At 40.3% G+C, this 128,656-nt stretch overlaps 3 protein-coding genes across 7 annotated transcripts; 1 reads left to right on the forward strand and 2 right to left on the reverse strand.

Moving 5' to 3' along the window:
* Positions 1-377: 377 nt before the first annotated feature.
* Positions 378-8,807, reverse strand: LOC127975824 (acylphosphatase-1-like). 2 transcript variants are annotated; one of them, XM_052579826.1, is made up of 3 exons: positions 8,561-8,807; positions 1,247-1,333; positions 378-806 (listed from the first exon to the last, which is right to left on the reverse strand). In XM_052579826.1, exons 2-3 carry the CDS (start codon positions 1,325-1,327, stop codon positions 591-593), a joined length of 297 nt encoding a protein of 98 aa, XP_052435786.1. In that variant the 5' UTR covers positions 1,328-1,333; positions 8,561-8,807; the 3' UTR covers positions 378-590. The 2 variants fall into 2 exon arrangements, with proteins under 2 accessions (XP_052435786.1, XP_052435785.1); XM_052579825.1 differs by lacking the exon at positions 8,561-8,807 and adding an exon at positions 1,583-1,809.
* LOC127975805 (heterogeneous nuclear ribonucleoprotein Q-like) lies at positions 8,402-19,779 on the forward strand. 2 transcript variants are annotated; one of them, XM_052579792.1, is made up of 13 exons: positions 8,402-8,567; positions 10,148-10,303; positions 11,117-11,235; positions 11,616-11,723; positions 11,852-11,965; positions 13,216-13,392; positions 13,470-13,605; positions 14,683-14,888; positions 15,407-15,556; positions 15,639-15,760; positions 16,459-16,822; positions 16,998-17,024; positions 18,437-19,779. In XM_052579792.1, exons 2-13 carry the CDS (start codon positions 10,159-10,161, stop codon positions 18,473-18,475), a joined length of 1,707 nt encoding a protein of 568 aa, XP_052435752.1. In that variant the 5' UTR covers positions 8,402-8,567; positions 10,148-10,158; the 3' UTR covers positions 18,476-19,779. The 2 variants fall into 2 exon arrangements, with proteins under 2 accessions (XP_052435752.1, XP_052435751.1); XM_052579791.1 differs by lacking the exon at positions 16,998-17,024.
* A 6,221-nt stretch (positions 19,780-26,000) lies between these two features.
* Positions 26,001-65,823, reverse strand: LOC127975799 (otoferlin-like). Of its 3 annotated transcripts, none has more exons than XM_052579781.1 (41): positions 65,775-65,823; positions 65,441-65,543; positions 65,075-65,129; positions 62,268-62,399; positions 60,814-60,876; positions 60,638-60,722; positions 60,077-60,236; positions 59,555-59,741; positions 59,011-59,197; positions 52,943-53,166; positions 52,362-52,470; positions 51,166-51,346; positions 50,949-51,069; positions 50,539-50,639; positions 50,157-50,247; positions 49,933-50,049; positions 49,670-49,822; positions 46,426-46,615; positions 46,212-46,336; positions 45,245-45,379; positions 45,000-45,161; positions 44,797-44,916; positions 43,994-44,155; positions 43,735-43,897; positions 38,308-38,378; positions 38,184-38,213; positions 37,921-38,052; positions 37,762-37,819; positions 37,292-37,380; positions 35,986-36,129; positions 33,998-34,135; positions 33,791-33,918; positions 33,535-33,705; positions 32,508-32,668; positions 32,224-32,366; positions 32,058-32,146; positions 31,880-31,978; positions 31,183-31,424; positions 30,913-31,091; positions 27,575-27,675; positions 26,001-26,444 (listed from the first exon to the last, which is right to left on the reverse strand). In XM_052579781.1, the coding sequence occupies exons 1-41, from the start codon at positions 65,821-65,823 to the stop codon at positions 26,264-26,266; spliced, it is 5,331 nt and encodes a 1,776-aa protein (XP_052435741.1). In that variant the 3' UTR covers positions 26,001-26,263. The 3 variants fall into 3 exon arrangements, with proteins under 3 accessions (XP_052435741.1, XP_052435742.1, XP_052435740.1); XM_052579782.1 differs by having other exon boundaries at positions 37,292-37,373; positions 37,758-37,819; XM_052579780.1 differs by having other exon boundaries at positions 37,292-37,415; positions 37,755-37,819.
* Between the last annotated feature and the right edge of the window lie 62,833 nt (positions 65,824-128,656).

Here is a 128,656-nt window from a genome sequence, read left to right on the forward strand (position 1 = left end):
ACATCAGGCTGTAATTGACTGCAAAGGATTTGCAACCAAGTATTAAAAAGTGAAAGTTTGATTTATGATTGTTAATCTGTCCCATTACTTTTGGTCCCTTAAAAAGTGGGATGTACATATACAAACTGTTGTAATTCCTACACCGTTCACCTGATTTGGATGTAAATACCCTCAAATTAAAGCTGAAAGTCTGCAGTTAAAGCAAATCTTGTTCGTTTCATTTCAAATCCATCGTGGTGGTGTATAGAGCCAAAAAGATTAGAATTGTGTCGATGTCCCAATATTTATGGACCTGACTGTATATATATATATATATATATAATGTGTGAAAGAAAGCTAAGCCATGATAAAACAGAACTACATTTAAGAAACAGGAGTGAGCACAGACAATGAGTTTATATTGTATATTATTTGTTACATCAGGAAGGTGTTTTCATGTATAGATGTTATATGACGTCAATAAAGAGATATTTTGAAAAAAAAAAAGAGAGATGTACTTCAGTACATGCTTTTTCCTCATCTGTACGAGTAACTGAAGGAAAATAAATAAGTAGTATATGTTAATAAATACTAACTGAGTTGTTCTGTCATTAACGAGCAACTCTGAAATCCTTAAAGTCTAGTTTGTTGATGGGCCGCTCGTTGGTGAACTCTGCTTTAGCGATTCGTGACTGAGGACTGCCGCTGGTCTGCAGCCACTGCTGCATCTGCTGGACTTTAGAGACCGGACCCTGCAGCTGACCTCGAACCGTCCCAACATCAGTGTTCTGCACCCAGCCGACCAGACCCAGCCGCTTGCCCTCGGACTGAAACACACACACACCAGACGGACTCATCAACACAGCACTGCAAACTCTAGAAGGAACCGATTTACATCATGTACAAAAAATACAAAATTAACAAAAGGTCAGACCTTATCATTAAAACTGAATAAAAAAGAAACGGTATCAAGGACAGAACAAAATCCAGATTTTGACAAACACATGAACAGAATAAAAGCAGGTGAAGTCAAGATGAGTATATCTTTAGTTGGACGTTTATGTCCATAATATAAATTTGATCTGAGTTTAACAGCAATAAACTAAAACCAATAAAACAAAACAAAACTTTTTTGGGAGTGTATGAGTGAGAGAGAGAGAGAGAGAGAGTGTGTGTGTGTGTGTGTTATCATGTTTGAGACAGAATCACCTGTAATGTAGAAATCATGTGACAACTAGCCCCTACACACACGACATGAGTTCATTACCTGTGTGTATTTCCGGAAGAACACACCCTGCACCCTCCCAAACACCTCATAATCTACAGACAGCAGCTCTTCTGAGGACATGACCACCTGAAACAGGGAGGACCTTCTTCATCATCATCATCATCACATCATCATCTCACCCGTCTCATTCACTACTGCTTTGCGATCTCTGGATACTAGCAGCTAGAAACTACAACCACTTTTATTCCCTACAGCATTTGACATGGCTTTTAAAGATGTTATTTCCATGGAAATGCACTGTATCTCACTGGAAACGGTGAACATGTTTGACACACATGTCCAGGTTTACTAAGAGATGCAGACTGTGTGACGTACCGGTGGATGGACGATAAGAAAAAGCTTTCTGGTTTCGGAAATCCGCGTCAAATCGACTTTATTGGCGTTGGAAATGCAGTTTATTTCACATGTGAAGTAGCGACTGTTTTGTGTTTGTGCAGCGGCACATGCGCAGCGGCGTCATCGTCTCCGTGCGTCAGGCATCCGGGTAACGGCGTGACGTCTGACGCAACTGGCCGGGAAGTTTGAGTTGTCTTGTTTCTAAGTAACGAGTGTAAACACAACTCTTCAGCGCTACTGGACACATAATAGGTCACCGAGTTCATAAAACCAGAGACGATTCATCTGATTACATTCACAGAAACCTAAAGAAAGGTGAGTATGAAGATAAATAGATATTAAACCATCTATAGTCTCATATCCAGGTGCTTAGGAAAATGTGCCAAGACGGTTAATAGGGCTTACACTAGTCAAGGTAAAACTTTAAACAGAAAGATGTCAACATACTTTAAGTTACCCCTTTGATTAATAACAATACATTAAGGGTGGGGGGGTGGGGGTGAAATGCTAGTTTTCACTCAATATCCTGTTAGGGCTGTGCAAAAAATCGAATGCGATTTTCATGCACATCTTATCAGTAAAGACGCTCCTGTAATTAGAAGTATATCCCCAGCACGTTAGGGATGCCAGGTTTTCACAACAAATCCTGCCCAGTTGCTTCTTAAAACTGGTCCAAAACTAGCCAAATCGCACTTCCGGGAGGTTCCCCGATAAAAATTGCTTCCCGGGATTAAAATATACGTTTTTTAGCAATATACGTTTTTTTAGCAGTTTTGCCTTGGTAAAATTCGCATTTTAGGGGCTAAATATCACTTTGTTGCTATTGGGGTTGCTTCAAACCACGGACATGAAAAACAACCGCAGACTTGGCAACACTGGTTCAGGTGGAGCGGCAGTTACTGCACAGAGCCGTAGTCTACCAACAACTAACACAAAATCACTTTCAAAATCGACAAAGAATCGCCTGCGATTTTAACATCGATTTTGTGTAGATTGTCAGTGAATTACGGCTCTGTGTAGTAAATGCCAACTGGTGTTGCCAGGTCTATGGTTGTTTTTCATGTCCGCGGGTCAAAGTGACCCCAATACAAATAACGTGATATTTAGCCCCTAAAATGCGAATTTTACCAAGGCAAAACTGCTAAAAAACGTATATTGCTAAAAAACGTATATTTTAATCCCGGGAAGCAATTTTTATCGGGGAACCTCCCGGAAGCGCGATTGGGCTAGTTTTGGACCAGTTTTAAGAAGCAACTGGGCAGGATTTGTTGTGAAAACCTGGCAACTCTGATCTGAACGCACGTGCTGGGGATATACTTCTAATTACAGGAGCGTCTTTACTGATGAGATGTACATGAAAATCGCATTCGATTTTTTGCACAGCCCTATATCCTGTTAATCTTGAGTACCTATAGAGTAGTACTGCGTCCTTCATAACTCCAAAAAGTCTTTAGTTTTATTATATTTATAAGAGAAAGATAGTCTGTACCGATTTTTCCCGGAAAAACACGAGCGGCTGGAGGCGTGAGGTGTGGGCGGAGCTAAAGAATCACGAGCGCCATTAGGCTTTTGCGTTGAGAGCGTTTGGAAGCTGTGACATTAGGTCAGGACAAAACCAACCAAAACAAACCATGGCTAACAGTCCGATTCAGCGTATATTTATGATCCAGAATCAGATCCAGAGGCTGAAATTTAACAAGAGCAGCATCAGCAACAACGTCTCTATGTGGTATGTACTGAAACTGTATATATTTGCTTAGCGGTTTTGGAAAATGACTAAGTTCCACTTTGTCATCTTTTTTTTTCTTTTTAAGCTGTACATGTGGAAAGTGCAGTTTGATGACAACATCGCATGTTGTTTACTTGATGTGCTTATGCGCCGATAGCTAAGTTAACAACACAGAGATATTTGAAGCAGTTTTACTCACCGCCTGCGGTTCCAACACATGATCGTGACCCTTTTCCGTTGGGACTGCATTATCCTTAAGAAATAAACGATACGCAAATCCGGCGTCAAACTGGGCCTTGTTTGTAAAACAAGCATCTTTGAAATGCAGGGAACAAACACAAACACTTGCACAACTCCGTTGATGCTCTGTAAAAATAAACTCCATCCACTGGTCCCTTAATGCTGTTTCTCTTTTGGTAATCTGTGCAGGGTTGTCTTGCCCTGGCAACCAAAAACACACTCCTTTTGTGACATTTCGCGACGCTCTCGCTCTGATCAGTGAAGTCTGTTGTGCTCTCAGTGCTCTGCTATACAGGAGCGCGCGCTCTTCCGGCAGAAGTGCCTCAGGACCCATATAAGGAAATTCCGCTCCATCTAACGTCACACAGTCATAGTCGAAAAAAACTTTCCGAAACTTGTGACAAACCGGAAGGAGTATTTTTGGAACAGAAATACTCCTTCAAACGTACAACTTAATTTTTGAAACTTTGTCCATGTTTAGCATGGGAATCCAACTCTTTAACAGTGTAAAAAACTCAGTATGCATGAAATAGCATTTCACCCCCCCTTTAAGACAGTTGTTTTTAGCTTACAATTTATGTGAAATGTTTAATGTGTCTTCATTTAATTAACTATGCTCTAATTTGCATATTTTAACAGAACAGGAATCTGAACACTACCTTAGATAAATCCAGCTTCAAACATTCTTGTTTGCTTCTGTTTACATATTAGTATGAAAGGATTTCTGTTGTTATCGCTCCACAAGTCAGAAAGTATTGTCAACAGATAAGGGAATAAAAATGCACATAAAAATGCAATAAACAAACAACAACAAAAAAACCTAAATATGCATTTTGCATGTTTTCTTTCCTCTAGTCTGAAATAAGACGTTATGGAAGAAAAATAGACCAGTATGAAAAAAATAAATAAATAAATAAAGATTTTGCCTGTAGTGTCTTACTTTTAAAGCACGAGAACCGCTTTTCCAAAACCAATGACTGTGCTGTAAAGACATGCTAAATAGAAACAAGAGAAAGACACCATTACAGTTGTGCTATTTTTAAAGAAATGTCTCTGTTAAATCAGTCCACAGGTTGACAACGTTGTTATTATACGATCAACTCCTGCTGAAGCAGTATACGTGACTGTTACTGACATTTACTCACTGCATAAACATGCAAACGATGCCACACCATCGATTCACACAGCATTCCTGGGAAAAAGAGACCATATCAAACTAAACTTCCTTCCCTGCACAGACAGCGCAGCCCCACAGGAACTCATTACATCTCCAGACCGCATGCGCTAGAAGACCAGGAGCAAACGATCAGCTCCACGAGAGACAGACAACATCCACAGGAAGAAACACACACATCCACAGGAGCTGAGGGAATACATTCCTTCACGGAGAGCATCGGACAATATATTCCCTTTAAAACAGTCCTTCACAAGAGAGCGTACAGCCTGAGTAACGTCACGAAGCCAGAACATCAGGAGAGACTTTCCTCAGGTTTAACTCACAAACACCAGCAGGAGGGTGTGAGAAAACCAGACACCCTTAATTCAGACTATAAATCAGACAAAGAGTGACGTGGATCGTGAACAGAGGCTTGAGAAACAAACATGTCTGTCAGAGGACATCCTCTCGGAGGAGCTGATGCTCCAGGAGAAGATTTCCCGAGCAGAGGAGACGCTGAGAAGAGTCCAGAATGAGAGGAAGGACCATGCAAAGAGAGATGAGAGAGATAAAGGGTGTTCGGAGGAGCTAAAAGAGCACAGCAGGTGCATACGGAGACTGGGAAGAGGAAAGAGACCGGGAATTCAGAGATGAGATGGAGAGATGGGAGGAATGGGAGCGAGGGATAAATGGTGACGAGGGGGAGAGGAGCAAAGACAGTGCTAAATGGAGAAGACCTTTGACCTTAGAGATAACAAAGGGTCACAAGCTGGAGGAAATGAGAGAGTGGGATGAGTACGAACAGACAGCGAAACACACAACCTCTATCTGCACAATGAAGATGACGTGAGGAAACCCAATCTATCTGACTCTGTGAGAAGGGACAGATCTGACCTGCAGCATGAGAGGAGGGCAGGAGGAGCTCAGTCTGGAGGAGGATCGGGACGCTGATCCCGTGTGACGTGTGACACCAATGCTTCGCTCGAGACAAGGGTGTGTGGGAAACAGCGGCCTCAGCGCAAGATCTTCAACATGTCACAGTACAGAGCTGAAGGAACAGACCTCAAGGAGTTCATGAAAACCAACAGCAGGAGCAGAACGCCAGTAAGAGTTTAACTCATTAAATCCTTCTGTAACATATTTGAGACACACACACAGAGTCAAATCTCTTCTAGTGTAACTGTAGAAGCGTCCAGCTTCAGCTCGACTCAGATCTTGTCTGATTGTGATCAAGTCAGAATATCAAAGGTCAGAATAAGGTCAGTAATATCTCCAGATTAACTCTTACTGGACTGAAGCAGCTCAGCTTTACTTGATTCTCCATCAATCATGTTTTAGAGTCTCAAATCTGATCCTCAGGATCTTTTGAGGAGTGTTTGTTTCCACAAGCTTTACTTTCACTGTTCCTCAGCGGAGGAATGATCTTCACAAGCCTCCAGAACATCTCACATCTTCTGAGGAGCCTTGATTTCTTCAGCTCTCTATCACTGTGTTATATGTGCGGACCATCTACATCTCATCTTACTGACACACATTACTGGAGATAGAGAGAGATCACTGATATATAGAGCACTTTATGTCAGTATCTGCTGCACTGTTAGAAAGATCTCAGTGATTTACATTACAAGCAACAGAATTTAATCATCATAAATCTCAGCATTTGCACTAAATTGTATATTATTTATAATTTTGAGTCTCTAAATAAAATTGAGCTGTTTTTGCTTCATATTATTCCATAAAAGCCTGATGGATCAAATATGATAGGTATGCTCAACATAATAATAATAATAATAATATATATATATATATATAGGAGGAGGGCAAAAGGAGGAGTTAGAGGAAGAGGAGGATGATGAGGAAGAGGAAGTAGAGGAGGTGGAGGAGGAGGAGGAGGAGGAAAAAGAGTATATTTTTAAATACATGTAATACATTTAATACACGTGTGTTCATAATACATTGTTGTGATGTTTGTTAATTAGTATTTGTGTTAATGTATTTATCATCCAAGGTTGTATAACTCACTGGTCGCCATCGACACGTGTAATGATGTAACGCAAGACATCAGTAAAGACATGTTTCTGGAAAACAGACACTGAAGTGTTGCTTGCTGGACAAAGGTAATGAATCACATAATTATGTGTTCTCTTTTAAATCATTAGTCGAGTTATTCAGCAATGGTACTACTAAATATGATGAGGTTACACAACAGACTTTGTGAATAATAGCACTCTGTGCTTAGACATCAGAGCAGTTACTTCACATAATGAAACCTCTCAGTGAAATAGTGCTGTTATGACATTTCAAACAAGAAATATTCATTGTGTAAGTGATTTGATATTCACATTGCACTAAAATTAATATAAATTAGCTGATTTTCTTTGTTCTCAAATTGTTACAGATACAAGCAAGCTTACAACAGATAATTAAAAACAAATATGTTCAAGTATGACACTGATTGTTCTGGGACTTTAATGAGCGCTCATAGCCTGTTTCTCAAAGAAGAATAAAAAAACTTCTGGACTTCTGATAGAACTGTGCAATGCTTGACAGTGACTGTAAATATGTATAGGGTTTATGGGTTTAATGGTTTTGTTATGCAGACCTTGCAACCCTGGGTAGAACATGAATTAGGGTTTAGCCGGAAGTACACTAAGGTTTTTGTGTTTAAAACGAAGCTATTCGAGGCTCTGAATCAGTTTAACCAGTTGTTTCGTTTAATCTTCCTCATCTGGCGGCATCTGCTGGACAACACGTGCAAGCTTACATGCAAAAACATTGAACCGATTGCAAATGTTTTTAAGAAAACGTAATCTATTAAAGGAAATATACAACTAATTGACTATCTTTAAAAATGAAGCGTCTATAAAATTTGTGTGTTCTTTTATTGATTTATGTAGTGATCGTTTTGTATGTTAGCTATCGTTGTATAATACAAGTATAGTGTTATATAAATAAAATGACTCATTCACTTAATTAAAAATAAGCGCAATATATTGCATGAAGATGACGCAGGAGAAGAAAGTTATTCAGAAATATTCAGTAATAACAGCTGAAACACAAACGTATAATTTTTTTTTATCAGTACGGTTGAAGTGTATCATCGAAGGTAAGAACAGAAGCAAACACACTGGTTAATAAAATGGTATTAAATACATAAATTATATTTGTCTTACTGAACATATTTAATTAAATGAGGTTTGTATAGTATTCTGAGATCGCATTTGACCATTTTTATTAATTGAGGAAACTCACTCCCGATTTCTCTCAACATGGCAACACGAGAGCTGTCAGTCAAGACGTGAACACAAAGTAAATAGTTTTTTAAGTAACTCGGATATTTCCTTCTAAATTAAAAAGTAATGTGTTACTTTATTACTTTTTACAGAATACTTTGAAATGCTACGCGTTTTCTTTTTTCTTTTGGGAATTTTCAGCGTAACACTATTTGTACTATTTATGCTACAAACCTAGTATATATTAATAGTGCATTAATACGCGATTTGGAAATCACATTATTTTTTTAAACCTTATTTTTTAAAAGTACTAGGTTGTATACAACACAGTCTTTGCAGTATTCAGTAAGCTAGTGCGCAGTATTCAGTACACATTCCGCACACGCTCGGTGTGACGTGTGTCCTCCTCTAATGGCTGCGCGAGAAACCCCGTGCAACCGGAAGCGGGAAAAAAGATCTCCCGCGGCATGAGTTTGTCCGCCATTTTGCACCAGACCTATTGAAAAGAGTGAGAGAGCAGACACGGCGGGATCTGGCCACTTTATTCTCTTTCAGTACATTTCCCTCTGGATTTATCCCAACATAATCCAAGATATTACCTGACAGGTATGAGCACGTTCTCTGAGATTTCCGGCGCGCGGAGTCGGTTGTGTTCGCGGTGAAGTGACGCTTCTTTGGCTGTCGTTCGAGAGACCGGCTTCAGTGGCGGCGCGTGCGCGCGGCTCACATCACCTCAGATCACACACTCTCACACATTTAGGCGTGATTCACGGACTGTTGTTATCTCTCCGTGCCCGTATACTGCTGGAGTAACGTTAGTGTGGCGAAGTCATGATGTGTGTGTGTGTGTGTGTGTGTGCTGGCGGGTCAGACACGAGCTCGCCCTCCTCCCCAACACACACAAACGCGCTGTCAGACAAACACACTTAACACAGCCAACCATGACTGAAGTGTTCGTGTGTTGTTTGTCAAGCAGATGTCCGGTTGTAGTGTAAGTCTTCTCTGAGGCGGAGTGTCCAGTAACTCGTGTTTTGTGGCCTAGTGAGTGAGCCCTAGTCATCAGCTTCTGACACAACAAAGAGACACAGCCTGAGAACAAGTCATTTAATAAACACTGGCTGCTGTTGGAAGCGGAGTGAAAACATTTGTCGAGGAATAACATGGTTAAATCTGTCACACGTTATGGAAATAAACGGCTACGATCACGTTATTTAATGAAGTTATTGATCGCAAACGCATCGGGCGTTTTTAAATCACAGGTTCTCAGACAGAAATGGCCGTTTTGTCTGTTGACAGGCAGGCTCTGCGCGTGCTCGTGCTCGTGACGCGGGAACTATCCTCCGGTGGAACACGTGGAGGTCTGAATGATGAAATGCGCTAACAGATGTAGCACACGATGCTAGTGTCTTTATAGAGTCACGATTGTACAAATACTCTATTAGATAATATTAGTCTGATAGTATAAATATGGCGTAAAGGCCATCATTATTAATATAATTCATTTCGATCAGACGAGTGCTGAACAATAAAATTACTCAATATATGGTTTCTGTATGATTGAGGTAACCGTTACATCAAACCAGATTATATTGTTGATGTAAATAAATGCTGCACTAATTTGCCCTATTAATAATAAGTACTTTCTAAGTTTCTTATTTCCTTTTTTGATTAGTTTTATATTTAAAAGCTCTAGCACTAGCTTTCTCTATTCTTTTTCTATTGTATCTACTTGCTTGCTTTGCAAAAAAAAAAAAAAACCCGCCCAATGGGTTCCCCAGTAAAAATCATGTTAGTGTTCTTTAATAAACAACATATGTCATGTTTGATCATGCACCGTTGTTTTGAAGTCCTGATGGTTGCAAATTGTTTTGTTTCAGGATGTTTAATTCAGTCTTTCTCATCTGATACCTAAGAATGGCTGTGAAGTAAAAATCCAAGCTGTATAATAAAATACTATTCCTGTGAATGTCATTCCTTGCGGATCCTTATCTGTATTCTAATGAAAACTGTATGCATATTGCATTATAATAATAGAGTAGACGAATACTGTTTGTAATCATTAAACAGCGCTTGCAGCGAGTAATATCTGTTTCTGGATCACTTCTGTGGTAAAGACAGCCGGCAGGCTCCAGATCGCTCCACTTTGACCCAGTTTTGGATTAATTTGGCCCCTTACATCTGCACAGGTCCCGGAGACATGGCCACGGAGCACATCAATGGCAATGGTACGGATGAACCAGTGGAGTCTCCAGCAGTTACTCATTCAGAGCACTTCCAGACGCTTCTAGACGCCGGCTTACCTAGAAAAGTGGCAGTCAAGCTGGATGAGATTTACATAGCAGGTGAGACCGTACACTTCTCTGAATGATTGCGTGTTGCAGTAAAGCTTCCAGAATGGGATTTACAGTCATGCTTGAAACTGAGAGGGAAGAGTCATTTTTGGTTCCCCAAAGGACCTTTTGTAAAGTGGAATGTTTTTCCATCATAAGAACCTCTTATGGGATTGGAAGGTTCTATGATGTTAAATGTGCTCTAGAACCATCAGTGCCAATCAAGATCCTTGGGTTTTGCAGAGTAGTTTGTTTTTGGCACGTGAATATTTCACATTTACACATTTGCATATATTTTCCCCTCAGAATCGAACCCATGAGCTTGGCATTGCTAGCACCATATTCAGTTTGAGCGTCAGCAGACCTTTTTTTTGTTCAATTGGTTACTTTATTTAACATTAAGTTGGGCACTAATTCTGTGACCAATAACAATACAGATGTATACACATGTCCAAAAACTAAGGATAGCTTTTGCATATATAAGAAGAATTTTTGAGGTCTGAATGGTTGAGATGGATGAAAACACATCAGTATTTTGGGCTGTCTAACTGTTAAAGAGAGAGCTCACCCAAAAATGTAAATTCTGTCAGTTACTCAGCCACAGTTATTTCCAAACCTGTATGGATGTATTCAGTTTGCTGAACACTAAATGAGACGTCTATCCTGAGTTCTGCTTGTCAGGCGTCAGAGGAAGCACATGCAGAGCGATGAGGAACGCTGCAGGCAGTGCTCTGCTCTACTGGGATTGTAAACTCGTGTCTGATCATCCAGTGAAGGTGGACGTATTAACAGTCTGAAGTGTGTTACGGATGTGTTTTTGTGCAGGACTCGTGTCTCACAGCGATCTCGACGATCGAGCGATTGAGGCTCTGAAGGAGTTCAATGAAGAGGGCGCTCTGCAAGTTCTCCTGCAGTTCAAAGACAGCGACCTGTCGCACGTTCAGGTATGTTTGAGGAGACACAGCTAATGCACTCGTGCACCGAATCTGCTGAGAATCTCTGGTAATGCTGGACTGATGCTGCGTAACAGCCACACTTTCTTGTTTTGTTATAAGACTTGTTTTCTTATAGTTAGTACTCATTATGGTTTATTTTATGTTATGGTGTCTCTTTAATTGAGATCTGTCACAAAGTTTAAAAAAATCAAAAAATGTGATTTGCCTAATGCACGGATCTAATGTACAGACACGGATCTGGTTTCCGGCTGTTAACGTTCACAATATACGATGCAGTAGTCTTCAGTCCCGGGTCATTGATCAGTCCTTCTCTTCGAGTCCTGGGGTTTATTTTAGCTGCTGAATACAGCTGCTCATGTTTTGAACAGAATAAAAGTGCCTTCCTCTGTGGGGTGATGAAGACGTACAGGCAGAGGGAGAAACAGGGGACCAAAGTCTCAGACTCCACTAAAGGACCAGACGAGGCCAAGATCATCGTAAGTCTTTCAGTTCCTGAAGCTGAATGATATATCCTCCTGTCTATCTGCTGTTTGTGTTGCTGCTTTCTCTTCTATTGCCCCAGGAGCTGTCTGATGGTCGAGTGTGTTTATCTTCTACTTCGCAGGCTTTGCTGGAGAGAACTGGCTACACACTGGATGTGACGACGGGGCAGCGCAAGTACGGCGGTCCTCCCCCAGGGTCGAGCCATGCTGGGGTACAGCCCACCGTGGGCACAGAGGTCAGTCCTGTGTGTGTGTGTGTGTGTGTGTGAGGGACTGATGGCTGTTTTATTCCGTCTAAATGCATTGTGTCGTCATCTGAGTGATGAAAGTGCTGCTCTTTGCTTCATCTTAAAGCATACAGCATCATATCAGTGTCATGTTAACACTGTCATCACTTGCATAGTGAGTTTTAGGAGATTGACAATGCATTTCGTTATTGACTACAGCAGGAAAGGGCTATGAATTTACGTAGTGTTTTAACTAGTCAGTGAATTGCTGAAGTAGTAGTTGACTCACGCACAGTCCCTAAAAGATATACCCTACAAATGTATACACTGTGATATCTTTTAGTTCCTTAATGAGCATTTTTACACAAATCACTGATCCTTTCATAAAGATGAAACTGTTTTGTGTTACAAAAAATCCTTTTTCTATTTTACTATTTAAAAAAAAAAAACATCTCAGAATTGTGAAATTGTAATTTTAGTGTAAATCTGTGTTTTATTGATTCTGATTTAATTTGGTTGTAACCACCGATAATGTCTTATTACTGTAATCCATTGATTGAACTTAAGAAGTTCACACAAAAGATGATGCACACATTTAAATAAGGTTAAACATGCCATTCAAAAGGAAAAACCGCCAAAGGAAATCAATCCTAGGTGACAGATTTAGCCCTTAAACACTTTCCACTACAGACATTACACTAACTACAAGTATCTTTGCTACTGTGTTAGGTCAAGTTTAGGGTTAGCAGAATAAGTTGACATATACTAGTAAAGTTTCTCATAGTCAGTATGTTGTAGACCCTTCATAATAAAGTGTGAGCAGATATTAACAGACAGTCTGATACTCTAATGACTGCTAGCTGACACATAGTAGCACAGTTACTTACTCTTATGAATGTCTTAAAGTAGACTATCAAATAAAGTGTTAACAACTACAAAAACAAGGAAACACTTACAGTGTCCTTAATGCATGTTACATGTACTTAGGGTTAATTACAACTCCTAACAAATCCTACCCATAACTCTAGTAAGTACATGTTGTTATTAATATTACATGTTTAATTGTGTAATTACACTGTAATGAGGACAACTAATAATAGTGAAACCAGAAACACAACAGTCCCAGAGAGTAGTGAGCTGTATGTTGTTGTTAATGTCACAGACGCCTGATTGCTAGGAAAGAGTGGGCTGACAGTATCATGTTTATTTGGGACCTCACTCTGTATGTCGTGGCTGATCTGGTTTCCTCAAACGCTCAGATTTTTGTGGGAAAGATCCCGAGAGATCTGTTTGAAGATGAGCTGGTCCCTCTGTTTGAGAAAGCGGGCCCCATCTGGGATCTGCGTCTGATGATGGATCCGCTCAGCGGACTCAACCGAGGATACGCCTTCATCACCTTCTGCACTAAAGAGGCTGCGCAGCAAGCCGTCAAACTCGTGAGTCATCGTCTGCTTGCTTTATTGCTTCTGTCCACCTGCGGTCTTTGAGATGCTGACTGTAATCTTTGCTGCAGTGTAACAACAATGAAATCCGGCCCGGGAAACACATCGGTGTGTGCATCTCTGTTGCCAACAATCGTCTGTTTGTGGGGTCCATCCCCAAGAGCAAGACTAAGGAGCAGATCGTGGAGGAGTTTGCCAAAGTTACTGGTTAGTGTTGGTGTTATTAACGGTTCAGATGCTCGTGTGTGTGTGTGTTCATTAGAGATGCACTGATGCATTTCTTTTACACATTAACATGAAAATTAACGCCAGGGGTTTACAACTGGTTTTTATGCACACTATTTGCGCTGGAAGGTTCTAGCAACAATGTCTCGCAAAGAAATGTTTTTTCTCAGATAAGTCAGAAGGGGTCTGTTATTTTCTAGTATGGAGGATGTCATTTGATACAGTAATGATAAAAACATGAGCTCTCTGATGAGGGTTTGTTGTTTAGATCATAAGTTCTTCATAATTTTGCGTTAATATGAGTTTTTGTTAGCGCAAAGACAAAGCACACTTTATATTGTGCACATGCACAGGACCAACCTGTCTCTGTTTTAGTTTTCTGCTTTAGTTTTCTCTATTTTTAACAAAATATATAAAAATAAAAATGTTGTCAAGCGATTAATTGCATTCAAAATAAGTTTTTGTGTACGTAACGTGTGTACTCTGTATATGTATTGTGTAAATATGAAGTACAAACACAATACAGTAAATATTTACATGCATATATATTTATATTCTTGTATTTTATTTATAAATATATACGTAATATACACAGCACACACACACATTATATAAACAAACTTATTTTAGATGTGATTAATTGTTTGATAGCACTAATAAAAATACACCATACACATGGATAAATACACAATGCTTTAAAATCACCACATAAAAATACCAGATTTTATTTATTATTTTTATTTGTACATTATTTGTATTTAGTTCATTTGACAACAAAGGAAATATAAAATTGTCAGTAGTGTTTAAGCTTTACACTTGTCATCCAGTAATTACAAGGCATTAGATTATTCCTGGTACTTTCCTGAGAAACTGCACCATTGGTCGGTCTAACACTGAATGTAAACACTGAAACTATACTCCAGAGAACTGCATGTCTGCAATGAATCTGTCCATTTTTATTGTAGTTTTTGATAAACTGAAGAGTTAAGTGTTTGCTGTATTTGTGTCGAAACAAACGTGAGTTTTCCTGAAATAACTTTCCGTCCTCAATCTCAACAGAGGGCTTGAACGACGTCATCTTATACCATCAGCCTGACGACAAGAAGAAGAACCGCGGCTTCTGCTTCCTGGAGTATGAGGATCATAAAACAGCAGCTCAGGCGCGGCGCAGGTTAATGAGCGGCAAAGTCAAGGTGTGGGGCAATGTGGTGACGGTCGAATGGGCCGATCCCATAGAAGACCCCGACCCTGAAGTCATGGCTAAGGTGTGTGTGCAACACTAGATGACACATGCAACACATAACCATGAGTATTTACTTCCATGATAACAGCAATCTCAGTATACATGGTTTGTTTTTTTGGAAATATGGTTATGATACAAAAAAAAACATGATTCTGAACTTAGCACGTCAGTTTTCTGTCGTCTCTATCTGTGGGTTTGTTCACTTGCATGGTTGCATAATGTAACATACGGTACATTCCTTAATTATGAGAAATACAAAAAACTAATATATACAATATATGACACCGTTTCAGTCAAGCAACTTACGGTTGATTACTGAGAATGAGAATGACTAAATCTTTACACTGAACACATCACAACATTGGGAGAGAGTTTATATTAGAAGGTAGTTTGTGTTTGTTTGTTATGCCAATGTTAAATATAGAAACATTTAAAATGCTAAATGCTAATGCTGTGTGTTGAATGAGATTTGATGGCAGAGCCTTGAATTATACATGGTCAAGGTTGCACTGATATGATTAATTTGCATGTGTTGTTCAGGTCAAAGTCCTCTTTGTGAGAAACCTGGCCAGCACAGTAACAGAAGAGCTTCTGGAGAAGACGTTCTGTCAGTTTGGCAAACTGGAAAGGGTTAAAAAGCTTAAAGACTACGCCTTCATCCACTTCGAAGAGAGAGATAGCGCTGTGAAGGTAGTTATTATATCTTCCTCTGCATCTTTTGAGAGGTCGCTGGTGATGTATGCACAGATTTTGAACCGGTGTTTTTCCGCAGGCTCTTGCTGAAATGCACGGGAAGGATTTAGAAGGGGAACAAATTGAAATAGTCTTTGCAAAGCCGCCTGATCAGAAGAGGAAAGAGCGAAAGGCCCAGAGACAAGCTGCTAAAACTCAGATGTAAGGCGATTTATGATCTTCCCCACGAACACACAAGGACAAAATATAGCACAACGATGCTCTCAAGGTCTAAAAATGACTTTAAAAGACTGAGCAAAAGTTCATAGTAACCAATGCAGTTACTTATATTTTCATTTTTTGTCAGAGTCTGCTGTATACCAGGGGTCGGCACCCTGTGGCATGACACATGAGGGATAATCACTGGCACATGAGCAGACTGATGTAGATATTGAAGGGTATATTTGAAGCAATAACCAACAATACATTGTATGAACCAAAAATAGATTGCTACATTTTCTTTTATGCCAAAAATCATTAGGATATTAAGTAAAGATCATGTTCCATGAAGATATTTAGTAAATTTACTACTGTAAATATATCAACGCTTAATTTTTTGATTAGTAATATGCATTGCTAAAGACTTCATTTGAACAATTTTAAAGACTATTTTCTCAATGTTTAGATTTTTTCAGATTGCAGATTTTCAAATAGTTGTATCTCAGACAAACATTGTCCTCCTCACAAACCACACAACGATGGAGAGATGATTTATTAATCTTCCAGATGATGTATGAATCCCTTATGACTGGTTTTGTGGTCCAGGGTCAGATACAGTGTTTAAATGTTGTAGGTCTCTCAGATGCACTCCGACTCCTGACTGGTTGTGTGTGGATTGTAAACATGTGCATGTGTTTCAGGTATGATGAGTATTATTACTACGGGCCGCCGCATATGCATCCCCCGACGAGAGCAAGAGGACGAGGCGCTCGAGGAGGCTATTCGTATCCGCACGACTATTACAGCTATGAAGATTATTACGATTACTACGGCTATGACTATCACAACTACAGAGGGGGTTACGACGACCCCTACTACGGCTACGATGACTTCCAGTCTCACATCAGAGGAAGAGGAAACAGAGGAGTCCGGGGCCCCACGCTGTCCAGGGGCCGCAGCTCCAGCGCTCCCAGAGGACGGGCCGGTTTCTCTCCGCGCGGGGGTCTGGGGTCCAGCCGAGGCGGCCGGGGGTCCAGAGGAGGCCTCCAGCAGAGATGTCGAGTGGTACGTGATGTGTGGGTGGAGCACTCCTGGAGTGCTGGCAGGAGGTTTTGACGCGCTCTAGACTAGATCTGCACTCATTTTACGACAAATTTGACGACGGACGTAGTGATCAAAATACATGTTTTGGCGTTTGTGTTTTCCTTCCCCTCCTTTTCATATTGCTTACATATGCAAGGCACCTTGTGGACGAAATGGACCAAAGGTTTGCACTTTCTGCTCTTTCATTCCTGGAAATTCATGGCACTTATGTACACTGATTTATTTTCGACTCCTGCATTTGCAAAGTGTGTTCATGGAGAAGTGCTCGGCTGTAGCACCAGCTGTGCGTGGGTCTGAGCGATACATAGCTTAAACATCTGTGTTTCAGCTTTTATATTGGAGTATCTGCTGGTGATGCACCCAAATTAATTTTCATTATTGGCTAAAAGCACTCTAGAGAGCAGAAATAATCGACTGAAATGACGTTTAATAAGCACTTCTCCGTTTCGACTGTATCAGTGTGCATTTCATGCTCAAAACATGGATAAACTACAAAAGGTAAACATGACTGTTTTTACATACTGTAGCGTTAAAAATAAAGATTTTTAATTGATCAACCTTTTTTTTTTTTATGAACCGACATCTTTTAGCCCGGTTAAATGTTTCAACAACAGAATGGAGTAAAAAGTACAATTGAAATGTTTATATACAAGTCAGTTTGAGTGTTGGTGGTTAAATGATTAGTGCTTGATTTATTTAACTTAGTTTTGGTTTTCAGGTTTTCTAAATGAGAAGTTTAATTTCAGTTTGGTCAAACAAACAAAAAGCATTTGGGTGCAGGTCTAGAATTGGCTCTGAAATGGCTTCGATGTCCCTGTCCCTAAATAAAACAACCATTTTAGCAGATTAGATCTCCAAATGCAAAACTGAGTAAAAACAGTGAAAATCTAGTCTAAAGAAACCTGGCATGTATTTACTACATAACCTCGGACACATGGATGAATATAAAATAATTTAGGAAACTTGCCAGTAAAATAATTAATAGGAAAAAATATATTGGGAAGGATTTATACATTGAATTAAATATCAATTAAGTAGAAAGACTAAAGTAGTATTTTCTTATAAAACATGCTCCAATAATCAAAAACATTAAGTGTCCAAATATTTTACTGTATGAAAAATGTCGCTTTAGAGGAATTATGCATTTAAATCTACTGATTTAAAGTATTTCAAATGAATCACAGAAATAAATTTGTGAAATTTAATGTTTTTTTGCTAGTAAACTTCAAAATAGAGGATTTTAAAACCCCTGTATTTACGCATCTTAATCATAAAACTAGTCTAAAGATGGACTTTCATCGCCAAAATCATTGTCACTTGTAAATATTCTGTGTCCCAGCCTTCACCGTAATGCATCTCAAACCTGTCTGTTGCAAACATAATGATTTAAAGGTGAAAGTAACCGCTAAACCAGTCCTGTGACTTCAGCACACGTAGTAATGTCAGCCACGTCTCCATGTTTCTTTGAAAACCTTCATCTCTTGTGCTTTTGTTCTGAAGGTCTTGCATGAACCTGATGCTTCTCCGCCGCTTGTGTTCGTGTGAATAAAGCATGCGTGTTTTTTGTTTTGCCAGGGAAAGGGGGTCGAGGCTGGTCCTGACCAGGTAGTATGAAGACTGACTTGTTGTATGGGGTTACACCGGATGCTACCAGTGTTCACAAGGTTAAAGCAAACTCAAAGATCCAATGATATTCCAGCCTGTATTGAAGCAAATCTCCTATACTGCCATCCCCTGACAAACCATTAAAGCTCTCGAGTCGAGACCCCATTCGGAGCCCCCTCTAAATAAACCAGTTCACTACTTCCCCCTGGTTATAAAGTCTCCTCTCGCCCCGCTCTGGAGCTGAAGTTCAGACTCTCAAGGATCCCCACACATCAGATGTGTTTTGCACTTTTGTTCTTTTTCTTTGTTTCCTCCTGCGTTTGAAGTGGCTCAGAGGAGCTTGACGCTGATGTATATTTTTGTGCTAACTACAATGTTGTCGGGAATGTCCATGTTAACCTAAAGCGCTTGGATTCGGCTGGAGAACATCTGCGGGTTTTTGGTGTAACCGCCTCACATGGACAAGTCAGGCATTCCAGGAACGTGGTTCTTTTCAGAACTTGTCTTTTTAAGGGTCGGTTAACTACCTCAGTAGAGAGGATTCAACTACCCTGCCTGTACTGTAAATAGGGACGCGTCGAAGCATAGGAGCAGGGCTTGTTTCTTATCAAATATGCACATGGGCAGCAGTGATTCTTAATGTAATATAGTCAATCGGCTGCTGCTCTGACACTGCAAACAGTAAAACTGGGCATGTAAATCAATCTCATCAGATGAGCTGGAACAAGCCCTGCTTTTATCCTCCTTTCAACTGAATTAGCTGCCTTGCTTCTTCAGTTTATGTAGTTACTGGGTGTATGATTGTATGATAGTTTGGAATAAAATGTTACTTTTGTATTGGCTTAAACATCACAAATGCATCCGCTGCATTTGCTAAGCCCTGCAGTGTCCTTTTTTCTGCCAACGCCGGGCAGTTCTCGTGAACACCAGCCGAAGATCACTGAATTATGTAGGTTTATAATCAATCATGGCTTTAGGTGAGCGAGGGATCGATATGAACTCTTGCTGAGCTTGTGTTTGTTCACAGGTGAGAGATGAACTGGTATTTGTAGAAAAAGGGATACTGCAGCTTCAGTTTATATTCCGTATATAGCAAGCAGGTGACCGAACCATTCAACCGGTTTTGTACACAGTTAACTCCCTCTCGATAAAGCTGTAACATTGCAACCTTTTGAACAGATGTGTGAGCAGTTTTAAACTATTGTTGGTGGCCAACAACGTTTTTGCATTCCAGCAAATAAATTGTTTTATACTGTAAAATGAGGTGAGTGTAACTTATTTTTGTAATAAAGGTTTTGAATTCTATCTTAAAACCTGTTCTCTGTCGTAATCTTGTCTGGAAAGGCGTTTCAAGTGCTTCATGTATGTGTAAGTGGTGTGGGATTTTGTGTCGAGTGAAACTTGTCCACAAGCCCGTGTGAAACAAGGCTGATTAAAAAATACAAATAAACTTGTCAAAGTTTACTTTGAAACATCTGCCACTCATAAATTGCTAGTAAATGTTTAATGTCTGTGAAATAATTAGCTATTTGTACTGTTTTCATTATTATTTATCTCTGTTAGCAAAGGGATTTTTTACAGATTTCACTCACAGATCTGTTGGACGCTTGTTGACTGTGTAATAATAAGTGCATTTGCTTTTTAGTTCATAAGGGTTACCAGAAAGAGTACAACTACAAACCTCTCACAAGTCCTCAACAGTTCATCACAGAAAATTTCATTCGTGTCTTGAGGGCAAGTGCAAGCCAAGGCATGAAAAATAAACAAATCAAGGAAATCAACAAATCAAATTTCAGCAAATAATAATTTTGTTAAATGATAAAGCACCTACACGAGACTCTAAAAAATGAGTGAGAACTGGCCACAATGTAATAATCAATTAATTGGTAATTATTTCGTAGATCTGTAGTTTTTGTTCTGTTATTCCGCTGTTACGATTAGTTAAAATATTAAGAAATAAAACAATGATAATACTTTTGCACAATACAAAAAAATGTGGCACTCAAAATGAGATGACCAAGACCTTCACATTCACCATTGAGCTAAATGAAGTATGCCTCATTTCCTGTTATTAGCCATATGGATATGGAACAAAATTATTTTTGGATACATTTATTTTATTCACTACATTTACTCTCTTAAAACATTTTGTAGTGTTATAATATTTAAAATAGTCCTGAGCTAGCTTTAATCTACGCAAACCTAACGATCACTTGAATGTAATATAACCTCTGTACATTTAAAGGGGGGGTGAAATGCTATTTCATGCATACTGAGTTTTTTACACAGTTAAAGAGTTGGATTCCCATGCTAAACATGGACAAAGTTTCAAAAATTAAGTTGTACGTTTGAAGGAGTATTTATTTCTGTTCCAAAAATACTCCTTCCGGTTTGTCACATGTTTCGGAAAGTTTTTTTCGAGTATGGCTCTGTGTGACGTTGATGGAGCGGAATTTCCTTATATGGGTCCTGAGGCACTTCTGCCGGAAGAGCGCGCGCTCCCGTATAGCAGAGCACTGAGAGCACAACAGACTTCACTGATCAGAGCGAGAGCGTCGCGAAATGTCACAAAAGGAGTGTGTTTTTGGTTGCCAGGGCAAGACAACCCTGCACAGATTACCAAAAAAAAAAACAGCATTAAGGGACCAGTGGATGGAGTTTATTTTTACAGAGCATCAACGGAGTTGTGCAAGTGTTTTTGTTTGTTCCCTGCATTTCGAAGATGCTTGTTTTACAAACAAGGCCCAGTTTGACGCCGGATTTGCACATCATTTATTTCTTAAGGATAATGCAGTCCCAACGAAAAAGGGTCACGATCGTGTGTTGGAACCGCAGGCGGTGAGTAAAACTGCTTCAAATATCTCTGTGTTGTTAACTTAGCTATCAGCGCGTAAGCACATCAAGTAAACAACATGCGATGTTGTCATCAAACTGCACTTTCCACATGTACAGCTTAAAAAAAAAAAAAGACGACATAAGGTGGAACTTAGTCATTTTCCAAAACCGCTAAGCATATATATACGGTTTTAGTACATACCACATAGAGACGTCGTTGCTGATGCTGCTCTTGTTAAATTTCAGCCTCTGGATCTGTGTCACAGCTTCCAGACGCTCTCAACTCAAAAGCCTACTCGCGCTCGTGATTCTTTAGCTCTGCCCACACGCCACGCCTCCAGCTGGTCGTGTTTTTCCGGGAAAAAAAGACTATCTTTCTCTTATGAATATAGTAAAACTAAAGACTTTTTGGAGTTATGAAGGATGCAGTACTACTCTATAGGTACTCAAGATTAACAGGATATTGAGTGAAAACGAGCAAAACGTGCTCCAACTTAAAGGGTTAGTTCACCCAGATAGCAAATTTATGTCATTAATAACTCACCCTCATGTTGTTCCAAACCAGTAAGACATATGTTCATCTTCGGAACACAGTTTAAGATATTTTAGATTTAGTCCGAGAGCTCTCAGTCCCTCCATTGAAGCTGTGTGTACGGTATACTGTCCAGGTCCATGTCCAGAAAGGTAAGAAGTAGTCCATGTGACATCAGAGGGTCAGTTAGAATATTTTGAAGCATCGAAAATACATTTTGATCCAAAAACCAGTGTTGTAGTCGAGACCAGCTCATTCGAGTCCGAGTTCAGAAAGGGTCGAGTCCGAGTCAAGACCGAGTTCAGAGAGGGTCGAGTTCGAGTCAAGACCGAGTTCAGAAAGAGTCGAGTCCGAGTCAAGACCGAGTCCAGAGAGGGTCGAGTTCGAGTCAAGACTGAGTTTAGAGAGGGTAGGGTCGAGTCCGAGTCAAGACCCGAGTCCAGAGAGGGTCGAGTCCGAGTCAAGACCCGAGTCCAGAAAGGGTCGAGTCCGAGTCAAGACCCGAGTCCAGAGAGGGTCGAGTCCGAGTCAAGACCCGAGTCCAGAAAGGGTCGAGTCCGAGTCAAGACCGAGTTCAGAGAGGGTCGAGTCCGAGTCAAGACCCGAGTCCAGAAAGGGTCTAGTCCGAGTCAAGACCGAGTTCAGAAAGGGTCGAGTCCGAGTCAAGACCGAGTCCAGAAAGGGTCTAGTCCGAGTCAAGACCGAGTTCAGAAAGAGTCGAGTCCGAGTCAAGACCGAGTCCAGAGAGGGTCGAGTTCGAGTCAAGACTGAGTTTAGAGAGGGTAGGGTCGAGTCCGAGTCAAGACCCGAGTCCAGAGAGGGTCGAGTCCGAGTCAAGACCCGAGTCCAGAAAGGGTCGAGTCCGAGTCAAGACCGAGTTCAGAAAGGGTCGAGTCCGAGTCAAGACCGAGTCCAGAAAGGGTCGAGTCCGAGTCAAGACCCGAGTCCAGAAAGGGTCGAGTCCGAGTCAAGACCGAGTTCAGAAAGGGTCGAGTCCGAGTCCAGAGAGGGTCGAGTCCGAGTCAAGACCCGAGTCCAGAACGGGTCGAGTCCGAGTCAAGACCGAGTTCAGAAAAGGTCGAGTCCGAGTCCAGAGAGGGTCGAGTCCGATTCAAGACCGAGTTCAGAAAGAGTTGAGTCCGAGTCAAGACCCGAGTCCAGAGAGGGTCGAGTCCGATTCAAGACCGAGTTCAGAGAGGGTCGAGTCAAAGTCAAGATGGAGTTCAGAAAGGGTCGAGTCCGAGTCAAGACCCGAGTCCAGAGAGGGTCGAGTCAAAGTCAAGACCCGAGTCCAGAGAGGGTCGAGTCAAAGTCAAGATGGAGTTCAGAAAGGGTCGAGTCCGAGTCAAGACCCGAGTCCAGAGAGGGTCGAGTCAAAGTCAAGACCGAGTCCAGAGAGGGTCGAGTCCGAGTCAAGACCGAGTTCAGAAAGGGTCGAGTTCGAGTCAAGACTGAGTTTAGAGAGGGTAGGGTCGAGTCCGAGTCAAGACCCGAGTCCAGAGAGGGTCGAGTCAAAGTCAAGACCGAGTCCAGAGAGGGTCGAGTCCGAGTAAGACCGAGTTCAGAAAGGGTCGAGTCCGAGTCCAGAGAGGGTCGAGTCCGATTCAAGACCGAGTTCAGAAAGAGTTGAGTCCGAGTCAAGACCGAAACCAGAGAGATTGGGTCTGAGACAAGACCTAAAGAAATCTTCAAGAGTATGTCAAATGTTTGGTGGAAACAATAAAGGGTAAAAGGGCCACATAGTATGTGGTGTAAAGGTAATTTTATTAGAATTATGAATTGTTACTTGTCAGTATTAAGTGCTCATTTTCACATAACATCGTTGTACCACTATACACATCCATATAACCTTTCTAGTACACATAACATTACTGTACCACTCTATATTGTAAGTCCACATAACATTTCTACACACAACATTACTGTAGCACTTTATCTGTATGTTCAACTGTAACAATTTTTACATAACTTTTAACCTTAAGCTTAAGTGCTCTTGTCTACAAAACATTGTTGTACCACTATGTGTCTCCACAAACATTTCTAGTACACAGAACATTAGTGTATCACTCTATACTGTAATTCCACATAACACTTCTAGTACAAGTAACATACTGTACCACTATACCTGTAAATGTTCAACTTTTGAAGCTTAACTAATGACTGCTAATATCCTTACAATGTCTTGGATTATGTGCACTTTAGATGTTGTGAAGATTACAGATGGGCATAATTACGTTTCAAAAAATTAAGTAAGGAGACCATCCTGCTACCCAACCGAGCACGATGTGGTCTCATGATCAATCCACCCCGATTTACAAACAAGAGCCGACTGACTGTCCAGGTCAGATCACTTCAGGCGGATGGCAGGAGGGTAACTTGGCGTAAAATAGAAGCGAGCGGGCGGGTCAAGGTGTGGGAGAGAAACTGGCGGGAGCCGGACTAAAAAGTAGACTTCTGCGCTGCGGTCGAACTAAGCATTAGCTGATGCGTAAAATGTATGCATATACAAGAAATTATGAGTTCTTAATCTTACCTTTCTTTGTGCTTTCACTCCACATGTCGATGAAAATTGGAAGTTGTTCTCTTTGCTTCTGTGATTGATGTACCACAGAATTTGCATATCCCAGAATGTTTCTTTTTTAGAGTCTTACTGCATACGAACTCTTTGTGGCTCTTATATGCAAACTGAATAATGCTTGATGTAACAGACATTAAAAAAAAATCCAGCTGCCTCTGCACTAACATTACGCTAACGTCTCACGTCACAAGAAAATCACCAGTCATTGGATTTGTCAATTATACATCAATTTAAAGAAACATTAACATACAGTAATAATCATGAAATATTCTGATTGGGAATATGTTAGAGTCCGAGTCAATACCGAGTCAAAATGCACAATGAGTCCATGATAAGACCGAGACCATTAAAATACAGTCTCGAGACCAAGTCCAAGACCAAGTCCGAGTCTCGAGTACTCAACACTGCCAAAAATAGCAAAAATTATGACTTATTTAGTCTGTTGTGAGAGAGAGTTCAAAACAAAGCAGTCTGGATATCCGGTTCGCGAACGAATCATTCAGTTCACCAAATCGAACTGAATCGTTTTAAACGGTTCGTATCTCTAATTCAGTTCAGATGCTCTGTGTGTCAGTCGTGAACCGGATATCACAAACTGCTTTGATTTGAACTCTCTCTCACAACAGAAACAGAAGAGAAGACAATGCTGAATAAAGTCGTTGTTTTTGCTATTTTTGGACCAAAATGTATTTTCGATGCTTCAAAAAATTCTAACTGACCCTCTGATGTTACATGGACTACTTTGATGATGTTTTTCTTACCTTTCTGGACATGGACAGTAGACCGTACACACAGCTTCAATGGAGGGACTGAGAGCTCTCGGACTATATCTAAAATATCTTAAACTGTGTTCAGAAGATAAACGGAGGTCTCACGGGTTTGGAATGACATGAGGGTAAGTTATTAATGACATAATTTTGCTATCTGGGTGAACTAACCATTTCAGAGCCCTTGCTGTGAAAGAAGGCTAAAGTGAGTTATGGTTCAAATTAAATCAAAAATCAACTTAAAACAATGAATACAAAATATGTGCCAATAAAAAATAAGCCTGGATATTAGGTTCACTGTCACCTGATTGCCAAATGCAGACATATAAATCATGTTCAACTCATGCATTTCAAACTTCTTTCAGAAGAGATTGAGCTCTGATTGAATCTAGTGTTTAATGCTCTCAGACACGCAGGAGGTTCTTGGCCATATAGCCAGGCGTACTGTAGAGGAACAGAGCCAAAGAGGGGGGAATGGGGCTGTTCATTGTGAAGTATTGAAGGACAATTATCCACGACTGGGCTGGTTTTTAAGAGTTCAGGTGCAGGAAATGTACCATTTTCATGAACTGTTAATAAATAAAATGAATGCAGTTTTCTTTATTGATTTATTAATAGCATCCAAAGCACACATTAACACATCTTTCAGTGAAGAAAAACTTAACTTCCACCAATCTGAAAATCTCAGAAGCGTATGAATTAATATTAAAAAAACAAAACAAAAAACATTTTACATCAGCACTGGATGGTGCAGACAAATGAGACCACTACGTTTTTAGATTTTGTATGCTATCCGAAAACACAAAGAACTAACGACTACAATTGATTGAAAGGTTTTCAATGCTTAAAATGTAAGAGCTGAAACACAATCTCCTGTCAACGTTTGATGAGCATCAATGCCTTCATGTTCTCAGCTGGGCTTTGCTATTTAATAGTATGTTTATGATCATTCAGTTAAAGCAGTAATGATTTATGAATTTAACACAGATGAAAAACAAGAAGTATGCATATGACTTCTCCAACAAACAAATGGATAATCTAAAAAAACAACCTTCAGTAAAGTGAAATAATGTTGAGCAAGCTTTTCAAGCCCCTAGAAGCTTTTTCACCATGTAACCTGGCATACTGTACAGAAACAAGCCCAGCATCGCTAATAACAGCAGAACCAACACAATTTTGATGACCAGCCACTTGTACTGGTTGCAGACGAGATGACGGACTGCCTTTAGCGGGATAAGGAACCACAGGAATGTAGTGTCGGGGCGGCTGGTGGGACAAAGAAAAACCTGTGGTAAAATCTCAAAATCATTATGAATTGGGAATTTATTTTCAACTTATTCAGATGTGTGTACTGGGAGACATACTAGTTCTACTGTCAAAGTGTCTTTGTGAATAGCATAACCAAATGTAATGGTTTACATCAGCACAGAAAGCTCTCCCTGAAACCGCTAAATGCTCAACTCGATTTCATTCTTTGAATGATGCCGTTTAGTCTTTTGATATCAGGTGGTGCCCAAAATTCATTGACCTTGTCAGTGGATATATAAGTTGAGAAAGCATTAGGAAAACACTGATCTACTTTACACTTAAACAAAAGCACGTTAGCACTAACATTTTTCATTATTATATTGACTGGCTATAAAAGTCTTCAGATAACTTAAAAATAAAAATGAATCAGATCTCAACATCTGAGGGATCCCATGTCTGTTCTGATCACAGGACACTTTTAAAGGAAACTAACACCATTTCACCAGATGTGTCCCAGGTCTCTTCACCAGTTACTAACGATCATCTTTAAATTAAATTGGCAGCTACTTCTCAAGGTTTCTGTATGAAATTATAATTAAGCAGCAGGCTGATATTTGGGGTGAAACTATTTTCTTTAATACGGCATGTTTCAGAGATTTTATGCTAAACAATGGAATATGGAGTCTGGAAATTTTAAACGGATATTTAAAGTTTATTTGCAAAAACAGATAACTTTGTTTCTTAATTTAAAAAAAAAATATTATATTTTTATTGTGATTTATTGTGTTAGCTATATTTTCTTTTTTGTTATTTTTACTTAAAATAAAACATGATTTTTGAAAAAGTTTAAAAACTGAGTTATATATTTTTTTGCAAATTAACTCTTCATTTTTAGTCTTCAATCAAAGCTGGAAGCAGGAAAACAAAAAGCTTTCATTTATTTGATATGAAGCACTCTTTTAAAGTATTTATTAAAGAATTGGGTGATAAAATGTTTTCAGTATTCTAAATAAATGTTAATTTGATTTTTATAAAAAGTGATATAAAATATTTCGTTCAATAAATAAATACTTACATTTCTATACTTTAGTGAAGGTGAAAATGAGTGAAGCACTGAAGGTAGATGTAAAGACAAATGGTGCTCTTACTTTGGTTTCTCCAGAGGCTCTGGTTCATTGCGTCCTTCACCAACGGGACTCTTCTCGGCCTCCTCACCTGTCAGCAGGTGAAGCTCTGCTTCTACTTTTCCCTTAAGGGGGTAAAAGACATGGTTCAAATCATAAAAGCTGAACAGAAAATGCTACAAGTGCACACTGATCAATTAGGATGAGCATTTTTATTGTTTAAAGAGTCGGATCATGCAAAAATGTAAATTTTGTATAATGTTCTTTCACTCAACATAAAGGAAGATACATTCTGATGAATCTTTAAAGCACTGCTGAAAGGAAAAGGTACTTTTTACTACCAAGCCCCAAAAAGCACCATATGATTACAGTAGTCCATATGACATGCAGGAGGTCACAGGATCATCATGTTTTAGCTGCTGTTTAGCATGTTGTTGGAAGAATAAGAAATATTGGTAAGCCTTCAGTTAACGTTGAAGTAGTTACGAATTAAATATATTTGACTATATTAATCACGTAAATTATGCATATTTACAGATAACTAACTAAGCTAATCCTTAACTTAATTCTAGTTTCATGTAGTTAAATACAGGTGCTGGTCATATAATTAGAATTAGAATATCCCATTATTCCATTCAAAAAGTGAAACTTGTATCTAATATTCATTCATTACACACAGACTGATATATTTCAAATGTTTATTTATTTAAATTTTGATGATTATAACTGACAACTAAGGAAAATCCCAAATTCAGTAATGTCAGAAAATTTTTATATTACTTAAGACCAATACAAAGAAAGGATTTTTAGAAATCTTGGCCAAGAGAGTATGAACATGAAAAGTATGAGCATGTACAGCACTCAATACTTAGTTGTGTCTCCTTTGTCTGAATGACTGCAGCAATGCGGCGTGGGATGGAGTTGATCAGTCTGTGGCACTGCTCAGGTGTTATGAGAGACCAGGTTGCTCTGAGCCTTCAGCTCTTCTGCATTGTTGGGTTCTGACATAACACATCTTCCTCTTCACAATACCTCATAGACTTTCTATGGGGTTAAGGTCAGGCGAGTTTGCTGGCCAATTAAGAACAGGGATACCATGGTCCTTTGGTATCTGTGTGCAGGTGCCAAGTTCTGTTGGAAAATGAAATCTGCATCTCCATAAAGTTGGTCAGCAGCAGGAAAATGGCACCTCAAACCATCACTGACTGTGGAAACTTTACACTGGACCTCAAGTAACATGGATTGTGTGCCTCTCCTCTCTTCCTCCAGACTCTGGGACCCTGATTTCCAAAGGAAATCTAAAATTTACTTTCATCAGAGAACATAACTTTGGACCACTCAGCACCAGTCCAGTACTTTTTGAAGTGAGACGCTTCTGACGCTGTCTGTTGTTCAAGAGTGGCTTGACACAAGGAAAATGTCTGTGGTAGTGGTTCTTGAAGCACTGACTCCAGCTGCAGTCCACTCTTTGTGAATCTCCCCCACATTTTTTATGGCTTTTGTTTCACAATCCTCTCCAGGGTGCAGTTATCCCTATTGCTTGTACACTCTTTTCTACCACATCTTTTCCTTCCCTTCTCCTCTCTATTAATGTGCTTGGACACAGAGCTCTGTGAACAGCCAGACTCTTTTGAAATGACCTTTTGTGTCTTGCCCTCCTTGTGCAAGGTGTCAGTGTTCGTCTTTTGGACAACTGTCAAGTCAGCAGTCTTCTCCATGATTGTGTAGCCTACAGAACTAGACTGAGAGAACATTTAAAGACCTTTGCAGGTGTTTTGAGTTAATTAGCTGATCAGATTGTGACACCAGGTGTCTTCAATATTCAACCTTTTCACAATATTCAAATTTTCTGAGATTAGTTGTCAGTTATAATAATGAAAATTAAAAGAAATAAACATTTGAAATATATCAGTCTGTGTTTAATGAATTAATATATAAAGTTTCCCTTTTTGAATGGAATTCAACTTTTTGATAATATTCTAATTATATGACCAGCACCTGTACATCGCTGTACTTTAGCTGTAGCACAAAAAATATGTAGCCTGAAAATATGAATATGACTACTGTTACAATATGTCAGCTATTGAAATTGTATTTAAATAGTCTTTGCACTAGTGTTGCTGTAACTCCCTCCTCCTCCCCAGCACCACCTGTCTAGATCCCCGTATGGATGGTTTAGTTTAAATACTCACGGCATGTTTGTCTATATCTTATACTGGTTTTCTTTTCACATAACAAGAATGTTTAAACGCCTCCTTGTGATCAAAATTTATAAGAAAATTAAAAAGAAATGCTAATTAATCACTTTACCCCCATGTCATTCCAAACCCGTATTCTGACCATTTCTTTCACACTTTTCTGGATCTTGACAGTGTAAGTTATTTGGCAGTCTATGGGACAGTCTCAAGCCTCCTGGTTTCCATCCAAAATATCTTAAACTGTGTTCTGAAGACAAACAAAGCTTTTATGGGTTTGAAACGATATGGGGTAAGTGATTAATGTCATTTACTTTTATTTTGGGGTTGAGTATCTCTTTAACTTTGCCTATTGCCCTAAAATAGATCTTGATATATATCATAATAGGCCAAACTTCCTGTCTGCTAATTTGAATTTCTTTGAAACCAAACTATTTTCATGGAGATACACAAAAAGTTTTTGTTTACCACATCAACAAATTTGATGGCATGATGTCACACTGTATCTGAAAATTATTTTACTATTGATTGTATTTATGATTTTTCAGCCGTTTTGAGTAAAATCATATTAAAATGTCATTAATGACTAATTTTTGCAGATGTACTAATACTTTTTATTTTGCCTCTGTTGTTCATGGCCCCTTTTCTGCTTGCAGCCAGATTATTTGTTAAGAAGATTTTATTTGAATAATTTCTCTTTTCATTTTCACTTTAGTTTAAAGTTTTGGTCTTTTTTTTGTTTGTTTGTTTGTTTTGTATTTTTATTAATTTTATTTTAAAAAAATGTGTATATATTTTACATTTTTATTTATGTATTATTATTATTTTTTTACATTTATTTTAGTACATCAAGTCAAACTGAATAAAATACAGTAAGTTTAGGGCTTATTTTCATATCTTTATGGTTTAAGTTTTAGCTTACTATAAAAACCCTGTACTTACTCTTTACTGCCACACTTGCAAAACTTTGTGTGGTGCTTTATTACATTTTTGGAGGTTGACAGAAAAAAAAAAAGGTTAACTTTCTTTAAAAGAATGTCTTAGCAGTTTGGATATTCTGAAAAATATCAACTTTCATATTTTAACAAAAGAAAAATCATGCACATTTGTACCAACAAAAGGTTCTTAGCTTTACATTATCAGTATATTGATGTGTAGTTCACTTACTGTAATTTCCAGCTCATCGTTTTCATCCCGGGCCACAAATGGCCACCAGCCTTTGATTCTCTTCTGTTTGAAGATGTTGACCATGGGCATGTCTTGCTCGTTTATCACCATATCAATGGAGCACTGCTTGGCTGTCTTCGCACCACGAGGAAACCGGTTCAGGTCTAGTTCAATTGCACCTGAAACACACATGTGCCAGCATGAATGAAGGTCATTAAGATTGAGCCTGGATGTAAAATGACTTTACATCGTAAAAATACAACAGCACACCCAAGAAGTCATCTGCAGAGAAGTGATCCGCATCCCACACTTGCAAATTCAGTCGAGCAGGAATTTTATACTCCGTCTCGTCCCAAGAAAACATGGACTCTTTCTTTGAGATGACGATTTTCTCTTCGGCTTGTAGGTAGTCAAAGGGGTAAATGAAGCGCCAGTTGAAATTGCCCTCTCCGGTCAAAGAGTGATAGTGGACGTCTGTGTCCTGCTTGTCTTCTTGTTGACCTTTCAGCCATCTGTTGGTCACAAGTTACGTGAAAAGATATGTCATGAAAGATATGTGTATTTGAGTCTCTTCTGTTCACCAATGCTGCATGTATTTGATAAAAAATACAGTAATATTGTGAAATATTATAACATTTTAAAATAACTATGTATAATGTAAATGTTCTTTGCTAATTTTCTGTAGCTGGTTTTTGAATAACTGAGGAAATGTAAGACTTACAATGTTTTCATTAAATTATTATCATGTTAAAAACAGCTTTAGTCATATTAAAAACATTAGGCTTCTTTTACCCTTCTGCTGGAGTTTCGCTTTACTATACAAATAAATAATGAAATAATATACCGATAATATAATGTATCAGTGATCTGACGATATGACAATTGAGTGTATCACCCAACACTAACTTGTACGTAACTTTTGAAATCTGATTATGTGATCCAGATTTGACTGTAAAAGACCCCATACCCTCTAACAAATATGTCACTGGATTTTTCCCCCGTGAAGATGTCATCGTCCTCCAGAACGACTTCGTCTGTGTTCCACACGATCACCCTGAGCTCAAACCTGTCAATGACCAAAATATAGTTAGAATATAAAATATTCATCTGTATGTTGCTGAAGAATTTCACTCAATGCTTCCTACTTCTTTGGCTTCCTTGGTGAAATATCGACAGCGGGTCCAGGCGCAGGCATATCCTTCGGGAACATGTCCACCCACAACTCAATCCTCCCCTACATCAGAAGCCCTCACATTCATTAGTAACATTTCATTAGCAGACAGCAGTACTGTTTAGGACATTATCCCTGACCTGCTCCATCCCAGGTTTATCTGGATTCAGCAGACGTCTCGTCTCCACGTGCTCTGGGACGAGTTTGCAGCCGATCCGTGGCATATCTTCCCAGCGGTTTAGAACAGCAAGAGCCAGGTGCTCATCTGTCTGTTTCTTCAGTCCTGTCAGAAAAAAAACATGTACATTTGTTTTTATGTGCTGCTTTCATTATGGGAAATGAATGAATGTATAATGCATATTTAATGCAATGAATGCATTAATGCAGTAATGCCTTTCAAAACGGTTTTTGAAAACGTGCACACCATTTTCATCTTCAATTTCAGTCGGTCCCGTGTAAACTCTGTTCGCCACTTTGACTTTTCCCCCTGGGCCGTACTGGGGCGGATCCATTTTTCCATCTTTGCAGAGTTTGGCAAGGATTTGGGTTGGCTTCATTGGGTCCCTCCACACATTATAGCCATGACTAAAAAAAAAAACGGTAAGAAACGTTATCCCGCAAGCCCTTTTGAAGTATGCCATGTAACAGCAATATTGCTAGTTACCTCAGATCATGTCAGTATTTTTCAGGTTATAAAATATTTACATAAAAATACAGTTTCATTTTAGTCGCATGATCTTTCTAATATGCTGTTTCGCAGCTCAGGAAACATTGTTACATATTATCCATGTGATAATGAAGTGTGCTGCTTCAAACTTTTAAATGGTAGTTTATGACAGTTTATGCAACAGTATAGTACTTTTATTTAGCAAGGACATACTAAATTGATTAAATGTGACAGTAAGTAGATTTATAATGTTACAAAATATTTATTTGAAAGATGCTTTTTTGAAAATGCTAAATTGTTGCCCCAGATCATGGCATTTTTCCATTTGTGAAAATTCTTTCATTCATAAGATTTATTACAGTGTTATTTTGGTATCAGTGAAATACTATTTTAGTTTTATTAGTTTTAGATTTTTTTGTTTTCATTTTCATCTTAGTCTTAGTAATTTGTTGTGTGCTTAGCCATTTTATTCGTTTTTTACTTTTAGTTATTTTAGGATGTTTTAGGACTAAATTAAATGAGAAATGTTGTTGAATTCAATTAAATTCATTTTTTTAGATTTTTATATTTTATAACTTAAACTAAAACCATACAAAGATTTTATTTTAATTTCTTAAATAAACATTTACCTGAAAGAAAAGAAAAGAAATAAACTAAGCTAGTTCAAGGCATTAACTTGAAATATTAAACTAAATCTGAGAAAAAAAGAAGTTAAAAAACATAGTTAACCTAATAAAAATGACTAATGCGAGAGATTTTGCAACGTGTTTGAAAGAATACACACATTGCGTAGCTGGCGCTGAGACCACATGTTGCCCTGTGCTTGCTGTAGTAACGGTTCTCCAAGTCAATCTTTGTCTCCCCAATCAGGTCATCGGTTCCCACCAAATCCCAGTCGTAGATGGACACGGTGAGGGTGGAATCCATCGGGAGCGTCGCTTCAATATCAAAAGACCTGCGAGTTTGAAGTTTGAAGTTAATATTAATCAAGTGAGAACACTTGAAACAGAACACCAAAATCTCTGTGCTAATGTACTCACTTTCCAAACACAGGGTTGAGTTGTTTGGAGATGTAGTTCTCTTTGTCCTTGATCTCTGTCTTCCCGAGCTTGATGGAGATATACGGGTCGGCCTTCCCATTGATGTCTGCAGGATGCAGTTCTGTTGCCTGAGACAAAGCCACGCATTTGTTTAAACGGCCAAACGGGGAAAACCCTCAACGTACCTCTGTGTTTAGTACTACATACCCGGATCACATAGACTCGGACGAGGACGTTAACGGGGTCGTTGTGTGGGATGTTCTGGAACATGCCCATGTTAGCATCAAAGCTCATTTCTCTGGACACATCTTCCAATGCTTGGACTTTGTAGATGCACATGGATCCCTACAGGACACACAAACCAAAAGATCAGGGGTCTCATTTATAAAGATATCTGTTGAACGTGTACGTATGCACAAAAGCTAGATTTTGGGTATGCACAAAAGTTTTGAGATTTATAAAACCATGCCAGAACTTGCACAAAAATCCCTTTATAGATCCCAGTCAGGGGAAGATTGTGATCTCCACAGATTTGATCTCATTCTGTTCCACAGGCCAAAAAGTATTTCAATTGTTTTAAACAATTCAAATAAAATTTAATTTATGCAGTTTTGCTGATAAGGTGAACATCTTTTAGCCTATATTTATTGCAGTGTAAATAGAATTGTCTGACTCCACGCGTCACTGACAAAGTAGCCTAAAGAGAAAACATGCTAATTACCATTTTCTACGGTTTATCCTTCAGATACAGTGGTATATTTCATAATGTTGTGGAGATGCCTTCACACGGCTGCGGTTGAACAGTAAACTATTATCATTGGACCTATTCAAACTGGACAATGTACCGTGGACCACTGAATCCAGCCGTGTCCGCCATAATATCAAAGAAAGTATGCATCGTTGATTATTGTTCTCACTGAAATATTTTCGTATAGCATGAGATCTGCAGTTTAGTTTAAAGTGATCAAGCGCATCCACTAAATATGCCTTAATTCATGTAATTTTTGTTAAACTTTTGCGAAAGTATTTTCAGTGAAAATCTCCATTAATGAGAGTGGACTATTTAATGTTAATCGAAATGCAGATTTTAAAATCGCTGTTGTCTTCTTTACTTTTCTCAAGCCAGTAAAAAGGTTGTGTACGCATGGTCTATAATATTTGTAAGATGCGTACATATTTACACCAAGTTTATTTTTTAGAAATCCTGATATGTGCGTGGAAAATTGTGTATGCAATTTCTATGCCTATGTTATGTGTACGCAACATTTATAAATGAGACCCCAGACCTCTAAACTGTTGAATGTGCTTAGTGGGCTGTTCTTATCAAAAACTGCAAAAGACACATTTCATAGAATGATGTTTATACTGATAGAAATCGTTTTTTTTTCACATGGATTCTTTCTTTTTTTTTTTTTTTTTTTTTTTACCCAATTTCAATATAATTTGTTATTTTAACTTAAACAGGTCACTTACAATGATCTTTCCAAGAACTTTAATTCTCTTTAAGTTTTATTCTCACTAGATAAAAAAAAAAAAAAACTTTTTCTTGCAGTTCAGTTTTTTTTTTCATTTCAGAATTGAGATATAAACTCGCAGTTCAGAATTCTGAAATAAAACGTTACCATTACCCGTTTTATTTTTTATTTCAAAGTGAAAAAAAATAAAACTTAAAATGCGACGTAAACTAAAAGTTACAAGAAATAAACTGTTAATACATTTTTTGAAGAAAAGTCTGGATTTTGAGTTTATATATCACTTTTTATCCCACAATTCTGACTTTATTTTTCTCAAATTGCTTTTGTTTATGTCCTGCAAGTGTGACTTATTAACTCAGTTAACATCTCCCAATTCAGACAATTCTTTTTTTCTTCTTCTCAGAATTACAAGAATACATTTGCAGATAACAATTTTATTTATTTTTTATCCCATGGGTGAAAACAGGCTTCCATAGTTTTTTTTTTCTTCTTAAGAACAGAAACATTCAAAATAAGTATTTCAGGAACATATTCTGAGCTCAAATAAAACATTAGTTCTGATTAGACTACACTACACAATTCCCATATTTCAGTTTGTGTTATTTTATACTTTCAGTAACATTACTATTAATCTAAAATGTATAAAAAACTGTTATAATAAAGCAAGAGTAGATTTGTCCAAATGAAGAAGATGTCAGAAAGCAATGAGTGACAACAAACCTTGAATTTGCCAATCAGTCTGTCTTCATCAGCTGCATTCTGCTCAACGTCAGCATCATCTGAACACTTGCCTCGATAAAGGTTAAAAGTGTGAAGCCAGTCTTCAAAGGTGTCAAACTCATATTCAAGCTCTCTGTTGTACATCTGTGGAAGAAACATGATTTCTCACATTTTTTTTCCTCCACAAGGCATCCCATACGCTCTCCAAACAGACTGATGACTTAAAGGTTTAGGCATTTCCTTCTGAAATTGACTTTTGCTCTTAAATTAATTTTTAACCCATCAATGAAAATGTGCTTATCCTCAAGTCATCAAAGATGTAAAAGTGGTAGCCAGCCTAAACAACTTCGGACAACAAATATTTGAAATCCATGCCAATTCAAACATGAAGGAAGCTGAAGAGAGGATAAGTGACTTGTCTTCAGAACAGCTTACTACAATCAGTCCATCTTGAAGTGCAGCGCTTAAAAAGTCAAGTCAAACTCTGACGCACCAGATATCCCTCACAGGAAGCAACAGCTCCACAAGCAGCCATCTCTCCAGTTCACACAGTAATCCATTTACTCTCAATACTGCAAACCTTACTGATTAAACACGACACAATTCCTGATATCCTGCTTCCTTCCACCATTAATTGAAAACTCCACCCCAGTCACGTAACGTGAAATTAAACAGAAAATATGTTTTGGCCCACATTTTCTGCACTGCCACAGTTGGTCAAATGTAGCACTGCTTCAGTGTCTTATCAATGGATGCTCTCCAGTGAATGGGTGCCGTCAGAATGAGAGTCCAAACAATGATCTACAAGTAATCCACAGCACTCCAGTCCATCAATTTAACATCTTGAGAAGACAAAATCAGCGTGTTTGTAATAAATACATCATTAAGATATTTTTTACTTCAAACCATTATTTCAGGCTGAAATATGTGTCCATAATCCACAGTGTAAAGGCTGTCAGATAGAAATCACAGATCTCTGAAGGAAGCGTTATTATGCATTATAGACTCATATATTAATTACATCAAACATCTTGATGTATTTGTTTCTTTTCACTTTGCAAGATGTTAACTGATGGACTGGAGTGCTGTGGATTACTGTGATGTTTTTATCAGACTCTCATTCTGACGGCACCCATTCACTGCAGAGCATCCATTGATGAGACACTGATGCAGTGATACATTTCTACAAACCTGATGAAGAAACACACTCCTCCTAATCTTGGATGAACTGAGGGTGAAGACCGTTTCAGATAATGTTTTGGGTCAACTATTCCTTTAATAAATCTTAACTAAGCTACAAATGTACCTTCAGCTCTTCAATTTTGTGCTTCTTCTCTGGTACTTGTGCAGGCATGGCTTTGTTCTTGTTTCCTTTTCCTCTCTTTTTCCTGGTCCCTTTCATTTCAGAGGCATGAGGGACATATTTGGTAATCAGGGCAAACAATCAAGGGTGTACAAACTTCTCAACAGGATTATTAATGTACTTTTAATTATTATGGACTTTGAGAATTATATGTATATCTATCAAATAGATTTGTTTGGGCAGTAAAATTTTTTTTTAATAGAATTCATGTAGATGCTTTACATAATGCATCTAATTATATATCATAGGCAAATATCAAAGTATAAGCTTATACAAAGTCCCTTAAAGTCTTTACAAATGCACCTGGGAATTTATTTTTAGTTGTGCATGCATAGCTGCTATCTTATTAAGCTTTTGCATATTTTAAGTAAGTTAAAAGTTACACTCAATTGTCAAACATATTGTTGACTTACCTTCTCCAGACTCAAAATCTTCCTTTTCTTCAGCTTCTGCCTCTTGTGCTTTAATGATCTAAATCATTAATAAATCGTATAATAAAGTCATCCTGTTTCAAAAAACCAAACCATGCATTTTGAAGGCATCTTCTGGTACATGCAGAATACAGCTCTTACCTCTGTCAGAGTTTCAATGGAGGCAAAGTATTTGGACCACCAGTCCAGCATGCTTTCATCCAGCTCCTCCTCTTCCGCCTCTTCACCCTTCTTTCGCTTCTTTTTCCCTTTCCCACCTTTCTCATCATCTGGCTGTCACAATGTTAAGGACACAGAATTCATTTTCACACATAAAACTAATGAAATTATTAATGCCAAAGTTATAAATGTTATAGGAATTGAACGTAATAAGAAACAAACTGATCTGACATCTTTCTACATACCATATCGATCTTAACCACGGCATCAGATGCCTGAAACAGATTCAGTTAAATGAGTAAGTTATGTCTGAATGTTTGACTGCTATAGTTAATAGACATATTTCAAGTATTTTGCAGCGTTTCTTACTGAGTCGAGTTTGACCACTGTCTCAGTCTTCTTCACAACTGGTTCTGGCTCTGTGTGGATCACAACCTCCTCTGTAGAGAAAAAACTATGTTAGTCATGCTTAGTATAGATGAGAATAGAGAAATATATACATTATTTTCAGCTTTTGTTGAAAACAGTTGTGCTGATTCGTATTTTTGTGGAAACCTTAAACATACTGTAACGATATGAAACTCCACATACATCGGGAAGAAGGAGGCGGGAACTGGCGCACAATCAAAATACTTTAATAATTCAAAAATAAATACAAAACGGCGCGTCAGCCCCTCACGGCGACTGACGCGCACAAATAAAAAGCAAACACATAAAATATTGTCCAGGCCTGGTCCTCTCTCGTCCTTCACGGTCATCGCTCCAGTTTTATATCCTTCCATCTCCTACGTGGGACTCGATACTGGCGGTGGGGCGCAGGTGTAGCTCATCTCCAATCACTACACCTGGCCTCACTCCTCGTTCCCACGCCTCTCGGCCCCGCCCCACTCGCCACATACCCCCATCGCCCCTCGCAGGCCGGGGGGTACCCTCGAGACTGCGCTCTACCCCCCCCCCCCCTTCCCTCCGGGGAGGACCGCTCACGGGGACCTGCGGGAACCTGGGGGTAGGACAGACGAGGCGAGAGAAAAGGAGATGGAAGGAGGAGCGACAGGGACGAGAGAGGGGAGAGAGAAAAAAAAAAAAAAAAATCCGGTTCCCAGATGCACTGCTGCTCGGCCCTCCACCGGCTGGGTGATCTCCTCCGCGGTGCCCGGCGGTGGCACTGGACGGCCCACGGCGGACGGCACGACACTCCTCCGCCGCCCGGTGGATGGCGACGGCTCCTCCGATTTTGGGCAGCGGCAGGAGTCCCCCGTTCCCTGCCCCTCCGGATTCCGTCATGGAGGCGGCAGGCTCCGGCCCCCTGGCGAACGACTCCGACTCCTCCGCTCCCTCACGGACGGCAGCCGACCCTCCATATCTTGGCCGGTCGGCAGCGAGCTCGCCCGTCCCCGGCAACTCGCTCCAGCCCACCGCCTAGAGCGTCCATGGCGGCACATACCTCGCCAGCTCGAGGGCACCGCGGATTCACCACAGCGGCGAGGGATCTTCAGCAGCGCGTCCCTCCTTCTCCCGGGTTTCGGCACCACTGTAACGATATGAAACTCCACATATATCGGGAAGAAGGAGGCGGGAACCAGCGCAGAATCAAAAACATTTTAATAATCAAAAATAAACACAAAACAGCGTGTCAGCCCCTCAAGGCGACTGACGCGCACAAATAAAAAGCAAACATAAAATAATTTCCCAGGCCTGGTCCTCTCTCGTCCTTCATGGTCGTCACTCCAGTTTTATATCCTTCCATCTCCTACGTGGGACTCGATACTGGCGGTGGGGCGCAGGTGTAGCTCATCTCCAAACACTACACCTGGCCTCACTCCTCGTTCCCACGCCTCTCGGCCCCGCCCCACTCACCACACATACATTTAAATTTTTTGAGGATTCCTTGATTTATAAAGTTTAAATTTCTTTGAAATAGACACCTTTTGAATGTTTTTATTGTCATTTATGATCAATTTAATGTATCCTTATTGAATAAAAGTATGAACTAAAAAAAATAAATCCACAAAAATATTGTGCAGCACAACTATTCTCAACATTGATAATAATCAGAAATGTTTCTTGAGCAGTAAATGATCATATTATTCTGATTTCTGAAGATCATGTGACACTGAAGACTGGAGGAATGATGCTGAAAATACAGCGGAGCATCACAGAAATACATTACACTTTAACAGAGATTCACACAGAAAACAGCTGTTTTAAATGTTAACACTATATCACAGTTTTTGATCAAATAAAAGCAGCCTTGGTGAGAGACTACTTTCAGACACATTACAAAAACTTCTGTATTCCAAATTATGTTTTGTTGTGAATTGCACAAGTTATGAACTGTTCAAATACAGAGTTCTGACATGAAACTCTAGATGGCACAAGCTGAAAGGTCTAACTCAGTCTGACCTGATGACATCATTATCACATGGAACATCTGATTGGTCCTCTCCTGTGTGGTAGCCTCGCTTCAGAACAGGGAATTCAATGTCTAAGATAAGTGAATGCTGTTCTAATCCATGTCACTGTATATTGCGTGGTCTGCCAAATAGACCTCAAACGCGAGCAACCACAATCTGTCACGCTGTCTAGTCTCTGTTTCCCTGGGTGTCCACTAGTGGGCTCACTTCCCCTTAGGCACTTCACCATAGGCACTAGAATTCCTCTAGTCTGGTCCTGTCTTCACAGTAATTGCACTCCAGTTAATTGCATCAGGTGCTAGCAATCCATTGTCATTTAGCCTCCTTATAAATACCAGTCTTTCCCTGTTGTTTGTATGGAGTCCTTAACCTTCCCGAGATTCTTCCTTCCTCACATTCTGAGTTCCCGTTCCTATTCTTTTCTTGTTTGTTTGTTTTTGTTTGGACTGCATTTCTGGTTTTGACCCTGGCATGTCTGACAACGAATTTGGAATATCCACAATAAAGCATACCTGTGATTGGATCTCTCGTCTCCCTGTGTTGTACTGGTCGCGAATCATCACATAAGGACTCCATCACAAAGGATCCAGCGGTATGTCTAATCATATTTCCTCCCCATTCACTGAGTGGATGAGGAATGGCTTTGAGGGTACCCGCCTGGTTGTGTTCCATGGAACCAGGGAAGGTCGCTCAGGAGTAAGTGGTCGAGAGGAGGTCCGGCAGCGATTTCCACTGTGGCCTCCCGTCGACCCGGGTTTGGATGGGAACCGCCGTCTCCCCATTGTGGACAGAGAAAGGAGAGGAGGCGCAAATCGGCTGAGCCAGCACCGCTGCGCAAGATGGCCGCCAACCGAGCACCACGAGGCAAGATGGAAGCCAGCCCCACACCACAGCACAAGATGGGCGCCAGCTCAGCGCCATGAGGCAAGATGGCCACCAGCCCAGCGCCACAGCACAAAGTGGTCACCAGTCCAGCGCCACAGTGCAAGGTGGCCGCCAGCTCAGCGCCAACACCCAAGATGGCCGCTGAGACATTTTTTTGAATATTTCTCCATCATGTCAAAGATCCTAGAGATTCCAAAAACTGTTCACGTCACGTCTGCTGAGCCAGCACCACAGTACAAGATGGCCACCAACCCAGCGACACTGCACAAGATGGCCACCAGCCTGGAGCTACTGCAGAGGATGGCAGCTACAGTGGGCTTTCCTGAGTTGAGTCAGGTTCCTGTTTACCCTCCGGAGTTGAGTCAGGTTCCAGTTGACCCTCCAGAGTCGAGTCAGGTGTTCATGGACCCTCCAGAGTCAGGGTTAGTCACCATCGACCTTCCAGAGTCAGGGTTAGTTACCGTTGACCTTCCAGAGTCGAGTCACGTTCCAGTTGATTTCCCAGAATCAAGTCAGATTCCTGTTGACATTCCAGAGTCGAGTCAGGTGCCCCTTGACTTTCCAGAGTTGAGTCAGGTTCCGGTTGACCCGCCAGAGTCGAGTCAGGTGTTCATGGACCTTCCAGAGTCAGGGTTAATCACCGTCGACCTTCCAGAGTCAGGGTTAGTCACCGTCGACCTTCCAGAGTCAGGGTTAGTCACCGTCGACCTTCCAGAGTCAGGGTTAGTCACCGTTGACCTTCCAGAGTCATGGCTAGTTTCTGTTGACCTTCCAGAGTCGAGTCAGGTGACCGTTGAATTTTCAGAGTTGAGTCAGGTTCCGGTTAACCCTCCATAGTCGAGTCAGGTGCTCATGGACCCTCCAGAGTCGAGTCAGGTGCTCGTGGACCCTCCAGAGACTCCTTCAGAGTCCTTCAGAGTCAAGTCAAGTCACTGGTGATCTTCAAGGACAGAGTCAAGTCACTGGTGATTTTCAAGGACTGAGTCAAGTCACCGGTGATCCTCAAGGACTGAGTCAAGTCACCGGTGATCTTCATGAACAAAGGCAAGTCACCACTTGATCTTAATGAACAAATACAAGTCACCATTGATCTTCATGAACAAATACAAGTCACCAATGATCTTCATGAACAAATGCAAGTCACCAATAATCTTCATGAGCAGAGTCATGTCAGCACCGATCTTCTGGAATCCAGTATAAACACCATGGGTTACCAGAGTTTCGTCCTCCCGTTGGTCCGGCCGCACGAATGTGGTGGTCTTCTGCTCCGCCTTGGGGGCCTTCAGCCTCGACCACAAGGATGTGGTGGTCTTCTGCTCTGCCCTGGGGGCTTTCTGCATCGACCACAAGGATGTGGTGGTCTTCTGTTCCGCCCTGGGGGGCATCTGTCATGACCACACGGAGGTGGTGGTCTTCTGCTCCGCCCCGACCACACGGTTGTGGTGGCCTTCTGCTCTGCCTTGGGGGGCATCCATCCTGACCACACGGAGGTGGTGGTCTTCTGCTCCAAACTCTGTTTGGTTTTCCCTTGGGTTCGGGTGGAGCATCTGGCAGCTGCTCCGTGGAGGAGGGGGTAATGTCACGCTGTCTAGTCTCTGTTTTCCTAGGTGTCCACTAGTGGGCTCACTTCCCCTTAGGCACTTCACCATAGGCACTATAATTCCTCTAGTCTGGTCCTGTCTTCACAGTAATTGCACTCCAGTTAATTGCAACAGGTGCTAGCAATCCATTGTCATTTAGCCTCCTTATAAATACCAGTCTTTCCCTGTTATGTGTATGGAGTCCTTACCCTTCATATGTCCAGTCTTCTCGCTTCCTGAGATTTGGTGTCTTCCTCACATTCTGAGTTCCCGTTCATATTCTTTTCTTGTTTGTTTGTTTTTGTTTGGACTGCATTTCTGGTTTTGACCATGGCATGTCTGACAACGAATTTGGATTATCCACAATAAAGCATACCTGTGATTGGATCTCTCGTCTCCCTGTGTTGTACTGGTCGCGAATCGTCACACAATCAAGTTAAACTAAGTGTCATGTTAACAGTTTGCATTGTATGCAGGAGCAAAATATTAAGCATATTAGCAGCAGCACTAAGCATCTGTGTTTATACTTTTTAATGAGCTGTTACTCTGCCTCTGGGACAGATGAAGTGGAGAAAAGAACAGCAGTTATCAAATGACTCAATTATGGGGTCCTTGTATGTTATATGTGCAGCAGCAGTATTTCTTTCCAAATACATTAACTTTGACATGTACATTACCACACCAATCCCTCCGAGAGTTCTCATGACAGACCCCCCCCCCCATTTCCATAATTAAATATATATTAAATATATATATATATATATATATATATATATATATATATATATATTGTTGTTGTTTTTATTTAAATGATCTCAGATGATAGCTACATCTATGCTATGAGTTCTACAAGACAATCATTTAAAGTTTATTAACTAAATGTACATATTGACCAGCTTTTATCTCTGCATACACACCCATGGCAGACCAGCTATTGACACTCTTGTCCGATGGCCTGTAAATGAACTTGCGTAGAGATGTGACGGCATTAGAGCCAACTAGTGTGTAACGACCAAATGCCCGGCAGTCCACCACACGGATGTTCAGAGGAGGGTGGAGGAGCTCGTTTTCTGGCAGGTCCTGAAAATCATGAACATTATCAAATATTTGTAGTGCAATCGACATCATTTTGAAAATATCTCATACTTTCTGAGTTCTAAACGTGTAAAATCTCACCACTTCAAACCACTTGACCAGAGTGCTGAAGTTGGGGTTTTTCTTGTAGTTCTGAATCAGCGCTGACTGAACACCTTTCCCTGCACACTCGATGTCCACACGGGGACGGTCAACTTGAGCCAGATTCACTCGCTTCAGGTCCCTCAGGCCCCAGAAGAGAACCTGCATGAATGTGTCATTCATTTATTGAGATAATTATTATTATTTTTTGGTGGTACAGGGGCATACAGAGGCTAAAACTCTTTGGTTCTGCACAAATCACATAGGATAAATTACATATGTTGGATTAAAAACAGCAAAATTCACCAAATGGTGAAAACTTTGTAGTGCTGTTAATTTTGTACGTACAATAATCGTGGAAGTTGCTTATCAAATATAAAAATATATTATTTTTGTTTTAGGAAGTTTCATTCATTTAACAACCATTTGATGCAAATTATGATAACCCAGGCCTCAATATGGAGTGTGTGTGTGTCTGTGTGTGTGTGCGCTCTCTTATGATGTCTGCATACCTCTCTACAATACCATTTTAAAATTTATAAGAAATTTAAAAACATTTGTAAAAAGCATTGGGTGAGGGGACTGGAAAATAAGGATAATTTTGACTTTCAGTCAACATCTCTTATAACAACATTTTATTTTCTTAGTGTAAAGAACATTTTAATAATCCTTTTTCCACTATGAGAACATTTTGTTACAAGGATATTAACGCTTCTTCCTGAAACCATTGCTGCCAACAAAGAACCACGATATTTAAGACTGTAGGTCAGCAATAGATAAGTGTTCTACTAAGAGCAATTCACCTCAATTCGGTATTTACTCAAGACAGGTCTTATGCCAATAGGAACAGGCAGGATTGGACCACGATCGAAATCTGAAGGGCCATCTATTGGGGGCAGGTCGGCCTTTCCAGCTGGTCCAATCTGAAAGATTTTCACAATACATAAGTATACATAAACACAGACAGACTAAGATTTAAACAGTTTCTTGTTCCTGTCAGATGCACCTGCAGCAGTTCAAAGGCCGCCAGCATTTCTCCTGCAGTGCAGTTCCCCCGGTAGATCTGGTAGTACTCCAGCTGAGGAGGGAAGCGTGGTGGCCCATAATACTCGTCTGACATCTTGGTTAAAGGTTTTGCAAATGTCCTGCCCATGAAATCGGCTTTCCCCTTGGGAAGTAGAATGGGATTGGAGATTAACCGCATTTAAGGAGGTGAAGGAAATGATTAATTTGAAAGATATCAGCACTCACGACAGTGTCCTGATCATAGATCTCGATGACGATTATAGGAGGATCATCTCTCAGTTCACCAGCCTCACCATAGAGCTCCACATTATCAAACACCAGCAGCTGATCCCATGTAGGACACAACGTCTCATTCAGGACCTGAGAAGAAATCAGCAGGTGTTAAACCTTCCTTTTCACTTCTTTATGCTGCAGATATTATGTGGCGTTGTACTACATCACATCTCAACAGTTCAATGGTCTACTGCTCAATAAGTAAAGCAGCACCAAACAGTTCAAGCCTATCAAGTGTTAGTGTACGTCCAAAACGAGACTTGGGTGTAAAATTAAAGTGTTTAAAATTAATTAATATGCTCAAATTCAAGTGTCATTTTTAATCATGTAAATATTATCATATGAAATTAAATTATGTTTTTGTAGCAAACAGTATGAGGAATTGTAATGTAAAGAAATTATTGAAAATTAAATTAATTAATATGTACATAAATTCATATTGTTCAAGTGAAACTTTTTAACCATATTTTTTGATCATCATAATTGTATCATATAATATTAAAACATTAAAATAAAAAATATTACTAATTAGTTTTATTTTCAGATTTAATTATCTTAGATATAAATAATATTATCTTAAATAGAACTATATTAACAATCATCATATTTAAAATGTCAGTAAATGAACTTACACTGTTTGAAGAAGACTTGATTTCACAGAATGCTCTGATTTATTCAGTAAATAATAAGAATAATGTAATCATATGTCATATAACATGAATACATTCAGATTTCATCTTTAACATTTATTAAGTTAATGATAAAATATTTTATATAAATATGAAGAAACATGCGCAGAGATATATACACAATAAGTATGACAAGTCTTTCAAAATGTGGTTCTGATTTGTTCATATGCATAAATGTGCTTATAACATTCAAATATCAGTAGTTAGTTGCCATGAAGGTTTTATCTCACCTCTGTGACCTGGCTGTGGGTGGAGAAAAAGACCCTGGCAAAAGGGTCTGACAGACCTGTGCTGTCAGCCGCAAACAGACTGCGAGCCTGGTACAAGTGAACCCTCAGCTGGAAGATCTGCTTCACTGTTAGCATACAATAAAAGAAAAGATTCTTATCACGATTATTACACAGACAATCTGAGGTCACTCATATAAGTTCTTTGGAATCTTACTTGTGTAGATCAGGCTTATAGGGGGCGAAGAATGTATGCCAGGCACTTTTACTGCCTTGTTCTCCTCAAAACCATTTGGTAGGCCGTTTAAGTAGTCCTTACGCTGCTTGTTCAAGCCGAGCCACAGATACAGCTCAGTTTTAGCCTGAACGGTCCAGCCTGCAGGTCCAAAGCTTTTCTTACCAGGGAGCTAAAAAGAGAAGAAAAGTAGTAAAAGAAAGTAAATTAGTGTTTGTTTCAGTTTGGGAAGTGCTCTTTTTCTGGAAGATCCTTCTACAGCACAGGGACTTCAGAAGCCTGATCAAGATTTGATAATGTTCAAAAATATTAAAAGTTATAGACACAGCTATAGTGCCTTGAATTTATATATATAAGTTTGATATAAAAATACATGAAATCAGTCCTGGAGCAATCTAGAAAAGTAAAGGGTTGAAAGTCACGTGTCTTACATGTTTCTATTTCAGATCTGAAAAAGATACCATGCAAAATTTGATTCCTGCAACCATTTTACTATGTCTAGTCCCCCCGCCACCAACTGTATTCCAGGGTTCTACAAACTATTTAGTCATTAAACATACCACATTTTTTCTAACATAGTAACAGTAACATTTTTTCAATTATATTGAAAACTAGAGTAAGTTCAATTAACAATAGACAGAAACTTAGACATCATTAAAGTGCTGTCCATTACGGTGGTACTAAATTGGTTGATATCATTGGCTAGAGAATCAATTATTCATTTTATGCACAGGCTGCTTCACTGCATTATGTGAGAAAGTGGTGTTCTTTATAAAAGAAGTGTTTAAGACACAAAACTATTTCTTGTTAGAACGCAATGAACTTGATACCTTTACTTCTGCTTTGCAAAATATATCACATCAGGGGAAAAAAACTAAGGAAGAAAAATATATGCCCAGAGCACCTTCCAGTGGTCACCACATAGAATACAAGGTAAAAAAAACGACATGACACACTGCTTAATAATTTAACAGCTTTTAACAAAAGAAAAAATAAACAAACAATTCCAGCAGAAAAACATTCTAGTAAATCAACATCCAAATTACAAACTACATCCAACCCTGAATATTTAATATAATTTTGTAATGACTGTGCAAAAATGTAACCTTAGGCCCAAACATATTATGCCTCAACCTGCAACACTGGCAGTATACCTCCACTGCTCTTGAAAAGTATATTTTATATTATAATAATATATTTGCCATGGTGTCTTCACCATGCAGTTGAATCCCATTATTGGTGTCAAACACTAATTTCTGATATAGGATGACTTACTCGATAAAAGCACAACACACAAAACATCTCAACAGCTACTATGGCAGACAAAAAAGAAAGAGAATAGCCCTGAGAAGTGGCACACCACAAAGATCAAAGTTTTTTCAAGTTATGAACAGTGTCCAACAAAACAAAAACAACAACAAAATAAAAATATCTGGGAAAGCATAGCCATAGCATCAAGATCCAGTCCACAGAGAGTGGGAAGTTGTGTGTAAAAAGTGCTATGATTTTGCTAGTGCAGCCAAAGCGAGAGGTGCTGCAGTCTGGAGAGACCAGGCAAGAGCAGGTGGTGGGCCCAGCTCTGTGCCTGGACTCACCCTAAACGAGAAAAGACCCAGGCAATCCTTGGAGAAGCAGCCTCACAGGGTATCTGGGGTGGTATAGATCTGAGGGCAAGTGTTGAAACCACTCCACTCCTTGATTCCTTGCACTCCCATTGTCTCCTACCATGCCAGCAGTGAATGGGCTTCTCCAGCACCAGCATCACCAAACCTGTCTGCACTTTCTTTGGCCTCCCTCCATTCAGGTTGCCCAGAACCAGGAATCCTGGAGAGGCTCTAGAAGGCGTTCTTCCATCTGATGTAACTGCAGTGAAAAACTGGTGGAGCTTGGTAAGGAGAAGTGGGACATGCTGCAGAGGATCGAGTAGGGATTACAAGAGGCCAGCAACCTTGCCCGGCCCATGCTGGAGGTGAAGAAGGTGTAGCTCCAGATTCTGGAAAAGCAGTATGTTTTGTCTGGAACTAAATTTCAAAGGCCAACCATTTCAGTTACAATCATAATTCCAGGTCAAGGTAAGTCTGCCAGATAATGGTCACCTTGATGTCCAGGATTGGCACCTTTGGTTCAACCTTGCTAAGAATTGGGACTACTTGGTAAGAAGTACTGCCCCCATCTTACTAGTTGGCCTTATCGGTGGCATTGTTCAGGACCTTGCTCAGCATTTCTTGGCAGTCCAGAACAGAGTCCATCAAGCACATCTTGCCCCGCATTGCAACCACCACAGTTTCCCTGTTGGGAAACCCGTGTCTTTCCCTTGACATAATTACTTCTTTCCAGTCTATCTGCATTGGTAATAGAAGGACCTACCACAGTGACTCTTCCAAAAATCTTTCCAAAAATTGGGGAAGTCGTGGCCTATTGGTTAGAGAGTTTGACTCTTAACCCTAGGATTGTGGGTTTGAATCTCGGGCTGGCAATACAACGACTGAGATGTCCTTGAGCAAGGCACTGAACCCCCAACTGCTCCCCAGGCGCCGCAGCATAAATGGCTGCCCACTGCTACGGGTGTGTGTTCACAGTATGTGTGTGTGTGTTCACTGCTGTGTGTGTGTGCACTTTGGATGGGTTAAATGCAGAGCATGAATTCTGAGTATGGGTCACCTTTATTATTTTACACATCACAAAAATCACAAAAAAAGTTTTGTAAAAGTCACAAGCTCAGACCATGGTACAGCAGCTGTGACCCTCCTCATACTTTTCTTTCGATTCCCATTCCTGGTATGAAATACTATGGCACAACAAGGCACTGTGTATGTTGTAACATGAGATGGCAGTTGTTACATCAATTCAATGGTTGTGACTATTTCCATAGGGACCCCGTCAGCTGATGTAAATCTCCATTCTCTTCTTCTGTGAATGAAGGTTACGTGCGTAACCAAGACATCATCATCTACATCCTTTAATAACATTTTCTTTCATCATAATGTGACAGCTTCATAAAGCAATTTGTGCCTAAACGTACTACAAAAATAGTTCAGAACAGACTGAAATGATCAGGCATCCTTTTGCAGATAAACTTGATTCACCCACACTGATACATTCATCAGCGTGGATAAAAGTTTTGAGTTGTTTTCATAATAAAACACATTTGGCCCCTTTCAAGATAAGCATCCTGACTTTAAATGCTTTGTAGATGTTTTAAGAATTTGTGTGCATTCATCCTAACCTTGAAAAAGATGGTCTGGACTTTTCCACAGTCCTTTCCGGTTTCTTCATCCACAGAAGAGAAGAGGATGTCTTTGGAGGGAACGCGGGCATATGCAATGCGTTTGTTGTTGCTTATCATCCATATGTAAATATCTGGAACACTATGCTGAGGCTATGATGAAAAACAAAAGGATTTACATTAATATTTTAACAGTGATATTAACTAATCTACATGGTTTCATAACATAGCATATTTTTATTTTATCAGCTATTGTGCACTACCTCATCAGACAAGAATCTCAGCTTGTGGAGGAAGTTTTGTGCCAGTTTTATTTTGTCTTTAACATTACTTTTCTTTACTTGTGATCGCATATTCTTTGCTTGCTGGCCCATGTTTTCCTGAAAGAAATTAGAACAAGCTTTAGTAACAGATATAAAAACAGGCCCCCAGAATCAGATTTTAACATTAGTTACTCTTAATATGTATTAGTAACAGCTGCTTTTACCAATTCCTGCATGCACAATTTCAGTCTCTCCCGGTCCAGTTTAGTCTTCCCAGCCTGATTCTGATCATTGTTTGCCAAAGTTACAAAGGTACTGAAAGAGATTCACTGTTATTTTATCTTTTCTCTGTCATAGATGGTTGAATGAAGATTTGTGAAAATATAAAAGTGGTTCTCAGGAAACAAATTTATCTTCTTAATTTTCATTTTAATCAACAATGTTAGTTCTGAATGATCAGGCTTTACTAACTACGACATACATTACCAGTCAAGTGGTTATTTGAAAAATGCTTACTGAACCTCCAAATGGAGCACAAAGAGCACTGTTTCCAGAGAACCACTCATAACTGTCTCAAGATTTGCAGAAATATACATGTATACAAACCTGCAGCCATTGCTGAGTTCCTCCAGGACTCCTCTGAGTCTGCGCTCAGGATAGGCTTTCTCTGTTTTAATGATCTCCTGCACATCATTCAACCCGTCTTCCTATAAGATGATAGAGAACACAGGTTTCAATCTCAATTAATAGATGTATTTTCACAGATGAACTGTAACCAGGTTTGTTATCGATAACTAAATTAAACTATAATGAAAAATGGTATTTAAGGTGAGACACTACTGGCAAACATCTTATTTTTTCATGCACAAGTCAATTTTGTGTTTTTGGGCTAATTTCCTTCCATAATTTGACTTCTTTCTGACCAGTGAAAAGAAAGCATCCAAAACAGATACTTAAGTTTTTGTTTTATTATTTCAGAAAATAACTCAAATAATCTATATTCATTGATTTATTACCAATTTATCTGCAATTCTGTCAATGATGTTAGCATTATAAAGTCGTCTTCTTTGGTCCTGCCACCAGCTCTTGATATAGATGCAGGGCTTCCTCTCAAAGTACGGGAGGTGGAAATAGTTTCTGCAGAAAATTAAAACCAGACATTTCACATGATTTTGCACTTAATTGCAAAGTAAAATAAATAAATGGGTTTTGGGTCATGTTGAGTAACCGAACCTGTCAGTGATGACTGGTTTCATTGGAGGAGTGGTGGAAACTGATGTCATATCTCCACTATCATCCACCTCCTCATCACTGGACCCGTGAATGAGCTCAGACTCCTCGTCATCTCCATCGCCACCCTTCTTATTCTTTGTTTTTGGCTTGGTTGGGGTATCGACTTCACTGCCATAGTTTCCTTGATTTGAGAGGATAGGAATAACTTTCATAGAAGTGAAGTGTATCATACCTGTGCACTGTAAAATATTAAGTTTTGAATTTGTAAAATAAAATAAAACAAAACAATTAAGATTATTGGAGTATGTTTTAACAAAAAAAAAAAAAAAAAAAAAATACTATTTCAGTCTTTCAAGCCAAATTCCATATTGACACTTCCTCCAGTAAAAGTGCTTCTCCTCTAACCTCTCACATCAAAATCCACACACATGTTTGTTTATAGCTGTTTTGGACTGTAAATGGTGCGTGATCTGTGCAGATTTCTCTCCTGATTCAGACCAGACCACTTTTTCACTGGAGGAAAAGTTATTATGGATTATGGTATTTAAGCCAGAAGCAATGGTTTGAAGTTAAAGGCAGATTTGTTTCTTACAAACATGCAGCTTTTGGCTTCACAAGCCATTAACTGATGGATTGGAGTGGTGTGGATAATTTTGGGATTATTGTAATATTTTTATCAGATGTTTGGACTCTCATTCTGATGGCACCCATTCACTGCAGAGGATCTATTAGTGATCATGTGATGCAGTGCTACATTTCTCCAAATCTGTTTCCATGAAACAACCAAACTCATCTATATCTTACATGGCCTGAGGGTCAGAACATTTTCAGCAATTTAATTTTTGGGTAAACTATTCCTTTACAGACAATTAATGGTCCTCTCATGTAAAAGTTAGAGGGGTTTGTATTTTAATGTGTTTTAATTCATATTGAATTAACCAGAACATAAGAAGGCTGAACTTGTCAAATGGCATTTGAGACATTGTTTATTAATATCATCTACTTTAGTGTTTCAGCGATTTGCCCATATACTTTGTGTATATATCGAACTAAAATATGAAAATGTTTTATTAAAAAGTACACTCACAGAGGTAATATAAATTTATTTATTCAGTAGCATTCTGAACAGTGAGCAACTCTGACCTCAATTTAAACCCTGATAACTATTTAAGACTGATATCTACCATAGATTTTACCTATTGTAACCTCAAAGTTGATGGGTTTGTCTCCAATCTTCCTGTCAATCATAGTGGCTTCGAGGAAACATCCAAAGAGAAAGAACTCTTCAAGTTTTCCTGTGGCATTCTAGATATAAGCAACAAACAATTGATTAAATAATGTTTTGTGAATACACCCTAAAAAGGTTTTCAGAGTATGCTTTAATAAGAAAATATCACTTCAGTCTATGTACTTCAACATTTCATGTTAATACAATGCATTAATTGCCATTGCTTTGTTAATAAATCATATAATTTACTAGCAATTTCTGAGTGAAATTTGTTTCTGCAGCATTTTTTATGTGTAAGATTAGGCAAAAGTGATATCACTGTGCTCATAAACAATTCAAAACAGTTCTGTTTTCTCAAAATGATACAATTTTTAACAGCAAGTCACATGCAGATTGAAGTCTAACTTTGGCTCTGACTGTGTAGATGATTGTCTTGCAGACAAAGAACTAATACAAGTATTGTTGCTAAATTAATAATGTAGGGCGATAAAAAAAAGTCAATTAATTATTCACTTGGGCTGTCGAACACCCTGTATATGGATCGCTTACATCTGGGATGTTGGGTATCCCCTCCACCTGCACCTCAGTGGAGCTCATTACATCAGGAGAGGAGGTGTCCAGTATCTCCACAGACAGACTGATCAGCAGCCGGGCCCTGAAAGACACCCCTTCCCCTAGTCCTTCATTCAGGTCCTGGTACTCGTCCATGAGCGTGTAGCTGCGTGTGGACCCGTACATGTTGGCCCAAGCCGGCCCAAGAGTTGGAAGAAAGCCTATCAATAGAAACGGGATCATGTTTTTCATCTTTGACCATTTGATCAATAACATTCCATGACTTTTATAGTTGTCTGTAATTACTGGATAAGGATTTTTACAAATATTTACATAATGATCTTGAACAGCAATGTAGTGAAGGCTTTGTGTGATAATATAATATCCAAAGCAAAACATAATAAACAACAAGAAACAAAGTAAATACACTACTGGTCTAACATTTGGAATAAGAAATTATTTATGTTTGTGTGTATGTGTTTTTGGAGGAAGTGTGCATTTATTTGATCTTAAATACAGCAATATTGCTAAATATTATTGCAATTTAAAATAACTGTTCCTCTTCAGGAACTCGAGCTGCGTCGAGAACGTTAGGGGAACGCCTCCAGCATGACGTCTCTGAATAACGTGTGTAAACAGTCGAATGGATGGGCGAGACGTCATAGGTGGGTGACGTCAGAGACCAGGAAGCATAAAAGCATGAGCGGCGAAGCCGGTAATCAGCCTTGTGTCTTTAGCAAGCGCTCTGTGAGTGTGTGTCATCCACTAACTGTTTGTGAGTCTTATTTAGTGTCGTTTGTCCACTGATAAAACTCCATCGTCAAAGCTTCAATCTAGAGAATTTGGTAACACTTTACTGCACACTATTAATCATTAATTAAGCATTAGTAAACAGATAATTCATAATTATAAAGCATTAATAGACAGTAATAATCAGTTTATAAATACAGATATAAATGCTTTATTCTTGATTTAAAAGCATATCTATAATGTGTAATTTCATACTTTATTCATGATCAGTTTATAATTTCTCAATGAAGTATAGCATTATTTACAAACCAATTATTTAGTAGTTGCCAGTGATATATAAGATCACAAGAAATGTAGTAAATTCAGGTAGTTATAAAGCATTTAGTAGCGGTCAGTTAACTATTTATGTGAGCTCATCTAAAGTGAGGACTAGTTATGCCTTGTAAAGCATTTATAAAGGATATTTAAAGGCTCAGTTATCTTCTAAACAAAAAAACGGAAACAAACACAACACAGTGATACAGAACATAGAAATAGAAACAGCCTTTAAATATCATTTGTAAAAGCTTTACAAGGCATAAATAGTCCTCACTTTAGATGAGCTCACATAAATAGTTAACTAACAACTACATATGTTTTATAACTACCTGAATTAAACCTGAATTACAGTAGAAATACATGTTAATAAACCATTTATTAACACCATAAGTAATTATTACTATATGTCTGAATAAAAAGATGTATAAATAGTTTTATTAGTTTATTAATCATTTACTTACAATTTCTAAGTGATCTTATGAACCACTGACAACTCCTTAATAACTGGTGTGTAAATAATGCTATACTTAATTTAGAAATGATAAATTGATCATTAATAAAGTATGAAAAAACAATTATTAAATACATTATAGATATGCTTTTAAATCAGGTATAAAGCATTTATATCTGTATTTATAAACTGCTTATAAATGTCTATTAATGCTTTATAAATGATGAATTAACTGTTTCCTAATGATAAACTAATGATTAATAGCATGCAGTTATTATAAAGTGTTACCGAGAATTTTTGGGCGAGGGCAGGCAGCGTTCAGGCTTTGTGTTTTCCCTGCCAGCAAAAAATAAAATAAAAAAAAAGGGTAGGGACACGTGCAGTTCGTGTGTTGTTTGCTTGAGAGTGAAGCGCGCAGTGTCAGCTCTCGAGGGAGTTGACAACTGTGATGCGAGCATTTTGCACCACTCTCAGAAGGCTCTCTTTGAGGAGGGAGCCTTCACTGGCGTTTCTTGCGGTGCCAGCCCTGCCTTTGCCAAGACGGAATGGTGGTTGTGCTCGCGGGTTTCGCTTTCGGATCAGCTGGAAAGAAATGTAGAGCTCGCCAGTTGCACAAGCACCAGTTGCACAAGCACCAGTTACACAAGCATATTATGCCTAATATTATAATGAGCAGCATTAATGAGGAGCGGAGCTCACACAGTCGGCTCTTGGGGGGCGCTTACAGTCGCGCTGCAGCTGAGGCACGGTGGTGACCGCGATAGCGGGAATCGCACATGGTCTGGCAAACGGGTTGGAGATGGCTAACCCTATCTCCACCCGTGTTCACTAGATCTAGAGCTCGTTCTCAAGGATTGGAAACCCACGCTGCAGTTGCGCTCCCAGGTCGAAGGCATCTAGTGGTTCTGCGGACCATCATTTTCGCTGGATAGCCTTCGTCATAACATCCTGATGCCTAAGGCCTAGGACGTTTTGAGGGCCAGCTTCCTCTGGGGAAGAGTGGTGTACACTGCATTACACAGTGCCTGTCACTTATCAGTGCCCTCAGGAGATCGATCTGCCAATCCTGCCGGTGTTCCAGGGCACAGCGGTCTCCGGTGAGCGCTTCTCTCAGTTACCGCCAGGAAACATAGCGGTGCTAAGAGGCTCACAACCTCCTGGGAGGTTTCCAGAGCAGCTAGTTCGGCCATCTCCTGTCGGTGCGCCGATTCAGGGCACCAAGCTAACTGCTCTTATGACACCAGAGATCAGTCTTGAGAGGCTGTTTCCCTTAGTAGACTATATTGCAGCGTGGAAACTACTGCCAAATGTGTCTCAGTGGGTCCTGCACACTGTAGTGAGAGGCCACAGAATCCAGTTCTAGTGGGCCCCAAGCAGGCTCTGGTAATTGAACAGAAGTAGACTCTCTCTGAGGACAGAGGCCTTCGAGCTGGTCCCCCCTTGGGTTGCAGAGTCCGGGTCCTACAGCTGGTACTTCACAGTTCCGAGGAAGGATGAGGTGTTGTGTCCTTTTTTTAGATCTGCGCTTTTTGAACCTCTCAGTCAGGGGACTGAAATTCAGCAAACTTGCACAGGCCAAGTCCGAGGACTGGTGTTTCACGATCTATCAAAAACATGCACTTATCTCCATCCTTCTTCCTCAGAAGTTCCTGAGGTTTGCCTTTGAGGGCAAAAGCCTACCAATACGGATCTTCCTCTGGCCTTGCACACTCACCCCAAACTTACACAACTCAACCACATTGATGATTGGTTGATATTAGCTCATCCATATGTTGTTCTCGCTCACATGAAAGAGCTGGGGTTAAGACTTAACGCCAAGGAAAGTGTGCTTTCTCCAGTACAGAGAACCACTTATCTGGGTGTGGTGTGTGATTCGACCATGATGCAGGCACGTATGTCACCTGCTCGGATCAAATCGATCATCACTGCAGTCACGAGAGTGAGAGAAGACCGGTCACTCACTGTCAAGCAGTCTTGGAGATTGCTGGGTCTGATGGCAGCTGCGTCCAACGTGAATGCTATTGGCCTTCTGTACATGAGACCCCTACAGTGCTGGCTCAAGACCAATGGATTCTCCTCGAGGGGAAACCCACTTTGCATGCTAAAGGTCACGCGGCGGTGCCTACGTGCCTTAGACATGTGGAGAAAACCTTTGTTTTTGTCTCAGGGCCTGGTGATGGGAGCTCCTTGTCACCGCGTAATGCTAGCAACGGAAGCATCCCTCACCGGCTGGGGTGCTGTCATGAGTTGCCACCCTGCCCACCGTCTGTGGAGTGGCTGCCATCCGACATTGAGGCAGGGGCCGAGGCCCGGGGAATGGCAGCTTCACACCGAGGTGATGAAGCAGAGTTGGAGAGGTTGGCCAGACTCAGGTGGACCTGTTTGCGACTCGAGGGACATCGCACTGTCCCCTCTGGCTTCCTTTGACTGATCCAGCTCCACTGGGGTTGGACGCCGTGGTACAGATGTGGCTGAGGCTTCATCTGTACATTTTCTCTGTATGAATCTGGCTGCTGTCAGTAGCCCCGTTCTGGCTGGGCTGGGTATGGTTCCTGGGCCTAATTTCTCTTTTTGACGGCACTCCATGGGAGGTTCCCATCAGGAGAGATCTCCTCTCGCAGGCGGAGGGTGCGCCCCCCCCCCCCATGGAGCTTAGAGGCTGTAGGTGTGGTCTCTATGGAGGCACAGCTCTTAGCTTTCGGTCTTTCAACCGAGGTTGTTGAGACCATTCTCCAATCCAGAGCTTCTCCATTGAGGAAACTGTATGCCTTGAAGTGGAAGCTTTTCACTTCTCTTTGCAGGGAGACCGCAGCTCGACCCAGTTAACTGCCCGGTTGGTGTGGTTGACCCACTCCACCCTGAAGGTCTACATGGCGGCCATGGCAGCCTACCGCGCCCCTCTCAGTGGCCAGTCAGTGGGCAGAGACCCTCTGGTTAAATGTTTCCTCCATGGTGCGCTGAGGCTGAGAAGCTTATGCTAAGCAGTGATAAAGATGCTATCCTAAGTCTTGAGTCCTCTGATCTCCCCTCTCTTGAGGGTCAAGACTCACTCCATCTGAAGTTGGCCATTGGTCGGGTTGTCCCCGATAACTGTCAGGCTCCTCTCCTTCTCTTGCTTTAGCTGTGCTCTTCCACACTAGGCAGAGATTTGAAAGTCTCCCGCCTATGACGTCACCCGCCTATGACGTCTCGCCCATCCATTGGACTGATTACACATGTTATTCAGAGACATCATGCTGGAAGCGTTTCCCAAACATTCTCGATGCAACGTCTTGTTCCTTCGAGGAACCAGGGTTACATACGTAACCTTATGCTGTGTTCACACCAAACGCGAATAGAGCGTCAAATTCGCGTCTACTGTGCCTAGTTTGCCGCTTGACCATTTTGAGATCATTCGCTTCATTTGCGCGAGTAATTCGCTTCATTCGCGCGTGAAATTAACTTCACAACAGACGCAAATTCGCGTCATGGGGGGGCTTCTGCCAGCTGAGTTCACACAGCATTTTCAACCGCCATTTTTATTCTGATAATTTTCAAAATATTACTGTTATTGTGTCATGAAATGTAGTTTTAAAAGTATTTCAGGCGAGAACGTAGTTGTTTTAAACTCAAATATGCGGTTTATTTATAATGACAGCGTCTATTTAAAAAAATGTGTTTCGCCGATCTCGGAGATGAGCTCCATGCGATTAGCGGGAGCTCCGTCATCATGTATCCGCCGAGAGCAGCCTCACCTCGGATAGATCTTCTGACATTTGCCACTGGCTCTGATGTCTCTTTAGTGGTTCAAGAAAAAATATAATTCGTTCGGGGTAAAATGAAACGTTTCTTATCTTTGGCCTTTATTCAATTTATCTATTAATATATATATATATATATATATATATATATATATATATATATATATATATAGGTCCTTTTTATTCCTGTTTATTTTGTCATATAACTCCGGTTGACTGCTCACTGACAACATCAGTCGTTTCTCCTTGTTGAATGAGTGGAGAAGGGTATTCCTGCACAATATTCCTTCTTTGCATTGATTTAACATTGAAATCATTCGCGCTAGACGCTCTATTCGCGTTTGGTGTGAACACAGCATTAGACGTTTTCTGTGTTTTCTGTAAATATATGTTATATTGTAATTGATTGCTGTGACCAAAGCTGAATTTTAATATGCATATTTGCTGCTCAAGAAACATTTCTGAGTATAATCAATGTTGAAAACAATTGTGCTGTTCAATATATTTGTAGAAACTGATTCACCATTTTAAAATAAACAGCACAACTGTTTTCAACATTGATAATAATCATAAATGTTTCTTGAGTAGCAAGTCAGCATATTAAAATTATTTCTGAAGGATTATGTGACACTGCAAATAAAAAACAATTATTCTAAATTTTAATAACAATTCACAAAATTACTGTTTTACTGTATTTTTTATCAAATAAATGCCTGGCTGGGCAAAAGTCATAATTATTCCCAACTTCTGCATTGTAGTGTATTACATTTGCAGACTTTGCCAAGGTGTTAAGGAAGTCCTTATACCTTTGTCTCCATCATTAGCAATCTTCTGCAGGTCAATGAAGTGCGTTCCGATGGCCACATCGTTCACTTTATCCGAATCACGGAGCTGGACTTTCATTCTCCGGCACAGTGGTGGAAACTGCTCAGTGAAAACTATTTGCTCATTCCAGATAGGCTCATAGCTGCTCTTCTGAATTGAAGTTTTACCCTGCATTGTGGACAGATTAAATAGATCAGTGGGTCAAAAATATTGATGCCTACTCCTTCTGAAACAGAAGCATACTTTAGCATACTTTTAAAATAACTTCTTAATAAGGACATCGTTTACATGAAAAGAATATACTTAATTGTGTGAACTAAATGCAATGTTTTTGGTCTTCAGTTTCATAGTTCATTTGAAAATATTATTTAATGAATTTTTAATATTGTGCAAAATGAGTTTTATTTAATAATTAAACATTTTCCATCATTAAACTATTTAAATTTTTCATATATAGGCATTATATTAGTCACTCTGTACACCATTAAAACTAATTAGTTGACCATTAGTAAGAATTCTGCCTACCTTCTGCCCTGCAAATTGCACTTGGATATATGGATCAACCAAGTCCTTATTTTCTCCAATGAAAGCTTTTTTGACATTTGCCATTATGCTGGTGTTCATTTTGGGCAACCCCTCGGCTCGGTAGATTTTCAAATAGAATCTTGCCCATTGACGCTCAGCCGGGACGTCTTCCGGCAACAGAAGATTACTGGAACAAGAAAGTAATCAATGAAGAAGAGATTTGTGTCTTTGCAAATAGATTCGCCTTTAAATAATTAATACATAGTTGGATGAAATTATCAGAGTGTTCTCAGCATTTATAATGTGTGAAGGGGGTAAAATAATAAACCAGAATCTCGGATTTTACATTTTAATGCAATACTACCACACGTCTACCACAAGTGTATATTTATTTCACAGGGCTTTCAAAATAAGTTGGCAATACTTGAGTTTGGAGTTTGTTAAGTGTATGGTTTAGTAACAGTGATGATTTTCTTGAAATATAACATATAACATTAACAATGTAGGAAGATTTTTTTTTACCTCTCAATGTCATCCTCATCTGTCTCATTTGCTTTGTGGGGAGTTTTGATAGTGTCGCCCTTCGCCACAACTGCGATGTCACACTTGACATAGCCTTTGCATCCAGCAGTGATATCATCGGGGTCACATAAAGTGGCCCATTTGTGGAAAAACTGATGTTCTGTAAATGTAAAGAAAGAAGAAGAGAAAAAAAAACATGAAAAAAAAATTGTCTTAGAGATATATGGTCCACAAAGTGAGAACTTTATCCACCTTATTTTTAACATTAGAGCGGTGTGGTCATTTGTAACTTGAATGTGCTAGACTTATAGTGTCATTATTTGCATATTTATTTTGCTAGTACAAAAACAATCTTTTAGGCTGCTTTATATTGCAAATAGGTAATTGTTATCATATAATTTTCATTTATACGCATAATCATAAAGTCTGGTTTGTAGTGTTATTTTTCTATTTATTTCTCTACAGTGGCTAATGAAGCAGAAGTCTTGCACATTCACAGAAAATTGCTTATTTCTGTGTTTTCAAATAAGGTGGATAGAGAAGCATGATAATACCAGTTACCAGGTTGTGTATAAACTGTGCCCACGTCAAGCTTGAAGCTCCCGACCAGCGTACCACTTCGCAAAAGATTCTTAGAATGGATAACCTTTATAGACACATTTTTTTAAAACAGGTTAATGACTTTTATGAAAAATGCAGGATTTAACTATTCAAAATTGATTTTTGTTGCTACTTACAGAAACTTTCAGGATCTTGTCAAACAGGACATCAGGAGGAACGTGGAAGTCAAAAACGAAGTACTGAGAAAAAAAAGGAAGATTTAATCAAAACATATAAGCAGTGAATGGGTGCCGTTAGAATGAAAGTCCAAACAGCTGATAAAAACATCCCTATAATCCACACCACTCTAATCCATCAGTTAACATCTTGAGAAGACTTTAAGATGTTTTAAGATTGTGGATCATTTTGATGTTTTTATCAGCTGTTTGGACTCTCATTCTGGTGGCACCCATTCACTGCAGAGCATCCACTGCTGAGACAGGGATGCAATGCGATACTTCATTTCTACAAATTTGAAGAAACATCATCCTAATCTTGTAGCGGGAGCACATTTTCAGCAAATGTTAAGCTTTGGGTGAACTACTACTTTAAAGGGGTGGTAAGGGGTATAATGGTGTTTTGTGTATGCAGAGTTGTTCACAGTGTTAAAGAGATGGATTCTCATGCTAAACATGGCCAAAGTTGTAAAAAAAAGTCTGAGACTGAGACTTTCTGTGATGAAAATCTTACTTCCGGGTTGGTACAAGTTTCGGCTGGTTTTTTTCGATCGCGGATCTAATGAAATAGACCAGAGAGGAACATAGAGCGGAACTCCTGATAGGTAAAAATTGAATGCACTGTAAGTCGCTTTGGATAAAAGCGTCTGCTAAATGCATAAATTAAATTTTTTATTTAATTTAATAAAATGTAACTTTTTAAATGAGCATTTCTGTCAGAAAAGCGCGCACACATTGGCCAGAGAAGAGCGAGACCGCGCACATCAACGCGCTTCAAAATCGTCGGCAGCGCTGCGTAGGATTTGTTCGAGAATGCCTCCAAATAAGTGCGTTTTTGGATGTGACGGAAAGTTGACCATGTTCAGCTTCCCCAAGAACCCAGCGTGACACGAACAGTGGATGCAGTTTGTTGTTCCGGGGCAGGAGTGTATCAAGTGTGTTTGTGTGTTCTGGTCATTTGAGTGACAAATGTTGTATAAACAAGGCCCAAGTCAACTCTTGACATGGAGCTGTCCCGTGATAAAAGACCCTATTCATGTAAGTACAACTGTATCAGATTTCGGTATTTTGTTGGAAATCGGCACATAAGTGAATAAATGTTAATGGTAAAAACACGAAACAGCAGTATTATAGCAACGCCCACCACACGCCTCCAGGAGCTCGGCTTTTTCCGGAAAGATTCGGAAAGCTGTATTTTTCTTTTACAAATATGATAAAACTAAAGACTTTTTGGAGATATGAAGGATGCAGTACTACTCTACAGGTACTCAAGATTAACATGAGATTAGGTGAAACTGTGTATGTTATGTACCGTTTAAGATTATTATTATTCAGATAAATTTGAGTAGTTATTTGTCATGATCATTACTTTGCAAAAGGACAATATTAAAATCCTAAATTTAAAAGGAACATACCTCATTGTAGTAAGGGCAGTTGGTCGACTCCTTCATTGAGGTGTATTTTTTTTCATCACCAATTTCTACACACACCACTGGATCCATGTTCAGACCCACCAGCTGTCTGGCCTCTATAACAGTGACATTGACCTAGAAAGTGGGGCATGACACACATTTACAAATGTGATATGTGGTACTGTATGTGGATGGTTATCAAATATTCACAGCCTCAAAATTGGCACAATTTTTATATATGCATGATATAAAACTATAGGATTAATTTATGCATGTCTCAAATGCTGTAAGATCTTATCTATTCACTAATATCACTTTTCTTTGAGTTCAATGTTTTTGAATCAGCAGATGTTTTGTGATTTTTAGTGTTGTGCATTACATGAAGCTCAGACTGGTTTAAGCAGAAGCTCCACAGGCATAGTTCCCAATCGATACTTCATCCGTACTGCGTCTGCAAAGACGCTATGAGGAAAACTCCTTTTACTCTGAATACTGAAGTCTTTTCAATAACACAGTGTAACTGCAGGGCCATTGATTCGTGCAGTGAATTAAAAAGGAACCAATGGGTCAGCAGCAGAGCTGCATGATCCTATGGCAGCAAATCCCGCCACCATAGGATCCTCAGATTTCTTCTCCTTCAGCGATGACTGCAGATCTTCGCAACGAGACTCGCCGTGAACAAGCCATGCAGCAGATCAAGACCCCTTCCTGCTCTTCTGCAGCAGCTGTGGTCTTCCTGGTCCCCTTCCACTATCTGGCGATTTTCTATATGAGCACATTCTTGAGCAAATTTCTGGCGTTGTTGCAGATGGCGCACCATTCTTGTCACTCACGCAGGGCTCCCTGCATGCCTCTGACGGTCACCGTGAGTGCATCTCATGCTTGGCTGGCGGCCACACTGAAGCTGCACTGAGATGGAATGTCCTCATTGCGAGGATATGAGTCGCGCCTCTCTGTACTCACGGATAGCTTTCTTTTCAGTAAGCAACTCCACCCCTCGTGCCCTCGCGCCCTCGTGCCCTCCAGCTTCCTTCATTCCAGAAGTCTGTCAGGAAAAAGCAGCAGGGCAGAGGAACTCTGCACTCTGTGACAAGCGGGTCCACACTGGTTGAGCCCCCTCATGCCTCACTCTCTACTCACATAGAGAGGCTTCCCCTGTGATCTTCTCTCACCCAAACCAGCGTCCCTCTGTGGCTGCGAGCAATCTGGTCTCGTTCAATGGGAGCAAGGGTGAAGTCATGGATCACAGCATCTCTTTGGAGCATTCAGATGCGAAGGAGCTGTCAGGCTTGTCTTTCAGCTCCACCCCCCTGCTCACTGCAGAGCCTAGCGCAACTGTTCCATGTTCTGTCTAAAGCTGTGCAAGAGCTGGGTGTGGAGTGGTCTCCACCGGAGGAGCCCACCTGCAGCCTCCATTTAGTCCCCTCAACAACAAGCTTCACCACTTTTCCCAGAGGTCCACAATGAAATCACCATATCTTGGTGTGCCCCCTACTCTGCCTGACTTCGTGCCTCCTCTTGGTCCACCCTCACATCAGTCTACGGTGTATCTCTGCCCACCCATGATCATCAGCTGGAAGGTAAAGGCCACCCACCTGTCCAAGCTGTGTAGGATGACTTCAGCGCTCACTGGAAGAGCCTTCTCATCCACTGGACAAGCAGCCTCGGCACTTCACTCAATGGTGGTCCTACAGGCCTTTCAGGCAAAACTAAAAGACATTGCCGATGGCAATGTGTTTGTGGTAAATACCATTATGAAATGTGGACCCATTCAACATTTTCAGAAAGAGAGCAAATTTCCTCTTCCGCTTATCATGAGCATCGGGTCCCAACAAAGTGGCCTGTAGCTCGAACCGATCCAATCCCTTGCCACTTGGGCAGAGGTCTGGCAGGCCATCCCCAGAGTGTCAGACTTGGTTTTGGGGATAATAAAACGAGGTGATTCAGCCCGTGATTCAGCGGTGTGGTCTCTCCCTAGGTTCAGAGCCAGGAATCTGGATTTCCCGCTTTACAGGCCTGGATCCTTTCTGCATGATGGGCTCACTTTTGCTATATGGTAAAGCCAGTGCTTCAGGCATTTGCCTTCATTACTGTACATTGTTGGCCCTCACAGAGTTCTGAGGCAGCACAAAAATCTCTTGTAATGATTATTTAAGGCTGGGCTGACCTCTGTGAGTTTGATTCTATTGCCTCCTGTAGGGCTTCCCTGCAAAATACTTGGTCACTCTAGGCCCCATTTGGTGCTTAAGCGAAGTTCAAGTATTAGTCATTCCTCTACCATAGCATGGCAGGATTGTACTGGTTCCCCATAGCATTTTAGCAGACGCAGTACAAGTGAAGTATAAATAGGAAACGTACACGGTTACTAATGTAACCTTGGTTCCCTGAGATACAGGAATGAGTACTGCGTTGCTGGCCGTGCTATGCAGCTGCATGACTCATGTCGTCGCTTCAGGCGAAGTAACCTGTGGATCTTATGGCAAAATGCATGCTTTATAGGCAAATGCCCTGTCCAGTCTGGCAGGCTCTGGCGGGCTTTGTCACCATAGGCTCATGCAGCTTTTTTCGGACCCATTGGTTCATTTTTAATTCACTGCACAAACCAATGGGCATGCAGTTACACTGTGTTATTGAAAAGGCTTCAACCACAAACAAACACAATACTGACCGTCTTCATTTTCAACACTAAATCTATTGTTTAAACAAACTTTGCGTAAAAGGTGTATCATGAAATGTGTGCATATTCTGTTTTCTTTACAAAAAAAAAAAATCTCTTTCTGATAAAAATTACAATATGCTCTTCTACGTACTTGGAAATCCACTGGTCTTCCAGCACTAGGCTCAATCTTGATGTCAGGCTTTGATCTAAAAAATTAAGGACATTTTTTGATTAAAAAAAATAAAAAATAAAATAAAATTATATATATATATATATATATATATATATATATATATTTATATATATATATATATATATATATAGTTGATCAACTTGCCCTATACTCTAGAATGAAAAAAAAAAAAAAAAAAATATATATATATATATATATATATATATATATATATATATATATATATTTTTTTTTTTTTTAGAATGTTTATTATTTAACCACATAAATGTAATCCAGAATCTCAAATTTGACTTGGGTACATGTGACTTTATTATTGCTGGTCACCTTTTATTGGAGACATTGGTTGTGACGGCAGTGACTGATGCGAGTGAGATGGTGTCAGGGTCTGGCATCCTCATATCCTCCGTCTCCAGAATGGCCGGCTCATCTTCACAAGTCACATATGAAATATGATTTCATTATGGACAGCATTACAGTTTCTGTTTTATAATATTATTTTATAATATTATACAAGTATTGTATTTTATGTAACATCACATAATTATTTAAATGTATTAATCATTAATATATAACAATTCATATAAATTATACTATAATAAATATATTGAATAATTCACAATCATTTAAACAATTTCACACAATTAATATAATATTTGACCTTGACCTTTGCCATCATCCTTGGAAGCTCGATGCTTGCTTCGCTTCATTTTTATGAATTTGATTTATCCTCTGGGTATATGAATCTTTTGAACATGGAATAAAACATGGAACAAAAAATTTACATGTAACAGTAATGTCTTTATAATATTCTGTTGTTTTATTCTATTTCAATCAGCCAAAAATCCAAAAATAATTTGCCTTCATAAATTATGTTTATTGCCCTAACCCATCAGAAATTAGCAGATACATGAAGAATTTAATTAACAATTAATTAATTTGCACAAGCAGTATAATCATCAATCAAATAGACAAGTACATATACAACTGATAGATTACCTTTAAATAAACATGTTGAATGTTGGAAATTAGCAAAAAAAGAAACGAGAGAGAGAGAGAGGGAAACGTTATTATTATCAACTACATATTCCCCTCTGTACACTTAAAGTTAACCCATTTTGTTCAATCAAAACAATAATGGATTCTTTGCAGACAAACCATCCATTTTTACTTATTTTTAAATTTCTTCTGGTTTTTGTCATCTTTAAACAGTAATTATACTGTATATTTGGATTTTGTGATATGAAAATTGGAAGATATTTTTAGATAAAAGAAACTTACTTAACTGTAGCCTCTCACTGAAACATCCTCAATTCCACAAAAACAGTGAATTAACTTTTTATCCTATTGTAATTGTTTAATATTTACATTGGTACACCAAACACCACAACAGTTAAGCCAAATTTGAAAGCCACTGTCATTAAGTTACATAGGATTACAATGCTTGTTTTCCATGGCACAAACCAAACAAAAGACTTGTATGCAAATTCTGATGAAATACTGCACACTTACCGTACAGTGCAGCTGCTTCTTTGTTTCCTGAATCACATCTAGGAGTTTGCAGGAAGGATACACCGTTTCCGATTTTGAGATGTCTTAAAATAAATAGCCTACAAACTCATTACTAACATTTGGTTGACAGAAACAGAGAGGCCACAAAAGTAACTCAAAAAGAGTATGGTTTGGTCTAAGCCTGAAGATGGGCAGGAGAGATGTGATATGGCCATGAATAGTGTATGAGTGCTGAACCCGAGACTGTGGTAACTAGAACTAGTTCCTGATTAGAAAATACAAAAAACGTCCAAACCAAGTTAAGAGTAACAATTTAATTGATGTTCAACAAACAAACAAAACAAAACAAAAAAACAGATGCAATACGGATAAATAAATGCTAAAGCTTAGCTTATTGAATATCAGATCCCTTTCTACGAAAACACTTTTTGTAAATAATATAATCACTGATCATAATCTAGATGTGCTCTGTTTGACAGAAACCTGGCTAAAACCTGATGATTACATTATTTTAAATGAGTCCACCCCCCAAAATTACTGTTATAAACACGAGCCACGTCTAAAAGACAAAGGGGGAGGTGATGCTTCAATTTATAACAACGTTTTCAGGATTTCTCAGAGGACAGGCTTCAAGTATAACTCATTTGAAGTAATGGTGCTTCATATGACATTATCGAAAGAAATTAACGATAAATCCCCTGTGATGTGTGTACTGGCTACTGTATACAGGCCACTAGGGGACCATACAGACTTTATTAAAGAGTTTGGTGATTTTACATCCAAGTTAGTTCTGTCTCCAGACAAAGTGTTAATAGTTGGTGATTTTAATATCCATTTTGATAATTAAACAGATGCACTGGGATCAGCATTTAAAGACATTCTGAACTCAACTGGGGTTAGACAACACGTTTCAGGACCTACTCATTGTCGAAATCATACTCTAGATTTAATACTGTCACATGGAATTGATGTTGATAGTGTTGAAATTATGCAGCCAAGTGATGATATCTCAGATCATTTTTAGTTTTGTGCAAACTTCATATAGCCAAAATTGTAAATTCTACTTCTTGTTACAAGTATGGTAGAGCCATCACGTCTAAAAGATATCTTCCTGATGTATCCGAATTCCTTAGCATATCCAAAACCTCAAAACAACTTAATGATTCAACAGAAACTATGGGCTCTCTCTTTTCTAGCATTTTAAATACAGTTGCTCCTTTACGGTTAAGGAAGGTTAAGGGAACTAATATGACACCATGGTATAATGAGCAATTTCGCAGCCTAAAGACAGCATCCCACAAAATGGAGCGCAGCTGGAGGAAAACAAAACTAGAGGTATTTCGTATTGCTTGGCGGGAAAGTAACCTATCCTACAGAAAAGCATTTAAAACTGCTAGATCCGATTATTTTTCTTCTCTTTTAGAAGAAAACAAACATAACCCCAGGTATTTATTCAATACAGTGGCTAAATTAATGAAATAGACCATGGACTATATGCACTATAGACCCCCTGAGGAACAATTCCACTCATTCTCTACTACAGGAGAGGAAGAATTGTATAAACTTGTTAAATCATCAACCAACAACATGTATGTTAGACCCTATACCATCTAAACTCCTAAAAGAGGTGCTTCCAGAAGTCATAGATCCTCTTATGATTATTATTAATCCCTCATTGTCATTAGGATATGTCCCCAAAACCTTCAAACTGGCTGTTATTAAGCCTCTCATCAAAAAAACACAACTTGACCCCAAAGAACTAGTTAATTATAGACCAATCTCGAATCTCCCTTTTCTGTCTAAGATACTAGAAAAGGTGGTATCCTCACAATTATATTCCTTCTTAGAGAAAAATGGTATCTGTGAGGATTTCCAGTCATAATTTAGACCGTATCATAGTACTGACACTGCTCTCCTTAGAGTTACAAATGACCTGCTCTTATCATCTGATCGTGGGTGTATCTCTCTATTAGTTCTATTGGATCTTAGTGCTGTGTTTGACACTATTGACCACAACATTCTTTTGCATAGACTTGAACACTTTGTTGGCATTAATGGAAGTGCATTAGCATGGTTTAAATCGTACTTATATGACCGCCATCAATTCGTAGCAGTGAATGAAGAGGTATCATATCGATCATAAGTGCAGTATGGAGTACCTCAAGGCTCAGTACCAGGGCAGCTACTCTTCACGCTTTATATTTTACCCTTGGGAGATATTAACATGGTGTTAGCTTTCACTGTCATGCTGATGATACTCAGCTCTATATTTCTTCGTGGCCCCGGTGAAACACACCAATTAAAAAAAATAATGGAAATAATAGTCAATATAAAATACTGGATGATGAGTAATTTCTTACTGCTAAATTCTGAAAAAACAGAGGTGTTAATTATAGGACCTAAAACACTGTCTTTTTTTGCATTTTTCCATCTCAAAAATATATCTAAATTACGGCCTATGCTCTCAATATCAAATGCAGAAATGTAAAGACTTGATGACTACCAGGACAAGACCACGGGAAACAGATGATTCTTATGCACAATTTGACTTTGCTGCTGTCAGGAGAAACAGGCTGGATTCAGTTGTGGATTTACACTGAGCTTTATTGAAAGCAAATGAGACAAAGCAAATGAGTATCATTCCACAGTTTAACTCGTAGGGTCGAGGAATGCAGGAACCAGAGCGAGAGAATGAGAGGTCGACGGACCGGATCACTACGCCGAGCGACAGCTCTTTTGACAGCCGAGAACCAGAGAAATGAGAGCTGGAATCTTCTAGGAGTACTGCATTCGTGAGAAGAGGAGGCAGAGCAAAACAGCTAAAGACACTGGAGCCTGAAGACAAGACACGACAAGGTGAGTACATGGACCAGCAAGTATATCTGTGCTATTGGTACGAGTAACAACAGCCTGACAACGGACAGAGAAATACAGGGAATTATAAAGGGGAGAAATTAGAAGAAATGGAGACCAGGTGATAAACAATTAAGTAACAAATGGAGAAACAAGGAGGGCAGGGAAAACTCAAACAGACTGATGAGGCGAACTGTCAAATCATTCAAACACACACACGCAACCCCAAAGGCAGGTGATTAGCCCCAAGACCCGACAGGACCCCCCCAAGCAGGCTTAAGGGGGGGGGAAGAACACCGGCTTGACCCTAGAAAAATGAAACACCCAGTGAACCCGACCAAAAATGGGAAGAAGCTTAAGCCTGATCACCACCGGATTAACCACCTTGGTGATGCGGAATGGCCCAATGAATCTGGGTGCCAGCATACGAGAAGGCACCCGGAGAGACATATCCTTGGTAGAAAGCCAAACCTGCAGACCACACAAATAGGCAGGGGGAGAGGATTGGAGAGGATCGGTGACGATCGGCTGCGATCTTGGTTCGGCCAGAGGTTCGGACCAAAATTCTCCTGACTTTCTCCCAGGTGCGGCGGCAGTGCTGGACGAAAGCCAGGGTGGAAGGAACCGCTGCCTCGGGTTCCTGTGCTGGAAACAGAGGTGGGTTATAACCAACAGCACACTAAAAGGGAGACTTATCTTAGCGGGGTCAGCTTTAATCCCTCTCGTAGAAAGGATGTGGCCAGGGAATGTAACAGACTCAGCGTGGAATTCGCACTTCTCCGCCTTGACAAACAACTGGTTTTCTAGCAACCGCTGGAGAACCTGTCTGACATGCTGGGTGTGTAATTGGAGAGAGGGAGAGAAAATCAAGATATCATTCAAATACACAAAGACAAATTGGTTAATCATTTCACCCAACACACTGTTGACAAGCCCCTGGAAAATGGCCGGAGCATTGGTAAGAACAAACGGAAGAACCAAGTACTCGTAGTGTCCCGAAGGGGTGTTAAACGCATTTTTCCACTCATCAGACCCAAGCTCCCTGCAACAATTCAAAAGCAGAAGACATTAATGGTAGGGGGTACCTTTTCTTTATAGTAAAGTCATTCAAACCTCGGTAATCAATACATGGGTGTAGGGAGGCGTTCTTCATCTGAACAAAGAAAAACCCCGCATATGGCGATTCCCCACTCGTGGGCACAACCCACGAAAGAAGTGTAAGGACATAAGCCACCTTGACTTCTTCATTAGCGTAACGTCGGGCTGCAGAGAGAACACCAGCGAAAAATGGGAGAGAAAGGCTTGCTGTCCAAAATGCAGCACCGTGTTGTAACCCGGTCCTGTCAACATTGCACTGGCTCCCTATCAAACATCGTATAGATTTTAAAATATTGCTTATTACTTATAAAGCCCTGAATGGTTTAGCACCTCAGTATTTGAATGAGCTCTTGTTAAATTATAACCCTCCATGTCCGCTGCATTCTCCAAACTCAGGCAATTTGATAATACCTAGAATATCAAAATCAACTGCGGGCGGCAGATCCTTTTCCTATTTGGCGCCTAAACTCTGGAATAACCTACCTAAAATGGTTTGGGAGGCAGACACACTCTTGCAGTTTAAATCTAGATTAAAGACCCATCTCTTTAACCTGGCTTACACATAACACTAATCAATTCTAATATCCATATCCGTTAAAGGATACATTAATTTGGTAAACCGGAACCTGGAACAATTCCCATACATTGTTAGAAGAATGGAATCTACGCTAATATTAGTCTGTTTCTCTCTTATTCAGAGCTCACCGTAGCCACCAGATCCAGTACATATCCAGACCAGATGGTGGATCAACACCTAGAGAGGACCTCTATATCCCTTAAAGACAGCGGAGACCAGGACAACTAGAGCCCCAGATACAGATCCCCTCTAAAGACCTTGTCTCAGATGACCACCAGGACAAGACCACAGGAAACAGAAGATTCTTCTGCACAATCTGACTTTGCTGTAGTCTGGAATTGAACTGCTGGTTTCGTCTGGTCAGAGGAGAACTGGCCCCCAGCTGAGCCTGGTTTCTCCCAAGGTTTTTTTCTCCATTCTGTCACCGATGGAGTTTCAGTTCCTTGCCGCTGTCGCCTCTGGCTTGCTTAGTTGGGGACACTTCATCTACAGCGATATCATTGACTTAGAGACTATTTAAACTGAACTGAGATGATGACATCACTGAATTCAATGATGAACTGCCTTTAACTGTGATTTTGCATTATTGACACACTGTTTTTCTAATGAATGTTGTTCAGTTGCTTTGATGCAATGTATTTTGTTTAAAGCGCTACAGTATATAAATAAAGGTGACGACTTGACTTGACTGAAGACTGGAGTATTGATGCTGAAAATACAGCTGCACATCACAGAAATATTACACTTTAACAGAGATTCACACAGAAAATAGCTGTTTTATACTGTAGCAAAATTTCACAATATTACTGTTTTTACTGTATTTTTGATCAAATAAATACAGCCAGGGCCGTCGCTAGTAGGGTGAAAAGTAGTGATGATTGTAGGGGTCCACGGCTGGGGGGTGGAGCTCTCCTTTGCGAAGTTCTCCTCGAAGTTCCTCCTGCACCTGAATGACCAAGTACAAATACCAGTTTAAACAATAAACAAACAGAAAATGATGTGTAAGAGCCCAATTCAGTAACGCGGTGTTCTGGTGTTCAGGGCTCATGCAGTTTGCCTCTTTTTGCTCTTGTGCCGACAAATACAGTATATACATGTCAAAATACCCATCTTGGAAAGTATGTTTGAAAAAACTGTCGGTTATGTCTTAAGTTAAAGTAAACAGTTGAGAAAAAAATCGTAGGTGTATTATATTGGATGCATTCATTGTGACCACTCCTTTATCTAGCTGCTGTAACTTTAATCCAAGAAAATGAAATAAAGAAAACCACTCTCTGTTCTTGACTGAATTACTTTGTAGTTTTAACAATAATTAATGCACAGTCAAACCAACAATTATTCAGACACCAGATATAATTTTAGATATTTTTATTTACTTGGTGCAATTAATTTATGTAAGTGAGTATAGCAAAATAAAATGAACAGTGACATATTATACCAAAAAAATCTTCATACAGTGGACTACTAGTGAAATTGATAAAAAGAAAAAAAAATAGTACCAACATTTATTCAGACACTTTGACCTGACCATGTTTTGCTTATGTTTTTTTTTTTTTTTTTCTGAATTGCTAATACAACCTTTTCACACCACAGACTGAGCAAAACTAAGCATTGCTTGGTAATTGTTCAACAAAGTATTGATAGTTGTGTAAATATTGTCATACAGTTGTCTGAAGTTTGGTTAAACCATTACATATCAAAGTTATCTGACATTATCAGGATGAATTTGTTATGACAGTAACTGAGTTCTTGTCATATTTTATTACAATTTTCTAAACTATAGCAAATAACCAGTGATTATGTTAGAAATGTTGAAGGTGACTGAATAAATTTTGATTTGACTGTTAGTTTTATTTTCACTTAAAAGTATAATTACACTGTAACTAATGTGTAACCAAGAATTATCTTATTCTTTCCTTCTAAATTACTTTCGTTGTTGTTGATGATGTTGTCTCTGACATGGTACATTGTTTAAACCTATAAGTGCTCTTAAAATACAACTGCAAAGCAGTCAGTGTGAATTGGTTAAATACAACACTTTATCCTGCACCTCACTGCTTTCACAATCAAGCATGTGAGAGTAATCTCACTGAGAAAATAAACCTGATTTATATGGTCTAGCAGGTGAAAATGTTACATTTGATCACTCATTTATTCAAATACAGTTTTGCATCATATCATACAATCTTAACACTGAAAGACAAAACAACTGTGAATTACTTGAACAGAAGTGTGTGCAATCACCAGGAGACAAATCAAACTGACTCAGGCTTAAATGATTGATGATGTCTTATTCCAACTGCAGCTTGTAGACTGACGACATGTAGCTTTGGTAACCCAGTATTGTCGTGCTCATCTACAATGCAAATTTACTGAAATGTGATACTGGCTCAACTGCTTATTCATGAAGTTCCAGAAAAATAGTATAAAATATTGAACTTCATTTATAAAGTTATTTAAAAACAACAACAACAAAAAGAATTAAAGTACAAAGACCATAGTGACACTCCAAATATTGAAGATAAAAAGTGCATCAGTGTCTACAGGTATTTAAATGTCTATGTCTACATTTTGCTGACTTCTAATAATAAGTTCTGCTTGCATGTTGGAAATGATCAAATGTGCATGAAGCAAAACACCTGCATTGTGTCTCTTCCATCAGCAATGTTCTAGCTTATAATACAAGTCCCTTTGAAATCAGCTCATGCATAAAACATGCTGTTTGTAAGGTATACGTTTAAGGTCTAAAGTTGCCTGTATCCAGTGAAATGTTTTAAATTATTAAATGGTGCCAATCAGTGTTGTATGCGTCATCCACAATGAGCAAGCATCATTTGTATTGTCCTGACAGACAATTCTGCATTATTAGCCAATAAAACAGAATGATTATATATTGACTAAATGTTCCACAACAACATTTTGTATGTATATGGTTTAAGTATATAGATTTCAGTTTGTAGATAATACCTCCCATTTAAAGGAACAGATGACCCAAAATAAAATTGGCTGAACATTTACTCACCATCAGGCCAACCAAATAGGTTTGTTTTTCATCAAGTGACAAGTGACAATACATACAGCCAAGTATGGTGACCCATACTCAGAATTTGTGCTCTGCATTTAACCCATCCAAAGTGCACACACACACAGCAGTGAACACACACACACACACACCTGGAGCAGTGGGCATCATTTATGCTGCGGCGCCTGGGGAGCAGTTGGGGGTTTGGTGTCTTGCTCAAGGACACCTCAGTCGTGGTATTACCAGCCCAAGACTCAAGCCCACAACCTTAGGGTTAGGAGTTAAACTCTATAGGCCACGACTTCCCTTAGTGGACCTGTAGTAATGTAGCACTGCATCAGTGTCTCATCAATGGATGCTCTGCAGTGAATGGGTGCTGTCAGAATGAGAGTCCAAACAGCTGATAAAAACATCACAATAATCCAAAAGTAATCCACAGCACTCCAGTCCAGCAGTTAATGTCTTGTGAAGTAAAAAGCAACATGGCCAAAATCGTCCAAAATCCATAATAAAGCTACCTCCAGTGAAAAAGTCCATCTCCTGTTGTCACTCACACCAAACATATTTGTTTAGAGCTATTTGGGCTTGTAAACGGTGCTTGATCTATGCAGATTTCTCTCCTGATTCAGACCAGACTGGAGGAAACAACATTATGAATAGAGGACTTGTATTTTAGACAGATCCCACAGTTTGAAGTCAAAAACACATAAATGGTGGATTTGTTTCTTTTTGCTTCACAAGATTATATATATATATATATATATATATATATATATATATATATATATATATATATATATATATATTATTATTATTATTATTATTATTATTTTATTTTTTAAGTACACATTTGCACAACCTAAACACTTTATACATTAAAATATGCATGGTTCTTTGAATAATGAATAAAAAATGATAGATCTTGTTTGTCAGAACTGGGAAATTTTGAGATGACATATTGTAATGCAATAGATGTATATGACAGCTTCTACATTTTTGGGGCCAACATTTCTTTTTATTTTTATATATATATTTGCTTTCAAAAAATAAGGTTAAAGAATTGAGGTTACAGTAAATATAAATGAGCGTGTAACTTGGTCTACAGATGGACACCTTTCACAATGTCATCCAGGGCGAACCAGAGCCAACCTGATAGCAGGCTGCAATCTTATACGTTCTCTCTTGAAAGGCCTTTCTTGGCTTTGGACTTATTATCCTAATCTCTTTGTGCTCCAGTGCCTGTGTACCATCTGACTGTGGTGTAGTATATCACACTAATCTATTCCTGTGGTGTTTTTACATGTTATTGGTCAGCCTGGGACTGTGGCAATGAGGGGCCTAAGCCAGAATCATGCATCCCAATGAGTGAAAACATTAACTAAGTTTACTCAAAAATGATTAGTTGAGCATCTTTCTAAGGGTGCTAATTTTATAGTCTGAGGCGGTTCATATCTCTCTGGTTTTCTCTGTGTTGCTTGTTTTAAACAGACAAGTCATGTTAACACTTGGCATTAACTTGCAACCTGTATCCAAACATGACACAACAAGTATAATTGCGTTTGTTACCGAATTATGATTTAATCTGCGTGACCTGCTTCCATTAGTAAGGGATGCATTGTGATTGGATCTCAGTTTAATCTAAAGGCAGTCTAAACATTTTATTGTATCAGCCCTGTATGATTATGATTATTATTATTATTATTATTATTATTATTATTATTATTATTATTTTGTTTGTTTTTGCAAAGAACTAAAATATTTTTAATTCAAATTAAGAATTCCCTTTTATGAATTATTTATACATACGCATGTATTTTGTTTGTCCACTTGTAGTTAAATACTAAACAAAAGTGTTCAAATGTTGTTAAAGTTGCTCATGGAAAACTGTTTAGCAAACTGATAATGACATTTATTAACTTGCCAATCATAAGCAATCATAATTGTGTTAAAGCACAAGTGGGTCGTGTGAGTTCGCTGTTGTGGCCAACAGAAAGTGTGAGCTGTGTTTCATACAGTGACTAACAAAAGACCTGTTTGCCACACAAAATAACACTGACTTTTCTTAAACTTAACTCTAACAGAATAGTGGCGTCCAAGACACGATAATGCAACACAGAATGAAATCATTTAAAACGTATTGGATGATTTTATTAGAAGTGTTGGTCCCACTTTTTATTAAGTGGCCTTAACTATTATGTACTTACATTTAATCATTTGATACAATGCATTTATTCTGCACAAACATGTTTTTACATTGTACTTATAAATAAAAAATACCTGCATGTAATTACATCTGTAATTAAATATTATTAGGGGTTCAAGCACGCAGTGCTGAAACCCTATTGTATTTGTTAGGATTTTTATTAGGGGTTCAAGCACGCAGTGCTGAAACCCTATTGTATTTGTTAGGATTTTTATTATTATTATTATTATTATTATTATTATTATTATTATTCTTCTGCCCTAGAACTGAACGTGCAGCCCAAACCGTAAGGCGTAGAGAGCTGAAATTTGGACAGATCGTAGAGCTCAATTTGGGGAGAACTTAACAAAGTCTCAGCCCAATCGGCCTAACGGGGGCGCTACAGCGCAAAAAACAAAAATTTTGGACATTTTTGGCCGTAAATCGTATACCGTTAGCCGTAGACTCAAAAACATGGCATTGTTGCAATCCTTGGGTTAGCCCGAACAAAAGTGCACGGCGCCTTTTTGGGGTCTACGACGCACCGTTTTCTCGCAAAATCGAGCTATATCCGAAACCTACTTTTGCGAACTAGTCCTAGGATTTTCAACCAATCAGAACCAAACCACTTCATAAATATTCCCTGGACACTCAATATCAATAATTATTGAAAAAAAGTTGAAATTTCAATTCTTACGCGAAACAGTACGCCAAAAAGCATCTATGCTAACGTTAGCCAAATACTATTTTGACTATAACTCTTGAACAGAATGAGATATCTTCACCAAACTCGGTACACATATGTATGAGCTCAATCTTTGGTCAAATCAAAAAAATTGCGCATCTCTGCCACTTGGGGGCGCTATAAGATAGAAAAAACACATAAATTGCTATAACTAGGCAACCGTTGGCTCGATCAACTTGAAAATCGGTATGCAGTGTCTTGGTCTGAAGGGGCACAAGTACTTATGAGGACATTTGCATATCTCAAAAAACATGGCCGTCATTGGCCAAACAAATTTAAGCACCTATTTGAAAGGGTTAACGGATGTTGATCGGAACGAAACTCGCTGGGTACGTTCGACTCATGAACCTTAAGGTCTGTAAGAATTTTGAAAGAAATCGGCCACTAGTTGGCGCTAACGAGTTTTATGGCTCTGTAATCACGTGGTGTTTCACATATCAACACAATATGCATATCATTTGATAGATCTCCTCGTAATGCACATCTTTGCCTCAAGAACCATTGCTGTCAATCAAATCGTTCAATTGTTATTCACAAATATGTTAAAAACCTACTTTTGCGAACTAGTCCTAGGTTTTTTGCCCGATCGGAACCAAACCACTGCAGTAATATTCTGTGGACTCTCTAGATCAATAATTATTTAAAAAATGTTGAATTTTGTCCTTTGGTTAGCTGTAAAGGGGTAATTTAGAAAAAGGGGTGTGGCCAAACATACCCCAAAGCCTATAAAACATAAAGGAAAACTCAAAACTGTATGAAACTCAGTGAAATCATGTATCAGGTGACTCTTAACAAGCATGCAAAGTTTCATGGAGATCAGACCATAGGTGGCGCTATAACAGTAGAAAAGGTCTCAAAACACAAGATTTATATGGTAAATGGCCCCAAATTGTTTGAAAATGCTCATATATTCACTCAAAAACACTAAATCTTCATATCATATGATAGATCTCCTCATTCTGAACAACTTTGCCTCTGGGACCAATGTTGTCAATAAAGCTGTTAATTAAATATTCAAGATTATTTTAAAAAGTTACTTTGGCATACTTGTGATACGGTTTAAGATGAAAATCAATAAAACCACTGAAGTACAATTCTGTAGACTCTGAAGGTCAATAACTATCAAAAACATGTTGAACAATTGCATTTGGACAACTATAAACCAGTAATTTTATAATATGTTCTTTTCATAGTGTACACAAAGGCCTATTAATACAAACAGAAAGCCCACACATTATCAAAACTGTGTAAAACAATGCATAATTTCATTCTAAACAAGCATGCAAAATTTAAGAGAGATTGGGCAAAAAAAAAAAAAAAAACACTATAACAGTTATGTTTAAAAACAGTGTTGCTTGAGTAAATGCAATTTATAACCTGTAGATGGCAGTGGAAGACCACTAATGGGCTCATTCAGTTAAGTTGAACAGTACTGTTGAAAGGATTCATGAATTCATCCCAAAACATTAAAAATGTAACTGTTATAACATTTTAAATCTCATTGAGTCAATGTTTTCCATTTTGTTCTTACAGATATATCGGTTTTTACTATTTTGCCACATTGTGATTACAGTTTAACCTGAAAATGACATCTAAACTCTTAAAAAGAGAAGACTTGCAATAAGTTTATTGTCACCTATCACTTATTTCAAATACCTATATCTGCAACAAAATGTTTGTGCATGTATATGTGTGTCTTTCTGTGTGTGTGTGTGTGTGTGTGTGTGTGTGTGCATATGCTTATAGAGTATACATATATTAGTCTAATCATTTACTTTCAGTGTGTGTGTCTGTCTGTTAGCCTGTTCTCCATTTTGGATGTGTTTAAATGTCATCCATGCATCCAGGTTGGCTCAGACCACCTCAGAGGCCTTAATGTGCTTGAACCCCGGTAAATGCTGCTTGCAGCTTTAATTATTATTATTATTATTATTATTATTATTCTTCCGCCTTAAAACTGAACGTGCAGCCCAAACCGTAAGGCCTAGAGAGCTGAAACTTGGTCAGATGGTAGTAGTCTTGCTCGCTACTCAGATACAAAGAACCGGCCCAATCGGCCTAACGGGGGCGCTACAGCGCAAAAAACAAAAATTTTGGACAATTTTGGCCGTAAAGTGTAAACCGTTAGCCATAGACTCAAAAACATGGCATTGTTGCAATCCTTGGGTTAGCCCGAACAAAAGTGCACGGCGCCTTTTTGGGGTCTACGACGCACCGTTTTCTCGCAAAATCGAGCTAAATCCGAAACCTACTTTTGCGAACTAGTCCTAGGATTTTCAACCAATCAGAACCAAACCACTTCATAAATATTCCCTGGACACTCAATATCAATAATTATCAAAAAAAAGTTGAAATTTCAATTCTTACGCGAAACAGTACACCAAAAAGCGTCTATGCTAACGTTAGCCAAATGCTATTTTAACTATAACTCTTGAACGGAATGAGATATCTTCACCAAACTCGGTATACATATGTATAAGCTCAATCTTTGGTCAAATCAAAAATATTGCGCATCTCTGCCACTTGGGGGCGCTATAAGATAGAAAAAACACATAAATGGCTATAACTAGGCAACTGTTGCCTCGATCGACTTGAAAATTGGTATGCAATGTCTCGGTCTGAAGGGGCACAAGTACATATGAGGACATTTGCATATCTAAAAAAAACATGGCCGCCATTGGCCAAACAATTTTAAGCACCTATTTGAAAGGGTTAACGGATGTTGATCGGAACGAAACTCGCTGGGTACGTTCGACTCATGAACCTTAAGGTCTGTAAGAATTTTGAAAGAAATCGGCCACTAGTTGGCGCTAACGAGTTTTATGGCTCTGTAATCACGTGGTGTTTCACATATCAACACAGTATGCATATCATTTGATAGATCTCCTCATAATGCACAACTTTGCCTCAAGAACCATTGCTGTCAATCAAATCATTCAATTGTTATTCACAAATATGTTAAAAACCTACTTTTGCGAACTAGTCCTAGGTTTTTTGTCCGATCGGAACCAAACCACTGCAGTAATATTCTGTGGACTCTCTAGATCAATAATTATTAAAAAAATGTTGAATTTTGTCCTTTGGTCAGCTGTAAAGGGGTAATTTAGAAAAAGGGGTGTGGCCAAACATACCCCAAAGCCTATAAAACCTTAACGAAAACTCAATACTTTATGAAACTCAGTGAAATCATGTAACAGATGACTCTTAACAAGCATGCAAAGTTTCATGGAGATCAGACCATAGGTGGCGCTATAACAGTAGAAAAGGTCTCAAAACACAAGATTTATATGGTAAATGGCCTCAAATTGTTTGTAAATGCTCATATATTCACTCAAAAACACTAAATCTTTATATCATTTGATAAATATCCTCATTCTGAACAACTTTGCCTCTGGGACCAACGTTGTCAATAAAGCTGTTAATTAAACATTCAAGATTATTTTAAAAAGGTACTTTGGCAAACTAGTGATCGGGTATAAGATGAAAATCAATAAAACCACTGAAGTACAATTCTCTAGACTCTGAAGGTCAATAATTATCAAAAACATGTTGAACAATTGCATTTAGACAACTATAAACCAGTAATTTTATATTATGTTATTTGCATAGTGTACACAAAGGCCTATTAATACAAACAGAAATCCCACAAATGATCAAAACTGTGTAAAATAATGCATGATTTCATTCTAAACAAGCATGCAAAATTTAAGAGAGATTGGGCAAAAATAAAAAAAATAACAACACTATAACAGTTATGTTTAGAAACACAGTGTTGTTTCAGTAAATGCAATTTATAACCACTAGATGGCAGCGGAAGACCACTAATGGGCTCATTCAGTTAAAATGAACAGTACTGTAGAAAGGATTCATGAATTCATGCCAAAACATTAATAAATTAACTGTTATAACATGTTACATCTTATTGAATCAATGTTTTCCATTTTGTTCATACAGACACATCATTTTTTACAATTTTGCCACATTGTGATTACAGTGAAACCTGAATGACATCTAAACTCTTAAAAACTAGTTTAATCATTTAATTTCAGTGTGTGGGTGTCTGTCTTTTGGATGTATTTAAATGTCATCCATACATCCTGGTTGGCCGAGACCACCCCAGAGGCACAAAGACCTATTAATACAAACAGAAATCCCACAAATTATCAAAACTGTGTAAAGTAATGCATAATTTCATTCTAAACAAGCATGCAACATTTAAGAGAGATAGGGCAAAAAAACCCAACAACAACACTTTAACAGTTATGTTTAAAAACACAGTGTTGTTTGAGTAAATGCAATTTATAACCACTAGATGGCAGCGGAAGACCACTAATGGGCTCTTTCAGCTAGTACTGTTTTTATGAATTCATGCCAAAACATTAATAAATTAACTGTTATAACATTTTGTATCTCATTGAATTGATGTTTTCCATTTTGTTCATACAGATGTATCAGTTTTAACAATTTTGCCACATTATGATTACAGTTTAATCTGAAAATGACATCTAAACTCTAAAAAAAGAGAAGACTTGCAATAAGCTTATTGTCACCTATCACTTTTTATCAAATACCTATATCTGCAACAAAATGTTTGTGCATGTATATGTGTATCTTTGTGTGTCTTTGTGTGTGTGTGTGTGTGTGTGTGTGTGTGTGTGTGCATATGCTTATAGAGTATACATATATTAGTCTAATCATTTACTTTCAGTGTGCGTGTCTGTCTGTTAGCCTGTTCTCCATTTTGGATGTGTTTAACTGTCATCCATACATCCAGGTTGGCTCTGACCACCTCAGAGGCCTTAATGTGCTTGAACCCCGGTAAATGCTGCTTGCAGCTTTAATTATATTTGTAATTAAAAAGCCATTACATTTATAACTTCAGTACACTATTGGCCTATCCCTTACACTTTATCACCCGTATCCCATCGCAGTAGCAGCAGAAGTGTTTTGCAATACAGTATGAAAATAAGTGCATTGTACACTGTGTTTTCTATGTAAGTATAGTTGTTAAATCCACCTGATATGAAGTGGGACTGAAGCATTTTCTTTCCTAGACCTAAAACAAGGGAACACATTAGTAAAACAATGACACCATTTACCTAGAATGGGGGAACAAATTAATTAAACTTGTCCACAGCCTAAATAAAATGAGAGAATGAACCAATAAAACATAGTCATGTAGAAATAATTTGTGGCCATAGTTTGTTCTCCCCTTGTTTGTCACTCCAGCTCAGCAGGACCTCAGTTTAGGTAAGATATTTGGTGAAATTGAGATTTGGGTGGTAATTGGTGAAACTAATATTCATATTTTGATGCTAAACTAGCATGCCACATGCTTTCATTTTTATTATACAGCTTTATCATAATATGTCAGGAATTGTTATAAATAGACAAGACCCAGTTAAGTAACTATAAGGTTACTCTACATGAGTTAAGGGAGAAATCCAAAATGTGTTTTGGCGACTATATACTACAAGCAACATAAAAAGGTTTGCTAAGCTGCTTTATAAACACACAGGGGGTTGACGTTCAGTACTGGACAGCGAAACATGGGGCAGACAACCATAAACAAGGGAGGAAATGAGACAGACCTGAGAACAAAAAACACAATTAACATGAGGGAGAAATAGGTCAGAGCAAGCACATGGGGGGAAAACACTGTCTAGGGGCATCACAGGTACATGTGCACAATGGTGATTGGTCAATTTCACGATGGCCATGGTAATGTAACATATGGCATGTGATTTCTACGTTAACAACACAAGCCTCGAATTGAGGTTTTATGGCACGCTCATTTATCAAGTTCCAACGCCTCGGTTCTAATGTCACATCATGATGTAACACTTAAAGATGTCCTCGTTACTGGAAAATGATAGGAAGCATTTCATGATACTGCTCAATAGATTGAATATATATATATATATATATATATATATATATATATATATATATATATATATATGTTTTTGTACTTTGTAAGTATATATCTCAGACTATAGAAATATAAAGATGGTTCACTCTTATATTTCTGAATGAGAGAAACTGAAACGTGCAATATGACAGAATAACTCCGCCTTCTAAATGAGAGCGCCAACTGCTGATTGGTAAAGTAATTGCATCACTTTAGCGGCCATTAGAAGCTCCGGTAGAAACCAGAGGCTATACCAGCCAATGCGCATGCACAGTCATAAGTGCAATATAACGCATATGCCCTTTTGGGTGGTCTAGCCTGAAAAAATACTCTTTTTAAAGACTATTTAAGCATAAAAAGCAACATTAATGGGACAGTTCATTTCAGATTTTGTTGCTGATTTGAAATATATCATTTAATTGTGAGTTCAGAGAGCAGTTTTTGAGGCCTCAGTGGTGTTGTTTGAGCTGCCCGGAGGCATTGCAAATATGGGGGCTGAGTGAACAGACTTTCCTTGAAAGGGATTTCGTGAGTATCTTATTATAGTTTCGCAGCTCCAAGTGATTCAGTGTGTATATGAACTGTCTAAATGGTTTATACTGAATTATCATGAACCGATTTAGATTGTCTTGTTAACATGTTTAACAGATTCCTTAAAAAGGAGTAAATCTTTCACCAGTCCGGGAATTGTTAGTTCAGATTTTAAACAGCTACTTGTTGTAGACAAATGTAAACATACTGGGTGATGATCCGATCTGGTACACTTTCCTGTTGATGAACCATGGTTGCACATTTCATTGAACTCTGATGGTAACCAAGCTCAAGTGTAAATGTAAGTGGATCCGTTCCTTACTGTTCTTAGAACTGTTCAGCCCGATGGTGGAAAAGCTATGCCAGTAGGTGTCTTCATGAGTAAATCATGTGAATAATTGATTTAACCAATCATTCAAAATATAAAATCACCAACCTCTTTAATAAAGTCTGTATGGTGCCCTGGTGGCCTGTATACAGTAGCCAGTACACACATCACAGGGGATTTATCATTAACATTGGTTTCTCTGGATAATGTTATATGAAGCACCATTACTTCAAATGAGTTATACTTGAAGCCTGTCCTCTGAGAAATCCTGAAAACGTTATTATAAATTGAAGCAACTCCTCCCCCTTTGCCTTTTAGACGCGGCTCATGTTTATAACAGTAATCTTGAGGGGTGGACTCATTTAAAATAATGTAATCATCAGGTTTTAGCCAGGTTTCTGTTTGAATAACAATGTATTTATCTATAATAATAATGTATATTTCTTGTCTTTTAAACCCCACCTAAGAAAGCCACAGCACAGTAGGCTACGCTGTTAAGATGTCAAGCTGTTTCAACTTATTATTTAGTATCTAGTTCTACAGAGATTTTACGTTCAGTCAGTTGCTTTCTTCAAAGTGTTATTATTCTTTTAGTTGTCTCAACCTTTACAGAATTTTTTTATAGTCCATTCAACTAAAATGTATTAGTTGAATGGACTATATGTTCCTTTAACATTTGAAGGCCAATTCCCACATTGCATGACCAGTTAAGCACTTTTGTGAAAATTGACTCATCTAAGTGTCTACACTTGCTTCCTAAAACTTTTGTGCATTAATGTTGTGTGCATTACAGTAAAGTAGATCACTTTACTTGTATGGCATATGGTGGATGGGAGCATGACAGAATAAGTGCAATAGAAGTGCACAGCAGTAAAACTAGTGCCCTCTTGTGTTGGGAGTCTGGCGCTGACAGAGGCTCAATCCACTGATCGATCTACAATCACTTTGGGCTGCACTGGCAGTTTCTGTGCTTGAATTTAGCCATGGATCTTACTCCAGGAAAATAATGTACTTAAAGTGCTCTATTCTCACATACTAATTGTGTTCTTCTTAGTATACTAAAAATTGTTCTTTAGAACTTCTTAAAATAATCTTTTAGGAACAAGTGTGCCCAACTGTGCTATTTTGGGTAACCATGAAAATGAACTAAAATATAAAATGTGAAATATAAAAATGTATATACTGTAGATGCTACTTGTAGTACTCTTGAACCCACTGCATGAAGGATGGGTTCAAGTGTACTACAAGTGGTAACTAAATCACTTTTTTAATACAGAGAAAGTATGTTAAAACCACATTTAGTTCATATGCATGGTGTACCAAAACAAGTACACTTAGTAGATGTACCTACAGTAAGATTATCTTAAAAAGTACTAAAGAATAATTTTTAGTAGTATGAAGTACAAAATTACTGTGAAAATAGAGCACCTTAAGTACATTATGGAAGTGCATTTTTTTTCTCCTGGGACAGATCAAAAAGACTGTAGACAACCCAAACTCTTCTTAGAATACAGCAGTGTGGGTTCATGCTGCCTGTCAAGGCTTGCCACTTGGTCTTCCCTCTGTTTTTTGAGGACCCCACCAATATGGAAGAAATCATATCCCAACTGATGTTTTCATATTGAAATATCTTGAAAGTGTGTAAAACTTGTACAGCATTTCAGTTGATAAAAGTATGTGAGCCCCTGTTTATTTGTACATTTCCCACTCACGTGTAGTTTCAGTATCACTTTAAATCTATTAATTTAGGCTTGGCATTTATAGTACATGTGCTTTATAACAAATGGCACCGTCATTTAAATCTTTTATAATATTTGTTTTGTATATTTTTCATTCCTGTTTTAGTGAGGAAAGCTAACATGCATGTTAATAGCATGCATGTATCTCTCTCAATATTTTTTTGATATTCATCTGTGTTTTAGTATTTGAGATCTTCATATAATTATTTCAGTGTTACTACTGGCTAAAGTGCAACCAAAAATCTTTATAAAAAATCTTTGAAATGCAGCTTCTTTTGAGGCCCTATCATATCAGGTGTGTTTTCTGCTTCTTTTGGATTCTCTAAACAGGAATGTCTCAATACATTGCATTTCCTTCACCCACACAATGAGAAGGACAATGATGTCAAAGGTTCAAATAATGTATTATTTTTTGGGTTCCCAAGGAACCGTTCTCTGATCAGTCCTTAAAAGAACCTTTGTGTGTGTCTACTTTTTTTTCTTCTGAATACATTTTTCTACTAATGAAACTTTTGTGGAATGTAAAGATTGCATGGATGATGTTAAAGGTTCTACATGAAACTATCAGTGTCAATAAAGAACCATTAGTGGCCAAAAACAACAACAACAACAAAAAAAAAAAACAGTAGACAGTAGTTATTGGTTAGAAATTATTTGAAACTTTAGATTATGTTAGCCATGCAATGCATTATCATTATTAGCCAGACAGCTAGTTAAGATAAATTTACTGTATACATGAAGAATCTAAAATTAACTAGTAAACTAATATTAATTAACTAATATTCCATCTATAATCCAACTTATTGCTCATTTAGACTCAAAAGCAGTCATGCAGTCAATTTCTTTTTTTCTTTTTTTTTTTTAAAAGTGGTGTTCCAGATCCTAAGAAGTCCATTACAGTGATTCACAATCAGATAAAAAAAAATAAAAATCTTGTAGATTTAGTCATTTAGCAAATGCTTTTATCCAAAGTTATTTACAAATGAGGACACTGGAAGCAATCAAAATCAACAAAAGAGATTTGCAAGTAGAAAGTTTTATTTTTATTTTTATTATTATTATATAATAAAAAAAAGATAGAATAGAAAATGAATAGAGCAAGCTAGCATTAGAGGCATTGTATGTTAATTGTATAATAAATAAAAAGAATACAAATATATAGAATGCAAAAATAATAGAGAGGCTAGTATCAGTTTTTGTTTTAAAGAAAACAAGCAGTTAGTTAATGAATAGAGTGCAAGTATAAAATGGGCAAGTTTTTATAGAATATAATTGAAGAATAGAATTAGAATAGAGAGTGAGTTAGAGGGTCAAATAAAGATGGAACCGATGTGTTTTTAGCAGATTCTTGAAGATGGCTAAGAATTGAGTTTGGTAGGTCATTCGACCAGGAGGGAACATTTCAATTAAATTCAGTTCAATTAAACATTTTATTTAATTGAATTGAACAATTTTACATTAAATAACATTTAATTTAAAAGTCAGTGAAATTGAGTTTGTGCCTCTTTGGGATGCACAATAATACTTGCAGAATGGTGGTTTTGTAGGCAAACATTAATGCCTTGAATTTTATGCAAGCAGCTATTGGTAGCCAGTTCAAATTGATAAACAGAGGTGTGACGTGTATTCTTTTTGGCTTATTAATGAATCTTGCTGCCGCTTTCTATCAAGGTTTGATATAATTGGCTGGAAGACCTGCCAAGAGAGGATTGCAATAGTCCAGCCTGGACAGAACAAGAGCTTGAACAAGGAGTTGTGCAGCATGTTCTGAAAGAAAGGGCTTAATCTTTATGATTTTGAAAGTTAGCTGATCATCAACCATAACTCCAAGGTTTCTGGTTGTTTTTGAAGGAGTTATGGTTGATGTGCCTAATTGGATGGTAGATTGTGATGAAACGATGGGTTTGCTGGAATCACAAGCAGTTCTGTCTGGGCAAGGTTGAGTTGAAGGTGATGGTCATGGTCCATCATCCAGGAAGAAATATCTGTTAGACAAGCTGAGATGGGAGCAGCTACCGTCGGATCATCAGGATGGAATGAGAGGTAGAGTTGAGTGTCATCAGCATAGCAGTGGTATGAAAAGCCATGTTTCTGAATGACAGAACGTCAAATGACTCAAAAGACTCAAATGACTGGAGTGCGATTTCTGAGATGCCCTTTGCCAGTAATGTAGACAGGAGGATCTGGTAAGATAAGTATTGAAGATTTGTAATCCGCTCTTGCCAGTCTTAGGGTTTAAACAACTGAGAGCAAGACAGTCTCGGTTTAATGTCCACTTCTGAAGCCAGATTGGTTGCTGTCAAGGAGGTTGTTCTGTGTAAGAAAGGCAGAGACTTTGTTGAACACAGTTCGTTCAAGTGTTTTTGCAATGAAAGGAAGAAGGGAAACCGGTCTGTAGTTCTCTAAAAGATATGGGTTCTTAAGTAGTGGGGTTATACACGCCTGTCTAAATGATGAGGGAAAAACACCAGTGTGGAGGGATGTGTTAATGATGTGAGTAAGTGCAGGTTCAACTCCAGGAGAAATGGCTTGAAGGAGATGAGATGGAATAGGATAAAGCGGCCAGGTATTAGGATGATTAGAAAGGATGAGTTTGGAGACTTCTGTCTCAGAGAGTGAAGAGAAGGATGTGAATGAGTGTCTTTTTGATGGTAAAATGTGCTTGACAGATAGTGGTGTAAAAAAAATTGTGCACTGATGTTTTAAATTTGATTAAATCATTTAGGACGTTTTACCTGATTTATTCAGGTAAATTTAATTAAAAATCATGCCTTTAAAACCACTCAAAAACATTATGTGTAATATTTTTTTAAGTAGATTGCTCCTACCATTTTTAACAGTGTACTTTTTCAACTTCTTTTCGCAGTAAATAACAAAAATGCCCACAAGATGCCACTGTTGTCTTACTACTTATCACAAGCGGCTGATCGTGGTCTTTTTTTTGTGTTTCTCAGTTGCTCTGAACAGGGTTCTGAACAGGCATTTCTCAAAAGCATCATAAGCTTAAGTTGATTGTAGCTCCATTGGTTTCAACGGGTTTACGATGGTTTTGAAAAATGCAGTCCAGTTTTGAGCCTTCTGTCTGATGATGTTTGGGTCTAAATTAAGATTTGTGGGCCTCAAAATTAATGTGGAAGTGTCTCTCCAACATTGGGTCCCTGCTCTCGGTTGTTTTGTGCCTTGGGCACCAATAGGCAGCCGTAATCTGAAATATAATAATGAAATCTACTTTGCAAAAGCAGCAACATGTTTTAACAACTCGGGCTCACGTGGGAATGTCAACAGGCCCTCACGACCCCACTAGACCACTGTACGCCATTGTTCTTTCAGCTAAAGATATGCCTGTGGGTTTCAACTCATACATTCTCGGCTGTGATTTCTATTCAGTCAGACCACAATCTGGAGGGCTTGTGGATCTTGTGGTTTCCATGCAGAAAACAAAATGGATGGTCTGTTTACATGGTCTATGAGACTGACTTGAGTTCAACTGTCCACAAGTGTACAGCTGTTATCAGACTGCCTGGGATGTTTATACACATACACTGTTATTACAACAACAAAAGTGGGCCAGCTTCTGCTGATATATGAGTCAAATAAAGCTAAACACATTGCTTTTGTTTACTTTAATCCCCAAAAGCTGCATTAGGTTATACTAATTGATTTACAATAAATGTCAGGTGTTTTAGGCCACATCTGGTATGAGTCTGCAGATGGAGGAAGGGAGCGTTTGTGAATATGTAAAATTAATGGTGAATCTTCCTGTTTATGACATGTCCGTGTTTGTGCATGTGAAGAAAATCTGCACAGCAGGAATTAAAACTTTTTAATGTGCAAGGCGATGGCATAGTGTGTTTATGTAAGTGCTGTTTTAATGTGTGTGATGTTGCATGTGTTCGGGACATCGGATCTGCTGCTCGCCACATTCCACACTTGCAGGTGGTCTAGCAGGAGATTTCATATTTCATAGGAACACAGCATGCTCTGGACAGCATCATTGAGTCCACATGGAAAGCCAGAATGCTCTGTTGAGAACACTTGGCTCGGTGCCACTGCCCGTCGGCTTCTCCTCACTATTACAAGCTCGTCATGCAGTTATAGAGCAGGCAGATGTCTTAAACTCATTAGAATCCAGATGCCAAAATGTCTTTCGTTACTTTAGTGTTACACGTTTACCACAGTGTAAAAGTTATACATTTTATGTTATATTTAAGGTTTCTTGTTCATTTTCTTATCATTGTGCAAATGTATTTAATAAAGTTAACTCAGCTAACAAAAATATGCTCTAACATGTAATTTACAAGTTATGAAAGTGTAACATGTTTTTAAAAAGTTTTTGTTAGTTATATGAATGTTAAGAGAACATTCCATTTGATCATTTTGCAAACATTATAGAAATGTTACTTTTGAATGTTCATTGAATATTTTGAAAAAAAACAACAACATTACACTACTAAAAAAAAAAAAACATTACATGAATGATGTGTTAAAAGTTTTTTTTTTGTGCTAAGGCTTTGAGAACAATATGGAACCCAGCCTTTTACCGGTTCTAAAGGATTAATCAAGTGAAGGCCTGGTGCTAGGCGTTAATCCAGTGGGCTATCCTCTGCTTAGAGATGGCCTTCCCCTTCTGCCGGTCTCCGTAACAGACAAAGATCTGGTCTGAGGTCATAAAGCATTGTGTATGGTCTATGTACCATCTTAAGGCTCGGACGGGCCAGAGTAAAGCAAGGGCTGGTTCTGCTTCCTCCATGGGCAGCACTTGCAGGTTCATCACCTGACCCCTGAAGGGAGTAGTGGGAACCTTGGGCACATAACTGGGCCGGGGCCGCAGGATTACCTGGGAGTCAGCCGGCCCAATCTCAAGGCACGAATAGGTCCCAAGAGGGTATGAAGGGGGTCTGGGAGGGTTTAACCTTCTCACCCCACTAAGGCACCAGATATCCAGATCATGCTCACCTACCGACTTCCCTTGAATGGGGCCATGGTTAGCAGTAATCACAACAACATATACTTTCAAGAGTGGAGGGAGACAGCCTTCACTCCAGCCCTTTCTGCAAAAAGGAAAGCATGACCCTGATTGGGCATCTCCGGGGGTCTTCTCAATGAGAAGAACACAACTCAACGAACAGGTTCCCCATCAAGGCATAAGCGTTTCTCGTAGACTGTGCTCTCGCCAAGGTGATGATGTCCAATACCTCTTGGGGTAGGTCAACAAAAACCTCAGAATCCCGTCCAGGGACCAGACATGAACTTTCCAGAGATCTGGACGCGGTTACCACATGGTGCCCCATCTCTGAGTCAGAAGATCCTTCCTCAGAGGAATCCACCAGAGAGGGGCTGTAGTGAGGAGCATTAGTTTGGGAAACCAGGTCAGAGTTGGCCAATATGGTGCCACAATTAGGACATATTCCTGGGGGAAATGCATACTTGAGCCAGCTGTGTGCTAGTGCATCTATGCCGAGTGTTCCCTCTGTCAGGAAGTAGAACAACTGGCAGTGAGAAGTTTCTGTCTGGGACCATCTGGTCATGGGGTATCCCCCCCCCCCCCGCCCCCCAGGCCAGTGGTGTAGGCATCCATGTAAACCATACCAAACCAACCAGGGAGTGCCACACTGCCACGCCCACCTCAGAACTCGGCCATAAGCCATTGCTGAAGTGGTCTCATATGCAGTAGCGCTAGTGATGTAAGTGCCACTACAGCTGCCATATGCCCCAGGAGCCTATTAAATATTATCAGTTGGACCACAGCCCTGCCCTTGAATGAATTGAAGCAGGTCAGCACTGACCGCGCTCGTTGCTCTCTGAAGCATTCTGTCTATTTGACCGAATCCAACTCTATACCAAGAAAAGTGATCCTCTGTATTGGGGAGTTTGCTCTTTTTCCAGTTGACCCAACTAGCTGAAGTGCCGGAGCACCAGGTCCCTGTGCTTGCACAATTGATCTCGAGGCTGTGCTAGTATAAGCCAATCATTCAAATTGCATACATCCTGCTCTCTGAGGGGAACAAAATCCCCTTCTGCGTTTTTCGTGAAGACACAGGAAGACAGGGGCAGCCCAAAGGGCAGGACCCTGTACTGGAATGCCCGTCCTTCAATGCAACCCGCAGAAATTCTATGTGGTGTGGAAGGATTGACACATGAAAGTATGCGTCCTTCAGGTTGATCGCTGCAAACCAATCTCAGGGATGTGTCAACATCTTGAACTGTAACCGGTGAAGGGCCGCAAGTCCAAAACTGGTCGTAACCCACCACTTTTCTTGGGTACAATAAATTAAGGGCTGAAAAACCCCATACTCATATCGGCTGGAGGGACCGGCTCTATTGCATCAACCACAGTGGGGCAGTGAGGTGGAAAGCAGGGACCCAATTCGTGCTGCAACTGAGTAGACCTAACCTGCTGTTGCCTGCTGGCAATGGAGAAGTATAAGTGTGGTCCAGTGTTGGTCTGTCCCCAACTCTCCTTGCCCTCCCAGGACCCAGGGACAGAGAAAACCACTCTCTCGTCAAGATTTTCCAGATTCCAGTGTGATGAACCATCTAAGTCTGCTTCTTTGCAGCCAAGAGCTGCTAAGCCAGGGCTCAGCCTTCTCTTCCTCCTTTGGAGGGAGGCCTTCACGCGTTTCCAATGGGCTGCAGGTGTGACCACTCAGCCCGTAATGAGCAGGTGCAGGTGTGTCTGCTCTGTTTCCAGGGCGACGCTGATGAGTGCTCGGGCCACGCGTCACACTTCCCCCAAAGTGTCATCCTGTCCCTATGGAGAAGCGGGGAAACTGGGGGAGGGTGGGGACAGGTCTGTCAGGGGAGAGGCTAAGGAGGAGAAGTTAGGAATAAAACAGTGGTAGTAACCCGCCAACCCCAAGAAGGCCCGTACCTGCGTTTTGGTGCTGGGCCACGGCACGGAGAGGATCGCTGCCACCTTATTCTCTTGGGGAAGAATGAGGCCGCAGCCCACTTGGTAGCTGAGGTACTTGGCTTCAGTGAGGGCAAGGTGACACTTACGGGGGTTGGCGGTTAGCCCAGCCTGGTGGAGTTCCGACAGCACATCATCTAGGTAGGCGGCCACGTAGGCCTGGTGGGGCCATAGGAGGATGTCCATAAGCCGCTGGAAGGTGGCAGGAGCCCCATGCAGGCCGAAGGGTAGGACCCGGTATTGCCAGTGGACACTAGGGGTCGAGAACGCCGTCTTCGGCTTGGCCTGCTCCGTTAGGGCGACCTGCCAATAGCCTTTGGTGAGGTCAAGAGTCGAGATATGCCGGGCCCGCATTGGGTAACCCTCAAACTCCGATACCTCATTCAGGCGGCGGAAGTCATTGCAGAACCGGAAGGTGCCGTCGGGTTTTAGGACCATCACAATGGGGCTGGACCATCTGTGAAATATTTTTACTATTTCATATAACTGCTTTCTATTTGAATATATTTTAAAATCTAATTTATTCCTGTGATCAAACCTAAGTTTTCAGCATCATAACTCCAGTCTTACTCCAAGTGTAACAATATACACTATACCATTCAAAAGCCTGGAGTCAGTATATATAGAAATTAAAACTTTTTAGCACACACGTAATGATAAATACAATAATCACGTTACAAACTATGCAGTTCTTTAAATTCATCAAAATAATAATAACAATAATATTCTCAGCTCTTTTCAACATTAAAAGTAATAATAGTGATAAATGTTTTGTTTGTTTGTTTGTTTTAGTTGCAAATCAGAATATTAGAATGATGGTGTGACTGGAGTAATGATGCTAAAAATTTAACTTTGAAAGTCAGCTTTAATTGTTCCTAATAAACTGTTTCTGCACTCGCAGGTGTATCTCAGGTTATTCTGTGGGATGATTAAATATATTCTAAATAAACTACAAACATAAAAATATATACATTTATTTTGTCCTCAAATTCTTTCTTGTAACTTTTCTCAAAAACACAATCATGTACTTACATGCTATTTACATATTTTTGTAGCCTAGTTGGTAATGAATACAGTGTTTTCAGACTTAAGCCATGCATTTGTTTATAAGCAACTGAAAAAAGCATAAAAAAGTTAGGACATGTCAAAACTTCTCCAGGGCCCCAAATCCCCCTTAGACCTCAGAGGGTTAAGTAACCAAACTTTGTTGTCATCCCTCATACAACTAGACCTCAAGTGTGGAAATTGCACAACCCAGAGAACTCATAGTGACCTTCGTCACTCAGAGCATGAGGTCGGTAGTGGTTCGGAGCTCTTTCAGAACTTCCAAATCGTGACCACCCTTGTGGAGGTCCTTCAGTACCTTTACCGTCGTGTGTAAGGTGGAGGCAGCTTCTCCACAGGCCATATAGGCCGTACAGAACCGGGAGGGGAGCCACAGTTCGCGCTGCATGGTGGAGGCTATATTAGGATACAACTGCATCGCAACTGACCACTCCACCGGGGGGATTAGCAGATCAGTTTCCAACAATAAAAGGTACCGTCCATGACCTGGTGAGCTCCTCATGCACCTCCGGGAAGAAAGCCACCATGACAAACCAATCGGCCACTCTACCCCTTTCCACTCAGCAGATCGGGAAAGCATGGCCGTTATTTCTGGATCAGATTCAGGCATTGCTACAGTCCCGGAGAACAGCAGCGCAGCTGAATCTTCCTCTCCAGAAAGTTCTGGCTCACCCTTTGATGGCACGATTGACATCTGGTCGGGAGGAGCATCAAAGGATACTGCTGGTACGCTCCTTGTAGAAGGCCAAAGCACGTTCCATTGGCAGCTCAACTGGTTGTGGAGTGCAAGAGGAGCAATGGTTCCCCCAAGGGTTTGTTCCTTTGAGAGTTTGCCATCACTGTTACCCTCAGACCGCCCATGCTACTGCCTGAAGTAGCCCCCACCTGACTGCCGTCATGACGAGAACTAGATCGAGGCAGAGGCAACGAAGCTCTGCCCCTTTGAGGAAATGGAGCTTGGCCCATGACTCGACTCCGAGATTATCATCTTCCACAATGAGAACATGACTCATCAACAAATTCCACTTCAGCAAGCTAAATGCCCAGGCATGTGAGCCAGCAATCGTGACCATCACCCAGCACCAGTTAACGACCACATCCAGAAAACTAGGGGTGATACGTTGTCTATAGCAAGGGACACATCATCTTTTCAATGATGTATAGTCAAGCTTGCCATGCAATGTCGTCTTTAAAAAGATGCACACATAAATGCTCTTTTAGAGAAAAAGCTCCTTTAGCGTGCTGAAGTGCACTGGGGAGATGGTAAATGGTAAATGGACTGCATTTATATAGCGCTTTCAACAGACCACATGGCCATCCAAAGCGCTTTACAATTTGCCTCACATTCACCCATTCACACACACATTCACACACCGACGGCGGTGTCTGCCATACAAGGCGCCATCCAGCTCGTCGGGAGCAGCTGGGGTTAGGTGTCTTGCTCAAGGACACCTCGACACTTGGTCAGGTGGAGCCGGGGATTGAACCACCAACCTTCCGGTTTGTAGACAACCTACATGAACCACTGAGCCACTGCCGCCCACAATAGATGTATAGATGGCCACCTGTAACACAAAGGGGGGGTAGTGTAGCCTGATGAGTACAACCCACTCGACACAGGAAAACACCACTGCTGAAGCACCTTACTGCTGACACCAAGAGCTATCAAAGAGCGTGCTAAACTCTTTCAGTCTTCTTCCCTCAGAATTGTAGTCAGAAGCAGAACAATGAGTTTGCTCAGCTCCAAAGCGAAAAGCTGGTATCACGCTGTGATCAGCTGCACCTGGATGCAAAAAATGTAAGCCAGTGTGCATTGGCTGGTTTAGTTACACTCAAAGTAGATTGGTCCCTCGAAAGGGAACATTCCATTAACTTTACTGGAAGAACGTTTTTTCATAATTTTGAGAAAACCTCAAAAATGTAAATGAAGCAAACACAGGGATATTCATTGTATAGATAACAGGATTAGTTCCATGCATTTTCTGCTCAAAATCATAATGTCATAGAAAACTATCGATGTCAATTGAATAAATTGAACAGTGGATTTTAGGAGAGAAAACTTTATTCATAATGTAAAGCATTACACCATGAAGGATAACATAAACAGGATGAAGAGCTACAGATGTTCACAACATTGACAGATCTAAGCTGTTATATAATACAGTACATGCTTTGGAAAATTCCAAAAAACATGATCTGTATAGTTGATGCAACAAGAGGGTGACAAGCACAGGTGTGTTATTGTGCAGTGCATGTAGAAGTTTAAAGACAGTATGCTCAGTGAAGAAACTGGACATTATTTGCAAAATTATTACCTGAAATCCAGATTCTCAGGCATCCTAGGAAATCTGATTATTTTTTGCCAACTTTTGGAAATTTTGATTCAATGAATTCATGTGACGATCGTGTGTTAGGAAAAACACAAGGCGAGGGTAGGATCCAATTGCAAGGTATGTTTAATTAACAAAAAGGGTAACTACAAAATAAACAGTCCAGGAAGACAAACGAAGCAAAACAAAAGAGGGGACCGGATGAAACGGGAACCTGGAGGAACGAGAAGATAAGAGGAAGTCTCGGGAGACGAGAACATAGATACATAGGGTAAGGACTCCATACAAACAACAGAGAAGGACAGCTATATATAAAAGGAGACTAATGACAAAGGATTTTCAGCACCTGTGCGATTTAATTGGAGTGCAATTACTGTGAAAACAGGACCAGACTAGAGGAATTAAAGTAGAGAAGTGAGCTCACTAGGGAACACCCAGGAAAACAGAGACTGACAGCGTGACAATTCATAACTAACAGATTCACCAGTTTGTTCACATAATCATGCAATGATGTAACGTATAACAGTTACACAATTAAAACACCAAATAATGATACAGATGTTTTACATGTTTTAAATGTAGTTTATAAACTACTCCTAATCAATAAACAATGAGAAACCATTAACCCTTTAACTGCCCCACCAAGAAAAAAGCATTTGAAAATTTTTTTGTTTGCATTTCTTATCTCCTTATGTCATTAGTTACCACACTCAATGTATTTTTTTTCAACACGTCCCATAACTTTTAAAATATCGGCCTCTACCAAATGGTTGATATGTCACTTTATGGCAAAAGTACCGGAATTCATACACATACTATGGAAATCAGAAAATATGAACTATAATGAATGATCAGAAAGTTATATTTCTCAGCAAATAGTACATTCTGACAGCAGAAAGGATTATCTGAAAACATTAGCTTAGCTTTTCTACGTTTGGAACTTTTGGCTGAGGCTGAATGATGTTGTAAATAATGTTCAGTTTCTTGCACAAACTGATCATTTTGCTTCATAAGACCTCAAAATATAAACTTTCCATCAGTCAGGGCATCCCATCACTAAAGACTGCAAGATAAATATGTTTTGGGTGGATGTGTATTTGAAAAGCTCTAGGTTGCGTGTGCAGCACTAAACATTTCCAAATCAATGTCATCGCCACTCATGAAACACAATATAAACAGGAAATGATAGTCAAACATAGCTGTGACTTGAAATGTGCCTTTTAAAATAAAACCCTTCAGACCTGAAGCACTATTTTTTTTTTTTCTCTCTGATAGCTGTGCATTGCTGTCTCTAGTTTGATCTGATGGATCTGCAAACACAAGATAATAAAACATTCCAGCTTGTATATTGACAAATACGACTGTGACTTTATGTTTAATGTGTATAATGTGTATAGTTATTTTACAATCACACAATGCTAAAATTATGTCCATGTCAAAAAAAACAACAACAACAAAAACAACAACAACAACATCAAGTGACTGTGATATTCTGCTCTCTAGATTTGGCTCGGGTTCAATAGAATAAAAATTCCAGCAGTATGTTATTCTTCATGCCTCAGGAATCATTCTCTGATGTGTTTGCTAATCTCACTGGCCATTCTACGTTCATGCACATTATATTTCTCATCTGTACAGTGAATGTTGGAATGATCACAGTTTCTGCGAGCTTTGATGTGTCTGTTAAATCTGGCCTCTGTTCCTCCCCCTCTGCCTCTCTGCTTCCAGCACCTGTGGGTCAGTGAACGTGCCCTTCTTAGTGTGTAACAAGCCATCAAGCACATCAAGTTCCTTTCATACATTGAAAACTTAATTTTCCAAGCTAAAAATAATATGTTTGATAGTATGCTTCACTAAGGTTCCCATTAAGGTATAAACAGGTTATATTTTAATTGTATTTCTAATTTACTTTTACATTTTTATCCATCCTGGATTTTATATCCTCCAGACACTTGACAATTGTAGCACAGGACTTATCAACTGGGTGTAATGAGACATACAATAGAGTACCGTTAGCATAACAGTGGTATGAAATCTCATGTTTTTAGGTGAATAAATGTTGAAGTGAATAAATAATGACACAGTTTGCTACCTATTTAAACTTAGGTCTGCTCATCACACAAATCTTTTGTATAACTTTCAAAATGAATGAAATATATTCGCCCTATTTATGACACCTTTATGGTGATGTTTTTGGAGGTCAGCAGCTTTATTGTAGACCACATGATGGCAGCAGAGTACAAGAGAGTCTGGATCATAATGCACAACCCAAAACGGCAACAGACCTGCCTTTCTGCTCAATAATATCCATCTGAGCCACTTTCTCTCATGGGTACAACAGCCAGATCTATGTGGCTATGAAATAAAAGTGCTGTTTTTTAGACAGTTTGAATGATCATCAATGGCCGTCCTGGGCCTCTTCAAACATTCATACACACACACACACACACACACACACACACACAAACATATGGGTCCAAGTTAAGAGGAAAGCATATATCCTCTTTTTTTCAGGGGAGGTGAGGGGAGGGATCTGGGGTCCGCAGGTCTGGTGACCACATGTCCCCTCATGGCTTTGTGTATGGTTATTGCTGGGTTGGGTTTCCCACTAAACTTCTATACAAGGTCTGAAAAGAAACCTTCTGAAAACATTGTGAGAGAGGTAGGTGAGGACAGGGGTCTGTCTGGAGACCCCTTTGACCCCTGTATACTACAATGTGTCTGACATTACCATCTCTCATCACCACACACTCATCTGACGATGATCAGCTTCCTCCTTTACCAATCACAACTGACAAGACAGGTTTCATCATGGGGAAAAAAAAAGCACTCTTGGTATTTTGCTGCTTAATATTTTTTGTGGAAATCATGATATGCTACCATTCAAAAGTTTGGGAAAAGTTTGGGGAAAGATTTAAAAAGGAAACCAAGGACACAATAAATTGGTCAAAACTGACAACAAAGACATTTATAATGACTTCGATTTCAAATAAATGTTCTCCTTTTGTACTTTCTATTTATCAAAAATCCTGAAAAAATAAAACGTATCACAGATTCCACAAAAACATGAGGAAGACTGGAGTAGTGTTGCTGAAAATTCAATAAATTACATTTTATAATATATTCACAGAAAACAGTTATTTGAAATTGTAATACTATTTTTGTTGTATTACTGTTTTACTGCATTTCTAGATCAAATAAATGCAGCCTTGGTGAGCACTTCTTTCAGAAACATGAAAAAATCAGAATTGTTACAATTTATTGACCAGTAAATTTGTATTAAACCGTTAAATCAAGTCAAGCACTGAATGGTTGTGTGTTGATGTCTATCAGGACACATCAGACCACATCTTCATTATTCATGCTCTCCCATTCTGCACGTTTTGCTAGCTTATGGACATGTTAGGAGTCAAATAAAACCCCTGGAGGTCAAAGGTCAATCCACTGAGCAAAAGTGTGTGTGTAGACAGGAGAGGCTGAGGAAATGGGTCTCTGCATGGGGTGTTTGGGGAAAATGGGGAAGTTTATGTTCAAAAGACATGTAGTGACAATGGTGCACAACTTGTACAGCTTTACTATAGCCACGATCTTTAAACAGCCAGAGAAAGGTTTATGAAATGTTGATGTTTTAAATGCTTCTTTTTCTTATTTTAGCCATTATCTTCTATTACTGAAGAATTATCAAAAGTGGTAATGTAATGAAGCCATTTGACATTTTGTGTCTTGAATTACACCTCACATAAGCCTGTTGGTGGCACTTGGACTTCCTTTAACCAAACATGACAGCATTATCAAATGGTAAATTAATACAAAATGCAGTTAAGCAGACTTTAAGTATACCAGTGTAGTACACCAACAGTCCAATTGCAGAGTATTTTTTTATTAAGTACACAAACATGTAAATGTATTTGTAGTATACTTAGCATGAAATTAATATATTTCAAATCAATTTTAGAGCATTTATTTTTCATTAGGAAAATCAGCAAAAAATTTGGAATTGCCCACTTCAAGAACCGAACACAGCGAGCAATGAATCACCTGCTGACTTATGTCAAGTAAAGAAACTACACCAATCCAAAAAAAAAAAAAACACTATAGGATAAATTATAGAAGTGCTGTCACACCTGGACTCATTTAGTGTGTTTTTGCCCGTGACCCAGTTTCTGTCTTTCCGTGTTTGGTTTGATTAGTTCCCAGGTGTGTCTATTCTATTCCTCATGTGTTCCATGTCCCTGTTAATTTAGTCATGCCATCCACCTGTGTTTCCCCAATTATCCTTTTGTACATAAGCCTTGTCCTTTCAGTTCTGTTTTGTCAGGTCTCCTCACTTGTGACTAACTCACTCACTTACGTGTGTCTATCGCTGTGCTCCATGAATGGTATATATTAAAAGCCTTATTTCATCTATCCTCGGCTCCGTGTTCCTTCCGGCAGCGTAAACCGTGACAGAAGACCCGACCTAAAAAAGAAAGTTTAAAACTGCGTGTTTTTCCCTCCGTTTTGCTTTCGTTTTTTCACAGTCTTTTCTTAGTTTCTATGGATCCCCTCTATCGTCCCGAATTCCTCATCCTCCTGCTGAAGCAGGAAGGACGTTCTCTCGAGGACCATACCAGACAGTTTCTTCTATTAGCTAATGCCACCAGCTACCCGGACGACGCGCTCTGCACCTTCTACAACACCAGCCTGAACTCCAAATGCAGAGCGTTGTCGTCCGAAGATGGTCCTCGGGAGGATTTCGCCGCATTCGTGGAGTGGACTCTGGCGAGAAATGGCTCACCTTTCACCGTCTGCCCGATAGTGGATCTCGCCAGTCCCACTCCCGACCCAGAGACCAGCCAGCCACCATCACGCCGCACGGAGCCAGAGCCCACCGCAGCCGCAGAGCCCGAGCCATCCACTGACAGGGAACAGGATCTCGAGAGCGCCACTGACCAGGTGTGTGAGCCGGCAACACCGTGCATCGTGGGAGTCCTCGTGGAGATCGAGGGCGTGGAGGAAAGCCCTGCCCACACTCCTGCGACTGAGGGTGAGCTGTATGCAGTCTCTGAAGGTCATATGGAGCAAGTTCTGGATCTGATGGACTGGTCTATGGAGGTAATCCCTAATATTTCTGTTTCTCCGCTGGTTCCGTCCAGCCCTGACTCCCCTGTATACCCTCTCAGTCTCCCACTCCTACCTCCTCCAGTCATTTCCTCTGCTCCATTTCCGCTGGTTCCATCCAGCCATGAATTTTCTGTTTCTCCGCTGGTTCCGCCCAGCCCTGAGTTTTCTGTTTCTCCGCTGGTTCCGCCCAGCCCTGAGTTCTCTGTTTCTCCGCTGGTTCCGCCCAGCACTGAGTTTCCTGTTTCTCCGCTGGTTCCGCCCAGCTCTGAATCTTCTGTGTCTCCGCTGGTTCCGCCCAGCCCTGAATCTTCTGTCTCTCCGCTGGTTCCGCCCAGCCCTGAATCTTCTGTCTCTCCGCTGGTTCCGCCCAGCCCTGAATCTTCTGTCTCTCCGCTGGTTCCGCCCAGCCCTGAATCTTCTGTCTCTCCGCTGGTTCCGCCCAGCCCTGAATCTTCTGTCTCTCCGCTGGTTCCGCCCAGCCCTGAATCTTCTGTCTCTCCGCTGGTTCTGCCCAGCCCTGAATCTTCTGTGTGTCCGCTGGTTCCGCCCAGCTCTGAATCTTCTGTATCTCCTGTGTTCCCTCCCGGCCTCCCTCTCCCACCTCCTCCAGGACCTGCTGGTCCCTCTGCTCCACTTTCGCTGGTTCCGTCCAGCCCTGATCCTCCTGTCCTTCCTCCCATCCTTCTCCTCTCTCCTCCTCCTAGACCAGCCAGTTCCTCGTCATCCCTGCTGGTGCCAGTCAGTCCCGCAGCTCACCCTCAGTCCGCGCCATCGGGGCGCGGTGGTTCGCCGCTGGACTGCCAGTCTCCAGCTCCGCCTTGGCGTGTTAAGGCCCTGTCTCCGCCTCCAGCCTCCGAGCCCTGGACTCCTCCTCGGTCCTTCGACCCAGCGGCTCCGCCTTGGCTCTTAGCTCCCTCGTCTCCACCGTGGCCTGTCATCCCACCTGCTCCACCGGGCTCCCTCGTCCCTCCGGCTCCACCTTGGTCAGTCGTCGACCATCCACCGCCTCGGGACTCCTCTCCTCTGGTTCCACCTCATCACTCCATCCCTCCGGCTTTGTCAGGCTCCTCCTTCCCTCCGGTTCCACCTCCATCCTCGGTCGCTCCGGCTCCACAGCGGTCTGCCAGGACCCTGCCTCCGCCTTGGTCGCCTGAGCCTTCTGCTCCACCTAGGCCCTCCGGATCCTCGAGGTCACCCTGGCTCTGCGGCTGTGCTGCTCCATCTTGGGCTCCTCACCCACCGGTGCAGTCTCCGCCTGTCGGCCCCCTGGTGTCATCGACCCCTCCTTCACCATGGCTCCTCCCGCCGTCGACCCCACCTTGGATCTCCGTCCTGGCTGGTCTCTGGTGGACCATCTGGCTCCTCCTGCTCCTGTCCCCTCCCTGGCTCCTCCCTCCGTCTCCTCCCTGGCTCCTCCTTCTGTGGTCCCTGTCTGCTGGCCCCCTCCTGGGAGTCCGTCCTCCACCGGAACCTCCTCCCAAGTTCCCACCCACGCCTCCCTCTGTTGTTTCTACGGTGCGAGGACGCACCTACCAGGAGGGGGGAGTACTGTCACACCTGGACTCATTTAGTGTGTTTTTGCCCGTGACCCAGTTTCTGTCTTTCCGTGTTTGGTTTGATTAGTTCCCAGGTGTGTCTATTCTATTCCTCATGTGTTCCATGTCCCTGTTAATTTAGTCATGCCATCCACCTGTGTTTCCCCAATTATCCTTTAGTACATAAGCCTTGTCCTTTCAGTTCTGTTTTGTCGGGTCTCCTCACTTGTGACTAACTCACTCACTTACGTGTGTCTATCGCTGTGCTCCATGAATGGTATATATTAAAAGCCTTATTTCATCTATCCTCGGCTCCGTGTTCCTTCCGGCAGCGTAAACCGTGACAAGTGCAGGTACTGCTCATTGCAAGCATCCACAACAAAACAAACCAAACTCTCTACCAGTTTAGCAAGACAAATGAGTGTGTTATTGCTGGTTGCTAGGACATTTCTAAGTGGTTGCTACATTGTTTTGTATAGTTGCTAGGGTGTTGCTATGTCATTTTTTTCAATAGATATATATATATACGTAGATGCTTCATTAGTGAGTGTTTCTATGGGCCGCTCTACATAAGTCGTCTGCCATATTGTAACAGTCTACTTAACGTCATTCACCATAGTAATCACTGTATATATTCGAAAGATGCCACTATCCTGATGTCACTTTGACTGTTCCAAGATGGCGGCCACATCTACGCGCCTGGAGCCATCTAATGGGCATCTATACATATCTATGATTCTTACTGGGATATTAATAGGTTGTAGCTAGTGTCTTTTGCATGGGTGCAAGGGCAGGTCTAGGCATCTGCTGACTGCTGGATTAGGATCGTTGAGCATCCTAACTACAGGAAAACTACAGGATGTTGTTTTGGAACAAAAATAATTAATTAACAAAGCATCTAAGCACATCAGCAGGCTCCTCTTGATTCATTTATGGTCATTCGGCTGTAGTCACTAGTCTAGCCAGAGCATTTCCACACTGTTTTTTTGTTCCCACTTACAGTGGAAAATTGTCATGTATTATTGCCATCATGTGACCCTGTCTTCATTCAGATATGCGAGGTCAACCAGACATGCATATTTGATTTTATATGGACGCTCCAGCATGTTGCTCTCCTGATTTAATCACATCTAATGAAATGTACCCTTGTGCTGACTTTGATCCTCCCTCTCTCTCTCTCTCTTTCTCAGTCCATCTGTCTGCATGTCCATTGCTTTATATGTTAAGGACCCAGATGCCTTGGCTATGATATACTGTAATTGATTCACAGGATGCTCCTGTTGAGCATTGTGGTAAATTCAGGAAAGAAGATTAAACTGGCTGGCAGAGGGAAGAAAGCTCCTGTTCACTCACCTCTTTTGCACCAAATTTCTGTAAAGTGCTCTGAGACTCTCTTTGTCCAAGCCCATCCGAAGTGACCCGACTTGTTTAAACCAATCCTGACATTTGTCTTGGAATTGGAAGAATCCTTTCAAATGTTTGCATAGTGATGTTAAGATTATGTGCAATATCGACATCATGCACCTCCATGACATTTTAAAAACAAAGTGTAAGTCAACAGAATTATATTGTATACTATGCTGTGGCTAATTTGACATGACTGTGTGGTAAAAGAGATTCCCCATATGCTAAAGCTGTTGTATTTATGTGGTTATATCCATGTCTTGCAGTAGAGGTTGATGTACCTGTTCCCAGCTGCGAATAATCGGTGATGGAATGGCATATAGTTACAAAAACAGGAAATAGTTCCTTATGTGGTCTCAAAAGTACACAAGTTTCCTCAAAAAATGCCCACATGCTGAGAACAAAACAACTCTGACATTAAACATATTAAAGGGGGAACAAATCACTGCTTTAAAGCTGGCAGGACATTGAGAGTCGTTTTTTTCTGCTGTTCTGTTCTATGATCTTCTGTGTTGAGGTTAGAACAATAACAGATGCAGACACTGTTCATGATATTAAAGGGGTCACATGACATTGCTTAAAAGAACATTATTTGGTGTAATGCAATGTGTTTGTGCATTTTAAGGATCAAAAAAACATTATTTTCCACATAATGTACATTATTGCTGCTCCTCTATGACCCACCTTTCTGAAACGGGTTGATTTTTCCAAAGCTCATCGGTCTGAAAAGCGAGGCGTGCTCTGATTGGCCAGCTATCCAGTGCGTTGTGATTTGCTGAATACCTCAAGTGTGTGACGGAAATGTTACGCCCCTTATCTTACTGTGATGCCATGTCTTGGCGCAACGAGACAAAACCAATGAAACCTATTATAAACTAGGCATTTGTTGCATAATTACTGATTATAATGACTTATACTGTCTTTTTACACATTGTGTTGCGTATCGCACTGCATAAACATAAAACCATGTCTGCATTTGTGATCTAAGAAACAACAAACAACAAGCTCTACTCTACACTCCTCAAAACTTGCGTTTGAATCGTCAGGCAAATTCTTTAAATATGAAAACGTACTTACAGACTGTAAGTCAGAAGTGACAGACTGTCCTTGCAAAGCTGGAATTGCCCAACTTTATGGAATTGCCCAAATCGGCATTAGCCGATTTTCCACTATCGGGTCAGTGTGAGCCAGGGCTAAAAACGGTCGGGGCTAATAGCCTCGGGCCAGTAGCACCAAGGACAGAATAGTGCAGGGTTTCCACCGTCAGGCCTGAAGCTCCACTGCGCGTCACTAAAACATGCCCTTTACACACCTCTCAGAAACAACGTCACTCAACCCCATCATTACACCAACAAAGAGAAGTTATCAGAAAACTAAGAAATAAGTCACTGGAAATCTATCACAAAACGAATATGATAAAAGTGGCCGTTTGTTTGCATGCTTTGTTAAATATTTAAGTTCAAAAGCATCAAAATTATTTCTTTTTTTATTTATTTATTTTTAATGCTTAAGCATTATGAAAATAGCCTGCTTATTCAGTCGAGTCTGTTTCTGTTTATTTGTACAGTAGCTACAGTAGCTTATACATCACATGAATGATAATATCTCTATTTTTATAAAAGCTCTCTAACAAAAAATATTTTTAGAATTTTATGACCTAGGCTACGTGGAGCTAAACTCTCGGGACGAGACTAATGACAGATAATAAGTTACTAAATAAGTACATGATTGTGATAGAGAATAAGAAGCTGACGTCTGATTTCTTCAAGCACATTTACCATGTTTACTATGGTAACGTTAATGTTTAGCATGCATAGTCTTTTACATCGCTTATAAATATTTCTGCCTTGTATGGTGATTATAATCCACATTGGATCGAGTTATTACAATCACTCGTTGCTGACTGAAAGTGAGTTTTGAGCACAACTTATTTTAAAAGTCTTTAATGCTGGTGTTACAGCTGTTATCTTTCTGAAATGATCCGTGGTGCTGATGCTCTCCAGACGCTGAGAAACCCCGTCTTTGTTCGTAACCCCTCCTCTAACCCCAGCTGACCTGATTTGGCCCAAGGTTTTCGTTGAGCCAAAAAATCCCTGGCCGTTGGCCCCAGAGGAAGCACCGACGAGGCACGATCAAGCCCCGGAAGTGACAGTGGACACACGACTGGCCCTGGCACGCACTAGCACGCCCGGTTTAAGCCCGATAGTGGAAACATGGCTATTGTAGGCTACTGGTTCAGGAAACAGTCCTCCTCCTCCATAAAGTGTTAAAGTGTTCCTTTAACTAAGTGATTTGGAGCCAGTTTTATTTAGCACTGTCCATTTGATTAGATCACCCAGGATGGAGATGGAGGTAAACAGGACCACAGAGACAACACATTAGTTTCCACTCCCGGGTGTCTGTTCCTAGTATTGGTGTGTTTTTAACAATGTTTCTTCAACCACGTACATGCACGTGTGGGTGCATTTCCCACATCTATCAAATCTCTGTGGAATTCGAGTCTCTCCCAGCTCCAAAGGAGCCACACTTGAGCTGTGACCTCATTTGGATTGCCAACAATTATCCTATTAGTGTGAAGAGGTGTATCTCTACATCTAAGGCAGTACTGGGTGCAGGAGGTGGGCTGCAAAGATCAATAGTCTCTTCTTGGTTGACAGCACCCAGACAAAACCCTCTCTCAGACAGGCCAGCCCTCCTACACCTGGAAAGAGGAATCACTGCAAAAGGAATCACAGGGAAGCAGCCAGCACTTCAAAGCAGAGCCGACCACCTGCGCCAAAAACACACCCAACTGATGCGCCACGCATAGAGCAAGACGCATACCATGAGAATCACTGTGTAATGTCAAAGAGAAAGAGTTTAACATCTATCTATCACAGGACACATTCAATCTCAACAAACAAGTCAAGTCACCTTTATTTATATAGCACTTTTAACAATACAGATTGTCAAAGCATCTTTAGTATTAAAATAGAAAAATAGCTTGTAATGCAAAAGGACAATAGTAAACACTCAGTTTTCAGTTAAAGTCAGTTCATCATTGATTCAGTGATGCTATCATCCAGCTCAGTTCACTTTAAAAACTATCTGTGCTAGTAATAGTAAACACTGCAACACCACTACATCAATTAACAGCTACACACAGTGTTGTGTGGTTGGACTTGTGTCTTTGTGTTGCATTTGATTGTTTTTTTTAATTCTGTGTGCAAATGTGTGTGAATGCTCTCTTGTTTCTTGGTCTTGTTCCTAGTAAGTCAGATAAGCCTTTTTTGCAGTGTTGTTCATTTCTCCGTTGTACAGAGCTTTAGTCTTTGGTACTTAACAACAGAGACAATCAATCAAAGTCACCTCGAAGATACACACGCAACACCAATCACTGCGCCTGGGAACCTTGCGATATGACTGCAGTAGGAGCTGTTTGAAGCCAGCTGTCACAACCTGACAGGCTGTTGTTTTAGAGGCCTTTGGTATGGCCAAGGGGCCGAGGGGAGAAAAAAAGCACCAGGAATTTGTGCAAGTCAAGACCTAACAGTAAATCCTTCGTCCACTTCCTGTCCTTCGCTGCAGACGGAGGGGAGAGCAGGAAAAGCACAATTGCCATGAGAGAGACCAGGGAACAGCCCATCCTGCACACCATACTGGCATTTGGATTCTTTAGACGTCACCAAACACGTCTGGAGAAGCCTTAAATTCAACACAATACACTTCTGACCTGCTACAAATACTGACCCTGGTAACAACAGTTTATTTTTCACTTGGGTAGTAAGATCTTAAGTTCAGGTATTGGGCAGGATTAGGGATGTAGAATATGATCATGCAGAATATTTGCTTTAATAAACAGACAATGTTAAAAAGTGAGAACTGGTCCCTATACTAAAGTGTTACCAATCACCAGATCATAAAGCAACCATATAGCATTGCACTAAAACACTGTGGCTTTTGTATAGAAACACCTTGACATCATGGCAGAAAGTGAAACTTTTGTCCCGGGTGCTGACTTGAAAGTAGCTCATCCTTTAGTGATATACTCCTCCTCAATTTCACATCCTCCTTCCACCATGTCCCGCACTGAAATATGTCAACTACTACACTTTTTCGTTATTATCCCGGGAAGACTAATTCTTATCATGGGGAGAATTTTTACTTGTATGTATTGCAAACGATAAGACATTGTCCATCCATAATTAAAGGTACATTTACCTTGGTACTTTTTCTAATGAACATAATACCCAATAAAAAGGATGCAGTGAGCTTTGATTGTGATTCATAAGAACACATATGTTTTAAAGCACATTTCGATTATGAGTGCATAACTGGAAGCAGAAGTGAATGTGGAGTGCTTTGTGTTCCCAGGACAGACTCTGACTCCTCTCTGCTGTCCAAAACACATTAGCACTGACAGCTGCTTTGTGTGAGCAGACGCAGAGAGGAAACAAAGATATAAACACATAACCCCATGCTCTGTACTACGGATGAGAATGTAAACACAACACGTTCAACCCCAGTACCCCCCGCTCCCAACCCCAAGAGCATACACAGTCACACACCAACTCACATTTAATCTAATAAAACATCATTTGGAATTATAGCCAAAAATATCACAATTACACTGATATGAAGTTTGTCTAAGGGCTCGGAAGATTCTTGAAGGCTTACCAGTCTAAGCATGAGAATAAATTGTGAATTATGACTATATTAATGGCTTCATGACAGTACCGTATGCTTTTAGAAAAACTAGCCAAAGACTTACTCCATCACAAGCAAAAATGTTTGGGTAATGCATTGCAAGCAGTCTTGGTATAGTTGACATGCATTCATAAAGCTGTGACACACCAAGTTGATGGTCGACTATTGACCATCGTTGAACATCTGTTGGCCCAGTTTTTGTAGTGTGTTCCTCAGCGTTGGTACTAGTGAGATCACTGTTGGTGGATTAAGTGTGCCATTGTCATGAAAGAGATCACTTTGACTGGCTGTGCACAAAGAGAAAAATGAAAGTGACCAAATATCAAGACAAGAAGACAAACACAGAAGGCTCTTTTAATTATTTGAGCACTCCAATACATTTTTAAAATTGCATTTGTACATAACAACATGACCGTCTGGAATGAAGTAAAGACCAACATGATAAATGAAGCAACTGCTGCATTGTTTAAATTTGTTCCCTCTTTGAATGAAGAATACAGACTACTGCCACCTACTAATATATTTCCTCTCACACAGGCGCAGAACATACATGCTAGTTGGCTGTTGGCACTAGACTTTGTAATGTCTTGAAGCGCAACATTTTGGCCAACATGGAATCAAAGCAAGAGCTAGTTTCACCGGAGCTATAGTTTTTTGATCGCGGCTTGGGGTTTCACTGCCTTTGCATTATAGTTACAGTAATAATGTCAGAACTCTAAGGGTTGATAGAGCATCCTTCAGATTAATGGGCGATTAAACTGGACAGGTTATTAATCAACTCAGAAATGAACATGTCGACAGTTTATCTTTGCTCATTAAGATTCTTTCCAAACTGAGAGGTAGAATAGAAAGTCACACACACCCGTACATTATATACATTTTATCTATATCTAAATATAAATAAACTATAAATATTAAGTATATGACCCAAAGTAACTAGTAACTAAATACTTGAGTAGTTTTTTTAATCCAATCATTTTTACTCTTACTCAGGTAACTATTCAGACTAGAACTTTTACTTTTACTTGACTAAATATTTCTTAAGTACTTTTACTTTTGACTTGAGTACAGTTTTTGGGTACTCTACCCACCTCTGTTAGACTTTCATACGCATGTGAATTTTGGAGTTCTGAATTTATTTATTTATTTATTTTTTGCAGATTTTTACCCTGCACACAAAAGAACAAGTTTGGTGAACTCTGAGCCCTAAAGCCTGACATAATATCCTGCTGGTTCTACGCATGTATGACCTTGGCTTAACCCTTTGGTTTTACCAAAACACTGATCTGTTTCTGAGTTTCAGCATTGTGGTTTAACATGTGGTTTAAACCAAAAACCATGTGATATGACAAAAGAGAACATGTTGACCGACCAATAGCAAATGTTTAGTAATCTGTTTGGTGAATATATGTTTTTGTCTAAATTATTATTGTGACTGTCTGGTATTAATTTGAAACTCTTTACAAGAGACAGATGGAACAAAGTCCTGTGGTAGAATAATTTATAATATTCCCACTTGTCCACAAATCTTGAGTGTTTAGAGCGCCAGGATTATCTGTGGGGCCCCACACGCTCCTCTGGCCTCTGACCAGGCCCCAGAGATCAGACCTGGCCCCGAGCATACTCCTCTATGGCTTCCACCCACAGCACCTGACAAATATATTTTGCAGAATTTGTGTCTAATCCACACTTCCATCTAGAGATCCCATTACGGCTTGACTTGAGTGGCCCAGCTGTTCAAACACAGTGATTAATTAAAGGAATTCTGTTTGTAAAACAATCCAACGCACCCCCCCTCAGGAGAGCCTTGCTGGAAGCATTGCTGCAACTCCAGCAGTGTCCCAATGGCTGGTCTCCTCGCATTAAAACCGACGCTCTCCGAGGTGTCCCACATTAGCAAGACAAACACTTCAGAGCCGAATGGGGGAGGAGGTTGCATGGATGGGTTGGGACTGTTTTAGTGATGTGGACTGGGGCAGGTGAGCTCTCATGTTGCAGATTATGAGCCGGGGTCACTCTCGTGAGCAGTGCAGGTGTGCACTATTCATCACACTGAGAGTCATGCTTAAAATCCCATTAGACATGAATGCGTGCTGACCAGCTTTTACAACAGCCTGCGGCACGGCTGTTTCGAGAGCCCCAGTGCACTCCACATCCTGGAAATATTAAGAGGCCAACAGGCTGCCACACTAAACACATGAAGAGCGGAGATGGGGCTAATGATGTGCACACTTATTAATGCGCGGATTTGCATACAAAAAATATAGAAGGTAAAGTTAAGCACTGAAATGCTTAATATTCAGAATCAGCTATATATAAGCCACTGGTTTACTGACTTCCTGAAAAGTGTAAATGCTTCAGCCAATGCCTCAACCTGTTTGGGAAACAATCTTTTTGTATTTGTTGCTGCTGCTAGCAAAGGAAATATGCTTTTCCACCAACAAAGATCAGTGCAATTTCTTAAACTGTTTTGTACATTTCCACCACATGAAAGAGGTTCCAAAAGGGTCTTGAATGGAGCAAGGCGAAACTTTGTATATTTAAATATATCGACTGTGAACAGAGGGCGACCTGGTGTGCAAAAGAAGGACAGAAGATAGTGCACTCATGAGAGCGGTCAGTTTGCTAGAATCACTCCTGGTAGGCTAGTACAAAAAAAAGCTCTAGCTCCAGAGTAAAAACCATTCTGGTGGAAAAAAGCTACCAGTTCAATAATTTTCTTGCTTTAAAAACCTGATTAAAATCCATTGAATTTACTTACTTAAAAACTTAATTTCTCAAAATGTCCATTCTTCTTGACATTGGGCACAAACTCTTAAATGGAGGTATAAAACCCAAAACTGTGAGTAAACAGCAATCCGGTCTGGAATCAGCTGACATCAGTCCAGTAGAAGACAGTGACTACACTGCTGTGTTAGTCTTAAAGCTGCAGTAGGTAACTTTTGTAAAAACATATTTTTTTACATATTTGTTAAACCTGTAATTATGTCCTGACAGTAGAATATGAGACAGATAATCTGTGTAAAAATCAAGCTCCTCTGGCTCCTCCCAGTGGTCCTATTGGCATCTGCAGAAACTCCATCGCTCCCGGTAAGAAATAACCAATCAGAGCTGCAGTCTGTAACTTTGTTTGTGTTCAAAATGTAGAAAAATGTATATAATAAGAGAGTACACCATGAATCCATTTTCCAAACCGTGTTTTTGGCTTGTCCTGAATCACTAGGGTGCACCTATAATAAGTGTTTATATTCGGACTATTTTAGATTGCTTCGGGGGTACCGCGGCGGAGTAACCCAGTACCTTTGTGATTCTTCATAGACATAAACAGAGAGAAGTAGTTCCGGCTACAATGTTCTTCCGCAACACGCAAGCAGTTCTGTTTATTAACCGCTAGAGCGTCAAAAGTTCCCTACCGCAGCTTTAAATGAAGCCAGAGGATCCACGCCCGTCATAGCATGTGAACAGGAAGTGTCTGGTCTGTAAACGCTTTTCATTTTTTGTCATGAGGTGCGGCTGCATTTACGTCCACAGTGTTAACAAAACCAAGCTGGAGTTTGACATTTGTGTGTATAAATATAGGAATGAGTGAGTTCAGGTTTACATACACAAACCAACAGATCAGCAACAGACGTCCTGGACAAAACGTTGGAGGAAAAAAAACATCTCAGATTATCCAAGATAAAGATACTGTCACTGTTTCCATGATTAACCGATTCCATAATTGATTCCCATCATGGTTGAATCAGAAGCTGACCTGTTGCAACACTTTAAACAAACCGCATCACAGAGTCACTGACACACTAGAAGGTATTTGACAACCACCAAAAAAAAAAAACACAAGACAAAGACAAATTTCCCCTTTAAAGCTATAGAGATTTGAGTGCTAGATATGCACACATCTCACCCAAGTTTGTATCTATCAAGCTTCAAACAAATAAACAAGGGAAACTGAAATCAAATAAGAGACATTTATAAAAAAATATATTTCAGTCACTGTATTATACAAAAATAGAGTTAGATTAATCTTTGTCTTAGATTACAAGGTAAAGCCAGCATGCAAGTGTAAATGTATCAATATAGAGATAGAGGATCTTTACATAAAAATATTGATGGTGAATGTTTGGATTGGTCATTTTGAGACTTACCTCATTTAAACAGGAATAATGACAAAGACAGAGGAAAAATGCAAAGGCAATGTTAAATAAAACATTTATAGTTATAGGTTAAATGGGATGTTTGAAGTTAATGTTTAATTTGACAATTAAAAGTTATGAAATTCATCATTCTGTAATTGCTGTTAGAACCTGGTTTTAAAAACAAAAACACATTAATAAACAATTACATTACTTGGTGAACGTTGCACGTCCTGATTTTGCCAAGTCCGATGTGTTCCTAGGTCAACATATGTTGTTGACCCTGGAACAACATTTTACTCCAAAAATATATTCTTAACCATATCCCTACACCTAAACCTAACCTTAACCATGAGTAATCCCTAAAATCAGAGGAAATGATAGATGAATGACACTGATGTACAAGCAGCAAACACTGATTTTAAGCATAAACTTCACAAAATCTATAAACTGGTTCTTCAAATCTGATTGGTTAATCACAATGTTGTTCCAGGGTCAACAACGATGTTGTCCCAGGAACATGTCTCACTTGGTAAAATCAGGTTAGGCGTGAACGTTATGGGGGAAAATACCTTTTTCTCCAATACTGAACAGTGGCCAGATACCAAATAGGGACAGTGAGGGGTCGAGGTGGATTCAGCCTCCTGACCCCATCAAAAACCGAACAACTAAGTTGTTTTGGCCCACAGGATGGCCAGCTATAGTTGCATGTGAGCTTGTTTTATCTTGTTTAGGAGTTATGTTCTGTCAATGGTGGATTATGTCATGTGTTTCCCATAGTTTGGGGTATTTAAGCCATCATGTTTGTCATGTTCTGCATGTCAGGTCATTGTCTATTGTCTAGCTCATGGTTTGTTATTCATGTTTCATGCAAATCCATTGTCTGTTTTGAACCCTCATCTGCTTCAGGCCACCAATGTTACAGATAAGTCAGTATTAGGTATTTTAGTTAGTGTCAGTATGTTCCCCTTTATGAATGAGAGTTGTTGTTGAGAATGAAAAGAGTAAAGGCCTGGGTATACTTCACTTTCCGTTCCGCGCACAGCTGCATCCACACAGCTTTCAGAGTTTACTCATTGGCGGATGAGTGCGGATGGCTGAGTTCGACACATGCATAGTACAATTGTTTAGACTCTTGCGTCACAGCTGCCTTCTTTTTTTTTTTTTGCATGTGCTGTTGTATGTGCACCATCTGCGCAGTCTTAAAAAACTGCCTGCACACTGTTTGTAAGCCCTCCTTATGACAAAAATGATGTAATGGGCACGGTGTGTAAATGTGGATGGCCGAAATTGCTTTTGCAAGGATGTGGATGCCATGTGGCCTCAAAAATGTGGCACAAACTTTTTAGCGAATGATGAACTCAGTCCTACGAGGACTGTTTTTTTTTATCGTCTACTTGGATGACATCTTGGTAGCTAGTATCTCCACGGAACAACACCTTTAACACTTATCCAGTGGTACCCATGCAGTGGAGACGAGCAGTGTTTGACAGAGTCAATGGTTTGTCACGCCTCGGGTAGAAAGCTTCACTGAAACTGGTTTAATCAAAGTTTGTGTGGCATGGGTTGAAAAAGGATGTTCGACATGGGGTTTCAGCTTGTGTACCGTGTCAGTAAACTAAAGTAAAATGGCACATCAAGGCGCCATTGGAGCTTTTCAAGCTGCCAGAACAACTCTCAGTGTACATCTGAGTTATGGGCAGAGGTGGCTTGAATACTTGGGAGTGCAGATTCACCATACCACAGCATCCCACCTGCTGGCAAATAGAAAGAAATAACTTGAAAGAAACAAACATAATACCAGACCAAGAACTAGGGGAAAACTAAGGGCTTCAATACACTGAACCAAAGGGAGCTTAATTAACAAGACACACCTGAACAGAATGTTCAAATCAAATTAAAACTTAGGAAAGAAACTGGCAGGGAACTAAGGAGAATTGAGCTACTTAACAACCTAGCAAGCTAACTAGAAGCTCAGACTTTGACAAAACAGTGAAACAGATCAAAAACTCTGAACAAACTGAAAACTTGACGTATATATTGATATTTATTAAATAAACATTAACTTAAAAGATAATAAAACATAAATATAAGTATAAATCTTAATTTTTTATTTCAGGTAGTTGTAAATGCAAAATCACTCATTTTAATCAAGTATAACTTAATGTCTTAAAATAACTGAAACTAAAATTTTAATATAAATTCATAAAAAATATGTATGCCATGTATTAACGCCTTATTTTTCATGATCCCTTAATCTCTAGCCCATACCTAAACTTATCAGCTACCTTATTAACTATTAATAAACTCTTTAATAGTAAATGTGTTCCCAAATCTAAATTGTTACCATAAAACTACAATATCTAAAAGAATAATAGTAATGAGTTTGATTATGTTGGGTTTGCTCTCTACATTTTGCAATTTCCTACTCGTGTGGTGGTCAAAACAGAAGATAAGCCTCACGCCCCAGGAATCCATGTCATGCCTTTGTTTGCACTTCACAGAGAAATGTTGTGCTGGAGGTGGGAAATATGATGCACATGTTCATCTTGTATCTCAACAGATAGCAAAGAGCCAAAACCAACTCCGCTTCAGTCACTGTTTTCCTGTGTGCGCTATGTGGGCATTTGCTCCTTTCAACACGAAAGTTTGATAAGATGTGAAATAATATGTGATGGATGACGATAAGAACTTGAGGAACTTCTTATCAGAGGCATGAGGGCCTCGCCTTCCTGACCCGTATGGCACATTAGAAACATGGAAGAGGTTGGGGCTGATCGTTTTATGTTGTGCAAGGATTCCTGTCTTTGTAGTTTTGTATGAAAACAGTCCAGAGCCTGTTTTGGACACAAGCCGTAATTTCTACTCATTTGAGCTCTGTCCTGTTGTGTGTATATGTGTGTGTTCGCTGCAGGCTGAGAGTGGATGAATATTCCAGGCCTCTGTCCTTGGGTGCACCTTTTATTTTGGGATTTGTGTTCTTCCTAAAATAAGCAAGTATGAGCTCAAATGTAAAAGGAGTCTGAAGGAGAGCAGATCTTCTGATGAACTGCCAGGCAGCAGATCAACATTTATGTAGAAAACAGGTTTGGCTTAGGCAAAGTAAAGACTACAAGCATTTGTTCCAAATACATAAACAATGACCTTTTTGCAAAATACTGGGTTGTTAGGTTTTTGTAACTCTTTTTTTTATGTCTCAAGATTTTACAATTTTATACTACTGTAAAATATTATTGTATTATATTATATTAAATGTTATTCTTAAGCCTGTAAAGACATATGAAATAGTATAAAGTCTGATTTTAGGAAAATATTTAAATTTTCATGGCTTATGTAGTCTGATATATTGAGAATATAAACTGTTTGATTTTATCTCAAAATGAGCATAAACGTGCAATTTGGTGCAGATGCTGATACAATATATAAATCAATGAGGTCTACAATGAGGTTACAATGCTTGTAATATAAATCAATGAGGTCTCTATACCAGTACAGCAGATACTTACATAAAATTATATAAATATCAGTCATCATATTTGCAATATTATGTCTTAGTAAGATGATATTTAAAAGGTCAAAACAAATAATGCACTTCAATACAATGATAAATGAAGGATGAATAAACAAAAGTTCCTTAAAACCTAATGATAATATTTGATGAATGATCATTAAATGTCTGGATAATCAAGTTGTCAGTAATGCTGAGTTTAGTTCAGTCTCTGTTATGTCTGTATTATTTTTTTGTTTGATTCTATGGCAACTCATTTGTGACTCATTATGTTCAGGTGTTCATGGTTTAGTTCCTTGTTTACTCTGGGTATAAATATCTGACAGGCTTGTGAGTTGTGCAGGCCTGTAGCACACACCTGTAGCATGGTTTATGTTTTTAATAATGACTTGTAGCTACAACTTTGTATGCTGATGCACGTGTATTTGCTGCATAATGAACATCATCTTGAGGCAGTGATTTATGTTATTGCTGATGAAATAGACGAGCATTTCACAATGCTGTCTCTGTGGCTAATGCCTTTTCCTCTGCCTCTTTAACCCCTGTGCCAGGAATTTTTTCGGAAAATGCTGGATTTTGACATCAAGATTTCAAAAGCTTGTGGCTTGTAAGGGCTTAAAGATAGAGATATACTGTTAACAAAAAAATGCTAGGGCATGACCGAAAGTTTGTGTGGGGTGTAAATATACTAATCTAATTTGCATATTATGACATCACCGGGGGCGGCCATCTAGAATTTCTATTTATTACTATATTACTATACTATATATACATATATATAATTTATATTATTTTTTGCCTTTTTATCCTCATTCCAAATGATCAGAAAAGAGGAAACCAACAATATAGCAAGAGAAAGTACTAAACTATTCCTATGTTACTATACTATATAGTAGTGAGACGCATGCGAACAGTAGCCTACTATTCAGTTCATGAGTAATATTCAGGAAATAATCAATATTGCCCTGCCACCCCCATCCCTGTTGGGCAAAGGGTTTAAATGATCGCTTGTTTGTGCTTTGTGAACACTCTCACCTTGTACGGTGGCACCATTGCACTGCAAAGATATACCGGGAGAAGCGGGATTATTACACAACAATCGTCATTTCCAAAAGGCAAATATTCCCCTTCAGAGTCAGAATTGCCGAATAACATTTGCATTCACATCCTCACGCTACAACTTTTTATTAGCCATTTCAAGAGTTCACACTTACATATAATAAACAGAATAAAGGGGTATGCATATTTGGCATGCTGTCCAGGGAGAGTCAAGTCAAGTCACTTTTATTGTCACATCGCCACAGCACATGTGCCTTGGTGAGTGAAATTCTTCGGAAAGTGCTCCTGAAATTGCAGAAACAATTTACATATAACCATACAGACTTCAACAGATTAAAATGTGCACATATAGTCAGTACAAACAGTGTAGTATTAGACATATTTACAGTTAGCACTGCACATTATATGCAATATGTACAAACAGCACTACACATTATACAATATAGACAATATGTACACATTCTATATATATATATATATATATATATATATATATATATATATATATATATATATATATATATATATATATATATATATATGCATAAAAATATGCTTATGTGCAACAAATTGTACATGAACTGGATACAGAAAATCTCATGGATGTGCATTGGATGGTAAACAGTGGTAGAATATAGATTATTGTATTAAATGCAGTGTGTATGTGTAGTCCAGTGTTGAACTGTTGAAGTTAAAGTTCAGTGTGTGGCATACCATATTGTTGGAGTATGCTGTAGGGTGTATTAGCTTTAACTGTTTATTAGTCTGATAGCATGAGGGAAAAAGCTATCCCAAAAGCCAAGGTGGAGCAGGTGGAGCTGAAGCCCACCAGGGTGGAGCAGAGGATCACCAAAGATGAGCAGACGAGACAGAAGCCCACCAGGAAAAAGCAGAGGACCACCACAGCCAAGCAGATGAGACTGAAGCCCACCAGGGTGGAGCAGACGAGACAGAAGCCCACCAGGGTGAAGCAGAGGACCACCACAGCCGAGCAGACGAGACAGAACCCCACCAGGGCGAAGCAGAGGACCACCACAGCCGAGCAGACGAGACAAGTCCACCAGGGCGAAGCAGAGGACCACCACAGCCGAGCAGACGAGACAGAAGCCCACCAGGGTGAAGCAGAGGACCACCACAGCCGAGCAGACGAGACAGAACCCCACCAGGGCGGAGCAGAGAACCACCACAGCCGATCAGACGAGACAGAATCCCACCAGGGCAGAGCAGAGAACCACCACAGCTGAGCAGACGAGACAAGCCCACCAGGGTGAAGCAGAGAACCACCACAGCCGAGCAGACGAGACAGAATCCCACCAGGGCAGAGCAGAGAACCACCACAGCCAAGCAGATGAGACAAGCCCACCAGGGCGAAGCAGAGGACCACCACAGCCGAGCAGACGAGACAGAAGCCCACCAGGGACGAAGCAGAGAACCACCACAGCCGAGCAGACGAGACAGAATCCTACCAGGGCGGAGCAGAGAACAACCACAGCCGAGCAGACGAGACAGTAGCCCACCAGGGCGGAGCAGAGAACACCACAGCCGAGCAGACGAGACAGAATCCCACCAGGTTGGAGCAGAGGACCACCACAATGGAGTCATTGGCACAGGAGAGCAAGTCTGGTTAGGTGGGACTGGAACAGATAACATAGACAGATTAATGGTGGCCTCTGTGGCCGTGATAAGGCATGTAGAAAGTTCACAGATGGCCTCCATAGCGATAACAGGAATGAACGAGAGATCATAGACGGCCTCCATAGCCATGACGAGACAGGCAGGGAGTTAATGGATGGCCTCTGTGGCCGTGGCCGTGGCCGTGGCCGTGGCCGTGACAGGACAGACAGTGAGTTGGTGGATGGCCTCCATGGCCTTGAGAGGATAGGACGAGAGTTCATGGATGGATACTGCTGACACCTCTGAAGGTTCTGCAGCAGTTGCCGCCACCTCTGGATGTTCCACCAGCAGTAACAACAGGCTGAGAGAACATTGCTGGGTGCAATAAACAGGATGTGACAAGGCTCTGGAAGTTCAGCTGAGATGTGACATGGCTCTGGATGATCTGCTGTGGTATGATGAAGCTTTGGAAGATCTGTTGAGACGTGATGAAGTTCTAGAAGATCGGTAGTGATTTGACTGGGCTCATATAGATCAACGGTAACTTGACTTGACTCATGGGGGTCAGTGGTGACTTGACCTGACTCTGGACAGTCAGCGGTGACTTGACTGGACCTTGATTCTGGAAGATCAACTGGATCCTGACATGACTCTGGAAGATCAACGGGGACCTGACTTGACTCTGGAAGATCAACAGGGACCTGACTTGACTCTTGAAGATCAACGAGGACCTGACTTGACTCTGGAAGATCAACAGGGGCCTGATTTGAATCTGGAAGATCAATGGGGGCCTGACATGACTCTGGAAGATTAACGGGGGCCTGACATGACTCTGGAAGATCAAAAGGGGCCTGACTTGAATCCGGAAGATCAACTGTGGCTGCCATCTTGTGCAGTGGCCCTGGGCTAGTGGCCATCTTGTGCAGTGGCGCTGTGCTGACAGCCATCTTGTGCATTGGCTCTGGACTGGCAGCCATTACAGGATTAGTCTCAGAAGTGGTGGCCATTTTGTGAACAGCCTCTGGGCTGACAGCCTTCTTGTGGAGAGACTTTGAGGCTTTAAAGTCCTCTGCCTCTCCCATAGTGAAAGGAGAACCACATAACAAGAGAGCATAGTCCATTATGTCTCTTAACCTACAGAAAAATTCCCCTCCAGGTAACATTGATTGAATTGACTGAAAGTCCTTAAACAAAACTTCATCATGAAATGGTATTTGATAAGACAACTCACAAAACCAGTGAACATACTCTTCAACAGATAGGCCTCCTTGACAAAGACATAATAGCTGGTCTACTGGTTCCATGGTTGTGCTGGGTAGCTGAAACGCTGACATAGGGGTGGGAACACATTTCGGAAATGAGAGGATGCCGGGCTGCTGGATCCTGGTACAGCGAAGTCTTCTGTAACATGGAGTCAAAGACGTTTGGATCCACATGCAGTGGTTTAATAAAGAGAATGGTCAGACAGGCAGTAATCAGAGCACAGTGTCAAGTATTACAGGGATATGCAGAATCAGTACCAGTAACAAGCAGAGGTCGGGGCAGGCAGGAGAGGATCACAGTCTGTATAAACAATCCAAAATCTAACATGGAAAGAACAAACAAAAATAAAACAGTCGGAAATGCCAGACAGAACTAAACAAGACTTAGCACATATTGAGAGTCCAAACACAGTTTAGATAGGGGAGTGGTAATGGGGAACACCTAGTGGTTATTAGCCCTAAGCATGGGATTATGGGAAATGTAGTTGGGAATGGAAATACAAGAATGCCAGAGTCCTGAGTGGAGTGCCCTCTATTGGAGTTCATGGGTACTCCAGCTGATGATCATGATGAGGGGTGCGCTGTACTGGGGCGAGCACTGGACATCATGTGGAATATGTTTTGGTACCACACACACTCAGCAGCAGGGAATGTTTTTTTGCGTCGTCCTCAATGTCATCTGCATGGAAAAAACATTCCAGTCTTTCTATTTATTCTTCAAAAGAATAACTTAAAGGGATAGTTCACTTTCAAATTAAATTTTGGTATGTTTTAGCTTATACCTTAAGGGCATCCAAGATGTAGATGTCTTTGTTTCTGCAGTAGTTTCCATTTTGATATTTTTAGGTCAAACCGTTCTTGTGTGTGATTCATATAATGGAGCTGTATGGTCACCACCTCAAAGAGCATGCACAGAGGAGTCCAAATTAAACAATTCCCCATCGCAAGTTCACATTGATGACCTAAGACACGAAACGAGCAGTTTGTGTGAGAAAACGAACAGTATTTATATAATGTTTACCTCTTGTACACAACCACGTCCAACTGATCTGAGGGTGCGCATGCTTCCTGTTGTGTGACGTGTGTGCGCGTTCTGGCTTAGTCTGCGCAAGCGCGAAAAGTTCCGGAAGTGATCTCTCGTGCGTGTACGTCACTCATTATTTACTGTTTACCACATGATACGCCACCAATCTGCACTGTCTGAAATATAATGCTGTAATTGTAATTAACTAATTGGTTTATAATGCACCCTATAATCGTTGCGATTATAATAAAAATACAACACATTACTCAGCGTGCCATTGGGTCCCTCTGGGATTGGACGTCGCCTCCAGTTTATACGTGGCAAACTAAACAGAATGTCCAAAACGCTGCGACTCAACAGCGGAGAAATCTCAGGATCTTCAGTCAGGCAGGTGTGTGATGCGATACTGTCAATGTCCTCAACGTCATCTTGTAGTTGTGGCATTGATATGTTCCATTCGTGACAACATATGCTCTCCACTTCTGTTGGCATCTCACAACACTTGCTACAAGAACACCAACAATTTTGAAGAGAGCTCTGTCTCTCTGAGGCTTGAAGACATGCTGCTGTAAGCGGATGCTTCCTCCATTGCTCTGATTTCTTGATCTCTGTATTCTGGTTCAAATAAATATGGTTCAACGTTGTCTGTTGATATATCATCTTCCATTGCGATTTCCTGTACATCCAAATATGTTTAGATCTTCACAGTGATAGGTAACACTTCCGAAATCTCTGTGTAAACAATGAGTGATGGCTGCCTTGCAGCAGCCTCCTCCTGCCATTCAAGTATCTTACACATATTACAATTACAGGTATTATTGTTGATGGTTCTGAGTTTACTATTAAAGTCTGCACCTGTTAAGTCATGCTCATTTTGCGAGTTTCTACTACAAAGCCTTCAAATGTGACACATGTAAAGTCAAACTGCTTTATAGTCCAGTGTTCATCATAAAATAGTACTAACAATATCAAGGTTATTCTTATATTTACCTCATAAAAATCAGTGAAGATTTGACAGAAAAAAGGCGCACAAGCTGAAGGTGGACATTTTTACAATTATAAATTATCTATTATATAGCAGAAGGCATGGAATAGTTTGTAGTGACAGAATTAACAGCCAAGTTTTGGCCATGTTGATAATTTAGAGGCCTACCAAATATGATACAGTAAACTTTAGGATTGTGTTGATCAATTACTATTCTTAAGACAAAATATATTTCTTATTTTAAATAATAATAATAATAATAATAGTTGTTATTGTTTTATAGATTTCTTATAGCATAGTACACTTGTAGATCTAGTAGATTTGTTTCCCCCAGAAAAATTCAAATTTGATTTTTGTTCCTAAATTGTTAAAAATGTATTTTGTGTTTCGCAGAAGCTTTGAGATTACATTAAACTTCTCTCAAAATTTCTCTCTTTTCCATAAGTAATTCCATGGAGCATCTGTATCCAGATAAAGGTCAGAGTCTTCTATCAGCATGTCGAGCTGTGAAACTCAACGCTTTGGCAGATGGACAGCTGTCAAGATTATGAGGATGTGTACTGATGGAAAACATGATGAAGAGCAAGATTAACAGAGAAGGACATCAAAACAAGATACTGTACATGGAAACCTACAGACCGAGATGAGACAAGACCTCCATGCAGGTGTTTTGTAACATGATTCCCATTTCATATCCAGGAAGTTTATCAGTATACAAATACCTCTGCTATGATAACATGGATCATTAGCAGGAAAGATGAGGAGAATCCCTGGATTGACTAAGACAGATCCGTATCTTCTCTCTTTGCTGGTTTTTAGATCTGCATTTTTCAGATGGCTTGCTGTCACGTAACTGGCTTCATGATCTCCAATCAACACTCTCATCTCAAACAGCATTATCAACTTCAACAGTCAACAGGTGAAGATCTGTTTCTCATCTCTGACCGCAGGCTGACAGGAGCGGGTTTGTTATTGTGACTGACGTGATGAGGCCTTCTCTGGTTTGGCATTCAGTGTTTGTGCTCTCGACTCAAGTATAGCCATTCTTTAATTCTTTAATTTGTTAAAGGGGGGGGGGGGGGTGAAATGCTCGTTTTCACTCAATATCCTGTTAATCTTGAGTACCTATAGAGTAGTACTGCATCCTTCATAACTCCAAAAAGTCTTTATTTTTATTATATTTATAAGAGAAAGATAGTCTGTACCGATTTTTCCCGGAAAAACACGAGCGCCTAGAGGCGTGACATGTGGGCGGAGCTAAAGAATCACGACCGCCAGTAGGCTTTCGCATTGAGAGCGTTTGGAAGCTGTGACACAGATCCAGAGGCTGAAATTTAACAAGAGCAGCATCAGCAAATGCGTCTCTATGTGGTATGTACTGAAACTGTATATATTTGCTTAGCGGTTTTGGAAAATGACTAAGTTCCACTTTATGTCGTCTTTTTTTTTTTTTTTTAAGCTGTACGTGGAAAGTGCAGTTTGATGACAACATCGCATGTTGTTTACTTGATGTGCTCACGCACCGATAGCTAAGTTCACAACACAGAGATATTTGAAGCAGTTTTCCTCACCGCCTGCGGTTCCAACACACGATCGTGACCCTTTTTCGTTGCGACTGCATTATCCTTAAGAAATAAACGATGTTCAAATCCGTCGTCAAACTGGGCCTTGTTTGTAAAACAAGCATCTTCGAAATGCAGGGAACAAACAAAAACACTTGCACAACTCCGTTGATGCTCTGTAAAAATAAACTCCATTCGCTGGTCCCTTAATGCTGTTTCTCTTTTGGTAATCTGTGCAGGGTTGTCTTGCCCTGGCAACCAAAAACACACTTCTTTTGTGACTTTTCGTGACGCTCTCGCTCTGATCAGTGAATCGCTCTGATCAGTGAAATGTTTGTGCTCAGCCTCGCTATATGGGAGCGCGCGCTCTTCCGGCAGACGCGCCCTCAGGACCCATATAAGGAAATTCGGCTCCATCTAACGTCACACAGAGCCATACTCGAAAAAAACTTTCCAAAACTTGTGACAAACCGGAAGGGGTTTTTTTGGAACAAAAATACTCCTTCAAATGTACAACTTAATTTTTGAAACTTTGTCCATGTTTAGCATGGGAATCCAACTCTTTAACAGTGTAAAAAACTCAGTATGCATGAAATAGCATTTCACCCCCCCTTTAATATGTTATATTTGTGTTGAATTCTGAGTATGGGTCACCATACTTGGCTGTATGTCACTTAAGTTCACTTCTCTAAAGATTATATAAAGGACATATTTGTACTTGTAATAAGGAACTTGTCATTCAACTCTGAGCAGAGCTGTTGTCTGTGCTAATAAGATCAGACTATTTACTCACTGAGATTGATTCATTGAGAATGTTATGGTTTATTAATATTTTAAAATAATTCTTATTTTTATATTTTCTGTTTTCATTTTTATTTAGTTTTAGTTGTTTTAGTATGTCAGGTAAAATAAACGAAACATAGAAATGTTGTTTTGACAAATAGCAAAATTAAAGAATTTTAAAGGAACAGTTCACCTAAAAATAAAAAAAATCATCATTTGCTTATGTCTTTCCAACTTTCCTTTCATTCATCCAACATGAGGGTGGAACAAGATGAGGCTCAGTAAATGATGACAGAATTAGCATTTTTGTGTGAACTATCCTTTTATGGTTTAAGGATATTTCAGTTTTTTAATCATTTTCTTATTTATTTTTTAATTATAACCCTAGTTGCACCTCTTGCATCTTTCAGTATGAGTTCAGTAAAAGCATGTGATGATTGTGGAATGTCAGATGGGAGGAGTGATTCAGCAGTGCAGCACAGACGCTCCAAACACCTAGAGTCTTTCCAGCACCGTGCTGCTGTGCTACTGCTCATGCATGCAGCACACACACATCAGGACAACAGTTTGTGTGCTTGTGTATGTATATGAAAATAAAAGCCTCCAGACCACGAGTAGAAAAAGGTGTTTAATGTTGCGCTGCACTGCAGTGTTCCCGCCATCAGTACTAAATACACTCTAAGGCCCGGTTTACACCTCATAATAACGTCCTTCTCTGGTGATCTGATGACAAGTGCTTGACTGAGACAGATCTCTCTCTCTACACCATTTCTCAAATCTGCCCTGTGACAACTTTTGAATGGATGACGTCTCATGAAGGATCTCTGATATCATAACTACTTATCAAGGTGTAGAAACATCTCAGAAATGATCAATAGAAATGTGAAGCACCGGAGCTAAATTTCAAGTGTTGTCGCAAAGGGTCTGAATACTTGGATAAATGTGATATTTTAGTTTTTTCCTTTTAATACATTTACAGACGTTTCTAAAATTCTGTTTTCACTTTGTCATTATGAGGTACAGAGTGTAGAATAATAGTATCAGGCTGCAACATAACAAAAAAGTGGAGGGGTCTGAATACTTTCTGAAGGCACTTTATATATTATATATATATATATATATATATATATATATATACATATATTGTGACGAGCAATCCCAGAGGAATCTGCGTCGCCCTGGAAACCAACGGAAAACACCTGCACGTCCTCGTCACAGGCTGATCGGTCACAGCTGCTCCCCATCAGCCAGCACACTCATAAGGAGCACACGCTGCAAAGGACGGTCTCGAACCGAATGCAACACTGGTCTAATCCCTCTCTCTTCCCTTTTCAGAAAGCAGCAAGTGACCGACAGCCCAGCCACTTTGGAGCAAGTCTGGACACCCACTTTCACCTTAACTGGCACAGAAGAGCATGAAGAGCACACGGGAAGCACCGGCCACCAGAAAGCGGAGCAGCACCTTTCACCAGGCACCTCACTATATTCAATAAACCCACCCTCCGGGGCTTTTGATTTCACGTACCCCTTGTCAAATGATTCTTCACCCCGTGACAGTGGTGGAGAATGCAGGCAGAACTGTGAGGAATCACCGACAAGATCACCGCCCCAACTCCTTATTTTTTTCCTTTTTTCCCTGTTTGTGTCACCAGCACCACAGAAGGCGGCACGCGCATCCCCACAATGGAGGACGTCTTACAACGCCTCACTGACGTAAGCATACGCCAACAGCAAATAGCGGAACACCTCGCCACTCGCCTGGGCAGGACGGAAGATGAACTCGCCGCCGTCCGAGCGGCTGCAGCCCAGCGCGTTCCGCTACCTGAGCCTCGGGCCCAAGCCACCCGCCTGTTACCTAAGATGACAGCCAATGACGATGTGGAAGCCTTCGAAAACACCGCCCACTGAGAGGGATGGCCAGAGGATGGGTGGGCACGAGCGCTGGCACCCCTCCTCACCGGTGAAGCACAGAGGGCTCACTTCTCGCTCCCCTTGACGAGTGCCGACAGTTACCAAAGCAATACCAAAGTTAAGCGAGAGATCCTGGCGAGGCTGGGCCTCTCCCCTGTGAGCGCCGCCCAACAGTTCTACGAGTGGGAATACAAGCCCCGGGTGCCAGCCCGTGCCCGGGCGGCCGAACTCAGCTGCATCGTCCAGCACTGGCTGTTGGAAGGAAACCCCACCCCAACACAGGTAGCAGAACGAGTTGTGGTCGATCGCCTCCTGCGCGCACTACCTCATGCCCACCGACAGGCTGTCGACATGAGGAACCCACGTGACGTCCGGGAACTAGTGGAGGCGATCGAGCTGGCGGATGCTGTCCATCACAGCGGGGCAGGGGACCGGCTGCCACCATTCCCCCAGAGGGTGGTCCAGGAGTGACGCCCGCTCGAAGGCACCGCGTGACCAGTCAGCAGGCCGACGGTTCCCCCACCACGAGATGAGCCCATGCCAAGTGCAGATCCACTGTCGCCTCCGCGAGCCTGGATGGCAGGCTGCATCCTTCACCAATGAGTGCCGGCGGGAGCCCCCGAAGCAGAGGTCAAGGTGGATGGAAGACGGTTCTGGGCCCTGTTGGACTGTGCGGTGCCGTCACCCTCATCCAGTCGCGGCTGTGCGCCCTACCAACTTCCTACCAATTACCTGTGTGCACGGAGACACTCGCCAAGTACCGGCCCGTGAGATGGTCATTTTGTCCCCCCAGGGCACCTGGCCGGTGGAGGTAGGCCTGGTGAAGGACCTGCCGGTGGCCGTATTGCTTGGAAGGTATTGGCCCGGCTTCGAGAAGCTGCTGTCCGCCTCTACTCAGCCTGCCAGCCCCAAGGGGAACCGTCAAATACCGAGGCGGCCGCCTGGACCCCTCCGCCGACCGGCCCTGCTCGTCTCTGACAGTCTATTAATCTGTTTTATGATATGTACCAACAGGCTGCTGGAGGGGGCTCTTTCGCCAAGGAACAGTGGGAGGACGACCGATTCAAGCACTGTTGGAGTCAGGTGCGAGTCGTAGATGGAGAGGACGTCCTCCCCCGGCCCCACCCTCTCCCACATTTTGTTGTAGAGAATGGCCTGCTTTATTGTGTCGCCCAGCGTAGGGGGGAGGAGAAAAGGTTACTAGTCATGCCTCGAGCCAAGAACGAGACCATCTTAGAACTGGCCCATTCCCACCCCATGGCAGGACACCTCGCTGCAGCCAATATCGCTCAACACATCCACGACCGCTTCCACTGGCCGGGCCTGGACGCCGAAGTAAAGCGGTTCTGCCAAGCCTGCCTGACCTGTCAGGCCACGTCGCCCAGGACTCCTCCTCCCAGCCCGCTCATCCCGCTGCCCATCATTGAGGTGCCCTTTGAGCGGATTGGAATGGACATAGTGGGGCCGTTGCCAAAGTCTGCCTGAGGGTATGAGCACATCCTGGCCATCGTCGACTATGCCACCCGGTACCTAGAAGCAGTCCCCCTGCGGAAGGCCACCGTGAAGTCCATCGCCCAGGAGCTGTTTCTGCTGGCCAGCCGAGTCGGCCCCCCCTCGGAGATCCTGACTGACCAGGGAACCCCTTTCATGTCCCGGCTAATGGCAGACCTCTGCCGGCTGCTGCAGGTGAAGCAGTTGAGGACCACTGTCTGTCTCCCCCAAACTGATGGGCTCGTAGAGAGATTTAACCAGACCCTCAAGCAAATGCTCAGACGCGTGGCGGCGGAGGACAAGCGGGATTGGGACCTCATGATCCCCTACTTGCTCTTTGGGATCCGCAAAGTTCCCCAGGCCTCAATTGGCTTCCCCCCCTTCGAGCTCCTGTTTGGCCGTCAACCTCTGGGCCTCTTGGACGTGGCCCAGGAAGCGTGGAAGCACGGCAGCCGGCCCCTCATCATACCATCATTGAGCACGTCCGGCAAATGAGGGAACGGATCGACCGAGTGATGCCGTTAGTCCAGGAAAACCTTATCAGGGCCCAACAGGCGCAGCAACGTCGTTACGACCGGGCAGCCCAACCACGGGGGTTCCAACTGGGAGACCGCGTCATGGTCCTGGTCCCCAGCTCCGCATGCAAGTTTCTGGCCTCCTGGAAAGGACCCTACTCGGTA

This window comes from Carassius gibelio, chromosome B17 (genome assembly GCF_023724105.1).
Source record: "Carassius gibelio isolate Cgi1373 ecotype wild population from Czech Republic chromosome B17, carGib1.2-hapl.c, whole genome shotgun sequence".
Classification (NCBI taxonomy): Eukaryota; Metazoa; Chordata; class Actinopteri; order Cypriniformes; family Cyprinidae; genus Carassius; species Carassius gibelio.

Excerpts from the sequence above, each read along its gene's own strand:
- LOC127975824 (XM_052579826.1), bottom strand. The coding sequence starts at position 1,327 with ATGTCCTCAGAAGAGCTGCTGTCTGTAGATTATGAGGTGTTTGGGAGG. Across the intron at positions 807-1,246 it reads TCTTCCGGAAATACACACAG|TCCGAGGGCAAGCGGCTGGG; the intron begins GTAATGAACTCA and ends TGTGTGTTTCAG.
- LOC127975805 (XM_052579792.1), top strand. The coding sequence starts at position 10,159 with ATGGCCACGGAGCACATCAATGGCAATGGTACGGATGAACCAGTGGAG. Across the intron at positions 13,606-14,682 it reads GGAGTTTGCCAAAGTTACTG|AGGGCTTGAACGACGTCATC; the intron begins GTTAGTGTTGGT and ends CAATCTCAACAG. Across the intron at positions 17,025-18,436 it reads GTGGACGAAATGGACCAAAG|GGAAAGGGGGTCGAGGCTGG; the intron begins GTTTGCACTTTC and ends TTGTTTTGCCAG.
- LOC127975799 (XM_052579780.1), bottom strand. The coding sequence starts at position 65,823 with ATGAAGCGAAGCAAGCATCGAGCTTCCAAGGATGATGGCAAAGGTCAA. Across the intron at positions 60,237-60,637 it reads CACAGTTTATACACAACCTG|AACATCAGTTTTTCCACAAA; the intron begins GTAACTGGTATT and ends TTACATTTACAG. Across the intron at positions 34,136-35,985 it reads GACTGATTGGCAAATTCAAG|GGATCCATGTGCATCTACAA; the intron begins GTTTGTTGTCAC and ends TGTGTCCTGTAG.